This window comes from Orcinus orca, chromosome 8 (genome assembly GCF_937001465.1).
Source record: "Orcinus orca chromosome 8, mOrcOrc1.1, whole genome shotgun sequence".
NCBI lineage: Eukaryota > Metazoa > Chordata > Mammalia > Artiodactyla > Delphinidae > Orcinus > Orcinus orca.
Window position 1 is genome coordinate 22149717 of NC_064566.1, and position 126526 is coordinate 22276242.

Sequence of the window (126526 nt, forward strand, 5' to 3'; positions counted from 1 at the left end):
TGGAGCCATCAGAGTAATAGCACATGATAGGTTTTGTATTGGCAAATTAAAAGGTTACTTGCCCTCAAAACCCCAGGGCTTCCACACACCTCCCCAAGAACAGCATCAGGAGGTGGATTTTCACCAAATCCTTACTGAAATAAGAAAAGAAAAAAAAACGGCGTTTTGTGAACTTAAATTTGTTCAATTTAAATTTCTTTTGGGGATCTGTTTTGATTAGCTACTGTCACAAATATCTTGGTGGTTTATTGCAATAAAAGTATACTTCTTACTGGGCTGGTAATTAAGCTATTGTATCTCTTCTCAAAACCCACCTTTCATACTCAGCTTTACGACGCTGGAGCTGGAATTCAGCAAACCACACTATGCTTTAATGGCTATTTCCTGAAGGTTCTAACAGTACGAAGTCCCACAAGGGGCCTGCAAGGCTGGAGGAGGAATAAGGGATGTGCTCCTTCATGGGCTTGTCTGGGGGTTTTGCTTGTTTTTTCATGTTTTTGTGGGTTGCTTTGTTTTGCTACACCCATCAATGTCACCTGAGCACCACTTCTTACCTGGCGGCAGCTGCTAGTTCTAGAAGCAGTTGGTTCCGGCTTCCAGTTTACTTCCTCTTTCCCAGAAGGAGCCTCACCAAGCTCCCAGAGATATCAGTAGCACACTGCAGGCCACCGTCCCCTCCTCAGAAGTCAGTTACGGCTCCACACTCGCCCACTCAGAATCCAGTGAAAGTATTCCGGGTTGACAGTGGCCTTCCACATGGCCTTGTGGGCACTCCGGCTCCTGCTACCCTGTGACTCAGCCACTACCCGGGAACCCGGTCCTTCGCGGGAAGCTTAGCACCTGCCTCCACACGTGGAGGATGAGAGTGAGGAGGATTGTGGGGGATGAAAGTGAGGAGGATTGTGGGGGTTTTTACCGGCCAGGGCCACGAGCAGTGAGCCTCACTTCTGCCCTATCCCCAGGGCCCGTGTAACTGCAAGGTACGCTGGGAACTGTAGTCCGTCTGTGGCTTGTGCTGAATGCAGGGCAGTCACTGCCCCAGTGTCCTTCCAACACTTGGATGTTAAAAACGTCCTTTCTTTTTTATTGGGAGGAGTTATTCGCGCGCTCCCGGGACAGCAGGGCAGGTCCTGGCACTCACTGGTAAAGAAAGAACAAAATAATGACATTTGCAGCAATATGGATGGACCTAGAGATTGTCATACTGAGTGAAGTAAGTCAGACACAGGAAGACAAATATCGTATGATATCACTTATATGTGGAATCTAAAAAAAGGGTACAAATGAACTTATTTGCAAAACACAAGTAGAGTCAGGGATGTAGAAAACAAACTTATGGTTACCAGGGGATGGGGGTGGGAGATAAATTGGGAGATAGAGATTGATATATACACAGTACTATATATGAAATAGATAACTAATAAGAACCTGCTGTATAGCACAGGGAACTCTACTCAATACTCTGTAATGGCCTATATGGGAAAAGAATCTAAAAAAAAAAAAACAAAGAGTGAATATATGTATAACTGATTCACTTTGCTGTACGCCTGAAACTAACACAACACTGTAAATCAACTATAGGCCAATAAAATTGTTTTAATGTACTTTCATAACTTAGAGTAATAGTAGATAACAGGCTTTGTATTGGCAAAATAAAAGGTTACTTGCCCCCAAAACCCCAGCGCTCAGTATGTCAGTGAAATTCAAAAGACTGAGAACCACTGTTCCTTGCTAACACAGGTGGCCTCAGGTGCCCTTTTCATGCTCACATCAAGTGATGTCCTGGTTCTGTTTATGCTCATTTCCAAGTTACACTCTTTCCTCCTGAACACAGTGATGCCTAAAACATCTCTCCCACTATTGCACAGAAGACCTACATAAGTCATCCTTGATTCCTAACATCATGTTATGATTGCTCTCTGGTGAACTAGCATATTACAGGCTCCAGATGAGTGTTAAAACTGGAACAGCATTGGCCAAATTCTTTGAGCTCCCTGGAAGAGTTTTTCTATCCAAAAAAAAGAAAGAAAGAAGAATTACATAGTTTAGAATAGTCTTTAAGTTAGTTTTGGTATTATCCTCTTTTCTACCTTTTGTTAAACTTAGTTTCCAGATAGTTGGTTAAGTTAATGTAATTACACTTGGCTGTTTCATGAATCTTTGCAAACTATGAAATATTTTGCATGAATCCCTACCTACCCACAAATTACTGTTGAACCCATATCAGGTATAGGTCACTGTAAAAGTATAGGTCATCTGACCTTTAGAAGGCAACTCTGATTATGAGGCCCTCTTAGGATATCATCCTCTTGCCTACAAAATAAAAATGAGTTTAGCCTTTGGTGCTATTTCTATTTTAAAAAATAACAATGAACTAAGTTTTCAGGGTGAATAGACAGAGCCCTTGTAATTAGTGTAGGAAGAATTTTTTAAACCTAAGTCAGGACTGTGGGAAGTAAAGAGGCAATTAATAGTCTCTTTCTTTATATTCATAACAAAAACATTTAAAAGGAGAAACATCATGCCAGCAGTGTTTTTTATAGACAGCTACTATTTTTTTCTTTTTCTGTAACTCTTGCAAATCCAAGGTGAGCTAGACTGTGCCTGACAATTGCTAGACTATCTTAAGTTCCAATTGCCTCGTGAACATCAAAACCAATGCATTGAAGACCTCTAGAAACCTATACCTCTTCCATTTTTCCTCTCCTATTCAAAGACACATCAACATCCACCAAGTCACCAGAGCTAGAAAACTTAGAATCATTCTTGGCAGCCTCCCATGTACTATTTCTATACACATGTCTATCATTACATGCATGACATTGCATTGTATGTATTCATTATCATACTTGCCTCTCCTTCCAGCTACTGAAACATGGGAACCATTCCTTATTTTTTTTTTTTAATCTCTCATGCTTAGTACAGTGCTGGCACAGAGTAACCACCAAGTAAGTGAACTTGAAATCGTCTACTTTCTGAGCTCTTTTTTTAAAAATAAATTTATTTATTTATGGCTGCGTTGAGTCTTCGTTGCTGCGTGTCGGCTTTCTCTAGTTTTGGTGAGCAGGAGCTACTCTTCATTGCGGTGCACCAGCTTCCCATTGCGGTGGCCTCTCTTGTTGCGGAGCACAGGCTCTAGGTGCGCGGGCTTCGGTAGTTGTGGCTCGCGGGCTCTAGAGTGCAGGCTCAGTAGTTGTGGCACATGGGCTTAGTTGCTCCGCGGCATGTGGGATCTTCCCGGACCAGGGCTCTTTATTTTTGGTCACTAAGTCCTGCCCATTGTTTCCCTGAAATATCTCTTGAATCCATCCTCTCCCTCCACATTCAGACCCTTGTCACACTCTCACTTGAACTATCCAGAATCTTCTATCAACTGTTCCCTCTGAGTCCAGACTCACCCCACCTCTATCTGCCCTCCAGACAGTTTCCACTTTATCTTTCCAAAATACAAGTCTAATCAAGCTACCCCTTTGCCTAACACTTTCAGTCATTCCCTAGCATCTAAAATCGGGTCCAAATTTCTTAGCATCATTCTCAACACAGCCTACCCCACCAAGTTCGTCTCCAGAAACTTGCCCCTGTGTGTCCTAAGCTCTACTCATTCCAAACAACCGATCATTTAATCAACAAATACTCCTTTGGGCCTCTGTGGTTTCTTCTTTCTCCTTCTTCCATTCAAAATTCCTTTCTGAGAAAACATTTTTTTGCCTCAGAAAACTCCTAATCATCCGTCAACACCTAGATTAAGTGTCACTTCTCTGAAGTCTAATTCTCCAAAATTCTCTAGTCCTCTTCCACTAAATTTTATGCCACTTAGGAATAGGAACCATGTCTAAATTATTATTGTATGCCTCGTGTCCAATTCAGTTTCTGACACCATCAGCATCAACAAATCTTTATTAAGAATAATTGCCAGCCAGGACCTAGGCTTCTTTGGTGTCTGAAATCCTAGTTGGTATCTTCACTTCTACAAAGGCTGGATTCCTGCTCTTCAGGATGACTCCCCCAAGTGTGTTATTATAGTACAAATTGGAAACCCTCCAGTACCTCTGCTCAAAGCCACAGACATAGTAACATCCCTTTTTAAGTAGCTAAGGTAAGTAAATTTACTTCTCTGCAAAAAATAAATAAATAAATAAAATAAAAACCTGCTGGTTGTATAAATCAGAGATGAAGTTAACACATAGTCCTTTTTGGGCTGATCTGCTTTCCTATGAAGATGGATTTGCTAAGAGAAAGGAAGGTGACAAGCTACGTGGGGCATGTAAGAAGCAAAAGCCAAGACGTTGTGAGGATGTGTGTGTGTGCAAAGAAGTGGGTCTTACGTCTTGAGAACAGTAGGAAGCCTCTGGACTATGTGACGCAGGGAGGGGACATGATCAATTTGGGGTTTTATAAGGGTGACCATGGTTGCCGTGAAAAAAAGTTTGAAGTGGTGTGAGAGGGGTGTGAGAGACCAGTGAGGCCTTTGCCATTGTTTTTTGCAAAAAGTGATGGAAGTGAGGACTCTGAGAGCAGTAGGGCCAAAGAGAAGGGGGCAGAGTCAACAGATATTCAGGGGCAGAATTACCAGGGCTTTATAATGTTTGGGCCAGGCTGGGAAGGAAGCAGGTAGTGAGCAAGAGGTCCCTGTTTTTCAAAACTGAATGGAGGGAAGTGCTATTCCCTGAGATAGACGGGAAGGAGCAGATTTGGGGAGCAAATAAGTTTCATTTTGGACACGTATATTTGAAGTATTTTTGACACTGTGAGGATGGTATGTAGACAGTTGAACATGCAGCTCTGGAGTTCAGAGGAGTGGTTTAGTCTGTACTGTTGATTCCATTAAAAAATTGTTAAATAAAATAGTTTGATGAAATATCTCACTTTTCAACCCATAAAAGGTGATGTCCAGAGTAGCATAAGTAGAGCAAGAAAGATTTCTCCAGAATTCAGTTTTTACCAGTCACAGCTCCATCCTTGTAGAACTTCAGGCTGCCAACCCCTCCAGAAAAGACTGCATTCCCCAGTTATTTTATTTTTTTTATTGGAGAAATATATGCATTAGAAAAGTTCCCTATCATTTTATTCTCCAGAAATAACCACTGCTAAGTTTTCCTTTTTTTTTTTTTTTTTTTTTTTTTGTGGTTCGCGGGCCTCTCACTGACGTGGCCTCTCCCGCTGCGGAGCACAGGCTCCGGTCGCGCAGGCTCAGCGGCCATGGCTCACGGGCCCAGCCACTCTGCGGCATGTGGGATCTTCCCGGACCGGGGCACGAACCCGCATCCCCTGAATCGGCAGGCGGACTCTCAACCACTGCGCCACCAGGGAAGCCCTCCCAACTTATTTTAGAAATGCTGTGGGACGTGGTATTGTTTTTACAAACCCTGCTAAATGACCGTCTGCCTTTGCCACACTTGCCTGCCCGTTTCTCTGCCCCTTTGGCGGGGATGGTCTTAAAATTTCAATCCTTTCTGATTTATATCGCCATCTACTGGCCACTTCCTTGATCTGCAGCCACATGATCTTGAGCCCAGAGCAGACCTAATTAACCTGTAGTCACACACCCCAGTGTCTGTAGGGGCCATGTTTAAACTGAGTCACTGCCCAGCTCCATCCTACTGTCATGTGGAAATAACCAATATTGCTGGAGTTAACAATTTTTAAGAGAAACTGAAACTGTAAGGGTTTTTTTTTCCTAATGAAATCTCTGTACTTCTAAATGTCTAGCTCAGATTTGTTTTTCAGAAGACCACCTGGGCCAAGAAAAACCTCTTACAGTCCCCATTTGTTCCATGGACCATCAATTTGTGACTTTTGGTCTCATGGGTGGCACATGGACAGCATTCATGTATTCATTCATGACTCACCCCTAATTGATACCCTTTCCTACTGAATCTGAATGTATCCTCAGAATCTATCTCAACACAATCCTCCAGGGAGATAATGTTCCAAATATTCAGATCTGCATATGAGTTTAAACTTACTTGCCACGTCTATTCTAGTGGTAACCACAGAATAGATGCTATTCCTCAGAAACATGAGAACATCACAAAATGCCCCAAAGTCCCTCCCTTTGCCTCCTTTCAAGAAAAACTGCCCTGGGCTTCCCTGGTGGTACAGTGGTTGAGAGTCCACCTGCTGATGCAGGAGACACGGGTTCGTGCCCCGGTCCGGGAAGATCCCACATGCCGCGGAGCGGCTTGGCCCGTGAGCCATGGCTGCTGAGCCTGCGCGTCCAGAGAGGCCACAACAGTGAGAGGCCCGTGTACCCCCCCCCCCCAAAAAAGAGAAACTACCCTGAAGCACACACACAAATGCCAGGATTCTTTCGGTGCCTATTTCTATTAGCAGGTATTGTGTTAGCTGAGTCTACAAACTATTCCCATTTCCTTTGCACCTTGCCTCTGCTTGGTGACCTTTTAAACAGCACTGAAGTTCAGTTGAATCAACATCTTTTTCTTTTTCTATTCACTCTTGGCCTTCACCTCTCCTCTCAGGTTTTTTTTTTTTTTTTTTTTTTTTGGAAATCTCAAAAGAATTTCCCTAAACACCTTGTTCCTGATTAAAAGCTGGACCTGGACACTTTTCTCTACATAATTCTCTAATGCAATGATAATTGATGGAAAAGCCTTTTCATACCCTGACCTCAGAACTCAAGGGCACTGGGAGAATCTACAAGCCCTTGTACTTTCTGCAAATTGACTCACGTTGTTTTCACCTGAGTATAAATGAATTGAAGAAAGAGTTCCCATTTATTCCAATTAGTAAAAAACAATCATTTTCCCATGTAAAATTAAAGCTTAGCAGACACCTTCCCTTGGGAAGACATGAAGCCGAACACTTTTCATTTAAGACAAACAAGAGCATTAAGAAGATATATTCCTTCAGAGCTGTACTCCTTCAGGGTCCTTCAATGCCAGTTGTTGGCTTACTTTTTAGCCAAAGTAAAAGATCTTTTTGCTGCTTTCTTGAAGGGTCACCATTAAGAAAAGAACCAGCATTGGGCTTCCCTGGTGGCGCAGTGGTTGAGAGTCTGCCTGGGGATGCGGGTTCGTGCCCCGGTCCGGGAGGATCCCACATGCCGCGGAGCGGCTGGGCCCGTGAGCCATGGCCGCTGAGCCTGCGCGTCCGGAGCCTGTGCTCTGCAACGGGAGAGACCACAGCAGTGAGAGGCCCGCGTACCACAAAAAAAAAAAAAGAAAAGAAAAAAAGAACCAGCAGTTTCTCCATTATTGAGTTTCCTTTGTCAGGGGCAAAGGGAGGAGGAATTAGAGTCTCATATCTTGGAGAGTGGTTGTATTAGTTTGCTACAGCTGCCATGACAAACCGCCACAGACTGGGTGGCATAAACAACAGAAGTTTATTTTCTCACAATTCTGGCGGCTAGAAGTTCAAGATCAAAGTGTCAGAAGGCTTGGTCCCTCCTGAGGGCCTCTGTCTTTGGCTTGTAGATGGCCACCCTCTCTCTGTGTCTCCACATGAACTTCCCTCAGTGTCTGTCTGTGCCCTAATCTCCTCTCATAAGGATGCCAGTCATATTGGATTAAGGGCCACCCAAATGATCTCATATTAACCTAATTACCTCTTTAAACGCCCGAACTCCAAATACTATCACATTCTGAGGTCCTGAGTGTTAGGACTTCAACATATAAGTTTGAGGGGAGGGGACACAGTTCATCCCATAAGGGTGGTCTTGAGGATAGTCTATATTAGAGCAGAGTTTAAGTGTTTAGTGACAAGTAATAGAAACTAATTCATGCCAGTGTGAGCAAATCAGCATCATAATCATCAAAAGAAAAAAACGGGGGCTTCCCTGGTGGCGCAGTGGTTGAGAGTCCGCCTGCCGATGCAGGGGACACGGGTTCGTGCCCCGGTCCGGGAAGATCCCACATGCCGCGGAGCGGCTGGGCCCGTGAGCCATGGCCGCTCAGCCTGCGTGTGCAGAGCCTGTGCTCCGCAACGGGAGAGGCCACAACAGTGAGAGGCCTGTATACCGCAAAAAAAAACAAAAACAAAAAACCAAAATAACAAAAAAAGTAAGAAAAAACTCTGAGGCAGAAAAACAATCACGCCTCAAGAAGGAAGGAACCAGAAACTGAAAAACTCTCAGGACACTCTCCTTCTCCTCCCTGCTCTCTCTGCAAACAGGCATATTCTCTCTCCACACACCTCCTTTCTCTTCTCCTCATTCCACAGGATAGAAAATGGTCCCTAGACTGCCAAGCTTCCCTAGGAAGGTCCTGCTGTTTATCCAGACTGGCTAGAAAAACTTCAGGACCTATTTCCAGGGTGAGAATCTGATGGTCCCAGCTGAGGTCAGGTGTTCACCATGGTCCAATTAGTTATAACCATGGCGATGTGGTCACCTATTTCACACCTGACTCTTCTGGGCTCACCGCTGTGAACTGGGGTGGTTCCCATGGGAAAGGGGGGTGGAGATACATGATCACTGGCCTCTGAACAGGGTAGATGTTCTAAAACTTGCCACTGGGTGGATAAAGATATTTTTTCTGTGTGTCCCACTCTTTTTGTCAGACGGTAGTACCTGTTTCTCTCCTGCTAGCTAGCCTAGCTAGATATTTCTCCTCTTGACGCATAGACAATAGGTAACTATAGCAACTGGTGGTACAGGTAATTGCGATAAAACATTGCCCGGGGTTAGAAAGCCATGGAGACAGTGATCCCTACATTCAACTGGGACATTAGTTCACAGCTAAGGTGAGTTTCCTGTCTCCAGAACAATCAGTGTTTTACCTTTTAAAATAAAGAAAAGTGTGTGTGCCACAATTCTGTCTGAAAGCTCAGGCACTGAAGTGGGCCCAGGAGATGCAATTTCAAACAAGGCTCACCTTTTCATCTTCCAGATCCATGGCTTGGTTAGGTCTCCGGTACCTCTAATCTTCTCCTTTGTCATCTTGGCTTCAGCTGCCCACCACTTCCAGGAGCAGGCTGATGAGGAAAGACACAGGTTCAATAACACCACCTTTAGACCGGATAAGACAGCATTCCCTTGGGACTTCCCTGGCGGTCCAGTGGTTAAGACTCCATGCTGCCACTGCAGGGGGCACAGGTTCGATTCCTAGTCGGGGAATTAAGATCCCACATGCCATATAGCACAGCCAAAAAAAAATTTTTTTAGTAAATTTAAAAAAGACAGAATTCCCTCAATGTGGTCAATTCATCCTCCGAAGTTCCAGCCAGTAGGGTAGGCATCCCAGAACCTTTTGACTCAAAGTGATCTCCCTCCTCACTCACTCTCCCCTGAATTCAAGGACACAAGGACAGTATCCTTCCCTCTATTTTAAAGTACACATCATATTGGAGTGACTCACTTTGGAATCGCTGGGATAAAGAAACAGACATAATCCAGGGTTTTACGGACTCGTGTCCTCTCTTGCCAGTCATTTGGGAGACAGCTGAGGGATAAACACATGGATCCTGGAGCCAGGCTGCCTAGATTCAAAGCTCTACTACTTACTAGCTCTACCTCAGACAAGTTATCAACCTCTCTGCGCTCAGGTTCCTGATCATTAATGAACCAATATACATAAAGTGCTTAGAGCTATGTACTTTATTGCTATTATTATTACTACTGTTAAAGATCTGTCCTGAAGAGCCACCTCAGGTTGGTCTGTGACAAATGTAAGGGGCACTCTTCTCCATTCTTCAGTCGAGGCTCCCAGCTCTCCTGCCTGTTTTTATTGTCTCCTCCCCAGCACACAAGCATCTGGGGGCCTCATGCAGACTCCCCCATCAGGCCCCACCCAGAACTCCCTCCCATGGCAGCCATACTCTCCGAAAGTGCTGACTCTCTGAGAGAGAGGTAGTTCCCCCATCTTTGGAAAGAATATCCTCAAGGTCTTCTGTCTCCTTTTGTAAGAGCTTTTTCTACTCTTTCTCCAATAACACCCATGCATCTATAGTTAATCAGGTTATACCAATTTACTAATTATCTTCTAAAGCTGTCCCCTGCCCTCCATACTCACTGCAACTGTCTGAGTTTGGACCCTCACCTGCACCTGTCATCTCTCACCTGCCATGACATCAGCTTTCCTACTGGGTCATGCTACCAATTTTGTCTCCAATCTGCTGTCTGTAGTGCTAGCATAGGGCTTGTTCTAAAATTTTGATTTGACCACAGATTAAATATTTTTCCAGATTAGATTTTAAGGCTCCCTACTGCCAGAGAGGTATATTTCAAAGTTCTTTGTATGGCCCAGAAACCCCCTCCTGACCCCTACCCACTTTTTCAGTCTAATCTCCTATCACTGCACTAACCCATCACCTACACTTTAGCCACAGAAAGCCGCACGCTATTGCCATTTTGCTCTAAGTATTCCTATGTGTGGTGTTGTTACTTCCAGCTGGAGTATCCCAGATTTCCACCAATCCACCTGGCTAACTCTTATCCATTTTTCATGATTCAACTCAGCAGATATCTCCTCTAAAAGCCTTCTATGGTTCCCCCCAGAAATAATCAATTACACTCTCCTTAATACAACATACATGAAAAAGCACTGTAAATATTAGTTTTCTAGACTCCCCCCACTCTTTAAATCACTTTATTGAGGTATAGTTAACATGTAAAAGTATAAGAAAATCCTACAACTCCACAGCCAAATTTAAAACTGGGCAAAGGACCTGAACAGGCATTTCTCCAATGATGACATAAACTTGGCCAAAGGAATATGAAAAGGTGCTCAACATCATTAATCATCAGGGAAATGCAAACCAAAACCCCAATGCAATATAACCTCAGACCTGTTAGGATAGATATTATTTAAAAAAAAAAAAAAAAAGAGGTAACAAGTGTTGGCATGGATGTGGGGAAAAGGGGACCTTGGTACCCTACTGGTGGAAACGTAAAATGTTACCGCCATTATGGAAAACAGTATGGAGGCTTCTACCCCACTTTACTGTAAACTCTTTGAGGTCAGGAATTACCTTGTATTGGTCTTAGTATTTCCCTCAGCACCAACCCCAGAAAAGAGTATAAGCTATAATAAACATTGGACAAGTGAAGGAATGAGGGAGGAAGGAGGGAGGCGTTATCCTTTACATACAGCAATAATAGTACTACAACGCTATCGACAGACTTTATCTTTTGGATACGTTTCCAAACACTGGGATGTGTCATATAGATATATCCATATATTCTCATCCTTGTTACCCTGGAACTAATGATTACAGTATGGCTGAGAGAGAGGTTAGAGCAGTCTCTGACTAGGGACAAAGCCAACCGGCTCCACCCTTAAGGAAATTCTGATCTTGGCCTCCTTATTAGCATTGCTCACTCACTCCCCAGCTGAGCCCAGAGCCTTGAATGAGGTCAGCTGGCAGCACAGCCCAGCGCTGGGATTGAGAAATGTAGCGCAAATCTGCTCCAACCTGCAATGAAACCAGAAAAGCACATGTGCTACCTGTCAGTGGATGGAAATCTTTTCCTCCCTTCCTGCCTTCTTTCCTTCCCTCCTTCCCTTCCTTCCTTTCTTTGATACACATTCGCAAATGTGGTGCTAGCGTAAACTTGAACCTAACAACTTTGGTGGTTGATTAAACTCTTCAGTTTCACTCCCCTGCTAATCAACTACAAAAGCCTTCGACATGCGCACCACCTCAGAGAGGGTTTATCACTTAATTACTATAAAACGACCCCACAGGTTAATGCATGCTTGATCTCGAAGGAGTGGCAGTGACCATTGTGTTTTTATATCAATTGCACAGTAAGAAACAAGGATAGAGAATTCAGGCCTAGAAATATGACACAAGGTCTGATTTAAGGGGATGTGCTTTCTTGGGACTCAAGAAACGCATCCTTGGCTCCCACTACCACACCCCGACACTTGACCTACCATTTTGCTATAATCTGAAATTTTAGGACCAGAAATGTATTCCTTTGGGTTTTTCCTATTAAAAGGCAAATATCATGTAGGATGGATCACATATCAAACTATGGTCCATCATTTATGTCTCAGATAAGTCTAGATAAATTGAGCCATTTTTCTAGGGCACTGGAGTTTATAGAGAATTGAAAGAAAGTAGCTGGATGCAATGACCTGAGTAGCTGGGGCAGGACCACCACCAAGGGTGGAAAACAAGGCAAAAGAGGAAGGAGGGTCGGAGAAAGCAAGTTTCATATCTGTACCTCCTGCTTGGCATTGATAAAATTGTGGACAATTGTGTGGAAATAAGAGGTTGAGGAGTCTGACTGTAGCTGGCGTCCTATTCTGCAGGATTGAGTTACTGAAATTTTCTGCCACTGATTTTACATCGCTAGCATCCCAAGAATGAGGCAGCATGAATTCCAACTCAGTGTTTCCCTGTATACAGTGTATATGCTTCTGACAAGCTCTGGGTAAATAATTTTTCATAAGTCAAATCGTAATGTCGGTATTCCAGGGGAGAATTAGTGAGGAGATCAACTGGAACAGTGAAAATGTCTTGACTATTTTGTAGAAACGCTTGCTTTCCTACATCAGCCTTGCTTGCGAAGAAGTACACTTACAGTGTGTTTGCCTCTCTCTCTGAAAGGCAGAATGTTTAGAACTCTGTGACAACTACTGATTTAATTTACAAAATGCCTGTTCAGGTGGGCAAGGATCTGCAGGAGCGCCCTGATGATCTCATTATGCCTGTGTGGGGTGCATGAAGTGAATACGATCATCCCCAAACTGCTAAAAGGTTGTTCTTCTGACAAGTTGGTAAAGGAATGAGCAGTCAGTCTCCTCTCTTGGTAAACAGAGAAGATGCCAAGAACCACATAAGAGGCTTCTTTCAGCTACAGGCTCTTATAGTGAGAACTGACAAAAAGTGTATTTGAACAAAAGCCTCGGTTGCATTGAAATAGTTACTAGAAACTCAAGAAGAATGATGTGTATCATTGTGGTAAATGAAGTTAGACACTCAACTTGCTTGCAACGTGGGTCAACAACCTAAAGGATGTTGTGAATAGAAAAGCATGCTCTGTATCTCATCAACTTAACTGGGTTTGCACAAGATGATCCTTTCATTCAATAAGGAAAATAACTGGCTTTTTAGGCAGTACCTTGGGGACAAAGTGAAGTATGCCCCCAAAGAACAAGGGTGCCCACTGAAAAGTAAACCAAATAAATCAACACGGAACAGGAGAAAGCAAAAAGTCTACCGAGTGCTTTCTGATGCATAATCAATGAAATTGGCACAATGGAACCTTACCTTGACCCAAAAGAAATATTCTTCAAAGCTATCTGCATCCTTTTGCTTTGAATCCTTATTCAACAATCTGCTGATTGATAACTCAGCTCAATGCCTGGTAAAGGGGCCATCCAGGCACAGGCAGGAGTTCTCTCTTGTTGTAAATAATCACATTGGCATTCTAGTTTATCCATCAATCTCAGGTGAATTGACTTAGTGAGTAGCCATCACTTGAAATCTGGTCAATTCTAAGTATACTGATAAGCCCAGTTTCTGTAGCCCCTTACACAGCAGTACATTTACACAGCTGCTGCTACAAAGCACCAAGAAGCCTTTCTATGGCTTTATCCTTTCCTTTACCATTGATCTTTTTCCATTCTTTCACCATTGCTTAAAAGGTTAATTTCCCCTAATGGTTTGACCCATAGGCAGTATCTCTACAATACCAAAAGAGCTAGTTGACCTCTTTGACTTGTTCAATGAAAAACCCAGCCATAATGGTTATTTGGCAGCACAGGCAGAGTTGCAAGGCTAGACTTGAGGTTAACAATAAAACCTGAGGTTAAAATTTTTAGTGCGATAGACCCCTTTAGGAATCTGATAAAAGCTTTGGAGTTTGGGGTGGTCCATGCATCCCATCTACAGAGTGCTATTTAAGAAACCTGATCTCATGCAAACCCGTCATTTTGTCCATGGGCAAACTGAGGCTTTGTGAAGGGAAATGACTAACCCAAGGTTACACAACTAGTTACAGGCAGAAACAGAATTAGGTCTTTAACATCTTCAACCAACGTTCAACTGACCAATTTTTTTTTTTTCACTGCCTAACAAGTCATATTGACCTCAATTAGACACAGCAATAATGTGGAAATTCTGCTTGGGCACCCACCTCTCCTGAGACAGGAAAACAGCTCCAACAAGATCTCTTCCCCCAGCTGACCCCCATTCTCTCAGCCAAGCTGCACTGAGTCATCCTGCTCTTCAGTCTTTATTCCTATCTTTTAAAATGGGAGCTGAAAGAGGGAAACGGCTGACCAACCCAATCTGGAGAAGATTCCAGAAGTTATTAGTGCTCCCTCCTGCAACCTGAACTACATATGCAAACTTTAGGTTTGTCCAGTGATTTCAGTCGAATAAATGTGAGACCATGAAACGAGAATAGCCACTCTATCTGAATTCACTAGGCTGGTCAACGAAAACAGATCATCTTAGGGACCCAGGAAGGTTTCTCCTAAAGCAATTTCTCTGTAAAATATTAACTAACATTTCTATGATGTCTTATATTTCATAAAGTGCTTTCAGGTACCTAAATCAACTAAGGAAGGAAAAATAAAAAGGAGCGAGGGATTAGCAAATCTTTAACAATAAATGATTTATTCCCGCAACAGCTCTGAAATAAAGATCTCTCTTTTTAACTCGTAAGGAATCAGACTCAGAATGGCTAAGTATTTTGCATGAAGTCACATAGTAACTAGCGGAGCCAGGACTCAAATCCTGACATCTGAGTACAGTCTTATTTGCTAGATGACAAATTGAGGTTCTAAGAGGTTATGTCACTCCTTCTATTCATCCACTGCCTAAGTTATGGTGTTTGTATTTGAACTCGCATCTTTGGATCATAAAGCAAGCCTTTCATTCTGTTGAGTTAATGTTTCTCAACATTCTCTGCAAAGCACCTAAATAAGAATCACCAGCTGCCTGTTCTTTAGGAAAAATAGGTCTTGAGTACGGATTCTCAAAATGTGGCACTTGGACAGACAGCTGAGAGTACTTGTTAGAAATACAAGTTCTCAGGTGCCACCCAGGACCTACTGCATCAGACAGTCTGGGGGTGGGGGCCGGGAATCTGTGTTATAAGTGCTCCAGGTGATTCTGATACCTGCTAAAATCAGAGAACCACTCACTGATCTAGTGGCATTCTTTCCCTTAACCCCCCCCCCAAGACAACTCATTTTTACCTGGACCTTTTCTAGATCAAACAATTCTAACACGTGTACCCTGACTTAAAAAGCACTGAAACGTATTCAGTACTTGATCTAAGTCCATCATACTTCACAAGACTCCAAACCCTGTGGCATCTGATTCTACCACATAATTTCACTTTAATCTTTTTTCCTCAAACACTCTCAGAAATCTGAGGACTCAAGAATCTGCTGAAAATCATGGACATAGAGAACAGACTGGTGGTTGTCTCAGGGGAGGGGTTGCAGGAGGGATAGAATGGGAGGTTAGGGTTAGCAGATGTAAGCTTTTATATATAGAATGTATAAACAACAAGGTCCTACTGTATAGCATGGGGAACTATAATCAATATCCTATGATAAACCATAATGGAAAAGGATATTTAAAAAAAGAATGTATATATATGTATAACTGAACCACTCTGCTGTACAGCAGAAATTAATACAACATTGTAAATCAACTAACTTCGATTAAAAAAAAAAAAAGAATCTGCTGAAAGAACTCAACTCTGAACGTGTCCTCAGAGACTGTTCCTAATGCAGAGGAAAAAGATGCCCAACAATATCATTTGCTTAGGAACATTTCACAACTCTGAACATAATTTTTAATGGAGATGCTTAGATTAGAAAATAGAGTTTCCTCCAAGAGAACCCACCAGGGTAGGTTGTAAGGCTTTGTTTCAAAGCTGAGCTTGGCGACATGACATTGATGTGTGGGCCTTTCACAGTTTACTTACGTTTTGGTGGGTGGTTTGTTTTATGACATTAAATGTTCTTCTCAAGCAGGTGTTGGCTGGATAGAATAAAACTAATTAGTTTGATCTTGGGGACAACTGAGCCTATGTGACTGGATTTCAGACGGTGTCCACGTTTGTTACTTGCTTGAATTACGCAAGCAGTCTAACAAGGGGTGAAAATGTATTACTTTTCCCAGAGTGTGCTATATTTTATCACGGAAAACACAATCAGTGGTACCAAATGCAAGTATAATGTTCGCTGGTTAAACCAACACCATCCTGCATCTCCCAATTTTATTGCTTAGCAATTGAATTTACCCGAGATGGGGCTGTGGGTTAAGCTTTCACAAGGAATGATGCAACACTACCACCATGTGGTTCCCAGATGCAAATGGCTGGGACAGAAGTAATATTCATCCTCATTGAAATAGATGCACTGCTTCCTGGGCCTCCCAACAAGCTTAACTTTTGCATTTTCAGCTTAGAATTCAGCTAGAAGAGGAGAGATAAGGCCTTCTTCCAGATGGACACAAAGTATTAATCAGAAAGTGCAGTAGTAAAAAAAGAAAAAAAAAGTGCAGTAGTGCCTGGGTAATCAGGTAACCCTAGGAACCCCCGTATTCACCTCTCCTTCAATTCATTCTGTTCTCTCCCCACTGTGTTCCTTTCTTGTTAGCAGCTATTGTTTGACTGCAGCTTAATCAATTTCCACACCATTCCTGAATCTCAGCTGCTGGCCATTCAATGGTGCCCCCCTGAACTCAAAGTATAGGTCCCATTCCCGTTATGTGTCTCTAGGTTTCACAAAGCCCATGTCCAACCATTAGGAACCAACTCTTATCCTGGTCTGTAAGAGGGAAAAAAAGAAAGAGAAGGAAAAAGATGGGAGATTCAGAAAACTAACAATGATCACTTCAGCAGTTGACTTGCCTGTTCTTGGACATTTCTTATCTCTCTATTAATCATGTAGGAGTTTTTAGTTAGTATGAACATCAAAGACTCTCACAAACCATCTGTAACTTTAGGGAAAAAAAGAATTATTTTTCTAAATAAGTTAACGATATATCTCAGGAAGCTTATTTGCAAAGAACAATCCCTAAAACTTGCATTAGTGTACCTTTAGGGTTCCAATATCATATGGTTACTTACAATCAACTAACGAAAACTGAGCATGTACTATGTGCCAGGCATATGTCATGTGTTACTGATAATACACAGAACAGACATGGCCCCAGCTCTCATGTTGCTCACCATCCAGGAAGGAAAACACTTAATTTGAAAAATTACAGGGGCTTCCCTGGTGGCGCAGTGGTTGAGGGTCCGCCTGCCGATGCAGGGGACACGGGTTCGTGCCCCGGTCCGGGAAGATCCCACATGCCGTGGAGCGGCTGGGCCCGTGAGCCGTGGCCGCTGAGCCTGCGCGTCCGGAGCCTGTGCTCCGCAACGGGAGAGGCCACAACAGTGAGAGGCCCCAGTGCCTCAAAAAAAAAAAAAAAAAATTACAGATGAGATCTGTTCTATAAAGAAGTACAAAGTGTAACTGTTGGCTCCCCCCGAGAGATTTTCTCACCTCTCCCAAAAGGAGGCAGTAAGGGGTAGCAGAAGGAGCATAAGTCTTAAATCAGATCTAGGTTCAAATTCAAACCTTCTCACCTACCAGCTGGGGACCTGGGTAGGACTCTTGAAGCTTAAGTTCTCTTTTCAATAGAATCAATACATAAATCTCTAGTTCACGGGGCTAGTAAAAGGACTAAATGAGATATTGCACGAAAAGATGTGCAAGCTCTTGGCACAGGGTGGTAGCCCTCTACCCCTTTCAACCAGCATACTTCTGATGAAGAAAAATCTGGTTGCCCTGATTTTTACAGTTTCCCCCTATTATTGATGGCCCTACCGCATACCAAGCCCTGGCTAGGTCCTCCATGTCCGTGCTACTGCTAATTCCCAGGTTAGAAGTAGAACTTTGCTCTTTTAAAATGCTGCCTTCAAAACTAAATACACACACACAAACACACACACTCACACACACAGTTCTTGTCTGGAAACCTCATTATTTGCAGCGGTGATGAAGAATCTGTTTTGCTCCCATAGTATGGCTGACTGATTTGGTGTTTTCTCGTTTAAATAGGTAAATTCAAAGTGGCTTTTATCTTTGTCCCTGGAGATGAGTTGACATTTAATGCAAAATGAGGCATTTGGGCTGACCATGTGAAGGCAGAGTAGGGGTATTTTCTAAGAGAATAAGCACATTTGTCTGCTCAGATCTGCTGGCCAGCAGCTTTGGTCAAACCATCGCACTAGTTCTCGCAGCTCACTCTCACCTCACCTGAAGGAACCGGGAAGCTTTCCTCCCCCCTTCCCTCCACCTGGGGAGGCACTGCTTCCTGCTGACACCTATATCAACAGAGGTCTAACCTTGGAGGTTACAGAGAAAGCTAGGACATGTTCATTCCCAGAGCATTTAAAGAAACATAAAACACACCCACACTGTGTAGCAAGATCAATATTCACTTACACTATACTGAGATGTACAGAAACAAAGAGCCTTTTATTCCTCTGTAATTGATCTGCTTCCCTTGAAGACCTTCACCAGGCTGATGGCAGGAGAAGAAAATGAAAGGTTTGTCCAGCGTAGTAATTTAGTCTTGTTTGGTATCCCATCTCGGCTGGGATGGCTTGGATACATGCTGTTTCAGAGTCTGCACCTCCCTTTCCTCTGCTCCTCCTAAGGTGGCACCTTAGAGCCGGAAAGGAAGGGTGTGGCTTTGTGACCTCATGGGGGCAGAGGGGAGATGGCCGGGGTCCTTGAGATGTCAGCCAGCACCTGCTGTGGAGGGCCCAGGCTGGGTTGACCCCTGGACTGGAGACCACTGAGTCATGAACCTATGCTCTGGACATTCTGCTGGTGCCTCTGAGTCTGTTGCTGGCATCACTCAGGGTCTGTTGGACTCGCCTGACCTCAGTTCCTGGTGGCACAGTGGACACACCCCTGAGACTTGGCCAGGAAGCACTGCCCTGCTGTCCTCAGCAACACTGGCTCCTCTGCCCACCAAAGCGGCCCAGGCTCCCCAGGCAGGCTCTGCAAAATTCAGTGGCCAGCCCTGCGGACGTGAGGAAATCCTAGGTCCCTTTCAGTCACTTGAGAATTAAGCCTGGTTCAGAAGAAGCAGGCCCTCCTAGGCCTAACCTGGCTGTGCTGACCAGTGTCTTCTGATGAAGCTTTCCACAGGTTCCTGCAAAGGCAGCCTGAGAAACAAATCTACACCCAGAATCCCAACTTACTGCTGGTTACACACACACACACACACACACACACACACACACACACACACACACACTCTCTCTTCCCATCCCCAGGGCTCAGGCCCAGAAGAAAGGAGATCTCACCCCTTCTTCACTTCCTGTCTCCCCTCCTCTTCTCCCCATCCCCCATGCCAGAGGAGCAGACCACGGATTGTCCATTACCTCTATAAATTATCCTCCTTCTGGACATCAAGTCTTGTGCCCTACCTGTCCTAGGCAGAAGGAGGTGCCTCTACACTTGGAAAATCTTTATGCTTTGATCCATTGAGGCCTCCTCTCAGTAAGCTGGGAGTGAGAGGAACTCCTATGAAAGGAGGCCTAGACTTCTTTTCCCCTCTGGAAAAATGTCTTATCTTACTGCAGAATCAAACATACTACTTTAAATACCAAACCTGGAATATTAACTCCTTCTTTCCCTTTGCACCCCTGTTGTAACCTTTCTAAGAGGTAGGAAGATGCCTCAAGTAAACTAGGGAGATGATTACATGGAGGGAAGTGTAAAATAAAAAACCATTTCAATATCCCCTTGTTGTACTACCCCAGCTCTTCAGCTAAATCCTCCAGATCCTTACTGAATACCTGCTACATTCTCAGCATTTGAGAAAGGATACAGAAAGTACAGAAGAGACATAAGACATGGCCGCCACCTCAGGGAACTTTCAGTCTAATGGTAAGAGAGACTTGCGAATAATCAAAGGAAAGACCTGACTTGCACAAATGGGTGGTGAGGGCTATAAAGTGCTCCAGCTGCCAGTTCAGAAGCCACTCTCGGGACTTCTCTGGTGGTCCAGTGGTAAAAAATCCACCTTCCAATACAGGGGACGTGGGTTCGATCCCTGGCTGGGGAACTAAGATCCCATCCCACATGCTGCGGGGCAACTAAGCCCGTGCGCCTCAACTAGAGAGAGAAACCCCGCACACCACAACTAGAGAGAAGCCTGCACGCTGCAACAAAAGATCCCGCATGCCTCAACTAAGACCCGACACAGCCAAAGATAAAATAAAATAAATATTTTTTTTAAAAAAAAAGAAGGTACCCTCCTGACCCCTGATTTCCTTCTTCCTCTGGTATTGTGAGTTTCTTCTTCTTCTTTTTTTTTTTTTTTTAATCTATCTGCTGTTTGAAAGAAAAGCACTGAAGCAGAGAGAAAGCAAGCAACCACTGCATGCTAGTGTCTGCAGACAACCCTATTGTCAGGAACCATCAGTTCCCCAGGGGAACAGGGGAGTAGATGAGGACATCTACTGGGTCTCAATTTTGCATATGCAATTTGTGCCCATAATTATGTTGGTTACTGCATGGGTCACATAAACCTTGACCAAGCAAACAGCCACTAATTAAATGCTATGCAAAATGTCTCATTCCTGTGCAGGCTTCTATATGTGAAATATAGTCTACTGAAAAAGAAATCTCACATCAAGTGATTTTCACTTGTCTGCTCCACCTGACCTCTCTCTTAAGAGGTCAGTAAGACCTCTTAAGAGAATGGTACACATAGATTTTTTTAAGTCAACTTTCACAGAGAGAAGACTTAAAAGGACAGAACTAAATATTGCCAGTAATTACTCTGGATCACGTGTGTGTGTGTGTGTGTGTGTGTGTGTGTGTGTGTGTGTGTGTGTTTATGCTTTTAAGATTAACATCAACATTTAATAAGCCAAACAGAGCATGAAAAAGAGTAACATTTAGAAATCAAAATCTTAGGCGATGCTGATACTGGTGTTGTAAAGGTGAATACAAATTAGAAATAAGAAAAAAAAGCAATTCACCCTGAGGCAAAGAAAATGGAAAGACACCTTCCTCCAACTCCCTTTTTTTTTGAGCATTTACCTTAAAACTCATCACTGTAAGCTCTTCTCTGCCTCCTCGAAATGTATGTAAATTTTTTAGAAGCTAAATAAGCCTCTTGCCAATTTTACAATCCAGGGATGTTTCCTCGAGGATCAGGGAGCCATCTCTTTAAAAAGTAATTATCAAGAAAGATAGAGCTGTGATTTATGTCATAGAGTCTTCTGCCTATGTTTTCCTCTAAGACTTTTATAGTGTCTGGCTTTACATTTAGGTCTTTAATCCTTTTTAAGTTTATTTTTGTGTATGGTGTTAGGGAGTGTTCTAATTTCATTCTTTTACAGGTAGCTGTCCAGTTTTCCCAGCACCACTTACTGAAGAGGCTGTCTTTTCTCCATTGTATATTCTTGCCTCCTTTATTAAAAAAAAGGTGACCATATGTGCGTGGGTTTATCTCTGGGCTTTCTATCCTGTTCCATTGATCTATATATCTGTTTTTGTGCCAGTACCATACTGCCTTTATTACTGTAGCTTTGTAGTATAGTCTGAAGTCTGGAACCTGATTCCTCCAGCTCCGTTTTTCTTTCTCAAGATTGCTTTGGCTATTCGGGGTCTTTTGTGTTTCCATACCAATAGTGAAATTTTTTGCTCTAGTTCTGTGAAAAATGCCATTGGTAGTTTGATAGCGATTGCATTGAATCTGTAGATTGCTTTGGGTAGTAGAGTCATTTTCACAATGTTGATTCTTCCAATCCAAGAACATGGTATATCTCTCCATCTGTTTGTATCATCTTTAATTTCTTTCTTCAGTGTCTTATAGTTTTCTGCATACAGGTCTTTTGTCTCCTTAGGTAGGTTTATTCCTAGGTATTTTATTCTTTTTGTTGCAATGGTAAATGAAAGTGTTTCCTTAATTTTTCTTTCAGATTTTTTCACCATTAGTGTATAGGAATGCAAGATATACCCTGAGAAAACCATAATTCAAAGAGTCATGTACCACAATGTTCATTGTAGCTCTATTTACAATAGCCAGGAAGGACATGGAAGCAACCTAAGTGTCCATCAACAGATGAATGGATAAAGAAGATGTGGCACATATACATAATGGACGATTACTCAGCCATAAAAAGAAACGAAATTGAGTTATTTGTAATGAGGTGGATGGACCTAGAGTCTGTCACACAGAGTGAAGTAAGTCAGAAAGAGAAAAACAAATACCATATGCTAACACATATATATGTATGGAATCTAAAAAAAAAAAAAAGTTCTGAAGAACCTAGGGGCAGGACAGGAATAAAGATGCAGACGTAGAGAATGGACTTGAGGACATGGGGATGGGGAAGGGTAAGCTGGGACGAAGTGAGAGAGTGGCATGGACATATACACACTACCAAATATAAAATAGATAGCTGGTGGGAAGCAGCCACCTAGCACAGGGAGATCAGCTCGGTGCTTTGTGACCACCTGGAGGGGTGGGATAGGGAGGGTGGGAGGGAGGGAGACGCAAGAGGGAAGAGGTATGGGGATATATGTATATGTATTGCTGATTCACTTTGTTATAAAGCAGAAACTAACACAACACTGTAAAGCAGTTATACTCCAATAAAGACGTTAAAAAAGAAAGAAAGAAAGAAAGATAGGGCCCCTAACTCTCAGTTTCCTGGGAGGACAGGAGCCTACCTTCCGGGATTCATGTTGCAAACTTACCTCCTGTCATGAAGATATGAGAAATTTACTTTTCCTTTGGGTAAAGGCAACTAGCAGACACAGATGGTTATCCCAACTATAAGGCGAACTATGTGTGGCAAATAGTGCTATCAAGTCCTCTTATTTGAGTACTAGTTATCGTTTATCTTGAGAACGTGTATGGAACAGGTTGTATCCGCTTGGCTATACAAAATGGTGAGATTTCTTTCTGTTTCTGTAATCTCTTAATGGATTGCCTGCATTAATGGCTGTGCATCACGTTCTTGTTTAATGCTCATTCAGTTAATAAAACTGTTTTTTTCTCTTCTATCTTTGTGGAGAGGTTTTCTGGGTTGGCAGGAAGTTTTGTATTTCCTATGTGTTATTTTTCTTACACTCCAAACTTTCTGTATTGAATAATTAGTACATTTGTGATTTTTAAAATATCTTAATGTTGCACCATGGAATTAATATAAGAATTAAACCCATCTGAATGCTATTTAATTGTCTTGAATTGAAGAAAAACCAAATAGCAATTAACATCAGGAAGGAGGGATAATTCTGGAATATTCTGGATAATCTTTAACATGATTGATTAACTATTATAGACTTTGGTTTCTCCATCTAAAAAATGAGGATTATGTAACTCATGTATTAATCAATTACAGGTTTTGGAAGATGTTTAAACATCTTTTCAATATGTCCCAAAGTATAGTAAACCTCTGTAACATACCTATACCTCCAGGCCCTCCTGTCATCTGTAAAAGTTTTCTTGGATGGAGTAAGTCTTCTTTTAAAACTATGGCTTCTGTTAAGAAAAAAACAAAAATGGTTCAGGATTTTTCCAGTGATTTCCAAAGTAAGGATACAAAATGTTTTTTAAAACAATGGGTGTCTTTGACATTGGTGTAAATTCATCCCTGTACATTATCTATTCTACTTCTATCAGCAAAATATTCAGAGATTTGGTCACTGGGTATATTCAGTTTCTTTTTTTTTAACACATGTATTTTAAATCCTAGATATAAATACTTCGTATACTTTTACTTAAATTTATAGAATGCCACAGCAATGAATAATGGCCTCATAATAAAGATCGATAATACTTTCTATTGCATTAAATCTTTTATCAACCCTAAATTTGAATACCATCGTACTAAGATAATTATGAGCAAACAAACAAAAGGCTATCTGGTATCTAAGTCCCTACATTAAAACTCACAGGTTAAAAAAAAAAAAAAAACCTCACAGGTAGACTTATAGACTAACCATCATATATATCTTACAAGGTATATTTTGTTATTTACACCACTTAAGATTAATGTTAGCAATTTAGCATTGACCACTAATCATACAAGAAGCCCCCAGATTCCTAAGATCCCAAGACCTGAACAATTAAGAGCATAGATTTGAAATCAAACAGATCTGGCTGAACTGTGAACTAACAGAGTGACCTTGGTTAAGTTATTTAACCTCTCTGAGAAGTTTCCGCAGCTTAAAGTGAGTTACAATTAAATGAGATAATACCCTTAATAAAGTTTAGCCATAAGAGATTGTTACATAATTGCTCTGTCCAGCTCCGTCATTCAAAGTTCTTCTTTGTAGTTGCCAGTGTCTCGGCTTATGACCTTGGTAATTTCTTGTTATCATTTTTAAAAAACAGAAAGAAAACAGGAGAAGTTTGTAAAATGCTCTCACAAATTCTCAGGCAACCAAAAGCCAATAAAACTCAGCCTGACTTCCAAATAAAGGACAGATTTTTCAGTCTGTCCCTTTAAGAAAGCAGAGCTCCGAGTCCACCACTCAGCCAAAAATAAAATAAAAATACAACTGCAGCTCACTCCTATCAGAACGACTTATAGCTCTCAACTCAGTTTCTCATTCTATGGTACAAATCAGCAACATGACAGCATGTTTCAAATTAATTAAAAGACATTCCTTTCCATCCAATTTATAATCAAGGCAATTTATTTCCAAACATAATCAAGAAACTATGTAAAGGAAGATAAAACATATGAAGAATTTCTTCATATGTGAAGTTAATTGATTTTCATATCTTTTTTAGTGTTTCAGATAAGGATTCTAAGAGACTGGGTTTTCCGAAATAACTCAGCAGAGTTTTGAAAAAAATTCTTCAAAGGAGATTACACTTTCCACCAAAAAGAGCGCCCAGGCTACAGGGGACAATGGGGCACTTAGTGAATTTGTTATGGACCTGCAGCAGCTACATTCAGAGTTCCTGGAACTCTTGGCCAGAATTCCTTTGAAGAGTCAGAAGAGGGCAAAAAAAATGATGAAAACATGTTCTTTCAGTAAAGCTTGGAGCTGTGTATTTTAACAGGCCAGGTAGGGTTATGGAGAGAAAACTGCTGGCCATGTTTGCTCGTCTTGGATTCACTGGGAAAACAAAACAAAACTGTTCACCTGCAATATTCACTTCCATAAAGAGGATTGGTCCCCTCTATTGAAAGTCAAGTAAGAGCCTTATTGAGACAGCAGACACAGATGCCTCCATTGCAAATGGGGATTGTAAAAACTCTCCCAGTCCCAGATCTCTATGTTCGCATTTCCATGGCCCCTTAAATTTACTCCTGAGTCCCTCCAGTGAACCCCCCTCCGACATAGAAATATTGCAGAGGGCAACATTATGGTCCCATGAGCAGTCATCACCCACGTTTGCCCAATATCTTCACAATTAAGGATCCTTTTTATTGTACCCTTCCCTGAACCTCCATGGAGTCGATGTATTGAAACATCATGCTAATTAATAATAAGCTCATAGCGCTTATTAACAATCCTTTGTTCCGCATTTTTTTTAATTAATGAAGGACACAGAAAATGACAATTTAAATTCTGGTCAGCACCGGATTACCGACATTACCACAGTGAGTTGATATAATCCCAGCCAAAATCCAGTAAGGGGGGTTCAGAGCCCAGACTCTGGAGCCAGGACACCTGGGTTAGAATCCCAGCTCTGCCACTTGTCAGCTGTGCAACTTTGGGCAAGTTATGCAACCTCTCTGTGCCTCAATGGTCTCATCTGTAAACTTCTAGTAATAATAGTACCTATCCATAGGGTTGTTGGAGAGACTAAATGAGCTCAAATATTTAAAGAACTTATAACGGTGCCCGAAAAATAGTAAATGCTAATTTATGCTAGCTCTAATTTTTTAAACAGCTTTATTTCTAGAAATGACTCCAGGAAATACTTCTAGAAACTTGTGTCCCTGGATGTCTGGATCTAAGTGAAGGACTTTACATTAAGGCCTTTTAAAATTTCATCTTGTTTTCAGGTGGCCCACAATTCAGCCATCACCATAGAATTAATCATAGCTTTAATACCATCATTCTTCTTCAGTTGAGGTGAAAATAAATAAAATTATCTGTAATATACTGTGTTAGTTACACTAATGTTAATCATTTAAACTCTAGATCTTTAAAAATCACTATTTCTTCATTCATAAAGTGTCACTAGGACATACATATTATTTCCATTTCCTTCACTTTATTTGGAGACTCAAGATAGAAGCATTTGTCTGATAAAGACAAGCACTTCACAGGGGGCAGAGGAGAGCTAATAGGAAATAGAAGGGCAAGAAGAGTCTACTGGGGGAAATAAGTCAAAATGCCCTAAATGGACAACTATATTACTATGCCCAGAAAAAATGAAGAATGCAATCATCTTAGCATAAGGAAATAACTCTGAAAATGTCAGTGGCCCAATCTTTCCAAGTGAAATGGATAACCACCCAGAGGGTGAGAGAGTTGGGCTATACAATCTCCATACCTGCCATCCCCAAGGCCACCAGCACCTGCAACACTTTTCCCAAGTGCTACCCTCTAGACAGACACCACCCTCACACCCCAATCAGTTTCTAATACTGGCTCTGTGACCTTAAGAAGTTACTCCGTGGCTTGATTTCCTCATTTGTAAAATAGAGATAATATCTGTATCCACCTTATAGGGTTTTATAAGGATTAAATGAGTTAATGTGGGGAAAGCTCCTAGAACAGTGTCTGGCACAAATTGTTACCTAAGTCTAAAATATTATCTTTATTTTTTTAAAAATACAGGTTCCTAAACTTCTCCCCAGTCCTAATGAGTCAGAATCTGCAAATCTTCCCTCAGGCGATTCTGATGTGGATCAGCTTCGAGAACTATGGATGGGCAACTTTATTATTTTAAGTGAGATTATCACTTAGTTATCTCATTTAAAATATCTCCAAATGGGGCTTCCCTGGTGGCGCAGTGGTTGAGAGTCCGCCTGCCGATGCAAGGGACACGGGTTCGTGCCCTGGTTCGGGAAGATCCCACATGCCGCGGAGCGGCTGGGCCCGTGAGCCATGGCTGCTGAGCCTGTGCGTCCGGAGCCTCTGCTCCGCAACGGGAGACGCCACAACAGTGAGAGGCCCGCGTACCGCAAGAAAAACAAAACAAAACAAAACTGTTTGGGTGTGAAAACCCAGTTTCGTCTTTTTGTCTGATAATTTCCAGTACATCTTAGATGGCTATTTTATAAAACAGAATAAAAGTAAATTACTGGAAAAATGAAATGCGGCTTGGATGTCACAGCAATTTCAATTTGCTATAAAAGCTTCTAAATGTTTGCTCTTATTTCCAGACTTTTCTTGCCATGGACTTGTAACAAACAGTTCACAGAACCACGTGGGACTACAGACCACACAGAGAGGCATTGCCCTAAATCCCTTTCCAATTCAATTCCAGACATTTATTAGGCAATTTCTAGGTCTATGCTAGGTGCTGTGGCCACCGCTGATATTTAGATGACTGGCTTAAAACCTCTTTCAGATGCTGAGATGAATGAGAATGAGGCTGGGCTATTGCAAAGTGAGAGTGTAATTAAATAATCCACAGGTTTCAACTGGAAAAGAGGGAAAATAGCACTTGGCTTGAGAAGTATCACAAGTCAGAAAGATGATGTTTCATAAAGAATGAAACCTCCTACTATATCATAGTGTTATGTTTGGAAGTTCCAGACACATCTCAAGCCCCCATCAACATGTTTTTCTTTACCCTAGCTTTAACCCTCAGAGGTTGGAAGAGAAAACTGTGAAGCATAAACTTGGTATTCAGCCTCAAGTCTTCTCATCCACTCAGCCTCCCCGTATGTAAGCCCTCACTGAGTCCCATCAACCCCATCTCCACTATAGGTCCTGAATCCATCCATTCTCTCCACCTTTGCTATTAACACCCAAGCCACCATCACCCCCCACTTGAATGACTGCAAAACCAGCCACAGAGCGGGTCATCTTGCTTCTTCTCCTGACCCCATCTCAACACCAGCAAGCAGAGTTGATCTCTTAAAATATAAAGCACATCAAAGACTTCAAATAAAACCTCCATGGCTTCCTGCAGCACAGAGATTAAAATCCAACTCCCTACCGTAACCTCCAGTATCATACAATCTCAGGACCACCCTACCTGCCTCAGTCATCTCCACCAACCTTTGCTTTCTCTCATTACACTCCAGCCACACAGGCTTTCCTTATGTTTCTCTGGTCATCAAGCTTTTCCCACTTTAGGGTTTTGTCCTAGCTATTGGCTCAAAAAGGAACACACTTTGTCCTGGTCATTGCAAGCCTGGCCCCATCTTGCCACTATGGTCTCAGCTTACCTGTAACCTCCTTAACGAGGTTTTCCCTTTTCACCCAAATGCTCTCTTTCACTTCATCCAGGTTGGCATTCATCACAGCAGTTATCAGCAATACGCATTCTGTCTTTGCTGCTGCAACTCCAGAGAGCCAGTGCCCTTGCTTATCAGAAGCACTCAATAAATATTTATTGTCTGTAGGAAAACTTTCAGAGCCATCCAGGAGCTTGTGCTTAGTTGCTCCCTAGTATGAAAAATCACAAATTCACGCCAAAAAACAAAAGTGCAATAAAAGAAGCTGAGGGATTTGTTCGCTGACTTACTTGGGATTTAATTACATGGAGGATTTTGAGGAAAAGAAGGAAAAATATTGTAGTACATTATGGTGCTAATGTGTGGGAGTTTTCATTGTTTACTCCTGTCTCCTTCCTGGGGTATTATTAATGAGCCAACTATCTTGTATGTGATAATGTATTACGATGAGTTGTGCTGGGTTGTGGGTCAAGATAAAATAGCAGAGTCCAATTTAAGCCAAATGACATTTGCTTGGTGAATGGCAGACTCATTTCACGCTTGCTCCTCTTCTTCTGCACTGTAGCTGTGCTCACCCTGAGCTGAACAGAGCCAGCCTCCCTCCCGTCTAGCTGATGGGAGGAGGTAGATGAGCCAGCTGCTCAGCAATCGAATTGGACTTCTGAAAAAACAAGAATCAAGGTGGCCCCTGCAACGGCCACTCATCGCAAAGGCTCACCGCCTTGCATTCGAACGATAGAGGGATTCTTGACAGCCACCTCTGGTCTTCTGAAAATACGGGCAGGTATTCACCACCTGGCTACTCTCAGAGCAGCTCCTAGGCCAAAGCAGGGCACTGACCCCAGGGAGGTGGCCTTCTAGTTCAACAGACGACCTTCAAAAGACAGGCAGCCCCTTACGCCCACCTGCGTTAACCGTCAGCGGCCCGCGAGAGCACAGTGGTGGGAATGCCCCTCTTATCTCCGGCTTTCATCGCTGTGGTGGGGGGAAGCTGCTCTTGGGGGCCCAGAGGGATGGGTTTCAAGGGTTTCTTTGCTTTTGATGTCAACCCTTCACCACTGCACGATGAACACATGCCATCTGTGGTGTAGTGTCTGACGGGGGAGGGGGATGGGCAGGGAAATACATGCAGATACTGGTATGTGCCACTGATGCCACATCATCCGGATGAGCCATCTCTCCCCAAAAGAACACGGGGCTCAACTTCTAGAAAGTAAGGTCTATTTACTTCTCCCCTTAGCTATGGAATGTCAATAACTTATTTGAAGCAATGAGTCTAGCTAGGGTAGTACTAGTTCACCACTGGGCTCCCCAGGATACTGCACTGACTTCTTTCCTGTGTCAAAACTGGCCTCTCTGTGATGTTACTAAGTATTTAGCCATTCATTCTTCTTCTCCCACATCTCATCTAATGTGATGGTGAACATGCGGTAAACACTCAGTTGACGCTTAGTGTTTTCTTAATACTTTCTATTTTGATTAATTATTACTTAAAATGTAATGACTGTCAAATTTGGGGAAAATGAACATGGGAGCACACTTTTAGCAAAATGTAATTCATTTCTCATTCTAAACTATGGTGATGGCATTGGACAGGTTATTTATTTGATATATAGCATATTAGAGCTTAATTTCACCATAGTGAGAAGTGATCACTTTGGGTACCATCTGTATGAAACCCTTTGTGATCCTTGAAAATTGAGTACCATAACTAAACAGGATATAGTAGACTCATTTAGGCCAACAAATACAGAAGCCATTATGTAAGTGAAGAAATTTTCCAGAAATACTCTGACCAGCACTTTACTCAGTCCCTGACTTGTAAGGGACTCACATTTCCTTATTGTTTTGAACACAGAAACATCTCAAGTCCAATACCCAAGCCCTCATCTGCAACTTGCACATATTCTTCTTGTTTGTCTTAACTGAAAGCCCCTCCTCCAGAGTTCTGGGCACCTGCATACCAGTAGCCAGGTGTTCAGCTGTTCAAACACGAAACATCCACCAACATGTACCTCTCTCTGTTACACTTATGCTCGGTGGGATCGGGGGAAGCAGAAACCGATGCTATAAGCAAAGCTCACAGGGCAGAACAATAACAGGAATAGAGCTGAAGAAACAAATGCTGCAGGTTTTTTCCCCAGAGAAAAGTTAGCAAACTCAATTTTAGCAAAACAAAAAGGTAACACAGACTAACCAAACTGTGGATTTCATTCACATTTGAAAATAAGTTGGATTCACTGCAAAATAATATAAATATATATACACATGAAATATATATCATATATATATAGATAGATATGAAAACATCAAGTCATCAGAAGTCATTAGAGTCAATACATCAATAACAGGATAACACTATAACCAAAGCATTTAAAGAAAAGCATAAACTGCTCTCTGGAAACTAAAGTCTCCTCAGGAATCAGTTGACCTTTATTTTTCAAGCTAAGTCCTCTATAAGTTCAAGACAATGACCTTCTTAAACCCAAAGGACTTAGGAAATCATTTTTGCAAAGATATCTGATATCATGGTTTTTTTCCCCCAAAAATGCCCCAATATGTCTGTGATTCAGATACTTTCCAGGTTTTCCCATCTTTGTGGGTAAAAATAAAAAGAATTAGCAGTTTTTTCTGCATGGTTGTTAAACACCCTAATTACTTCATGCACCATTACCACCACTTGCACATAAGCCATCCCTTGAAAATACTTTTTAACCTAAACTAAAATTCATGCTAATTTCTTCTGAGAATATAGCCAATATTAACACAATTTGGAGAGTTATTGGATTTACTTTTTTAATCTTAACAGGGATGTCAATATTCTAAATGCACACAATGGAGATAATCTACTACCATCTGAAGTGGAACCAACAACAAAAATCTCTTTAGAAAGACTGCACATTTTTATAGTGATGCAAAGTATTATAATTATTTATCATGTACCATAACCTTTATTACTGACTTGCCATTATTTTGATACTAAAATGTCTTCATACATTCCCTCATGCAAAATTCACTTACATTAGAATCATATTGTTGGGTCTTTTTTTCCCTCTCATTTTTGTACTGGATGGAATTACTTTTTCTGATTGTTCTCTCAATAAATCAACATTCTGGTGCAGCTTGTGCAGACATTTTGCATTTCTTTTCTTTATCATAAATTCAATGGATTAACAAATCATGACATTAACTATTTGTTTCTAAAAACAAAACGTAACAAAAGAACCAGACAGTAGATAAACATTAGTTGAATGAATAAATCTTAATGGGATCCATTTTTGTGGCACTCTTCCTGGATTTTGTAAGTAAATGAAGCCAGATAAGAACCATAATACGTAAGAGACAGTGCTTCCTAAAGATGCAAGAATGAATGAGATTTGGTGTTTGTCTTTGGAGTCGGTGAGGGGGGTGGGTTCCAGTGAGGGGGGAACATGTACACAAGGCAGAATGTGACAAGTAGCAACAGTGTTACAAAGTGATATCCAGGTTCTGGGGAAGATGAAATTATACCTGGTGCATCTTAAAGGATGAGGAGAAATTCACTGGGCAGAAATGAAGGGTGACCATCCAGAAAGAAAGAACAGTAAGAAGAAAAGCGTGAAGGTGGGAGGCAAATTTGGGAACCACGTGTAGTCAGTTTTGTCTGTATCGTGGAGGTACAAGGGAATAGAGCCTTGGATGCTAAATTGAGTTTTTAATAATCAGTAGGCAATGAGCAGCTAGTAGTAGTTTTGAAACAAGATAGTAACATTAAGATGAATATGAAAACAATGCGTAAAACAAGCCAGGATGGAAAGAATAGAGGCATTTAGAGACTAATTGGGAAGTAGGAAGGCTTCCTGGAGGAGATAAGCAAAAATGAAGTCTTGAATAATGGCCAGGGGGGTACAGAGGAGAGATTGGAACGAAAAGGTAGCGCAGAGGCCAAAATAATAGCCTCTGGCAACCAATGTGGTTCCAAAAACAGGAACATCAGGAAGAGAAAAAGGAGCTGCTTTAGAGGATGGAGTGCCTAACACATGAATGCCTCGTACATTCCAAAGGCAACGCAGCCAAAGACCCAGCACCTAATGCATCACTTCCCTCTCTCAGTGTTAGGGATCCCAGAGCTTACCTAGCCTCCACTTGTTCACACCCGACGCTTTCTACAACACGCTGGGAATACCCAAGTCCCTCTTGGAATCTCCGTCTCTTACGGCTCATTCATTCAGCATCATGAACACAAGTGCTTCCCATCAAGGGGCGCCATGCTCATCCTTATCAAGGATGAGATGCTACCTTCACTCTCTCAGTTCTAATCGTCTAGCCCTGATGCAGCTCTGGCATGCTGTCCTGATCACTCTGGATGTGGTTTCTTGGTGTGTGTTTGCTTTTCATGGAACTGGCTTTACTATTTAGCAGATTTAAAAATAATACAAAATTCAAAAAAGAAAATAATACACACCTTGCAATAAAAACGTGGAAGATAAAGTTGAGGAAAATCTCAGAAAACAGAGCAAAAGGAAAGAAAACAGAAGAGAGTACGAAAACATTGTAGTAGCATCTAAGAAGTTCAATATCCAAAAAGCGAACATTCTAGAAAGAAAGAAAAGAGGAAATGGAAGGAAGCAAGTCATCAAAAAATAATTCAAGACAATTTCCCAGAACTAAGGATGTAGCTTTCCCAATTAAAAGGCTACTGAGTGCCCAGGACAAAAAATTAAAATAGACATGTGTCAACACAGATCATTGTAAATTTTCAGAATACTGGGGATAACCAAATCATAGAAACTTCCAGAGAGAGAACAATATAACCTGGCACACACGTCCCTCCAGTGGAGTCTTCCCCCAATACAATACAGCCCTACCCCCTTTCCACCATCTCCCCCCGAATGTAAGTCAGATTATGTCTCTCCTCTGTTTAAAAGCCTCTTGTGGCTTACATGACACTCAAAATAAATAAAAGTGTAATGAAAATGAGGGAATTAGGCTTTAAGACCACCTCTAAAATGTGATGACTCTTATGAACATTAACATTTTTGAATGAATGGTAAAGGCTTCTGCTTTACAGGCAGCTACCAAAATGGAATTTTTCTCCTTCCTACCTCACTCTTGAAGTTCGGTTTTCTTTTTCCCTTTCCAGTTTTCCTTTAGTCATCAGTCCACACTTTTTAATGTAGAATGTTGGCAATATCAGTATTGTATCACAGGAATGGCTCCTCAGTAGGGTTTTTAATGCTAAGAAGTCATAACAAGGTTTCAAAAGAACAATTGAGAAGTGGGTCAAGTTTCCATGTGAACCAAGAGTCTCACAATTTTCCATGGAGTTACGGCAAGGAAAAGAAGGAACAGATTGGATGGAACCGTTCAAGCCAATCAGGTGAGGCTTCCCAAATTTGCATGGGCCACCGGACTGTCATGAGTCTAAGAAGTAAGAATATATACCAAAAGTGCTCAGTACATGTCTAACTAAACTGAATCAATGAAATGGACCTCTGGGTTCTTCAAACTAATAAGCTCATACTTGAGGTGTGATTCATTCGGTAAATATTTATTGAACACCTACTTTATTGCAGGTCCTTTTCAGGTGTTGGGGACAAAGCAATAAAAAGACAGAGGAGGTCCATGCCCTCTTGCAGTTTATGATCTAATGGGAGAGTCAGATAAGACACAGACAAGGTAAGATAATGGGATAAACCGGGAAGGAGTGAAGGTTGTAAGAACGGGATTAGATAGGGTGATCAAGAGAGAGACTGGGGAGACACATTTCACCTGAGACCTGAATAATGAGAAGGACCAGCTACACCAAGACTTGGGAAGGCCAATCAGAAAGAAGAGTGCGAGCAAAGGTCCTAAGGTGGAAACAAGGTGGAGTGCTTGAAAAACAAAAAAGAATACGAACTGGTTAGAACATAATAAAAAATGAGGAAGAAGGTACAAGATGAGATTGGAGAGGTAAGTAGGGGCCATAGGGTGTAAGGGCTGGGTAGGCCAGGGTGAAAAGTATCGATTTCTCTTCCACATATGGAGAAATATTTTTCTAGGAAATTCTAAGATTGTCTGTTTCATGTCATTTCCCATGCTATTGTACTCAGGTACCTTCAACCTCCAAGAAACAAGCCAATGAAATGAAAATTTTTTGTGTCTTTTTCATATTTTAATTCATCCACACAATTACCTAGCACATAAGGAAAATTTATTCTTTTAAATGAGGATACAGCTCTATCTCATTCAAGGGAAAAGAAATTTCTTGATGAAGGAATCAAGGAAGTTCAATATCAGGTCTAAGTATTTCTTCTTCTTGTGCAAAACTCCCCATAAGATGGATGCTGAAGGAATAAGATTGCTTGGTGTGCCACCACACTGAACAAGCTAGGGCTGGTACTGCAGGCTTGGAGTGAAATTTTCTCCATTCAAGTTTATTCATGTTGTAACTGCTACCTTATTTCAAGATACTCTTTTTTTCTTCCCTCCCATTTTGGTGTATACATGCAGGAGCTTCTCCTTATCTTCTACTCTTTCTTATACTCAATGCCACTACCTAATCCGGGTAAGCATTATCTATGAATACAAGCTCAGGCTTCTTCTAAAGGTACTTGGTTAGCGTTTGCCAGCCAACGTAAAATAAACCATTCACATCGATTCAAGGGACCCATAAAGCTGAAAGTCATAGAGGAGTATTTGCTAGTTAGGGGAAGAGTAATGGTACGGTTGAGACAAAACTATTTCATTCAAAGGCCTTAAGGGACCCATTTTCCAGTGTCACTTTTGCTGTAATGCACAATTGCCCCAAATAATGTAGGAATCAAAAATTTCCAAAGCGGGGGACTTCCCTGGTGGCGCAGTGGTGAAGAATCTGCCTGCCAATGCAGGGGACACGGGTTCCAGCCCTGGTCCAGGAACATCCCACATGCCACGGAGCAACTAAGCCTGTGCACAACTACAGAGCCTACGCTCTAGAGCCCACGAGCCACAGCTACTGAGCACACATGCCACAACTACTGAAGCCCGCGCACCTAAAGCCTGTGCTCCACAAGAGAAGCCACCGCAATGAGAAGCCTGCACACCGCAACGAAGACCCAATGCACCCAAAAATAAATAAATAAAATTTATTTTTAAAAATTTCCAAAAGGAATGAAGCCAATAATACACCAACTCTACAGATAGAATGCTCTCCAGTAACATTCACCTGCCATCTACCCTGCCTAGTTAATGGAATACTCCACCAAAGTGTAATTCTTTTTGAATACTTAGTTTTGTTTCTTCTATTATAAAACTATTTAAGTACATAGAATTGGGATGCCTTAAAAATGGTGAAGTCTTTCTTCATCTAAAATACCAAAGTGCTATGTGTATATATATTGAGTCAAAAGAGATCCTCTGGTCTTATGAACAATTATGTCACAATGCAGTTGTCTCCTCAAGTCAGCATGTGTGTATAGATTGCATGCTAAAATCTTGTTTTAACCTCACAGTTGCTCCCTTGTCCCCTCATTGCATCAATCAAAAATCCTTGCTAGTTCTACATCCAAATCTCTAATCAAATCCATACCTTCCACATCCACTTACACTGCCTTAATTCTGGCTCTTATCTCCCACACAAACTATTCTAATAGCCTCCAATCAGAAAGTCCTACTGATTCTTCCTGGCCAGCCTCAAATGTCACCTCCTCTTTGAAGATTCTCCAGCTCTCCAAGGCATAATTTAATAACTCCAACTTGCTTTGCGCGTACCTCTTAGTACACATTATGCTTACAAAACTCATTACACTCTACAGCAGTGCTGTCAAATAAAAATACACAAGCCACACGTGTAATTTTAAATGTTCTAGTAGCCTCATTAAAAAGGTAAAAAGAAATTGGTAATTTTTAATAATATATTTTATTTAACCAGATAGACCCAAAATATTATCATTTCAACATGTAATCAATACAAAAACAAGAGTCTATAATTTTTCATATTAATTCTTTGAAATCCAATGTGCATTTTACATTTATAGCATATTTTAGACACTAAGTTGTCATCAAAAGTAAATGATCTGTATTTAGATGTCATAAAATTTACAACTGAAAAAGCAGATTCACATACCCAAGTTGTTCCAAATGGACTTGAGAGTTTTATAATAAGTGCATCAAATATCAACTTTATATTTTAAATGAAAATAAAATTAACATTTAAAAATCAGTTCCTCAGTCACACTAGTGGCTAGTGGCTATGATGTTGGACAGTGCAACTCTACCATAATTATTTGTTTATACATTTGTCTTCCCCACTATGTCAGACCACGTCTAATTTACTTGTATCCTCCCCATTGCCTAGCATAGGCAGCTCTACCATAATTATTTGTTTATACATTTGTCTTCCCCACTATGTCAGACCATGTCTAATTTACTTGTATCCTCCCCATTGCCTAGCATAGGCTTGGCACATAAATGGTGTTTTGTGAAAGTCTTTTGACTAGACAAAGAAAAATAGATGTGGAAACCACCTGACTACAGCAATATTAAATCAAGAGCGTTTTTTGTAAGGAATATAAATGGCACTTTTTATGAATATATACACACACACAAGCACAGGCCTGTATGAAAACTAATTAAGACTAAGTACATTTGAAATTGGTGCAGCTGGTATGGAAAACAGTATGGTGGTTCCTCAAAAAACAAAAAATAGAGTTGCCACATGATCCTGAAATCCCACTCCTGGGCATATATCTAGACAAAATTATAATTCAAAAGGATACACGCATCGCAACGTTCACAGCAGTACCATTGACAATAGCCAAGATATGGAAACAGCCTAAATGTCTATCAACAGATGAATAGATAAAGAAGATATGGTATATATATATATATATATATATATATATATATATATATAATGGAATACTACTCAGCCATAAAAAAGAATGAAGTAATGTCATCTGCAGCAACAATGGATGGACCTAGAGATTATCATACTAAGTGAACCAAGTCAGAAAGAGAAAGACAAATAACCATATGATATCACTTATATGTGGAATCTAATATATGACACAAATGAACTTATCTAGGAAACAGAAACAGACTCACAGACATAGACAACAGACTTGTGGTTGCCAGGGTGTTGGGGGGGGCAGGGGAGGAATGGATGGGGAGTTTGGGATTAGCAGATGCAAACTATTATATACAGCAGCAGTCCCCAACATTTTTGGCACCAGGGACCAGTTTCGTGGAAGACAATTTTTCCACAGACTAGGATGGGAGGGGATGGTTTTGGGATGATTCAAGCACATTACATTTATTGTGCACTTTATTTCTGCTATTATTACATTGTAATATATAATGAAATAATTATACAACTCACCATAATGCAGAACCAGTGGGAGCCCTGAGCTTGTTTTCACTTGCCACTCACTGATAGGGTTTTGATATGAGTCTGCAAGCAATTGATTTATTATGGTCTCTGTGCAGTCAAACCTCTCCGCTAATGATAATCTGTATTTGCAGCCGCTCCCCAGTGCTGGCATCACCGCCTCAGCTCCATCAGGCATTAGATTCTCATAAGGAGCTCACAACCTAGACCCCTCGTGTGTGCAGTTCACAGTAGGGTTTGCGCTCCTATGAGAATCTAATGCCGCCGCTGATCTGACAGGAGGCAGAGCTCAGGCGATAATGCGAGCGATGGGGAGCGGCTGTAAATACAGATGAAGCTTTGTTTGCTCACCTGCCCACTGTTCACTTCCTGCTGTGCGGCCCGGATCCTAACAGGCCACAGATGGATACTGGTCCATGGCCCGGGGGTTGGGGACCCCTGATATACAGAATGGATAAGCAAGGTCCTACTATATAGCACAGGGAACGATATTCAGTATCCTATAATAAACCATAATGGAAAAGAAAAAATAGAAATAAAATATATACAGTCAAAGAAAAAAAAGACTAAGTACATTTGATGTTACTGATTCCTTCAATGATAAAAGTTACTTCGTACACACTATTCCCCCTTCGTCTGTGCCTTCACCACTTTTTCTCCTCCCTTTAAAGCACTCGTGGGTATTTTACACAATTAGCACTTCCTAATAGTTTCTACATTCTCTAGTTGTCTTCTCTATCCGTGCCTTGCCTTCTCAAATGATACTGTAAACTTCTGGAAATAGAGCTCATTCCTTGTACTTTGTAACTTTCCTCACACATGGCTGAACAGCAATAACAAAGTGCAAGAATTTAATATATGACATATAATCAATTCTCAGACGCCTTCTTTTTCAGTAAAGTCTTTTCCCGATCGATCCTAGACGCCCAACCTCTCAGCACTCACATTCATACCACTATCTCTGGACACCTGAGACCATGACCTATCACATAGTCAGTTCTTTGTGTTTTGCATGTTCAATTGCCCTTCCTCCCCAAGGAGGCGGGATGAAATTTCCAGTCTTTGTTACAATACCCCACATTACCTAGTTTCCGCACTCTCATCAGATGGACCCTTCTGTAGGCACTGCTTCCTGTCCCCATTTGCCACCTCCATCTCCCCCGACCAGCCATGGATGCAGCCATGTGACAGAAGAGAACTCTGTAAGGGTAGAGTCTCATAAAACCCTGTAAAGTTTCATCTCCCTACTGACAAATAACTCTGATAAATCAACGCACACACAAATTTCCACAAAAGGGATTATAGTAGGTATATATTTTATTCTAATGTCGCTCGAATAAGAACAAAATAAAAATAAACACGAAGATGTCTTGGTGGATCAGTCCCGGGGTTTCTCTAAGTCTGTGCTCTTTCTCTTTTGCTTGCATAGCTCTTTGATGGTATCTACCTCTGCAGGAGTGAACTTGGGGGTTAGCATCACAGCGTCATAATCAAATTCTTCATCAAGTGAGAAGGGCCGAACTTCACCTCCGACTATCTATAAAAGGTAACAAAGGAGGAAAATAACATATAATCATTGTAAATGAAGATAAAGTTGAAAACATAAACTCTCTATTAATATTTAATTAAACTTTTTTTAGAGTTCAGCACTCTGAGCTGATTAAGCTGTTTTTAAGTAAAGGAATAAATTCAATTATTCAATTTGACCTAATTTAAGCCTCTTAATATGCCCCATTTGTACCATCCTGCATCTGAATGAATATCATTAACTAATTCTGCCCACGGCAAGAAGAATCAGAAAGTCTCTCTTGCACACATTCATTACATTTTTACCATTTGTAGTGTTAGGGCTACAGGCATATGGAAAAACTAAGAGTTATATTCAAATGTGAGAAAATATACCTTAAGATTTTGGTCAACCTTAAGGACACTTTTACCATTTACTAAAAAAGACCTGTAGCAATAAAACATCATTTTCAAAGATAAAAATACTCTCTGCTTAATATACTTACTTCTTCAGATAATACTTGGGCCAATAGCAGCAGGAATTAAAACACATAGTAGCACCCTAAATTAAAAAGTCCAGGATCCTTTCTTCCCACCAAGAATTTTTTAAATATTACAGAATTTATCTGCAACTCAGAGTAGCTGCAAAGAGATGTAATAATTTTGTATCTACTTATTCATAATCTGTCAATTTTAAAGACTTCCTAAAGGAAGGTAGATTAAAAAAAGCATATTTTCCAATAAACAAAAGAGATTTAATGCCTTAAATCTCACTTTATCACCCCTTAAAAGGCCTCTCCAAAAGCAAATGGTGTGTGATACAGTGAAATCACCCAGCACCTCTGTGTCGCTCTCTATTATGTATGGTGATGCTGAAATAATTGAAAAGGATGGCTTATGCAAGAATGAAAAAAATGCCCTGAAGCTATAATCAGCTTTCAATAGTCTTGCATGGAAAATGATCTCATTTAGTGGCTTTTGCAATGTTCTTGAAAATGGAGCATCTAGCTCAGCAACTGTGTACTGTTACCAAAGGTGCAAAAAAACAAAACAAAACACCCCAAAACATGAAAAGTAGATATCTCCTATCTGTTTAGCAAGCTGCATCTTGTAGTTGGGTGTGCAGTGCTAATAGCAAACACCCAGCCATCTATCATCCTTTCTCGGTAAAACCAGCACAAGAACAAATTTCAGAGACTTGCTCACTTCCTCTTTGTTAGAAAGTGTCTGTGTGCTTTCCTGACAAAGGTAATGATGGGAGCTGCCACTGAGTGAGTCCCCACCACGCGCCAGCCCCAGTACTAGGAACCGTGCAGGCATTAGCAGTAATCTTCAAACAACCCATCTTACAAAGCTCTGAAAGGTTAAGTAACTTGCCAAGGCTACACAGTTAGTAAGGAAGAGAAGCAAGATTTGAATCCCGGGCGACCTGTAGATAAAGCTTCACCTTCGCAACAAAAAACACCAGTAAAGATCGACCTTGAAGTTTTCACTAAGCCGAGTCATAGCTCTTTGGGAGAAAAGATATTTTCTAAATAAGCTAAAAAATTCTCACAGCCTATCATAAAAAAATGCACTCAAAAAAAAAAAAGAGAAAAAAAAATGCACTCGAGGATCCACATAATACCATGACTATCTTTAAAAGAGCAGCTGTACCCTGGAAGCGACTCAGTCTGCCGAGTGGCTAATCTGTCCATTTAGGTCACTTTCTGAAGATTAAATTTATTGTCACCACAAAGTGACAGTGGGGGTAATATGGCTAAGACCAGCTCAAATGAAGAAACACAGACACAAGGACACAGTATGCTCATTTCCTGAACAGAAGCATCCTCGCCGTCTCTAACTCTATCCAGCAGTAAGCGCTGAGGTTTGCAGGCCTGGTCCTGGCAGAAGACGAGAAAGAGCCCCCTCTCTGCCAGTGCTTCGGTCTGAAGGGATTCTTACTGCCCTTGGACACCTGGTTGAAGACCTGCCATCCACATGTCCACCAAGTTTCAGGCTGCCCATTGCACTAGGACTTTGAACCCTATCCTGAGGTCTCTAAAACCTGCCTAGACCTTACTAGCCACTCTCACTAGATGCGGTCACTTTGCCTTCACCCAGCTCCCTCTGAGGCTGGAAAGCAGGTTCAAATTAGACAAATCCCTTTGTTGAGCTAAAATCCCAGCGAGACCATCATACCATCCTCCCCGCTCCCTCACCCAGCCCGAGCAACCCTCACACGCCCACCTCCCTGCCCTCTACGTGTTCACTCCGTAAACACTCACTGAGTGCTTAATGTGAATTAGATACCGGGAACACAAGGATGAAAAGAAGCAAAATCTGTGCCCACGAGGTTTCATAACTTCAGGGAGAAGACGGAAGTAAATGAGTGATTTCATTATCATGCTCCATGCTCCCCAACAGAGGGATGCAAAAAGGGCTAAAGGAGCACAGAGGGTAAAGTGCTGAAGCTTAACTTAGCCTCAGCTGAGTGTGGCCACTCTCCAGAAAATCCTACTCACCTCCCCACTCATCACCCCACTCAGGACCCACCTTTTATCAGCAACGCAGACAGACTAAGGCTTGTATGTTGAACTTCCAGACTCTCTGACGAGGGCTGACTCCTGTGACCAAGTTAGTCCTTTCTCCCAGATAGGGTCCAACCCACCACCTTCTTACTCCTCTCCCTTCCCCACGGTCCCCATACACCTTTCGGCCGTAATATCCAACAGTATGGAACTAGAGATATAGAAATTTATCCTTAAGTGAAAAGTTTTTTATTTTCCTTTAAGTTCTTTTTCATACACTGAAATTTTTCTCTATTGTGGAGCATGATTTCCTTCATCAGTCATTTGTTATTAACCGAAACAGCAACGAGAAATAAGTTTCTAGCTAGCCAATAAACATATGAGGCCAACACAATAATTATTCATTTACAATACACTTAAAAATATAAAAATATACTTATAAATGTCTTCACTTAGAAACTGAGTTATTAACAGCAGCTATCATTGTTAGATTAATTCCTTAGGCAATCAGTTAAATGCTGAAATATAAAAGCAAGAAACGAAGAATAATAATAATTTCATATCTGCAATGCCAAAATATGATACTCAAGACCTTTTAAAACATTTTGGGGGTATCACTGTCTCTCTATACTGCAAGGTGGCCAGTACATCTCTGGATCAAAATGTCAGAGGAATAGTCTCCTGCAATCATTCAGATATATTCCATTCTTTCCACAAAAGTTTATTAAAATCTAGGCACTGTGTAGGTGCTGAGGATACAAAGATGCAGACTTGTATGAAATCACAGAGAAATGAGATAGACACATCAACAGATCATTGTAGTAAAATGTAGTAAGTACACATGGTATAGTTAGAAGGTGACAGGAACAGAGAAGGAACACCTAACCCAGCCCAGGTTGGAAGGCACTGGGAAGGATTCAGAGGAGGCTTTCTGGAAGAGGTGCTGTCTAAGCAGAATCTTCAAGGGTAATATTATTTAACAAGGTTGAGGGAAGACGAGCTTTGCAGACAAAAGCAGGTCTCATGAACAGGCCAAGTCAGAAACACACAAATTTCACATATGTGTATCTGCGAGTAGTTCAGTGTTGTCAGAGCAGAAAATGTCAGGTAGAGAGTGGCAAGAGACGAAGATGGTGCCAGATCATGGCAGGTCTTATATGCTACTTTTCCCAGAGATGAAGAAAAGTTGCTGAAGGATTTTTTGAAAGCAGGTAGATACTTGGTATCTGTGCATTTCGAATAAATTCCTTCCTTCATTCAAATGTTAACTGAGCACCTACAATGAGACACAGGCGTGCAGAGAACAGGAGGAGACCCTGAGCTCTTGGAGGGTACATCAAGAAAGATCACTCTGAAGACGGAACAGAGGGTAGATTGGGAGTCAGGAGACTAGCCAGGAGCCTGCTGAAGCAGTCCAGACAAGATAATGAGAACAGGGCATTGAGAGCAGATATTTTAAAATATTAGAAAGTGAAATTAACAGCACTTGATGACTGATTTGGATATGGAAGGGAAGCTCAGTTTTTAACATGTTGATTTGAATGTACCTCAAGGAATCCAGATAGAATTGTCAACAGGCAATTGAACCCACAAACCTGAAGCTCGGCAAAAGGTCTGAAGCTGGAGATACAGATTTGGAGACATAAGCACAAAAGGTAGTAACCTATAGATGAAAACAGATCCAAGTATGCAAGTGGGAAGAGCTGTAGGTTTAGCATGGAACCCTGAGGAATACCAACTCCTAAGGGAAGCATGGAGGGAAAACCCCCAAAGGAGGCAGGGAAAGAACACTCAGAGAAATACACAAAGAATCTGAGAAGAGCTGGGAAGAGAGAACCAGTGGACCATGAGTGTCAGGGAAAATCAATGGTAAAAACCACAGTAGACAGTCCCATTAAAATAAAGGCTGAAAATTGTCCATTGGGATGATTGGCAATGATAAAGTATCTTTATTCTGAATATGTCCAGGCAGGTGATTAGACCAAGGGCATTTTGCAATGAACTGAATGAGGAGTGAGGGGAAAGGAAGCAGAGTCAACTAGAGTAGTCGAGTCTGTTGGTTTCTGAAGTTTGATGAAAAGGGAGAAAAAAGACTAGACAATAGCCAAGGGGGGTCCGAGGTAAAGGGAAGGTTGTTTTTTCTTTAGTTTTCTTTCATTTCGTTAAGGATGGGAGAGACTTAAACATGTTTACACGTTGAGGGCAATGAACCAATAGAGAAGGAAAGAGACAAGGACTCTAACCATCTTATTATACCAGAAAATCACTCCCTGTAGCGAGGAAAGTTTCCTGATTATTTGTTCATTCAATACTTATTGCATGTCTCCTATCCGCAAAGCACTGAATTCGGCACTAGTTCCGACTTTTTTGCATTTTAATTAAATAACCTTATAGAGACACACACGAGTGAACGTAGGGTCTTCTAAGACAAGGGGCATATATGTAATTCAAAGTGAACCCTGATGTACACTGCAGTTCAGAACACATCACTGTGATCTTCAAAATGACAGCTTTTCAAATACTGTAAAGCTGCAGTTCTATTTATGCATTTCAGCTGTTGGCTACTGTGGCGTACTTTGGGAATTCTCTTCTTACAAGTTAGGTTCATTTTGAGGTTCTAAGATATAAGGCTCCAAGTTTTTTAGATTGCAAACTGAACTTCTGACTTATTTCAAAGAGCAGAATTCGTGCAATGGAACACCAAATCCCCTGCGACGAAACAGAAAACAACTGTGAATTAAGTTATTAACTTGTTATTTTTGCCTAAGGAGCTGAGAGAAACACGTGGATTTCAGGCGTCTAATTTCAAATCTAATTGAAATCTTTTTGTAGCCTCTGAGGGAACAGAATTTGTACACTATTAGAAAATTGCTAGTTTTCTTAAAATTGCTCACGTGATTTATTCTAAGAGGGACACTATTACAGAAGGAATCATTTTCATTCATAGTACCATGTAGGCAAATTAAAGGAAATAGAACTAATGCTCAAATCAATAATAGCAGCATTTAGCTGTAGGTTATCTTACATAGTAATATGATAAATAAACTGTCTATACAGGTGAAAAATTTCAGAGTCCCATTTTTTTTTTTTTTTTGGCAGTATGCGGGCCTCTCACTGCTGTGGCCTCTCCCGTTGCGGAGCACAGGCTCTGGACGCGCAGGCTCAGCGGCCATGGCTCACGGGCCCAGCCGCTCCGCGGCATGTGGGATCTTCCCGGACCGGGGCACGAACCCGTGTCCCCTGCATCGGCAGGCGGACTCTCAACCACTGTGCCACCAGGGAAGCCCTAGAGTCCCATTTTGAATTGGAAAAACAGGCAATCTCCCATTAAAATACTACAAAAGTTTCTTCAATGACCTCTTCTATATTTTGGGAAGTAGGACAAGAACTCACAATTTTTCATCTTCTTAATGTGAATTCTTTTTGTTCAGTAAAGTTGTTCAAAACTTCCAAAATTCATCAAAATAGAGTAACTACGGCAAGAAGTTATTCACAAAGGGAAAGTGGAAGGCTCTTGAAAAACGTTTGACTGTAAGGAGGAAATGCACATGTATAAAAGCGCGATAAAATTAGGAAAAAAATGGGTCCAGTCCATATCAGGAAGTTACGGATTCTCATTAGGCAATTAAGAGGAAGTCAGGACATCCAGGATAAGTTTCATCTTTTGAGATTGACATCACAGAAAGCAACTACCATCTCTCACCCAAAACAGCCCATTGCATGTGCTGGAAATTGGTGATTATGTTCTTTTACCTACATTGGGTATTTTAAAATAAGATTAATACTATTAAACCAAGGCAGAGTTGGTGTGATATTGTGACTCTAGACATTCTGAAACATTTCTCTAACAAATAGTGGTTAGAAGTTAAAATCCCACCCAAAATATTACTCTGGATCTTTAAAGAGCAGCAAATTATTCATCTATGTCTCATTTTTGCCAACACAAAAATTGTTCATATCATTTTGATTCAAACATTGAAAACTGTTCACATTCTCTGGGAAGAAATTTATACTCCTTTTAAAGATACAACCATACACAGGGTTTTAACTGGCATTTTACTGGCTATATGATTGATTCCAGAAATCATTCTTTTTTTTTTTAACCCATCAACTAAAACCATTTTGTAACAATTTCTATAAGGTGCCACTGACCACTGACTGGTCCAATAATTTGTATGGTCACAACTGAAGTCAAGAACATGAACAAGTCTTTAAAAGAAACTGATTCCTGCTAGAAATCACCTTGTAATTATAGTTTCTTAATATTCAGGGAAAGCAATCTATAATTCAAAAAGCACGTTGAAAAGTGGCTATCTCCGCAAGTTTATCTGGTAAACAATTTGGGGTTTAATATAAGTCTGCAAGCATCCTAAATAGACTTCTGTGATGTCAGTGAACAAAAGTTCTATGAGAAAAGGGCAATTTAAAATTGAAATGTGTGGATTACTTCTGATTGAATGACTGCTTCCATAACATCAAGTGACAAGACTAGTACCCAAACAACTAAATAATCACGAAACACCCTAGTGTTTTTATTAGGAAGCAATAATAAAGAGCCCTTAACAACTTCCTGTGCCCGATCCCCTTTCATGCTAGAGTAATAAAGGTGATAAAGGTCACTACCCAGCACCATCAGCAGCCTTGGTTGGCACATGCTTGTTAAGTATATGTAGATGAGTTGCAAATGATGGTGAAAGATGGCTTTCAAGTTGTGCATTCGGGGGCGTTAACATGTGGCAGATTCCATTCTCCTGTGCTGGTGAAGCGCACGTCTAGATGACATTTCCCAGCCTCCCCAGTGACCGGATAGGAACATGTGACTAAGTGGTTGCCAATGGAATGTGAGCAGAGATGAAGAGCCCTGAGTCCTAAGCCTTGGGGGAACTTGCTGCCCCCACATTCTCATCCCTTGCCCCTGCAGGTAGGACAGTGACCTGACTTGGAATATGCACATGAGGACAATGTCCTGAGGTTCAGTGGAGATCCAGAGAGAAGGAACCTGGGCCCTGGTAACCCCAGGGCACAAAAGCACCTGCTCATTTTAAAGGCTCTCTACAGACTGCTACATGAGAGAAATAAACTTCTGTCTCCTTTCAGCCACTGATTTATTGTTGGGATTGCCTACTATAGCAGCCTGGCCTTACCTTAACTAATGCAAAATGTTTTTAGGACCTTGGAAACAATAATAAAAAGAAAAGTGGCCAGTGCAGACTAAAAGAGATAAGAAAACTTTCCATCCTTTCTCTTGCGGAGTCCCCAAGTAGCACTGTCCCTGTAGCATGGCGAACATCATGACACAAACATAGTTTCCACGTAAAAACATAATTGCTCTCTCTGTGTGTTTAAAAGGGATTATACACATTAGAGAGAGATGGCAGTGAGAGGGACCCAATTAAGCAACCTGAACTGTAAATCTTCCCAAATCTCAGAAAAATACAGAAGCACAAGGGTGTAGTGGCATTACTCTGAAAGGACTAGTTACAAAATCAAGGCAATTTCAAGAGGATTGAATTCCCTGTGGAGTACCTCTTCCCTTTGTTCCCCTGCTCCTTTTCCAGTGGGCCTTGGCTTCACTCCAGAGGTAAGAGGCTGGGCCACGGAAGGAATGTAAGAAGGAACACTCATGCTCCTGTCCTGCTCCACCTCTCCTGGAAGCAGCAGCAAATCTGTCGAATACAAAATATTTCACTTGATCCCTTCACCAAGTCCACAATTGACCTAAGTCATCTAAAAGTCTATGATAGTCAAAAAAATGAGCAAATATGCTCAAGTGAAGCAGGTCCATTTCACAATGCCTGTCCTCACTTGGGAACTTGACTCAAGGGATTCTCCTTTCTATAAAATAGAAGTCGTCAGTGCATTGGTTTTTATTTTATAGTTGCAATGTTACAATCCATCCAAAAGGTCTGGGAGAAATGTTGTTTTCGGAATAACTTGATCACGCCTCTCACCCTCAACCCAATTCTACTTCTACAGGAAAATAAGTCAAGAAGATGCTACTTTTGCCTCATTTTGCCATATTTTCCTGAGGGGGTGAAGAGAAAGAAAATGGAGTGCTGATTTCATCCTGTAACAATATGGCAATATTTCAAAAAAACATATTAAAAAACAATGATGCCAGAAGGAAGGAACTTTAACTTCCAGCAGAAAAATGAAATACTCTGTCATACTCAGAACGCATGGCCTACTTCTCAACGCATGCAAACAACAACAATGTGTTTCCGGCTTGTTTAGCACAATCACAAGAATTCAAAAGCCAATCTTGGTTTTCTGATCGATCCATTAGAAGTGGATGTGTTTCCTTATTTTTGCACGTGTGACAGAACATCGATGCATCACAAACAACTGATGACCTTCCGCAGCTTTCTCTGAAGACAAAAACAAACAGAAGCACAACAGGATCCCTCCTCCGTCTAAGTTTTCGCAGGACCAGAAGGGCTGCAACCAATAACTTGCAGCTGGCGCAAGATGCTGCTGCCTGCTATTCAATGATGATCCTAATTAAGACACTAATTAAGTTCTCAGTGGAAGTGATTAATTAACAACAGGCATGCCTTGGTTGTTGCCAAGGGCAGCATGTATGGGGAGATAACTGAGCAGGTATTGATATTCAAAAACTGAAACTTATTTGAAATACGTCTCTCACCACTACAGCTATCACCTCCACAAAAGACATGATTACAAAATTCTTAAGACTTCAGCAACAGGGAACATGGCAAACAGCCTAGAAACTGAGCACGTGGGCAGGGGGATGGTGAAGAAGGAAGTTCTACTATGATTAATTATTGAAATCATAGAATATGACCTGATTAATTAGGAGAAATAAAAACAATAATAATAGCCGGCATTTTACATGCATTAACTCTGCCAATCCTCTCAACAACTCTGTTATTTCCTCTTTTAGAGGCAATGAGCTCTAACACTGAGAGTCACCCCAGCCACCTCACTCACGGCGCCACAGCTGCAGTCTGTCTGCGGAGCCCGTGCTCCTAGTTCATGATGCCACATCATGAACTTACTTTTAAGTAAGCACTTTCACCACATATATTATTTAAAATCTATCAGATTGTACCTCCAAACTCAGGGCCAAGAAATGTCACTACGATAGCACATTAGCGTGATTAGTAAGTGTTCAGGGCATTTTACAATTTTATAACCAGAAGTAATATTTTTTAATATATATTTCTTTTTTAAATTTTCTAAAATTAACTAATTTATTTATTTTGGCTGCGTTGGGTCTTTGCTGCCGCGTGCGGGCTTTCTCTAATTGCGGGGAGTGGGGGCTACTCTTCATTGAGAGCCCGGGCTTCTCATTGTGGTGGCTTCTGTTGCGGAGCACGGGCTCTAGGCGCGTGGGCTTCAGTAACTGCAGCACATGGGCTCAGTAGTTGTGGCGCACGGGCTTAGTTGCCCCACGGCATGTGAGATCTTCCCGGACCAGGGATCGAACCTGTGTCCCCTGAACTGGCAGGCAGATTCTTTTTTTTTTTTTTTTAATATTTTGGGCTGGATAATTCTTTTTTTTTTTTTAATTTATTTATTTATTTTTGGCTGTGTTGGGTCTTCGTTTCTGTGCGAGGGCTTTCTCTAGTTGCAGCGAGCAGGGGCCACTCTTCATCGCGGTACGCGGGCCTCTCACTATCACGGGGCAGGCAGATTCTTAACCACTGCGCCACCAGGGAAGTCCCAGAGAAGTAATATTTTTAAATTCAATAAGGTTGGTGGAAAAACTGGCTTTCTAAAGTATTCCTTTATGAGTCCAAAGCTAACCTCCCTCACTGGTTAGGGGCCTGCCAACAAGACAGGCAAGAAGAGAAAGGTTCAAGCCTCTTAATGTGAAAACCAGTATCTACCATCCCCATTGGCTGCCAGTGCAGACATCCCTTTGAGTGTGAAATCAAAATCAATTCTGCTTTCAGAGCTATTTAAAATCTGATGGACAGTACTGTGCACCAAGAGGGACAACTCTGCAATTCCTTTGCTGAAACTCTTCACATCCTTCATATGTTTGCGAAGAAGGTAGGGTTTTCAACAAAAATGGTTTATTTCATAAGAATTCCACTGCCATGGGTACAATTCTTTCAAAACAATATGACTCAGTATCCACTGCATTTCCCATTCCTGTCATTTGTTTCTCCAGTGTAAAGGTAAAATGCACAAACGCATAGCTGTTGGAGCCTAACATGACACCTTATATGTAGTCAATTCTCAGCACATACTTGCAGAAAGGAAATTAATTTCCTGCATCTCAACTTTTAAACTGAACGGCAAGTATGAAGAGTCTACCTATCCACAGGACATTGTGAATGATGCAAAATATGTATAGTCCTTTCCCTCAAAAACTAAATTTTTTTTTACAGGAGTAGGATTTTTATACATAAAATCAGACAATAGTCAACACAAAAATTGAACTGCTTTAACTCTAAATAGGACAGATTTATAAAAGAGTGAAACCAATATGCACACGAATAGTCTGATAAGACACAAGTTATAAAGAAGACACAAGTTATCTTTTAGCCATTTTATAATCACTGATGGGTTATTTAAATATTCATTCTCTCAGGGGGAAAATGATTGTATTCATTGATGATGGGGAATGGAATTTCTGAAGTTCTCTGCAAAGCTTTCCCAACTGAAATCTTATCTTTAAGACACTTCATCTGACCTTATTGTTTCTAAAACAATTAGTTTCCTTCTTAGCTAAATACCACCATCTTGACTGATGTGCTTTGTAGAGTTAAGGCACCTCTCGAATAACGAATCTTGATGTTGGATGGCAAGCCTGGTTGAAAGCATTTCAACCTCTTTCTCAACTACCTGACAAGAACGTCCAACGTTTATAAACTATGTGTTTGTGCCATTTGTCTTTCTGCATTTAGCCAATGACCAGCAAGTCAAAGGCTATAATCATGTAATTTAATACAACATTAAAAAGTAAGCCATCTACCTGACATCTGATAATCTAGACAATAATATTTAGTCTGCCTGTCATATTTATAAAAATTAACCAATCCATTCCTTTGTTGCCATGTAGAAATGGCCAAAATTTCCTGAAATTTCGGGTGTTCCTCAAGACCAAAAAGGATACAGATAAGAAATGCCCTCAGGCCTCCTCTGCACATAGCTTCCAGCTGTGATAGTTTATATCAGGTGGTTCTTGGTCTTAAAATTTTTTGAAGACCCCAAAGAGCTTTTGTTTATGGGAGTGATATCTATCAATATTTACCATATTAGAAATTAAAATTTCAAATATTTGCTTATTGAATCATTAAAATAATACTATCATATATTAAAATAAATATTTTTGTTTAAAAAACCTCTTTTCCAAAAACAAAGAAAATAGAAGAGAAGCATTGTTTTACATTGTCTGAATCTTTTAAATGTCTGTCTTAAATAGAAGAACGCTGGATTCTATATTTGCTTCTGCATTGAATTTTTGGAATATGCTGTTTCAGTTGATGAAAATGAAGAAACTCTAGTCTCACACAGATATGTAGCTGGAAAGGGGAGGACTATTTTAATACTCTTTTTATATAACTGGGGATATTATTCTTTGATACACACTAGATATTGACAAATGATAAAGTTTTTAAAAATAATTTCAATGTGCAATATGAAACCCTTTCAGTAAATTTTTCATACTCTTATGTTAAAATCCATTGGTCTATCTTACATGTTGAATGGATTGCGCTCCTGTGCATGATTTTGTAACATCATATATTGGTTATTTGGAAAATGGTGGTTCACTGTGTTATGCAGACCTTTCAAATGTTGACATATTTCATTATGCAATATAAAAATCACATTAGTTAACATTACCAATTTTATCAGAAAAGGCTTTAAATATTGGGAAGCTCTCAAGCTCACAGCACTGGATGTAAGTTTTCCAAAAATCCAATTTTCACTTGACCCATTGCCAATTTTATCATTGGCAATGAATACTGTCAGCTGTTGTCTTGTAGAGACGGGCTCACTTCGTTCCTTTTTGAGAACTATACTTTGTCAGTCATTCTTTCAAGTAAAAACGTTGATCCATGAAAGAAAAAACAAAACAAAACAAGTTCAGCACACCCCTCAATTGCACAAGTGTTTTTTCATGAAAAAGTGTTTTTCATTTTTTCCATGAAAAAATTTTCATGTATTTCATGTATATGTGAAATACAACTGTTGTATTTCAGTATGCAGCAGACGAGGTGTACTCAAGCCTCAAGGTTTAATAAAATTAATAATTTTTACCACTTCATCAAGGACATTTGCAATGGAAACTGGCATTTGCTTTAATTACAAATTCAGGACAGTGAAGATTACAGTGACTACTAGTATAGTTTGGTGCTTCTACCTTGATTCACACTAAGTTACTAGCATCTTTACCCATCATTGCTTTTGCAACATCAGTGCAAACGTCAACTTATTTGACCTTCAGACCTTGGGGTTTTCCAAGGAGCTCCCAGACCACATTTAATATGAGTCTGACCCTCCCACCAAGAACATTAGAAAAGCTGAATAAATGATAAAAAATCAACTACTTAAAGGCATTAGAGAGCTACCAGGGAAGTCCAGAACTTGAGGGGCCAAGATCCTGGAGAGAAGGAAAGTAGTGAAAGTGAATCTAAGAGTCTAAGCTGTTTTCCAACTTATGTCATTTACTGATTTGTAAGCAGAGGCTGAAAAACCAAGAAGTGAAGAAGAAATAGATTAAGAGGCTGAGAAGCTTAGCAGAACTACCAGCAGGTTCACAGTGCTGTGAAGATAAAAAATAGAGTTTGGGATCTCCAAGAAGGAGAGGCTGTGATTTACCTTGAAGGGCTACACCCTAGCAGTAAGCAAGAACTAGAAGTAGAGCAGCCCTCATAAAGCCTGAAACCCAGTTACCAAATCAGCTCAATCCCATATTGGATTAAGATAACCTATGACTACTCTAACGTCTAACAAAATGTCGAAGAGAAGCTTTTCTAAAACAAGATTAAGATAATCATCCAGAGCCTATGTAATATTTTATATACAATGTTCAGCATTCAAACAAAAATTACCAGGTATACAAAGACACCAGATCAAAAGGGAAAATTAATAATATAAATGGACTCACAGGACACCTCAGTTATTGGAATTATGAGACAGGAACTTTAAAATAATTGATTAATATATTCCAATAAATATATTACAAAAATGGAAAATTTTGGCAGGGAACTAAAATCTAGAAAATAGATATTCCAGACCTCTTGAAAACTATAATAACTGAAATATTGATGGCTTTAACATCATATTTGATACAATTCAAGAAAGTATTACTGAACTAGAACATAGATAGTAGAACATATTTGGACTGAAGAAAGAAAGGAAATAAAAAAGGATGGAAAATGCAGGAAAGAGCGTAAGTGACATGTGGGACATGGTGAAAAGTCTGGTACAGGTAATATTTGAAGACATAAGAACTGAGAATTTCCTAACATTTACAAGAATCTACAAACCCCAAACAGAACAAATACAAAGTTAACAATGCCAGGGCATAGTGAAATTACTGACAAACAAAAACAAAGAGAAAATCATAAAAGTAGTCACATGAGGTAAAAAACATATTACCTTCCAATGTACAACCATCAGATTGACACTTGGTTTTTCGACAGTTTTCAACAGAGGAAAAATTAACACCATAACAGAAAAGAATAACGTCTTAAAAATTCTGAAAAAAAAAAAATTACAAACCTAGAATTCTCTACCCAGCAAAAATAAGGGCAATGAAACAATAATATGATAATACTCAATTACTCCAAAATAGGCAAAAAATGAGTGAAGCACATATAACTGGCAGGACAAATAGAGAACAAAATAGTAAGATAAGAGATTTAAAGCCAAATATATCAGCAGCTACATTAAATGTAAATGGATTAAACTCACCAATTAAAAGATGAAGTTTTATTTGTGTGTATGTGTCTGTGTGTACATGCATATGAATAAACCATATGCCACTTTCAAGAGACACATTAATGAAAACTTACTTTGAGAAAAAAAAAACTGCAAAATAAATAAAAGTGGAAATGTAAACAGAGGAAGATTACTGCCCATCCAAGGGGAAGGTCAGGAAGGTCAGGGAAGAGTTACTTCATGGGCGGAGTTGGCATTTGACGGTGATAATAAATCATATCCCTCTACTTTAAATACAGAAATAAAAGAAAAATCCATACAGGAGTCAAAAAGATGGGGATCAAAATATGAGCTTTATAACTAATAGAGCTGACTTTGAAAATAGAGCTTGTCCTGCAGTCACAATTTGCCCTCTTACTTATCAAACTTTCCTTCCAAGTCTAGACCTTGGACTATCCCACCTGACAGGGAGTCTGCACAGATGACATGAATCCAGCCAGGTATAAGGAGATCCTCTTCATATCCCTAGAGCCCTTAGAGTAGGGGCTCAGAGTGATACCTCCAGACATCTGTCTAGAGATGGTTCTCAGCTTCAAATGCATGTTCGAGTCACCTGGGAAGCTTTAAATACTGCCAATGCCCACGACAAACACCAGACTACTGGGAAAGGATCTCCAAAGGCAGGATCCAGGTATTGTCGTTTTTCCTTAAGCTCCTCAAGTGATTCCAATGTAACTCTCAGGTTGAAAACCACCATGTAAGGCAGACCTGGGCCCCTTTTAAAGTGTGTCTACTATAAGAAAGGTGACACAGGCACAGAAGAGAGGACATACACCTTCCAAACAGCATGAACCCAAAAGAAGAAACAAAATGCCTCATCCATACACATCAGTTTTTTTCCCTAATCTCTCCAATTAGATAATGCCTTCCTTTACCCTTGGGGAGAAATAAATAGAGGAATTATTGAAAGGGTGGAATTATCATCCCAATTCTGTTTCCTTCTCAGGAATGGAGTGGAAGCATTTGCCTTTGTGGTTGATATGGCTTTCAAGTTTGAATTTAATAGATGGATAAGTTTGCACGTTAAAAAAAAAAATTGGAGGAACAGTGATAGAGGAATATTTTGAAGCAAGGATTTTTCCCTCTCAATGATCTTTTAGTGATCTTCGAAGCAATGAAAGAATGATTTTTAACAGTCCCAAGTGGAAAGTAAATGAAATGCCTAAACTCTATGTTGGCTGAAATATGCCATCTTCTCCTAGCTCAGGACCTTTACACACACTGTTCTTATGCTGTTCCTATACTCTCTTACCCACCCCTCACCCAGTTAATAATTACTCATCCTTTAGATCCCAGGCTCTCAGCACTTTCTCTGATCCACGGACAAATTAAATTCCCCTGCCATATGCTCTCATGAGATCTAGAGCATATGTAATTATATATTTGTGATATGTCTGATTCTTCCAATAAACTATGAATTTCCAAGGACAGGAACCAGATCTGTTTTATTCTTTATTTTATTCCAGGATCCAGTCACAGTTGTTAAATATCTTTGAATAAGAGTCCAGGTCATTCATAGTCTACATAAAGCCTTAAAGTTGCAGATAAGGAAAGAATTTTTTTAAAAAAGAGGGAGAGACAGAGAAAATGATGCCTTCATTAGAACTGGGAGTACTGGAGAGATTGAAAATGAAAATCAAATAAGGTTGCCAATCTTTGAGCAGGAATCAGTTGCCCATTTTCATCCAACACAATCAACCATAGCATAAGTATACCCACTGGTCAAGAAACTTGTATAAGACAGTATAATTCTGAAAACTAGGCCTCAAAAAAGTCTCTTTGACCTTCTGCACTCATCCAGAGAACATGCTGGGCCAACTGAGGGGGTAAAAAATAAAGACGACCAGAAGATTCTTCCTACTCCAATGGCCAAAGCATAATAACTAATACCTATTCCAAACAATAATCTTTCCAGGTAACAGTCTGGAGCATGACAGTAACTAACCATCAGGTTAACTATCTTATCTCAAAGGAGGAAAAAATCGTTAGTGTGACATCAAATAAACACAGGGCACCAAACTCTGTGGCCAAGGTTCCCTCCAACAACTGGTCAATAGCACGGCACTGAGTTGTCTGCTTGGAAAAACTGTCTCCACCTGGGCTGCCAAAACAATAAGCCAAATACCAGGACAGAAACAAGCGCCTGAATCTTGGAAAATATTTATGAAAATGAAAAAGGTGAACAAATAAAGTCAGTGGTAGAAAAACAATACGCAACTCACTTCCTTGTTGCCCCAAGCAAATCTGTTGCTTAAACAATAACAACAGAATCTAATCAGTAAACCCCTCAGCTGCCAAAATTATACAAGCAACTTGCCTGTTTAAAATGTCACGTTTCCCATCTGATATAAATATTCGCCTTCTGCTCCCATTCCTTAAGTGTCATACAAATCAGACACAATCTAAAATTCACCCTGGCACAACTATTTCTTTTTTCTTTCCTTTCAAATGACCCAGATTGTGCATTATGAAAATTGTGAAGCTTGGTGGTCTTTTTGGTAATTGGAATAGATCACTGAAGCCTAGGTTGCTTTTTAGCCTTGGCTTTTCACATTATTTTACACCTGGGAAGGTCCTGACTAGCTCATCCAAGTCCACTGAGACTTGGTTCAGCCTCAGTAAGCTTTTATACACACAAATGCAAAACTACCTGTTATCTCATTTCCAGAAAAATCATACTAGTGAGACATTTCTTTGCAATTTTTTAAACAACAGAAACAGATCTGGTTAAAAAAAAAAAAAAACAACTTAAAAGATGGTTAAAGAGGGACTTCCCTGGTGGTACAGTGGTTGAGAATTCATCTGCCAACGCAGAGGACACAGGTTTGATCCCTGGTCAGGGAAGATCGCACATGCTGCAGAACAACTAAGCCTGTGTGCCACAACTACTGACCCTGCGCTCTAGAGCCCATGAGCCGCAACTACTGAGCCTGTACTCTAGAGCCCATGAGCTACAACTACTGAGCCTGCCCGCTGCAACTACTGAAGCCTGTGTGCTCTCGGGCCTGGGTGCCACAACTACTGAGCCTGCGTGCTGCAACTACTGGAGCCTGCACACCTAGAGCCCGTGCTGCATAACAAGGGAAGCCACCGCAATGAGAAGCACGTGCACCACAGCGAAGAGTAGCCCCCCGCGCACCTCAACTAGAGAAAGACCCAACGCAGCCAAAAAAAAAAAAAAAAGTTTAAAGAAAACAATGTGAAAATAATGGAAAAGGTAAGAAGACTAATTTAAAATATTGATACAACCAAAATCAAATTTGCTGGCTATGCAGGATTATGTCAGTTTACAGACCTTCTCATTACCGGCAGAAAGCAAGAAGTTTAAACCATCACAAAAATGTTCAACCTGTGCACTTTTGTGCCCTCCTATGAAATTAATTTTATGTTGCAAAGGTATACGTGCAGACTCCAAGTATCATCCACAGATGAACCATATCAGAATCCCCTGGGGTAGTGGTTAAAGATGCAGATCACTAGATGCCGCAAAAGACCTTCTGAATTAGACTCTTTCTTAGGAACAGGACCCAGGAATCTGTTCCCTTTCCCCCAATCACCCAAAACCCAGAAACAGTGGGCTTGCTCCACAAATTTGGCTTCCTCATAAATCCTCAGCAATCCCTTCTAATCCAATCAGAGCCTCTAAACTGCTCTAATAAAGAAATTCAGAGCTGCCTAAGGCATTAAAGTTAAGAGAACCTCTGTGATTCTGTTAGATCTCTGATCTCCCTTGAACCAAGCAAGTACGGAAAAAAATCTGCGAAGTCTACTGGTTAATAGAGTGCTTGAGTAACAGTGCCTTCAATAGAGTAGTGTGATGTTTGGAAGCAGTATAAAAATGTTAATTGCTTCCAATTACCAAAGCCTCTCAAATTCAGGCAGAGAAGCCAAAGCAGAGGCTTATACAGTCAGTTCACAGACAGTGGCCATCCCCCAAGCAACTACACCCTGCACTTTAACTCCTGTGTGATTATAAAGAAGCCCCCTTCCCCAACAATAATGACCATAGTCGCTGTTTATGACCACCTAAGGACTGTAGACACAATCAAACACCAACAACCAAAACCCCATGGAAACTGCCCCTTCCCTAACATTCAACTAATTTTGAGATATTCTTACATATTAAATTAGGAATGAGAGTTTTCAAAACAAGTAACTCAAATTTTGAACATATTTCAAAGCCCCTTTGAGCAACAAAGGATACCTAGTCTTACACAGAAACCTTAACCAAGAAAGGAAAAGGCCTCATCTACGTAAACCTCAGAGAAAGCCCCAGAAAAAACATTCACACTATATCTTTAGTTTTAATTGTTTGGTTTACATATTAATAAATATTTATAAAAGCAAAGATTTTGATTTTATTTTTTTGTTTATTTTATGATCAATTCTCATAATTTTTATGATCAACTGATATTTTAAGTAGCACTCAAAAATAATCTCAATTTACAACATGGTGCTTCTAAGAAATAAGGGTTTGACTTAAATGACTCTGAGACAATTATCCAAAAATCAATCACATGGTAAATGGGGGTGGGGGGTGGGAGGAAGAACACCTTTCCTTCATTTAAGACCAAAGACATTACAACCTTCAACAAGTTTTGTATGACCTTTCAGCTGAAATCTTTATTATCAAAATAGAGACTGCAGGACTCCAGTTTTTCCTATCTCAGGGAAAGCAGAGGTAAGGATTGCCCCCCAAAAAAAAGAAAGAAAGAAAAGAAAAGCTGTCTAAAGTCTTATTTGTAGAGAAAAAGGTCAAGCAGTGGTACAAAGGAAACAGAAAGCATACTCTTACTCATTTGGGGCTTAATCTCTTCATCCAAGTCCAAATCTTCTAAATCAAGGAAGTTGTCTACCTAGAAAAGGATTAACATCATCTTTATGCAAATTAGACCTAGAGAAAAATATGCAATTAAGAATCAGTGAATCCACTTCCACAACACTCAAGTGAGCAAATGAATCTCCTTTTCTCATTAACTTTTGAGTCCCAGATAGAGATCTTTGTGTTCACTGTGCTTTCCCAGAGACATCTGAAAGAAGCACTAAATCTGGAAGTTGGCCGGGATTTCACAGGCACCACAGTAAGATCTCTATACTGAAAGGAAAAAACAGTCTGGGAAGTTTTTGAAAAGTTTTTGTTCCTGATTCTACCCCAGAATATATACCACCATCAAGACAGTCTGAAACAATGTTTCTATTTTTTGGTTTTGTTTTATTGCTTTTGCTCCTCAAGCAAATGATGGTGGTGGGTCTGGCTATTCTCACAACAGTGTGCTTTAAACTCCAAAGAGAGAGTAGAAACTAAAGAAAGCAGGGGAGAAGGTTCATTCAAGACAAAATCATCCTGCCCCAGGTAATCACAAGAGAGGTGAACAGAGCAAAAAATCAAGTGTTCTCTCTTTTGAGCAAATAAAACTGAAAATTACTTCAAAGGTAAAAAGCAGAGCAAATGACCTTTACAGACAGTAGCAGCATTTCAATGTTGCTTTCCACTGCAAGCTGACAATGAGACATTTTAGATTAACAAAATGGTAGCACTTCAGACATGAACCAATTCATCTCAGGTGAATATCAAAGAGTGTGAATAAACAAATGATTTCACCACTGGCACCCGAAGGCAGATCTAGTAAAGGCATGATGTCAAAATGCCTTTTATGCTTATGACCTAAAACATGTACATAACAAAATACCATAAAATTATAAATTTAGATCTCATCATTGGAATTCAAAACACAGCCTGGGTCTTTCTTCCCCACTCTCTACCTGCCAGACCATGGCTTGTAGCTTCCATACTTGGAAGTACATAACTACAGTTATTTTTTGACTTCCAAGGGACAGCAAAAATTTATCTTCCATATGATGGTTTCAGTACTAAAACTTGAGAATCTGTTATACTGTCAGGACGAGCGTCACGTTTCTCTATTGAAGCACCCCTTCCATTTGTAAAGCTTTGAGGAAAAAAGATCCAGAACCCAGGCCACCAAGGACAGTTTAAGATAATCAAACACCACTTTTTTTTTTAAAGCATATAGACAAAATCTGCTGAATTCTCCAAATTTGTATGACAGACAGCAAATGAGTCCTGTGAGGTTTTTATGCTCTTTCTGGGTTTTGGCCATGGAATAAAATCGAATCATGCCTTACCTTCACCTTTCCTGCCCGATTCAGATCACCCTGAAAGGAACTGCCAACTTTTTGGCCTTCATCCATCACTATCTGGAAAAACAAACAAACAAACAAATAACATTGAGGACATATTGATGGGAAGATGAAACAAGTGAAAATAAAGGAGCTGATGTTGTAGCCCTTCAGGCACTAAAATTCCCTTTCCGCTTTCTGTTAATTAGCTATGCGTGACAAACCATGACACCTTAGTGACAGCAGATTCACTAAGTCATAGCAGCCATCAGAGAATAGGTTCCAGGAGGTCTGACTTCTACTTCTGTCTTCTAGACTCATCTACAGTGTAACCTAGGGTAAATTATTTAACCCCAATTTTTTCATATGTAAAATATGAACACTCCGCACCTCATTACCCCAGCCCCTGTCCCATCCCACCCCAATGAGCCTCTGAAGGACAAATCAGAGAATGCTAATACAACATTTTCAAGTTACTAGGAAAACACCGTGGAACAATTCTTTGCCTCTCACACACTAGTTAAAGACTCAATCGAAAATGTAATTCCAATTGCCAATGATGGCCAGTAGACAGTGAATCCTCTAGAAAGAAAAGTTCTTGTCCCATAATCACCTCACTGGAAATAAGTTATAGAATTAAAGAATTATAGTCCTTCGCTGTATATAAACACACTTCTAACATGGAGATTTTTCTCCCTTGCATAAAACCATAATCTCATATACAATTCTGTCCACAATATCACAGGGAATACACGATGAGATAGAAAGTAGAAACTCAAATGGCTTAAAAAATAGAACAGCTTCCACTAGGATTCCTCGATAGTTAAAAACCATAGCTAAAGAGAATGTGAATATAGTCTATGAAGTCTTGAAGATTAGGAAGAGAGCATCTAAGATTTATTTATTGACCAAATCTCGGAAGAACCAAGATAACATATTCTACTTTAAGTCTGAAGGACATGAATCCAGGACAGGTAAAAGAAACTCTCATTTACACAGAGAATTACAAAAAGGAACTCTTGTCCCAGAGGACAAGCTAAAATATAGAAATAATTTCAAGAAAAATCTGTAGATGGCAGATCCTTAAGAGGTTTTTAACAAAAATTGGGGATAATTAAGTTACTATCATAAAAGTTGGCTGTTGAAATCATGAAATGTAATGATGATTTTCAGTAAAGTATCCCAAAGGCACTCCTTCTAAAATTAGGAGTCTGAGTTACTGATCCAATAGTTGTCCGATGTTTCTTATTATGGTCTCTTTCTTTTTTTTTAATTCATGAAAAAAATTTTTTTCTCTGTTTCTGTAAATGTGCTATGGTATTACCTGTTCCTCTTCTGAACACTGTGACGAAGTACAAAGAAAGATGGCTTTATTGCTAAGATGGTGATCATCTGGTTCATTTCTCTGAGTAAATTTTACTGAAGGAAAATTGTTTTCTGAAGAATTGGTTCCAAAGGCTCCTCTTTTGGTCACATTATCTGAAATGATAAATTACATAATATTAGAAAACACCCACCACATCCAGTCTAGTTTATTTTGTGTTTATTGAGAATCTTTCTTCCAAACAAACAAAAAAAATACTTTTCAAAAAAATCTACAAACTGAATGCTTGAAGCATTAAACACTCTTAACCTATAAAGTTATTTCTAAAAATGCATAGAAAGATAACACTATTTCATTCACTATTCAACAAACATTTATAAGTTTGTATCCAGCACTGTTCTCAGCCATTGTTAAGAGGTCAATAAAGTATTTGCAAGACTCTTGGACATTACCGATCTCATTTTTTTCTAAATTTGAGAGTTTTTAAAAAAAATATGGAGGCAATGTATGGATGATTTTAGAAAATTTGTAAAAGAAAAAGATTAAAATTAGAATATCACTCATAATCCTACAAGACAGAAAAGCTGCAACAAAATTTTTTCAGTGGCTATTTTTCTCATCTTTTATCTATTCACCCATAAACTTCTAAAAGTCAAATGGAATTGTACTGTACACACCATATTATAAGTCAACTTGAGAGCAATATTTTTTCATACTATTGCATATTCTGCATAATTTTATTGATTATAGAGAATTCCACCGTATATATTTAACATAGTTTATTTAACCAATTCCTATTCTCAACTATTTAAAACTATAAACAATGAATACGTTTGTGTTAAATCTTTGCATATTCATGATTATGTCCTTAGGATAAGGAAAGAGTCTAAGATTCATCCTAAATTAAGAGAAAATTATAACATGATGCCATTAACAGAAATGTGGGGGACAAATTCAGATGAGAGAGAATGAATTAACTTTTGTCCATGCTGCATTTGAGGTGCCAGTGGAAACTGTGAGGGAAATGTCCCAGAGGCAGCTGCAAATGTAGGCTAAAATGTGGGAGAGAGATCACAGCGATAGGTAAAGAGCTGGTAGTCGATTACACTGGGGCAGTGGTTTAAGCCATAAAATTATTTTTAATATTAGCAGCAATATTAAAATAAATAAGAGTTAACATTTACTTGAGGGTCAGACTGTCTTTTATTATGCATCTCATAAATCTCATTTAAGCCTCACAACAAGCCTAGAGGTAGGTACTGTTAGTATCCCCATTTTACAGGTGAAGAAACCAAGGCCTACAGAGAGATTAAATAATTTGTTCAAAGTTACACAGCTGGTAAGTAGCAGAGTGGGGATGTGAACCCAGGCCTTCCTAATCCAGCACTCACTGCTGTGCAACTTAGAATAGTACAGTAAATGAAGGGAAAGGGTTCTTAGAGAACAGAAGAATAAAGCAGAAAAAAAAAAAGAAATTTTAAAAGCCCAGAAAGGAGACAAAGAAGAAAAGTTTACAACAATACAAGAACCCAGGGAGCATGGCACACACTAAAACTAGAACTCCCTTGCTTCAAATGACAATAGCAAAACACAGGAATCTACTTCAAGGATCACTAGAAGAGTGAATAAGGGATTCAAAAGAGGCCAAGTGGCAGAAATCAAGCTACTGTCAGATTAGGGCACCCTGTTCCATCCCCTTACAATACTCCACCATGGAAGGATTCTGGAGACATGGGTTTATTTGTGAACAACCTGGTCAGGTATCTAACTGAAGGGGTTACAAAACAGCCTAACCCACCAAAGTGGCATGTTTCTCTTGAGCCACTGGTTGCATGGCTTCAAAATCAGTAAAGATTCTTGTTGTTCTAATGATCTCGGCCTGGTGCAAGGCCGCCAGAATCCTGTGTTTGCTTTTGAATACCTCATCATTGGTAGAATTGAGACTTGTAGGGGGACTTCCCTGGTGGCACAGTGGCTAAGAATCCGCCTGCCAAAGCAGGAGGCACGGGTTCAGGCCCTGGTCCACGAAGATCCCACACGCTGCACAGCAACTAAGCCCGTGCGCCACATCTACTGAGCCTGCGCCCTAGAGCCTGCGAGCCACAACTACTGAAGCTCACGCGCCTAGAGCCTGTGCCCCGCGACAAGAGAAGCCACTGCAGTGAGAAGCCTGCGCGTCGCAACTAGAGAAAGCCCGCGCGCAGCAACGAAGACCCAACACAGACAAATAAACAAATAAATTTATTTAAAAAAAAAAAAGACTTGTAGGGATATCTATAGGACATTAACACAGAAATACTGTTGGGGAGAAGAGATAAGGTAGCCTAGCCTATAATACAGCATTAGCTCAGTAAGCCAGAGAGGGAAAACACAAATATTTAAATGCACCGCTTTTTCTTTCAAAGGGATTTATTAGCAAACACCACCAGCTCAGGCCAGCTCTCTCTACTGCCTCCTGCACCAGCACCCACGACTCCTAATTAGCTACTACTGGGACGGGTGACCCCTTCCTTGTGCCCCAACAAATCCCTGCAAACTCTGATATGAAGCACTCACCTTGGCTGCTGGGGGTGGAGGGGCTGAGGGGCTGATTAAGGAAGGTGATGGGAGGGTTACAGGAACACTGCTGGAGTAACCAGCACGATGCCAGGCCACAGAAGTTAGGACAAAATGGTCTTAGGTTTACCCTCCCTGACTTCTTCCTCTTTTACAGCCACAATTATGGCTGTAAAATCATCAGTCCTAGGGCAGAGACAAGCAGTGGCAGCAGCGTGGAGCAAGACAGGCATGGAGATGCTTGGAAACAGGAGTGAGGAGGAATGAAAGGGTCCTTCAAACTTCATCAAAGTTAGAGGCAACCAGTGGCTCCCTGCCATTCCTCAGTGTCCTGTTCTAATAAGACGCGGAATAGTTTCAGTTCTCCTTGCTTATCCTTTAAGTTTAGCACAACCTAAACCTAGTATTTCCTGAGAAAATGCCGTGTACTCAGCACAACACTACTGTAATAATCTATTGCTTTACATACTTGAAAACCACAGTGATGTCTGGGAAGAACAGATGTTCCGTAAGGACAAGTTCTGTTTGTTCTTATCATCACTCAGTGTGCTCCTCTGCCATTTCCAATAAAACACCAGGTTATTTGACAAATAACCAGATGAAACTCCTTCAAAATAAAGAGCAAAATGTAATGAAGTCCCAGCTTCTGATGCTGATGTGGAGCGATGGTTGAGGTCTCAGATCTAACACAACTTCTTGTTTACTCTTTCAAAACTTCGTCCTTTCATAAACATAAAGCTTTCATTTTTAAAATATGGAAAGATTCAGAAAAGAACTTGTTCCCTCTCTGACTGAACCTACAGTTTAAGACTCCTTTCTAAACCTTGAAAGCAGTTTCACAAGAGAAAGTACTATTTCACTCCAAAGGCCCCGAAGTGCTTCTTACAAATGCTTTTATCATTTTTTAAAAAAACAGCAAAAAAAAAAAAAAAATCTCTTGGCAGCAGAAGATAGGAAAGAAGTTCTTTCTCAATATGATAATGACAAAATGGCAGATGTTGGCACAGCCCAGAATCCGAAGTGGCCTAAAGCCTGATTAGAGTGCCAGATGCTGCTTCCCAGAGTTATCCTGGTGGCCATCCAAACATGCCACCCAAGCGTGCGTTTCATCTTCTTCTGTTTCTGCTTCTCATCAGAGTCCTTTTCTACCTTTTCATCTTATCCCTAATGTTCCTTGCTTTGAAATAAGTGCCAGACATAACACACTTTGGAAATCTAACAGCAATATTTCAGAGAACAAGTCGGTTACTGAGACCTGAAAGAGTGTTTCTTTGGGCATTTCTGAGTCAAAACTTCAATACACATGAAACAAAGGTTTTTTGCTAAAGGTTTCGTTATTCTGAAGCAATGGAATTTCAATTTTCTTTTGATACCAAACAGACAAGCTTCCAACAGATCTCCCTTACAAGGTCACCAACTACACCTACAATGTCTAATTTCAGGCCAAAGAAAAAGGTTACACTCCTGCAAAAGGTTGAAACTATGGACGCCTCGATAAATTAAACACCAATCGTAAATTGATTGTACATCTTCCAGATGAAAGCGGTCAGTTTCAGAGAACTCGGTTTTGAAAGAAACTTTTTAAAAATTCAAATTCATCCATTCAAAGGCCAGACTAGTGTCCATGAGCTTAGAAGAAAGTTTACACTTTACAGGAAAGTTCTTACAGATCAACACAACCAACATCAGAATTCATGACCTAATTCTCCCAGCAACACCTGAGTGTCCGTTCTTCTGCACCATGGTCAACAGAAATACAAATCAAGAGTATGTTCTCAGTTGTGAAGAGATACTGAATATGTTGTTAAGTAGGAAAGAAACATTAATGGGGGGGAAATTCTGTGCAACACTGGGTAGTTGCCAAAAACCTCCTGCCCAGAGCATAGGGGATAAACAATCATGCTTATAACAAGACTGGGTCCTTTGAAAGTCAGGGGGGTGATTTTCATATCATACTCCTAGCCTAAAGCAATGTTGCTCTGGACAAAACTTGCTCTTCATTTGCCCAGCCAAACTACTTCACTCCACTGCTTCTTGATCACATACTCCTTGGTATATGGCCTCCCCTGGAGCGACAGTCCTTAGGATTAAATAAGCAATTTAAAAACCAATCAATCATAAATCAGAATAAGTCCAAAGAAGCTAAATTCAGCAGACAAATGTTTTGTCTAAATTCCCTTTGCAGTGGTCTGAATTCCAACTGTTTCATGTTCTCCACTGGAAAGGGCACAGGGAGGAGAGGAATACCTTAGCCTGGCCAGTCAGGAATAATTGTACTTTCCCCGAGGCTGGATGATAATTGACTCATTATTCATAGACATAGCTCTCCAGCTGCCAAGACACAAATGCACAACCCTAGCTCAGAAAAAAAAAAAAGTGTGTCAAAAGTCTAAGATGAGGCACACAATAGCAGTAAGTTGACATTTTGAAATGTCCAGCGTTAGGCATGTAACAGAGAGAAAAAAAGAAGTGAGGATAGTGTAAAGTTGCTGTAAGTTTATTTTCAGGGAGAAAAGCTGAGTGGTAGTTGAGTTATGCAACTTATTCAACCCACAGGTTGTATCATGGGCATCAACTATGTGCAAAGTGACCCAAGATGAGTAAGACCCAGTCCCTGCCCTTATGGAGTCTACAAACTAAGAAGTTTAGCCAGGTATGCAAACCACCCAAATAGAACACAACTAACGCAGAGGATATAAGGGAACACAGAGTTAGAGAAGGGTGAAATCGCAATTGGTTTGGGAGAATCACAGAAGGCTTCATATAGGAATGGGGAGTCTGAGCCGGGCTTTGAAAGACGGCTACAATTTCAGCAGGTGAGCCCTGTGAGGAGGTATCCCACAAAGGGAAAACTGCACAAACAAAGCTCCCCAGGTGGGAACACATGGGGCCTGAGGAAGAACCACCATGTATTCCAGGAAGGCAGGAGCACATATTCTGCGATGCATGGGAGGGCCGTTATTTGCAGGGCTTGACAAAAACTCTGTACTATACCAAGGCCCTTGGGAGTCATAACTAGAGCTGTGCTCTAAGATGAAATGGATGGAAGGCGGCAGAGTGGTTCAGATACTTTCATACTAGAAAGTATGGCGCTACTGTGGCAATCCAGGTGAGAAGTAAAGGGAGCCTCAGCGATGGATTTAAGAAATGAGAAAACAGCTCACAATGTGGGTTCTTTTTGTGTTTCTAGAACAGAAATGAAGACACTACCTCCAAGCGGTTATGTTTCCTCCCTCTAGATATCTCAGAATGTACACCTTATCTTCCCATGGCAATCTGTATTATTATTTTAGTTTAATTTGGCATGCCCCAGATAACTTAAAAACAACAACAACAACTAAACAATCTCTGTGATGGTGGCAGTAGACATTACAGCATGCTTGCAACCTGTCAAATGGATTACACGTTGGTGCAAAGAGGCCACACATATCATCCCATAATATAAACTCACCTTCCCAACTGCTTTAGTCAAGGCCACAGAAGGGAGCTGGTCCAGCGTGGGAGCAGATGCAGCGTATTTGAGCACAGCTTCCCTGAGCTCCCAGAAAGCCTAACAGGGTGACACTGTCTACACAAAGTAGGATCTTGTTTCTTTTTGTATCACTGTCCTTATCTACTTAAAAATTTCAAGGCTATGCACAAATGGTTTATTTTCTGAATAGGAAATATTTATGACAAGCAGCATCCTCCTAGTTCTTCAGCCAAACCCAGAGTCACGAGGCCATATGCTCACCCAGTGAAGCACTCAGGTAAGGATCTAGGTATCCGTGAATAGTAGCTCCACCTCTCCATAGCTTTAGTGAGGTGTATTTATAGAATTCACTTAAGTGTACAATTCAATAATTTTTAATAAATATATAGAGTTGTCCAACCATCACCACAATTACATTTTTAGATCATTTCCATCACCCCAAAAAGTCCCAGGTACTCATCTGTAGCCACTCCCCATTCCTACTGCCAAACACAGGCAGCCACTAATCTACTTTTTATAGCTAAAGATATGCCTTTCCTAGACATTCCATATAAATACAATCATATGATACATGGTCTTTTTACCTGACTTCTCTACTTAGAATGACATCTTTGAGGGTCATCCATGTTGTAGTATGTGTCAGTATTTCACTCCTTTTTATCATCAAAAACTATTCCATTATCTGGATAGACCACATTTTGTTTTTCCATTCACCAGTTAATGGACATTTGGATTGTTTCCACATTTGGTACCCCCTTGATTCTAATACTGAGTTGGATCCAAAGACCACCATCACTAATCCAATTCCACGCGGTGCCACGACATGCTGAAATCAACACAAAGGCCAACCACAGAGTTCCAGCTTCCCTTCACACCCCAGCAAGGGGAAAAATGCATATAGTAATTGAAGCTACAACTCTGATCATCTTATTGTCTCATATGGTCACAGCCTTAGAAACATGATCCTGTCTTCTTCTCCAAATGTATCTGAAATCATCTGCAATTACATTTCTTAATTGTCCGTGCTCTGTCTCTTCCCACTAAAATGTAAGCCTAAGGAGAATAGGGACCTCTCCATCAGAAACTTACTCACAATTCCTGAAAGGGAAAATGTTGTTTCCCCATTCCCAAGGACATGTAATGATTAAGACTGAAAGGTAGACTGACACACTACACTCCACCCAGTGAGCTCACTGTGTGCTTAGCACCACGCTAGGCTGGAAGACTAGGAATTGGGAAGGTTAAAGGACATGACTTCTGCCTATGAGAAACAGAATCTATCCCCTTAAAACTGTAACTCACTCAAAGGCATAACATTCTGCTTATCTTTCAGCCAGCATTTCCATGTCTAAGAATATCCAAAAAAATAATTAAATATGTGGGCAAAGATTTCACTACAAAGCCAAAAATGTCTGATCTATTCCCCTGAAAATTTTTACTTAATCAAGGCCTTACATTTTTTCATATCTTTGAACGAGCATTTCCATGTGTAAAAATTTATCCAAAGGCCACAAATAAGAAGGGTGCAAAAATGTAGCTACCAAAAATTAATACTACTACTAATACAGCCAAAGTCATTACAAGGACCTACGAGGCTATCCATACCTCATCCCCCACCCCCACCTCCACACCCCCCGACCTCAGCTTCTCCTCCTCTCACCCCTGCTCAGGCCACTCTGGTCACTCTGGCCTCCTCGTTATTCCCCAACCAGGCCGGGCACTGCTGTCACTAGGCCTCTGCACTAGTTGTTCCCTTGGCCTCAAATGCTTTTCCCTCAAGTCTCTGCAGGCTTAACTCCCTCTCTTCCTTCCAGTCCTCACTCAGAGTTTACCTTCCCACGGAGGCCTAACCAAATCACCCTACATAAAATTGCAACCTTACACCCCTGCTACCAGCACTCATGATCCTCCATACGCTGCTCTGTATTATTTTTCTTTCCCAGAGAAATTACTATTTTCTAACACAGATATTTTTCTTATTTGTTGTGTTTATTGTTTGTTGTCTATCTCCCCCTTACAGGATGCAAATTCCCTGAAGATAATGATCTTTGTCTGTTTTGTTCACTTATGTGAACAGCACTTCGCACATACTAGGTGTTCAACGAGCATTAACTGTATGAATGAGGATGTGCAATATAACATCATTTATAGAAGCAAAAAATTTGAAATAACTTGTGTTCAACAAAAAGGATGGCTAAATAAATAATGGCCTATCCATACGATTACATACAATGCAGTCATGAAAAATACTGTTAAATAACCAAATTTATTGACATGGAAAGATGTTTATAACATAATGTTATATGAAAAAGCAAGTTACAAAAAGAGTATATAGTATGATCACACTGTTACAAAATAATTATAATAAATTTGCTGAATATATAAATGAAAGAAACTATTAGGTTGAGCCCTTACTATAATTCAGGTACTATTAATATAAACAAACATCTATGTGTATGTGTGTTTTATAGATAATTATTTAATTCTAAGAATCAGCCTATGAGGTAGAGCCTATTACATCATTTTATAGATAATAAAACTGAAGCTCAGAGATATTAAATAACTTTCCTAAGACCACCTAATTTGGAAATAGCAGAGCTTAGGTTCAAATCCTGGTTGTCAACAAGTCTATATTCTTAACTAATAATTGTATACATATATACAAATTAATCAACAGAAAAATTCAGGAAGGATATATAATACACTCATGGTTTATCTCTAAGACACGGGATTATGGCTTTATTAATTAGATATAGGTTTGCCTACATGAAACAGATACCCAAAGTAACAATCAGTTAAACAAGATGGAAGTCTATTTCTCACTCATGCAATAGTACAGGTGTAGATAATTCAGGGCTAACATGGTTGCTCTGCTCCACAAAGTCATCCTAGAACCCAGGCTCCTCCTATCTTTCTGCTCTGCCGTTCCTAAGACACGACCCTTCTCCACATAATCCAGCATGAAGCACCACCACACCCTTGCTCTAAGCAAGAGTATGAAGAAAGAGAAAGAAGCCTGGACGTCTATTTCCCTCTGTTACTAGTGAAGGCGTGGTTTAAGCTACTATATCAAGGAGGTATCAAAATAGAGCAGCTGAAATAAGTATTTTATTTCTCATGTAACAGTTTAGGGCAGGTAGACAGGCTCTGTTCCATGAGATGACCCAGGAATCCAGGCTGGTGGGGTGCTCTGCCATCCTCAGCACATGGCTTCTACCTTTGGGTCTAAAGAGTTGCTCTAATGACTGCCTAGTTCCTGCCAGGGGAAATGGAATTAAAAGAGTCCAGGGCACATTTCTCAAGGATTTGACCCAGAAGTTACACATATCAGTTCCCCTCACTTCTTACTGGCACATACTTAGTCAAATGACTATACCCAACTGCAAGGGAGAATGAGAAATGTAATCTTCATTCTGAATGACCACAGAGTAGTTAAAAATTTTACTGCTGCAGAAAGAGTATGTTTTTTGTTTTGCTGTATATCTGTATACGCATGTGTTTTGGTGCCTCTCTGTATTTTCTAATTTTCCTACCATGAACAAAAAAATAAACATTCATTTGTAGAGGTGAAAAGCATTTTCTTCAAACCCTCAATCCAGGGAGAACACATACATGCATCTCCTTCCTCCTTAAGAAGTCTTTCCTAGAAATACCAAAGAAAAATATACATATACATATATGATATTTTACACTTACATTTTTTAATATTTTGGATTCATGTTTCCTTTAATATTTAACTTTGAGGTCCCTCTTTTAAATCATAGTTACCCCAATCATAAAATTTTACACTTGAGTACATTTTTTAAAATTACAAAGTACCCTCATGTATGAAATACAGAGCAGAAAAGTTACCAAAAGCACAAAATTATCGGAGGGGCATCTCCTAGAAGTACGTGCAACAAGATGCCTTCATAGCCCAGGTGGTCTCCCAAGTCTCTTGCCTGTGTACTCGCTAATGGCAAAATACTCAGATACTCTTCTGGCAACAGTAGAAGTAGACAGATTTCCCTGTGATTGGGTAACTTTGGCCTGCAGACACATGCACTATAATCCTTCAGACTTGGTACAGAATATATGCTGAACCAAAGCCCACCCTAAAATTCTGTAAGCTATTATATCCTAGCCTCTGTATCAGAGATTAGAAAGATCAAAGTAAAACCATTCCTGCAGTGCTTTGCTTTGGTAACACAGATACTAAAATTGGAACAATACAGAGAAGTTTAGCATGGCCCCTGCACAAACATGTCACACAAATGGGTGAAACGTTCCATATTTTTTGAAACTAGAGATTATCATACTAAGCGAAGTAAGTCAGAAAGAAAAAGACAAATACCATATGATACCACTTACACGTGCAATCTAAAATATGGCACAAATGAACCTATCTACGAAACAGAAACAGACTCACAGACATAGAGAACAGACTTGTGGTTGCCAAGGGGGAGTGGGGTGGGAGAGGGATGGACTGGGAGTTTGGAGTTAGTAGATGCAAACTACTATATATAGAATGGATAAACAACAAGGTCCTACTGTATAGCACAGGGAACTATACTCAGTATCCTGGGATAAACCATAATGGAAAAGAATATAAAAAGAACGTATATATGTGTATAACTGAGTCACTCTGCTGTATACCAGAAATTAACACAACATTGTAAATCAACTATATTTCAATTAAAAAATCATTCCTGTAACATGTCATGCTTTTTCACTGTCAAAGTATCTTTTTTAAATAATATAAAAAGATGACATTAAACTAAAGTTATATTTAAAGTAAAATAATTGTTCTTACACTTTGGGTGAACAGTGTGGACAATTTCATGAAAGCTATGGAACTTATTCCTAGAGAAATACTATATATACAAAAGCACAGAATTTTTTTTTTTTTTTTTTTTTTTGCCGTAAGCGGGCCTCTCACTGTTGTGGCCTCTCCTGTTGCGGAGCACAGGCTCCGGACGCGCAGGCTCAGCGGCCATGGCTCACGGGCCCAGCCGCTCCGCGGCATGTGGGATCTTCCCGGACCGGGGCACGAACCCGTGTCCCCTGCATTGGCAGGCGGACTCTCAACCACTGCGCCACCAGGGAAGCCCAAAAGCACAGAATTTTGATGAATTCATCCATCTTCCCTCGCCCCTCCTTAATCTCATTTAGGGTGTTTCTCAAAGCTGGTCTGAAAGTCAAACTTCCTGAGCTGCACACTAGAATTAGTAATTCAGAATTGGGGGATTGATCCCCAGGAAGCTGCATTTTAATAAGCATCTCCCAGGTGATCTTTACATACACTTAAGGTAAGAGTCCCAAGTAAAGATTCTGTGGAGCAGAATCTAAAAATTTAGAATTAAAAAGAAGTTCTGATACCTCATCTTTGTCAAAGCACATAAATACCTTTGCCTGAAGGTTATGTGTAGACATATTATTTAGTCCATCCACCAGAGGCCAGTGTAGGATTATTCCCTGCATTGTATAGTGTTACACTATACAATACACACTATACATAGATACTACACAATACATACTACACATAATTGGTTTTAACTACTTCAATGAAGAGGTGTGGAAAACTATACTGAAATATATAAAATTTTATTAAAATATAAAATACTGTAGACAGTATTTTACATTTTTTATATTGTATAACCAAGATTTCTTTAATATTTAACCTTGATGTTCCTCTTTTAAATAATAATTAGTCCCCATTGTCATAACACTTGAGTAAATCTTTAAAACTTATCAAGTATCTTCATGTATATTTCATCTGATTCTCTCCATAACCATGAGACACCAAGCAGACAGAATTATCCCTGATTTATAGATTCAGAGAGAGTAAGTGGCAGGACAGCAGTCTCAAAGAGTTAATAAATGCCTGGACCAGGTCTTCTGAATCCTACATTAGAAAAGCATCCTTTCCATTACACTGGTCCTGCCCACAACAAAATAAGAAATATAAGGGCAATATACTCAATTCTTCATAAAACTAAATTCCTCCAACCTAAGAAATTTCCCTTCACCTTGAGATCATGCCCTTCTGCCTGCCTACACAAAGATGCATCTACTCAAGACAACCTCTTTTATTCATATAGGTTGGAGAAAGCTGGAGTAATTTTCTTCTGTCTCCTTTATAAATAAATGCTTCCTAGAAGTTTTCAAACTTTATGAGGTAGAATAACCTCTTCTATATAAATCTGTAATAATATAGGACTCGTACATTGGCATATGAGAGCAATGCAAGAACAGACTTAAATTATACATGTCTTTCACACTCCCTCGTTTTTTTCAGAGTGCTCCAAGACATCCCTTGAATATAAAAAAACCCTGAAGTAAAAAAAAAAGAAAAAGTCTTTAAATCCGCTGTTCTAAGTATTCTTATTGCTCTTTTCTCAACTCGTATTAAGTGTTTATTCAATCTAAAATTGAGACTCGAAAACCAAAGGCAATATTCTAGATACTGTTTTATGCATTGCCTGAGCAGTCAACCTGTAACTGTACGTAGTCTACAGACATATAGATTGCTATTGTGCCTTCACACATCTAGAGCATTTGGAACACCCAGCACACAGAAATAAATAAGAACAACATATTTCTGTCTCATTCATCTTGTATTCCCAGATTCTAGCTCAATGCCTGAATTATAGCAGGAATACAGTCAATACAGAAATGACCTCAACATTAGCAAGAACTGGATTGACACTACAATTAGGGACTAAGCCCAATACGCCGAAATTAGATGACTGGCTATAAGTCACACAAAGCCTAATTTGGAGAAGGTGGAAAAAAAAGAGAAAATGGTACTTGATTCACAATCCCTTTTTTCTAATCAGGGATTCACACGCTACAAAAACTAATACAAAGGCAGGCTAAGTCCGGAAAGAACATGAAAATGGTACAATCGTTCCTCACTGTGCTAAGGGAGCAATGGGCTGCAAAAAGAGTAAGCTAACTAGTGTTCACTTCAATCTATCCCACCTGGAATGAATCCAAATAGGAAGGAAAAAAAGACACAAAAAAATCTCATACTAGACTGATTGTGGTTGGATTTTCATATAAGGAAGACATGAGTTCGGTTAAAATAAAGTTTCCTGTTTGTATCCCTTTGTGTTTAGCTGACCGTTTCAAAGAAAATATTATTGTTCTATGGCTGAAAGAACATTTTGCTAAAACCATCCAGATGTGACTATGTACCCATTCACTGAATCAAAGGACACAATCTTATGACCACCTCAGTTTCAAGTCCAGTAATTTACTCTTTTCCATCAAGTATAACAACATATTGACAACAATAAGTAAAAATTAAAGAAAAATGCATATGAAACAAATGTGCATGCACTTAATATTGTTTAAATTGGCTACTTAAAGGTTGATAGTAACCATCTTAAAAGTTCTTTGGCTACCAGTAATTCTTTGCTTGTGTTTTGGAAAAGTTCAAAATTCCATTTGCCTAAGAAAGTTCACCTAATTTATATGTACATATAAAATATACTATATATGTATATGTGTGTGTATTGAAAAGTTATAAAGAGAGAAATAAAATGATTCATTTATTTGGATATAAGTCAAATGTAAAACTTCACATAATATCTTATGTGTGTTTTACTGAGAAAACACACTAGAAAAGATATTTATTGCAAGAAAATATGTGTTAAAAACACTGCCGAAAATAAATGTAATGATTGTAATTCAAAATGTTGTAAATACTTAAATACATTTTCTTTCCTTATCCAATTACACCTAAACTACAGCAGAGAAGACAAATGACTATCTATGGACCAAATATTCATGTGTAAAATTAATATGAATTGTAACAACTGCGGCTGAAGATTTATGGTAATATCTCTAAAACAAAATGGCTTGATCAGCTCAAAATCCATCATAATTTGAGAGGGGGAAATTTCCTTCTGCAACTGAGCCAGCAGTTTTCTGTGTTTCATAATTTGTCAATTTGTTCCCGAAGAGAAGTAATTCAGTGATGACAAAAGAAATAGAGAAACAAATGAAAATTGCTTAATGACAGTCTGGGGGACAGTTTGGTCCCCCAAAGAGAAAGAAAAGGTTAAACAGCTGATAATGCTTCTTCCAAAGGACTCTGCTATAAAGTAGTTCACTTCATCCAATACTTTTTTCTCCTTCAGTGTTCTATGTGATATTTGATGTTATTCTGTGATAAATAAGTAACATACAGATAGCTACTAAATGTATGATCAATATAAAACCATGAGCTTTTTTTCTTCTCCTTTTAGTCTTTTCAACAATACCCCCCCCCAAAAAATCAATCAATCAATCAACTGCTTCCTTATTCTCTCCCCTGGGATACCAGGTTAATTAGGTGGGTTTTTTTTTTAATTGCCTAGTTGCTTTTATTACCAAGTCCTCATATGATGCCTTCTACAAATTTCTCTTGAATTTAACATCCCAGTGGTCTATATCTTAAGTTAAAGCAAGTTTACTGCTACTTGCTGTACTTGCTATTTTCAATAATGCACTTTACTGTTAAACTCATATTTGCAAAAGTGCTTCCCAAGTTGCCTTTTTTTCTTAATGTGGCTAACGTAAAAAAGGAAACAGAAAGACACTGCAAATGGCCAGTGAACTAAAAACACCGCTCAATATTCAGTAGGGAATTAAATGACTGATAACAACAGCACAGAAAATGTGGCTTAAGTGCCACCTGGAAGCATAAAGCTGGTCAGTTCATTTCCAACTTCCGCTGGCAGGCAATCTGCCAGTCGCAAGGGTGTCAAAACAATGCTAAGCCCGCTGGTCTCTATCTAATACTAGACAGAAAACAACTGCAAAAGGCTGCACAGCGAGGATTATTTTTTGTTGTTGTGTTTTCTTTACGAGAGAAAGCTGTTTTTATGCTCTACTGAAATTCCTTTTCTGCTCTGAAATTGGTAAGAGGGCCAGCTGCTTTCTCTATTTTTCTCTGCGGTATTTTTCTACAGCAGATTTTAAATTCATTCTTCAGATGGGGAAAAGACTCTTTGTCCCTCTTTGGAAGTTTAAAGATGCATTTCTAATGTTCAAATTCAAAATAGCTTTGGGGACCAAAATGATATGTCAACTTCGGAAACATGCTGTTTTATGTGCTGTCACCAGTTTCATTTTTAATTACATTTTTCAGAAGTTGTCAAGTGTGAGTGGTGATATTCCTTTGGCTGAACTGACAACTCAAAATGTATCAGTCCAGAAGTATAAACCAAGTCCCAGCCCAAGATCCTGAGCTCTTGACAGAACATACACTCAGTAAGGGAAAAAATAAAAGGCTCCTGAAATGAGAACTTTGAACAAGTCACTTGGCCTCAGTGGGCCTCAGGATCTCCAGGTAAAACACTTGTGACTCATCTTGGTTTCTTTTCCCTAATCCTCTGTCAGTCACCTGTTACCAAGTACTGTCACTCTCACTTGCATCGGCCCTATCTCCTTTCCATTTCCTCCTCCATGGCCCTAGTGGAGTCTGTTGCAACCATATATGCATTTCTGCTCAGCCTCCTAGCTAAGCTAGTCTCCCTGACTCTAGTTGCTTCTCTCCTTTTTTGCCTCTATTTTTCAAAATCACTTGCAGTGTGCGTGTGTGTGTGTGTGTGTGTTGAAATTCTACTATGGTTCGCAGTTAGCTAGCATATCAAATCCAAACTCGGGGCATCATGACATCGGGGCATTCTTTGGTGGGCTCTTCTTACTGTGCCTAGCCATTAAATGTGTATGTTCTTTAGGGTTTGGTCTGAGGCCCTCCTATCTGTGTTTCTGACATCCTTCATTCTCTTATTTTCTTTTTGTTTCATTTATTCAACAAATATTTATTAAGCATTGATTTATTCTACATTACCAAACACTGCTTTAGACACTAGAATAATAATGGTGAACAAAACCCCCAAGCAATCAGCCATCATGGAGCTTACACTCTGGAGAAGTACAGAGTGTAAGTGTTTTGGGGTAGCACATCCATTCCTATGGCTCACATTATCCACGTGCCAGTGAATCCCAGACCTTGAGAACTGCCCGATGCTGTATGGAAGGCAGAAAAGCAAAGTGGTTCCGGGTACGGGCTCTGGAGCCACGATGATTAGGCCCATAATCCAATGTCATCACTAACTAGTTACATGACCTTAGGCAATTCTGTTAGGGCTGCCATAACAAAATAACACAGACTAGGTGGCTGAAACAACACAAATGTATTTTCCCACACTTCTGGAGGCTAGAAGTCTGAGATCAAGGTGTAGGCAGGTCTGGTTTCTCCTGAGGCCCCTCACCTTAGCTTGCAAATGGCTGCCTTCTCACTGTGTCCTCCTGTGGTGGTTTCTCTGTGGACAGGCATCCCTGGTGTTTCTTCTTATGAGGACACCAGTCATACTGAATTAGGACCCCACCTTTATGACCTCATTTAATCTTAATTACCTCTTAAAAGGCTCTGTCTCCAAATACAGTTGCCTTACTGGTTAGGGCTGCAACAGATAAATTTTGAAGGGACACAACTTAGTCCATAACAGCAATTTACTTAACCTTAAGCCTTGGTTTCCTCATCTGTAAGTTAAGAATAATAAAAATAAAAATGTAAAAAAGAAATTCACTAGGTAATTACAAAGATTGAGATGACCCAGGTAAAGTGCTAAGCATAATACCTAGTACCTAACAAATGTCAGCTGCTTATCAATAAGAGAAGGTCAAACTCTCTCATGAGTATTAAGATTATTAAAACCTAAGAAAAACTGAAACCTATTCAGAGGTTTTGAAACTAAGAGTTTGGGACAATCAAAGACTAGACCACCACCAGATTATAAAGCCACAGGCATAGCCATTTGTCCAGAACATTCAGACACACAATGTTCTACCTAAGGGGGAATTTAATTCAAATATTAACAAGTGTGAAGGGAGAAAGGGAGATTGAGATGACAGGATATTTTCTTTTCAAATATATGTTGAAAGAACAATAAAATGCTAAAAGCACGAAGTATTGAAAGTGAAATGAGAACAGCGTAAAGAAAAAAAGAAACAAAATTACACATCAAAATCAGAAACAAGATCTTTGATCTCGACATAAGAAAATAGGTTAAAGTAGATAAATATGGCAGTTGAGTAAAAAGCTATTATTATGGGGTAATATAGAAACAGGTAAATCTGGATTCTAGGGAATCTGGATCCTAGGTATTTTAAGAATGAAATACGAAGTCCTATTTAAGAGTTAATCATAAAATCACAGTAGATTCATTTCAATTTCCAAAGCATTTTAAGCTGAAGTTGGTAAAACTGGCAACCTTAATGGAAATTAATCATTTCACCTGAAGCACAAAATCATAACAATAATGGTGTGTGTGTATGTGTACGTGTGTGTATGTGTGTGTGTGAGACTATGAGTGCTTGAGAACACAAACTATATCTTAATTGTTTTTGAATCCTTAGCATCTAAAACAAGAAACTCAGATCATAACAAGACACAGAGGATTACTGAATGAATAAATGAATGAATGCATTAACAGAAAATCAAGTATAATTATTTATATCTGTGTTTTTGTAACCTAAAAAAAGATGGAAACATAACAGATAAGGAGGAAGAAGCATTTTTTCCTTTAGACAAATAGTCCAGTATAAATTAATTATATTCACAAAGAAACTGAAATACCAAAGATTGAAAGTCAGCCTCTTATCATTATCCACAATAATGTCAAAAATATAATGTCTTCACTGATAATGAACAAAACCAAAATCTGCATGCTGATTTTCTAATACAAATCTTAAACTCGGTCTTACTTTCTTGAACTGATGACACTAATTGAGAATTCAATTATAAATGTCTGCTTAAAACTAATAAGTAATATGTCTCTTTAAACATTTTGACCAAACACTGGAGTCATCATCAACTATGCACTGTGATTATTAAAACCAGAGCTGCTTTTTAAAAAAACTGCAAGGGCTTCCCTGGTGGCGCACGCAGTGGTTGAGAGTCCACCTGCCGATGCAGGGGACACGGGTTCGTGCCCCGGTCAGGGAAGATCCCATATGCCGCGGAGCGGCTGGGCCCGTGAGCCATGGCCGCTGAGCCTGTGCGTCCGGAGCCTGTGCTCCGCAATGGGAGAGGCCACAACAGTGAAAGGCCTGCGTACTGGAAAAAAGAAAAAAAGAAACAAAAAACTGCAAAACATGGTCAACATAAATGTACTACAGTTACAGTTATGGTACAATATTAACAGTTTCCAACTGTTTTCCAAGCATCTGAAGCAGTAAAGTGAATTTCTTCAATAAGGCTATAGTTTTTTTCCAGGGAAATATTTTTAATAGGATTACTGACCCCTTTAACACTCTTGGAAAGAAAACGAATCCCATAAACATTCTGGCATATAACTATTATAAAAATAAATAGAACAATCAGTGGAAATGGTAATGTACTTGAGATACTAAACTTACTAAAGAAATGTACATAAGTATATGTGGTGATAGCCAGTTTAACACAGAAAAGATTCCACTTCATATCAGCAAAACAACCAAATACACTAAGACAAATGAAGGGCTGGAAAGAAGGAGAAAACTTTGAAGAAGCAGCTTTCATGTCTTCCGTCAAACAGAACTAACAGACAGAACACACTGACTGATCAATTCTGCTGGCTATCATTCAACTCTTAGGCTTGACCCTAAGTACTATTTGGCTTTTCAGAAGGTATTTAAATGTTTCTGGGGGAAAAAAGGACACTTACTGATTTAAGACATATTTTTCCACTCACAAATCTTTGTTGTAGGAGGAATCTTTTCAGGTCATTAGTTTATAATGTGGACTGGCGCCTAGGGACATTTTGAAAGGGAAAAAACTAGTGTGCTTGGAGATGCAGTTTATATGACTTGTGTCATCATTTATTTCAGCTCAGTTTGGGGCCTAAAACTGAACTCAAAATGACGTCACCACATCTGCAACAGTTTTTCTCGGCATGGAATGAGCATACAGAAAATTGAAAAAAGAATTAGACCCCTTATCCCAAAAACAAAAACAGCATAACCTCCTTAGAATATCCAAGTCCTTGCAAGGAGTTCTTAGTCTTTCAGAGTACAAAAATAAAGTCCGCCTTACAAATAAATTTCCGAAATAATCTGGATTATCAAAATGCCACTGGCACACCGAAATGCATTAGTTCTGCCAGTTTTACCCTTGCTTCCACACCCTACCCCAGCCATTCATACTGCCATGTTTGGCTCTGGAAAACATGGAACTAAATCATTAGGCTCAGAGAAAGCAAGCATCTTCCTAAATCCATGTGCATAGACCAAAAGATGATTTGGCCATTATCAAGATTAATTTGATCCACATATCATGTCAAAATAGATCATTCACAGCCCAAGTTAACAAGAACTTCCTAAATTTTCTGTTTCCCTTAAGTGTAAACAAAATAGATAATGATATTCCCACTACCTGGCACAATAAAAGAATCAGGTTGGAATCACTTTTCCTTTTCTTCATTATAACTACCCTTCTTTTACATTTCTTAAGAACACATGAACTATAACTTCAAATCATGAAGTCAGGTATCCTGAGACTGTCATGACCAGATGCACACTGGACTCCGCTTAAGAGCTGAGTCAACAGTCTCCCGAATGTGGATCCCACGATCCCACGATCCCACGATCCCAAGGTTGAGAGCAAGAACTCAATGCCTACAGGAGCCACTTAAGTGAGGGAAGCAGGCAGGGTATACACAGGTTTTTCGAGTGTGTGAGAGCCAGAGAGTGTGTCAAACGAGGGAGGTCACATGGCAAGGGCTCCTGAACTCCAGCTGATATTGCCATCAGGGAAATAAGAGGTAACCGACCTTCTCACTTAATCAGAAAAAAAAAAGCAAATCAAGATCTTTATGTAAAATTTCCAACTTATAACTGTTGGCTCAATAAAACAACAATACTGCATGAGGCAACCAAACACATCACAAGAAACACACAGCACGGGTTTGGCCTTTAGGGTTTTAGTTATCACTCCGGTCTAAAAGGTTGTTTCCATTCTACAGAAAACATAGCATCATCATCATCACAACAACAACAACAACAACAATAATACTAATACCTAGCCTTCATTAAGCATGTATGTGCTAGCCATTATGCTAACAGTTTTACATGGATTATCTCAAATAACCTTCATCAACCTTTAAGGTACTATTATTATCCCCTCTTTACTCAGTGACCTCCCCCCAAGGCAGAAAGTGGCTATGGCAGAATCCAAAAGTATGTAGTGTAACTCCACACCCTACACTATGCTAGATTTCTTCAATGTTTTCAATATGCTTTTAAAAACCTCCACTTTTTTGCACTTGTGTTTCTTCAAAAATAAAACGAAGGGATTACTACTAAATGATTTCTCAAGTCCTCTTTAGTTCTCAAATTCAATGGCTCTGACTCCATAATACAACTCTTGATTGGATAAAAATGTTATTTACATGCATCAGTTGCAAACGCCCTGATGAGAATCACCTGATCAAAGAGATAGAATGAATGAATGCTCATTCAATAGTCTTTCTGAAAAAGACAGCAAAGACATAAAACTATAATAAAATTCATTGTCTCAACTGCTATAGAAAGTTTACTTCTCCATTTTACCTTTTGAAAGATGAGTGAAAGTGCTCAGAAATTCTTCATATGTTTGCTCGTGACAATTCACAAACTTGTCCAAGACTTCTTCAATGTGCCGATCTTCATCCATCACCTCCAGTTCTGGTACCTGGCAGGCATTCCTATTCATGAAGCCACTTTCTCTGTAAGACAAAGAAAAACATGAGCTACAGAGAGTTGTGCGGTACCAGCCTCTCCTAAAAATACTCCAGATGTGTAGGTAGAAGAATTCCAAGGCCCTAAAAGGACAAGTCAAGACAGTTAGTAGAGCAATAAACCCTAGTTCAAGAGACCAGAGTTTTATTCCTATCTCAACTGCTAAACTGTTAACTATCACAATTTTATTTTTGCTTCAGTTCCTCATTTCCATCTTCTTAATTCACAGGAATATCACCACAGTTACACAATCAGAAACCCAAAATCTTTCAAGGTAAGGTGAACTTCAAAGAATATGTCAAACAACCACCCTTCCAATGACAACAATAGTGGCTAACATTTATTAGTTCCTTTTGAGCACGTATTAGGTAACAGGTGCTGTTCCGAGCACTTCATAACAATTCTAGCTCAGATCACAGAGCCAGTAGGCAGAAGTGTCAGTTCTAGAAGTGTGATCCTAGAACCCATGCCCTTAAGTACTTCACTATGTTTCTCTAACCATTGCATGACACACACATACCCCTCCATACTATTGTACTATTGCTGCCGAACAGCTGACTTGTCTGTGCTCTAACACATCCAGACACTGGGAACTCTGAATGTTCCAAAGAAGCCTTTGGACAGCTCTATTAAAGCCTCCTTCTAAGACTGAGCCTAAATCTGTCTCCCTGTACCCTACCCCAACTGGTCCTGAGTCCCTGGATGGGACTGAATAATTTCAATCCTTTTTATCTGTGATATCCTTTCAAATATTTGAACAAGCCTATACTGTCCTTTCTCAATCTTCTCATTTCATTCATTTCTTTTTCAAAACCCAGTTCAGAATTCAGTTTCTCTTTGAAAGCTTCAGCTTCCCATCTCCCATCATCACAGGAAGAGCAAATCATAATTTCTGTGCTGCCTCTTTATAAGCGGTGTCTACTGTTCCACTTATCACATTGTATTGTAAATAGTTGTATACATTTCTGTGTCCTCTGTTAGACTTAAAGCCCGTGAAAGGCAGGGTCCATGTCTTTTCATAGCTCAGGAGGTGGCATAGAGCTGGCAGTCCATCAGTCTTAAGCTAAACTTATGCATTTGAGCAGGTACTATAGTCAGATATTGCTAGAAGCTGGCAAAAGACTCAACTAAACCTGCCCAATCACTATATCTGTACCTTGTATGACATGGCTTTGGGTCCTTTCACCCTTTTGATCAATCTACCTGGAAAAGATTTCACAGTACCTGCATCCCTTTAAAATATGCCATCCAGAAATGAAGACAAGACTCCAGGTATGGTCTGGAGACACTGAGATTTGACTAACTCTCACGTTCCAAATGTTACACTCCTGCTTTATACCTGAAGATCACGTTCACATGCTAGTGCCGCTTCACATGGTCAGCTCATTCATTGACTGCTTCGCTAACTAAATGCTTGTCAGCTAAGACACAACGCCTCAATCCCTGCGGAGTTTGAACTTTGTTTTTGGTTGTGATATTTCATCTTGTTAAATTCCATTCATTCTGTGTGAAATATGATTCTTACACAGCTTTGAGAAAAAATGACTATCTACACAAAGCAGAAGAATAATGACAGCCTAAGCACCCAGTGTAATTCATGGGGGATAATAAAAAGGAGGGGTTCTCTGATACTGTATAGACACCATGTTCTTCTATTTTTCCAAAACAAGGGTGAAAATCTGGTGTCTGTTATTAACTTTATTTGGTATTTACCAAAAAGCTCAGAAAAAAAATAATAAAACAAAAATGTATTCATAAGATGATACCCAAAGTCACCTAGTGGCAAGACCTGACCTGAATTAATATGAAAGTGTTTATGACTTTTATTTATTCTGTTTAAATAGTATAACTATTCATATGCTTCCCTGAAAAAATACTAATGGGCTTGCTTTTGAGGTGCTTTCCTGATCTCACTGGAGATTTTCTGTAATACGTGGCATTTGCCCTGATTACCTTTCTAAACTCCAAAAACTTCTGAATTCTGAAAGACATCTGACCCCAAGGGTTTTAAACTGGAATTGCGAAGCTACAAGAACCTCCCAAGATTACTATGAGGATTAGATGAATATACATGGGGCCTCAAGAAATGTTAGCTGTGATGACGATGATGATGATGATGATGATAATGGATCACTCTTAGTACTCTGTCCTTTGTCTACATGAAGACGTGTTTTGACTGTGACCCCTTTGACTTTGAAGGTACTAATATTACCCAAAGATCAATCAGGAGAATTCGTGATGCATTACAACCCTAGATAAAACATGGTATTGTAGAAGTCCAAGTGAAAATAAAAAGTGTAGCTATGTGCCAACCCAAAGTGAAAGAAACTGTTTCAAGATATTTGTACCTGAAAATTAGATATAGGAAAAAGCACCAGTTACAGTGTATGCAAATTTACCTATAATACTGCCAGGCTTCAGCAACCCATAGTTTAATATATTATGCTTTCAGTTGCTAAATAATAAATAATGATAAATTCAAAGGTGGCTATTATTTTACTATCAGTAGGACGTGTACTTAATTACAAACACTTTTGCTCTTCCAGAAGTGCATCCCAGCAAGATTCCAACACTATACTATATCAATCTCTTTCTCAAGCCTTCTCAGGTAATCTACTTCTACAGGCAAAATATCAAACAGAAGCAGCCAGGTTGTGTTTTATATTGCTGTAAATGCCTTCTCGTGGATGCTTTAAGGGTGATAATAGAAATTCCTTTAAACTTCCTTTGCAATTCTCAAATTGGTGTATTTTGAGTATTTAGCCTTAACACATCTCAGCTTTACTAAAAGGCAAACAATCAACAGGCTGTACACAGCACAAATTCAGAATCTTTCAATGCCTTTAATTTTATTCTTGTGGTTACCAGAATACAGGAGAGGTTATGTTTTTACTGACTTTTTAAAGACTTTTGGAAAATCCAGTTTTACAAGCTGTCATTGTTTAGAGAGTTTAAAAGATACCCACCTTCAAATTTAGAACTTTCCTTATCTATAAAAATATAAATAACCTCATGTTAAAAGTCCCCAGAGACTGACAGAGCAGATAATCATTTACCAGACAGTCAAGTGGTTTATGCAAATCCTAGTGGTTTTCTAGAAGGAAGCAATGCTTTTTCAGTTACCGTTCACATTAGTTTGTGTTTTTACCATAAAGTACTTTTCTAAAACAGAAAAAGGAAGAGAGAGACACACATGCTTGGACAACAGGATTCTTTGTTTTGGTTTGGTGTTTTGTTTTAAGGCTTAAAGCTCCACATAAAAGACCCAGAGCATATTGTGATGATAACTAAAACTAAATGTATAACAACGCCCACTGGTAAATCAGAAGTAACACTTTCACAGTCACAGCACCCAGAAGAACCACTGGGAGGATGTATTGCTCTGCTTTGACTACTGAATTTCACAGGGAGACCACAAGCTTCCTTAGGAACATGGCTCTCTTCTTACTGAGTCACTGGGAGCTAGCAAGAAAGTCACATAACCTTCCTGGAGTCCCCTTTCTTACTAACAAATAACGAAACTAACGACCACTCAAGCCGGTTAGTGTCACCTGCTCTCTGAAAGGACATGTAACTAGATGAGGCTGGTACTGAACCCAAGTTTGACTGCTCACTGCTGGAAAGACCAATACTTGAGAGACAAGTGTTGGTGAAAACGGAACAGTTGCTTTATTCAGGAGCTGATGCCATGGCTATAATTCCCCACTGTCAACCCTTCATTCCACTGCTAGGGAATAGCAGGGACGTCTGCTTTGTAACTTTTTCTAGGAGAGAGCAAAAGCAATGGTTGCAACATTGTATTATGTACTCAGAGCCTCCTGATGGTTTAGGAGTTTCAGTTTTTAATTGATCCTGGCGTGTCATCAAGTTCAGGTCCACTTGGGGCCAGCTGGTTGAACCCACAGGACATTATCTCCGACAGTCTGGGGTCATAAATCAAGGCACTGGTTTAAGATAACAATCATGAAAACAATTAAGTTGGGCTTGTACTTCCTTTGTTTGTAAACTCCCTCACTTCCCTAGTTAGTAGCTGTTTGAATCTGCTCTTTGGAACTCAGGGAAGATCTAGGAGACTAGAGCCTTTTTACAAACAAGAGGCAGGCAGAGGACATGGGGTGGGGAGGGGGGTGTCTGTCCCAGGAAGGTCCCTGTAAAGGGTACCTGCTCCTTTACAGACATTATTATAAAATTCGGTATGTGGAATTATCACCATCGCTGTAGCATATCTTTGATGCTTATCTTCACATCCCTGCTTCATGAGACTTAGCTAAACAAAACACAACTGTCAGAGACGAGCGTGATAAGCCTTAAGAAACAAGTCACCCTGAGCTAGTGTCCCCTCTCAAAGTACATAACCTGCTTTCTAACAGCACAGAAAGGTGTAAGTCTGCAAAAAGGTTTGTTTGTGTTTTTTTAAATTGTGAGGTTTACCACTGATGCTTGAAAGTAATAAATAATAACACATTTTTAAAGAGTTGTGCAGGGGCTATCAAAGCCCACATTCTCAAATTCTCATAGTTCTTCTTCATAAGAAGCTCCTGCTGTGTGAAATGTAAAATGGGATATTTTAAAAAGAATTCATCTAACCTGAGGAATGAAACCATCAACCTTGAGACTTCAAAGGCTAGGTCTCCTTTTATACTTTGGAAAATGGACAAATCTCAAAAGACCAAATTATACTGTACGGGTATAGATTTATTGACATGATAGAAGAGACTCGGTGTGAACTGATGGCTTCTGCCTTGACTGAACAACAACTATTTTGCATCCTATAATACTTTTTATGTCGTTTACATCATATTAAGGGGTACGAAATCCAAGGACAGAAATTGCCAAAGATTCTCAGAGTTGAGAGAAATCTAAAGGTCATCTAGTCCAATCACAGAGAACAAATAAAGGAATCTGGTAAAGAAACTGTAAGTGAGGTTTTTGTCAACTAATGACTCTACTGATGAGCAGTATTATGTGGTTCTCGCATCATAAACAGTAATGAGATGTTCTTGATTATGACTTTTAAGGCATACATGAAGTCATCAGGAACTTAAACAAAAAGCGGCAATCTCACCCTGGTTGGATGTATCCATGCGTCTGACTACAAGCACATTCTGTACTCCAATAACATACAAAACATCTTGAGACAAAGCACACACACACACAGACACATATGCATATATACCATTGTTTTAGACATCTACCAGTAGGAACAAGAAAACAAAGGAAAAGAGGAAGGCATAAATACAAAACACCTTACAAAACAGAAAAGGATCTAAACTCCTTTACAGTTTATCAGGATGAGATAAAGACATACATTCTAGCATCTAAGAATACACAGCATTCCAATTTATAAGCTTCTCCCAACAAGCCTTTTTTAATACGTTAAAAAGCATGGAATTCTCCATTATCACCGAAAAAGTTGACAGTATAAGCCTCTGGACTTCCATATAAACTCCCCTAGGTACAAGCCTCTGCAGTGAATATTATGGAAAGCATTTGTGGGAGGCAGGAGAGGCTTAGGGCTGAACGTTGATTACAAAGCTTTAGAAGACAGAAGTTGTGTACTGTCATCTGTGCAGAGGTCTCAGAAGTATGCATGTCTTTGTTTTACTCTTTCCTTGACAAAAGATCTCACCTTAAGGAAAAGAGAAAGAGAAGACACCCAGTAAAAGTTTACCAAGAAATGTTGGAACTCAGGCGTGTTGATTGTTTTCCTCTTGCAGAAAGCTCTGGAGGATGGGAATAATACTGATCTATAAAATTACATGTTTAAAGAGAAACTTTCCTCTTGAAAAATTTGCTTCCCCCCTTTCCTGATCATCCATCCAAGTTACTGCAATGGGGTTTCTTGAGGCTATCATTCATTAAGCCCTGTTGTTCATCAGCAGACTGTATAAAATCAATTTTATTTCCCCAAAATATACTCTTCCTCCAAGCTGTTTAAGTCAACCCAGAAACGTCTGCATTGACTCACTGAGGCAGGTCAACTATTAGACTGTTTTCAACTACACAGTTATTAATTCCATTAAACAAAAATGCAAACAGTTAAGCATTCAGAACTTCTCTCCCTGCTCACTCCCTATTGTTTTTTTAAAAAGCAAATTACCTGTGGACATGGAAGCTGAAGGATATACCCATAAGACAAATTTCAGAAAATCCATTGTTTTTGAAAGCAGAAAGATACCTTTTCACTAACATTTTTTGTTTCTTAATTTGCTTTTCTGAAAAATTTAAGAGTCGTGTAATCACAAGTCAATACACTACCTTCACCCCCTAACAAAACTCCTACAAGCATATTAACTGACCTCTGGACTAATACATTTTATCAAGAAAAATGTACAATACACATATTTCAGTCTTATTCAAAACTGATCTCCTAGCCTCAGAAATGTGATCAACTACCTCAGTGAGTTACAGACAGTAACAGTGAGTTTTTCGGTGCATTTTCAAGGCCCCTGATAAAGCTGTGAATCCATAAGGCAGTAGAGTTTCTAAGTTAACTTTAGAGCTCCATAATCACGCAATAAGATTTCAATCATAAAAGATTTATTAGCTCAATTGTAATCCCACCTTCCCGTGGGACGCAATGTCCCATTATTGCTTATCTTATCTGTACTGCATAACTACTGTGGTACAAAGGCATCTACTCTCAATTAAAATCATCCCTTTTTCTCCAGCTCCGGAGCCTGTCGGCCACATGCACCAGTGCACAGCACTTTCACAAAACCAGAAAGCCTGCTTTAAAGCAACACCTGCACAGTTAGTTAGGAGCAGGTGTAGACCAACCAAACTAAATCAACTCTGCTTTTAGGAATTCATTTCCAAGTGTTTTGAAATGCCAGATCTTGCAAATAAAGCTGACCTTTTCATCTGACGTTATCTTAAAAGAAATAAGATTTTAAAATATATTTCTCAGCTATTTTTGATTCTAAATTCCTATGACCATGCAATAATAAATCGGCCTTAAGAAGTAATACAGTGCTTCCCTAGCTTCCAATTTCTCTCAGCATTTTATTTGCAATTTTGCCTTGATGTACACCACATAACATACACACACACCAACATAAAAACAATTTCTTTTTGCCATCATGGTTTCTATACTCAAACGTAGAAATTAACATACACAAATTCCCTCCTTCTCTAAGAATAAAAATTTTAAGTGCATTTTCTTTCTAGTACAACATTGTAAAACACCTCTGAAATTTTGCTCCATTTTATTTTACAACTAAGTGTCCACCTTACATCACGGAACATTCTGGTCAGATGGCTGTATTTAATTCATTACTTTAAATAAAAAATGACAAGTCACTTGTCACATTCTTCTCTTGACAACCCATCATACTAACTGTAGATTGCTTCCTTCTATACATTTCCTTTTCCTTCCTCTTTTCTCCTCTTGGCTAGTTTCAGTTGTGGCTTCTATCATGGGATTCATTCAACAAGCCAAACATCTCCCTTTCCCACACTATTTACATTATTTCCTGAAAAATCAGCCACTTATTAAAGAAGTAAAAATTGTCTATGCCTTTTTTTTTTTTTTTTTTTTTTTTTTTTTTTTGGTACGCAGGCCTCTCCCGTTGCGGAGTACAGGCTCTGGACGCGCAGGCTCAGCGGCCATGACTCACCGGCCCCACCGCTCCGCGGCATATGGGATCTTCCTGGACTGGGGCACGAACCCGTGTCCCCTGCATTGGCAGGCGGACTCTCAACCACTGTGCCACCAGGGAAGCCCTGTCTATGCCTATTTGAATGCTATGAAAAGCTGCCACTGACCTCATTTCAAACACTTGCTAACCCATTGAGCAACAATGTCATTTAAGTTTTTTCTCCATTTATACGATGGGGATGGAAATGCTTGAGAGGTCACTGCACTTCTTAAGAAACACTGTCATGAGTTCACAAAACTGTGCTCCTCCCCTGCCCTCCTCCACCCACCATGTACACACACCCCTGCAGCTATGTTACCCTTTCAAGTTATTTAACTTTTCTAGCCTTAAGCAGTTTGAATGTAGGTATAAGGGGATTGGACTTGAAGCTGTCTTCCATCTCTGACGTTCTATTTTTCTCCAATTATGCTTCCTTTTCATTCAATTACTATGTCAGTATAACCCATTACTAAGTTTTTTATCTCCTCTGTGGAATAACACTTATTCTACTCTGTAATGACACTGACTTGTATTCTTTAATTGTCCATAGTCTTTGGATTTAAGGCACGAGAAATCCATATATTTCGGTAGGAATTTGGCTCTGCCCCTATAACTGTGATTTCTTGGTGAACTTTTAAGAAAGGGTGAGCATAGGAAGAATGTAAAACATGTTTATCCTCAATCAAAAAGTTGCTTCATCCTGCTATCATGCATGTTCCTTAAGGGCAAGAGCTGAGTCTGTGATTTTTTTCCCCTAATTCTCCGCATGACTCTATACATAGTGGATACTCAATAAATATTGTTCATGACTTCACATTTAGTTTCTATGCTGAGGACTCTGGTAGACGGGGGGGGGCTCTGAAGGAGCTCACTGCGAGTCTAATGCTTTCTTAATGTGTGGCAAGGGCTCAGGGTTTAAAAATCCATTTCCAAATATGTTGCTAATTTCCAGTCTCTTTAGGAGACAACTAACCCATTTAGCAAAAAACTGCCTGTTTTCTGGTGTTAGTAGAATGCAAAGGCTAAAACACTTACCTAAACCTACCCCTGGTTTCTAGGTTGCATTTCTTACTTTATATTTACTGTGGAGCTGTCACTGATGCTGGAATTTCAAGCGCCATGATCATTATACACCATAAACAGGTTAGAGAAATAACCCAGTACTCGTTTGCAGACAAAGAAAAAAAAGTCATCACGGAAGTAACAGTAGAGATGATGACACTTTTTTAAGGCATGGACCAACATTCCAAATGCCAAGAATCAGCCAAACAACTGAGCTACTTGTCAGTTTTTTAAAAGTCAACCCTGAAAATATATCCTAAAATTTGGCAAAAAATGAAAACCTTCACTTACACAAATATATTTATGGCACCATTATCATTACACAAGATTTACTGAGTACACTCTTTATAACAGACAGTTTATATCCATTAATCCTCCCAGTAAGGCAGGTATCGTCCCTGTTTTAGAGATAAGGAAATTGAAGGTCAAAAAGGCCATTCAGCTAGTAAGTGGCAGAACTAAGACCCAACTCCAAATCTGTCTACCTCTGATCCCTGCATTCTATCATCTAAGCCACATAGAACCTGATTAAATGACCAACAATACTGAATGGTCAGATATATTTACTTAATGGAATTTTAGGCAACTATTAAAAATTTTGGAAATAAAATATACATTTCATAGTATATATGAAATAATGTTACATTAAAAAGATAAAACAAAATTTAAATACATTCTTATCATAACTAAGTAAAAATATGTATACATTTGGATAAAAATTAGAATAGAGCACAAAGAAATGAAAAGTTTTATGGTCGGGAAGTGGGCTTAATAAATGGTATATATTTTTCTTGATGTAACTGTTTTTAATGAATTGTTTAAAATTAGGTCAGCTACAGTAATCAAGACAGTGTGGTATCGGTGAAAGAATATACAAATACATCAATGGAACAGAATAGAGAACCCAGAAATAGACCAACATAAGTATAGCTAACTGATCTTTGACCAAGGAGCAAAGGCAATACAATGGAGCAAAGACAGTCTTTTCAACAAAGGGCTCTGGAACAACTAGACATCCACATGCAAAAACAGGAATCTAGACACAGACTTTATACCCTTCACAAGAATTAACTCAGAGTGGATCACAGACCTAAGTGTTAACAACAAAAATTATAAAACTCCTAGAAGATAACATAGAAGAAAACCTAGATGACCTTGGGTATGGCAATGACGTTTTAGATGTAACAGTAAAGGCACGACCCATGAAGGAAATAATTGATAAGCTGAACTTCATAAAAATTAAAAACTTATACTCTCCAAAAGACACTAACAGGACTTCCCTGGTGGCACAGTGGTTAAGAATCCACCTGCCAATTCGGGGGACACGGGTTCGATCCCTGGTCCGGGAAGATCCCACATGCCACAGAGCAACTAAGCCCGTGCACCACAACTCCTGAGCCTGTGCTCTAGAGCCCGTGAGCCACAACTACTGAAGCCCACGTGCGACAACTACTGAAGCCCGTGAGCTCTAGGGCCCGCGTGCTGCAACTACTGAGGCTGTGTGCTGCAACTACTGAAGCCTGCGCACCTAGAGCCCGTGCTCCACAACAAGAGAAACCACCACAAAAAGAAGCCCGCTACAACAGAGTAGCCCCCGCTCACCGCAACTAGAGAAAGCCCGTGCACAGCAATGAAGACCCAACGCAGCCGAATAAATAAATAAATAAAACTATAAAAAAATAAAATAACAAAAGACACTGACAAGAGAATGAAAAGAAAAGCCACATGATAGCAGAGAATACTTGCAAAAGACACATCTGGTAAAGAATCGTTATCCAAAATATACATAGAACTCTTAAAATACAATAATAAGAAGACAAACAACTTGATTAAAAAATGGACCAAACGCCTTACTAGACACCTCACTAAAGAAGACATAGAGATGACAAATAAGCAAATGAAAAGATGCTCCGCATCATATGTCATTAGGAAAATGAAAATTAAAACAAGATAACTACTACACACCTATTAGAATGGCCAAAATCCAGAACACTGACAACACCAACTGCTGGCTAGGATGTACGGCAACATGAACTCTCATTCTTCAGTGGTGGTTATGCAAAATCATACAGCTACTTTGGAAGACAGTTTGGAGGTTTCTAACACAACTAAACATACTCTTACCATATGAATTGTCAGTAGTGCTCCTTGGTATTTACCCAAAGGAGCTGAAAACTTATGTCCACACAAAAACCTGCACATGGATGTTTACAGCAGCTTTATGCATAATTGCCAAAACCTGAAAGCAACCAAGATGTCCTTCAGTAGGAAAATACAATAGATAAACTGTGGAATATCCAATGGAATATTATTCAGAGCTAAAAAGAAATGAGCTATCGAGTCATAAAAAGACTAGGAGGAAACTTAAATGTATATTACTAAGTGAAAGAAGCCAATCTGAAAACTATATGACGTTCTGGAGTATGCAAAACTATGGAAACAGTAAAAAGATCAGTGGTTACCATGGACTGAGGGGAGGGAGCAACAAAGAGGTGGTGCACAGAAAATTTTTAGGGCAGTGAAATTATTCTGCATGATACTATAATAGTAGATACATGCCATTATACATTTGTCCAAAGCCATCGAATGTACAACACCAAGAGTGAATGTTAATGTAACTTTGGGTGATAATAGTGTGTCAATGTAGGTTCATCGATTGTAACAAATGTACCTCTGGTGGGAGATGTTGGTAATGAGGGAGGCTATGAGTGAGTGGGGGGCACGAGGTATATGGGAACCCTCTGTACCTTCCACACAATTTTACTGCGAACCTAAAACTGCTCTAAAAACTTAGGTCCATTAAAAAAAATTAAGTCAGCTTTTTCATCTGTTCTCAACCTTTTGGTTTATTCTTCCTTTGATTATGAAACTTTGGAGTGGGAATGGGGAGGCTACTATCATAGTTTTTAAGACCACTGTGGAATATTTCCCTTGGCTGAGCACTTCAAAGACCTTATCTCATCTAGTCTCTTTGCAACAATCTTTTGACGTAAATATTTCTATCCCCATTTCAGAGGTGGGGGAAAAGAGGCTTAAGGATTAAGATGACTCCACCTGGAAAATGGCAAAGCTGGCAGAGAAAACCAGGTCAGCTTGACTCTAAAGCCCATTTTCTTAATCATTCCACTATACAATGTTACACAGCAGTTCCCTGACACAAAGTTGGTGGTAGGCCTCCCATAATCAGAACTCCTTCTGAGCCTTGCATTAAAGAAAATGAGACCACTGAGGAGCAAGTCACGGTCAAAATAACTGACATTCGTATTAGTAGTCTCTGCTTTAGTAAAAATAATTTCCCATTCGAATCATACAGTATTTTTAAAATAATGTTAATTATTTAAACATTAAATATTAGTGTTTAAATAATAAACATTATTATTAATGTTTATTAATTATATAAACATTATTATATTATTAATGTTTATTAAGTGTTTAAATAATAAACACTTAATAAACATATTAAACATTCTAAAATGTTTTTAATATATCAGTATTTTACCAGTTTTTTGTGGTTTTTTTGGTCTTTACAGATAATAGATTATGTTTCCATTGTTCACCAGTAAGGAAACAGTTAAATCTTGAGGGTACACCCCGGCTGGATATCTCCCTTAACCATCTAAAGAAAAAAAAAGGTCACAGTCAGTTACTCCCGTTAGATCAGTGTTCACTGGAACATCTGTAGGCACACATACATACTCTCTTTACTGTCATCCTTCTGCAGGCCACGGTCAGAGTGAGCAGTCAGTGAATCTTCCCCAAGCGCGGACATTTAATACCTGGTTTAGCGGCAAAGATTCAGAGAGGGGTGAGCTGCGCCCCTGGCCTTCAGGTAGGTCCAATAACTTCATTTCTACCAGAGCTAAAATATGGGAGCCTACGTTTGTCAACTTTAAGGGAAAGATGCCCCCCTTCAGCAGTATGTTAGTTCCAGGTGGACTGGGTGTCCAGATGGGGAAGGGATGATGTAGAATTTGGAAAGAGGGGCTTTCTGGTCTCAGGCTGCTGCAAGGATTTTATTCCCGTGGCATCAGTGTTGAAATTTTAATCTTAGTGCATAAATGCTTCTCTGGCATAAGTGTCAGAAGGAAGACCTAATCCTGGTTTTACTGCCAGCAAAAAAGTCGAACACTGTATACCTCAAACCTGATTAACCGTGCAAGAGAGTGTTAATTCGTACACGAAAAGACTGCAGTTACACGAGGTTACCTGCTCTTTTGGAGCAATCAGGAAAACGGGCAACACTGATCAGCAAGATTTAATGCTTCCGAGTACAGTAGCTTCCTTTGGAAGGAAAAGAGTGTCAGTTCAGACACAGGAAACTACAAACCCAGACCTTACATCATTAGCCCTTTTTTGATTCTCAACTATGCCCTAGCTTCACAGTGAATAAATGAAAATCTTCCTGCTGAGGAATGTTAGCATGGGGTTGGGAGACTTGTATAAATTTATTGGTCCTATATTTCTGACCTTTAAAAAGAATCTTTAATGTGTTGACTTTGAAACTTCTTTCGGTCACAGAACAGTGTCTTTTTTTTCCAAATCTGCCTGTGTTTATCTGGCCTATTTAAAGAAAACCACTTCAGTAGATTTAGTTCTAGTGTCACCTTTTAAAAACCAAGATGTGATGAATAGAGTCATAGTAAAACCGTGGAAAATATACTATAGTCTATTCCTGTAAAGACATACTTAAGTTAGTAAAGCAAAATTGCAAAATAAACAAGTATGGCAAAATAATGTGAAAACACTTTCAATGTTCTTGTTCATTCTTTAAATACATAAGTCATCTGCCCATAGTTTAAAATGAATAATCTAAAAATTAAATACACAGATTCTTGAACTGCGTTACAAGAAGAGGTAATTCATCTTAACAGTAATCAACTTTACCACTATTTTTAGGGCCCTGAAATTATGAGGTGAGCCAAATAGCAGGGCACCAAAGGGAGAACAGGTCAGAAATCTTTGGGGACCCAAAATAAGCTACAAAAAGGGGTAGTATTCCTTATGTCTTGCCCAAGAAAATATTTCTGTTTAATCTACAATAACAGTGTTTTCACTTATGAGAAGCCAAAATCCCTATGAACTTTAAAATGAAGCCAATGGGCTACAATGAAAACATTTTATTTTTAATTTTCCATTTAAAAGCAAGAGTTCTTATTGTATGGTCACCCCTTGGGATCTGGGACCCATTACCTCTGTAGAGCTTGCTTTCTATCCCAATAACAGTCTTCACAGGTGTTTACAACAAGCAGGCTTTGGTGCTCCCTCAGCCCAAACGTGAGCAACTCTCTAAAAATCATCACACATCATGCTGAGTGTAATCGCGTATGGTTTTCCTTTACCAAACTGAGCGCCAAGAATACTTCCTTTCAGTTCCCATGGAGAGCATTTTCTTAGTTGCACAGATGCCTTCTCTCATGTATACCTGGATAGGCCACGAGTAAATAAAACACTTGCCCAGGTTATTTCATAAGCAAGGCAAGTTGCTGAACCTACAAACCACCATGGTCTGAGGAAGAAAAAGGCTTGCTTTCATAACCTTAGTAATAATCCTTCTCATTCACCAGTTCCTCACTTGGTTTAATAACCCACAGATGATTATTAAAATATCACACCTTGAGGAGTCTCCCAAGTAAGCTAAACATAAGTAGAAGAGAATAATTAGCAATTAATTACACCTGATCTTCAAGGCAAACAGCCCCGCCCAAGATCTCATTAGACTGACCATAAACTCCAAACGGTCCAAAGAACCTTTGCAAGGGGAATAAAAATAAATTACAGCATCAATTAACATTTCTTCAATACTTATTATGTGCCAGCATATATGATCACATATGTGCTATGTGATTTACATGTGTCACCCCATTTATTCTCAAAAATAACTCAATGAATAGGTACTAATATTATCCCCATTTTGCAGATAAAAAGAGACAAAAAACTTGCCCAAAATAGTTACACAGCAAATAACTTTTAGAGCCCAAATTTGGACTCAGACATTCCAACTTCAGAGTCTGCATATTTAATGAGGGGTTAGAGAAAGGGTAACGAGAAGAATGAAATATTTCCTGTTATTTAAACTGAACCTACCACCAACTCCTCTGTTGTATATGTTTATCTAATTCTCACTAGTCTAAAAAATTATCAGTCTACACCCACTAACCAGATTCCCAGATCCTAAAGCCCTTCTAATCATCTCCAACATTATAAACATCATCTGCCATGACTGGCAGGTAACTGTGCATTAACAACCTTACTTTTTGTAAGTTCAAGCATAATCGTCACAGCTATGACCTACAGTGTATAAAGCCCTGTCCTAAGTGCTTTGCATGTATTAACTTACTAATCACAACTTACATCAACCTGTAAGGTAGGTAAAATTATTATTTCATTTTACAGATGAGGAAACTGAGACACAAAGAGGTTAAATTACTTGCCCAAGGTCACACAGTAAGTGACAGAGCCAGGATTTGAATCCAGCCAGTCAGCCTTCAGAGCCCATAATCTTAGACACTGTTTTATACTGTTTTTGAAGCATATTAACAACTTACTCTTAAAAGTCAAGGAATCTGTGCTATTTTGTTTCCTTTAATCTTTAGTGCCTAGGACCTCACTCTGCAAACAGGGCGTGCATTTCCCATTAAGGCTCCTGACATCTCTCCAAGGTAAGTAATAATTTTTCTAAAAATTAAAATTTATCGGGCTTCCCTGGTGTCGCAGTGGTTGAGAGTCCGCCTGCCGATGCAGGGGACACGGGTTCGTGCGCCGGTCAGGGAAGATCCCACATGCCGCGGAGCGGCTGGGCCCGTGAGCCATGGCCGCTGAGCCTGCGCGTCCGGAGCCAGTGTTCCGCAGCGGGAGAGGCCACAACAGTGAGAGGCCCGCGTACCGCAAAAAAAAAAAAAAAAAAAATTAAAATTTATCAAGCTTACTCCATCTAGTAAATACCTGTTTTAAAAAATCATACAAATATTACATTCTGAATAATTCTGGCACCTCTTTGCTTAATGCCTGCTTACAACAGAATTACTAATTACTTCCAAGGTTCTGGGGCTGGAAAGAGAGATCTGAAATAACAGCCACTAACTCTATTATCTTACCCAAAAAGAGGGAGGAGTGGGGGCTAGGGGAGGAAGGGAGAAGGAGAGGTGTTTAGGAAACTTCTCTGCATCCCTAAAAGAACTCTAAAAACCGGAGGAAGAGCAGCTGAGAAAACAAATGGCCTTTGGCGTGGTACCCGCTAAAGTCTCATTACTGTGTTTCCATGACTCAATACAGGAGTGGTAAAAAACCATTATCAGGTAAGTTCTCCACTGCACCCCAGGTATTCAGAGACTAATCTTTCGGTTCCACAAAATAGTCATAGCTTTTTATTCTCTGTGCCCCCGTCACACCCCCACCCCATTAAGCTCAGGAGGCCCGGGGGTGCAATTTTTTTTTTTTTTTTTTTTGCGGTACGCGGGCCTCTCACTGTTGCGGCCTCTCCCGCGGAGCACAGGCTCCGGACGCGCTAGCTCAGCGGCCGTGGCTCACGGGCCCAGCCGCTCCGCGGCATGTGGGATCCTCCCGGACCGGGGCACGAACCCGTGTTCCCTGAATCGGCAGGCGGACTCTCAACCACTGCGCCACCAGGGAAGCCCAGGGGTGCAATTTTGACTCGAGCTCCAAAGAAGTCCGTGAGGACACCTGGGCCGGGAGTCTCTTCGGGCTGCGGTTTCCAGGCAACCCCGCTCTAGCCACAAGCAGCCCTGCTTCCTACTGGGTCACCTGTTAATAAGAGTCCCCAGGAGACGCTCCAACAACACCCGGGCGGGGGTAGCCTGATGCCGCTCCCGGTGCCGCAGCTTTCCCGTAACCTAGATGTTGGGTCTGCGTCAGCCATTCTCACCTCTTCTTCCCTAGTTTTACGTCTTGGCTCCCATCTAGTCACTTCGCATTTTTGGCGTCTTTATTCAGACAGACTCCTCTCGCGGAGCCACAGAGACAAACTATCGTAGCCACGCATCCCATAGAGAACGGATTTCTGGGAAATGTAGTTCTTTCTGCTGGCAAGCGGCGAATCTTTAAGGGAAAAGGACTACAATTCCCAGAAGTCTAAGGGACGCTAGTCCATGTCTAAAACGGGTCCCAGCTTCTTGAATGGTATTAAGCTGGAAGGTTCTGTTTCTCTTTGCTTACCTAGCTGCCTGAATTTTTGCTGTTCTGCGAATTCAGGCCACTACGAGCTTGTGGGACAGCTCTTTTCTTAAAATGCTTCTTACGTGTGAGGGGATCTAAACACAGTGATTTTATATGAAGGGATGTAGTAAGGCAAAAAAATTTTTTGTAATTCTTTCAGGTAAAAGATCTATCCACGATCAGAAAATATGTCACTACAAATGGTAACAGTCGGTAATAACATAGCCTTAATTCAACCAGGCTTCTCATTAATGAATTTTGATGGGCAAGTTTTCTTCTTTGGCCAAAAAGGCTGGCCCAAAAGGTCCTGCCCCACTGGAGTTTTCCATTTTGATATAAAGCATAACCATCTCAAACTGAAGCCTGCAGTCTTCTCTAAGGACTCCTGTTACCTTCCTCCTCTTCGTTACCCAGCCACTTGCACATTCAAAGGCAACTTAGAGTCTGAAAAGTATCAGTACATCATCCATGGAGGGAAAACACCAAACAATGAGCTTTCAGATAAGATCTATATCATGTCTGTTGTTTGCAAGAACAACAAAAAAGTTACTCTTCGCTGCACAGAGAAAGACTTGGTAGGAGATGTTCCTGAAGGCAGGTATGGTCATTCCATTGATGTGGTGTATAGTCGCGGAAAAAGTGTGGGTGTTCTCTTTGGAGGACGGTCATACATACCTTCTGCCCAAAGAACCACAGAGAAATGGAACAGTGTAGCTGACTGCCTGCCCCATGTTTTCTTGGTGGATTTTGAATTTGGGTGCTCTACATCATACATTCTTCCAGAACTTCAGGATGGGCTATCTTTTCACGTCTCCATTGCCAGAAATGATACCATTTATATTTTAGGAGGCCATTCACTTGCCAATAACATCCGCCCTGCCAACCTATACAGAATAAGGGTTGATCTCCCTCTGGGTAGCCCAGCTGTGAATTGCACAGTCATGCCAGGAGGAATCTCTGTCTCCAGTGCAATCCTGACTCAAATAAGCAATGATGAATTTGTTATTGTTGGTGGCTATTTGCTTGAAAATCAAAAAAGAATGGTCTGCAACATCATCTCTTTTGAGGACAACAAGATGGAAATTCGTGAGATGGAAACCCCAGATTGGACCCCAGATATTAAGCACAGTAAGATATGGTTTGGAAGCAACATGGGAAATGGAACTATTTTCCTCGGCATACCAGGAGACAATAAACAGGTTGTTTCAGAAGCATTCTATTTCTATACATTGAAATGTGCTGAAGACGATGTGAATGAAGATCAGAAAACATTCACAAATAGTCAGACATCAACAGAAGACCCAGGGGACTCCACTCCCTTTGAAGACTCAGAAGAATTTTGTTTCAGTGCAGAAGCAAATAGTTTTGATGGTGATGATGAATTTGACACCTATAATGAAGATGATGAGGAAGATGAGTCTGAAACGGGCTATTGGATTACATGCTGCCCTACTTGTGATGTGGATATCAACACTTGGGTACCATTTTATTCAACTGAGCTCAACAAACCTGCCATGATTTACTGCTCTCATGGAGATGGGCATTGGGTCCATGCCCAGTGTATGGATCTGGCAGAAAGCACACTCATCCATCTGTCAGAAGGAAGCAACAAATATTATTGCAACGAGCATGTGGAGATAGCAAGAGCACTGCAAACCCCCAAAAGAGTTCTACCCTTAAAAAAGCCTCCACTGAAATCCCTCCACAAAAAGGGTTCTGGGAAAATTATTACTCCTGCCAAGAAATCCTTTCTTAGAAGGTTGTTTGATTAGTTCAACAAGAGCCTTTCAGATTCAAGTGCATCAAATTTTTAAACCTATTTTAAAGAATCATAACAATGATAAAATTTATATTCCTATTTTTGTTTATTGAAAATGTCTAATGTTTTCTTTTAGTTATATGAATGAAGTGCCAGGGAAAAGTGCTTATAATACAATTCTAACTACAGTCATTGTATTTAGACCTATACAGGACCTATAACCTATATTTTGAAAATATTTCACTCAGTTATCTTAATGAGAATTTATGATCTGAATTTTTTATTCAAGGGATCTTAAACACAGAAGCAGTAATAATAATCAAGCTATGCTTATATCCCTTATAGGACTTTTGATAACAAATAATCCATAGAGCAGTTAAAACAAATTTAACTAGTAAAGAAACTAACACTCAAAGAAATTAAATGAATTATTTTGTGAACTATAGCAATTTGGTAGTTGACCAAAAATTAAGACTGAATCACCTGTATCCCACACAAATGTTCTTTGTACACCTCTACGATGGCCACTTGACTATGCCCATGTACAGAAAACGCTATGAGGAGCTAGGTAGGTAGGTAGGTAGATAGATAGATAGATAGGAAGAAATAAATAATCTCCATTGACATGAAGGAAGAGAAAAAGAATCTACATCGTTTGTTACATTTTATCCAACTATCCACATGCACTTTCTTCAAAGGACCTCCCCCCCCATCATATGGTCCACAGATGATGAACCAGAGCTAGGCACTTGAACCAATTCTTTGAGAGATTTAATGAAAACTGCAGTCCACTGCTTCTTAGCTCTCCGAAACAGGGCACTAAGAAAGAACCACCAAATAAATCTCATGGAGAGGTTATTTCCCCAAGTAATATTGATTACTCACCCAAATAATAAAAGTTTAGAGAATTTGATAAAGTTAATAGGTAGATGATTTTTAAAGAGAAAAAAGAAATGTGTGTGTGTTTATGAGTCTAGTTAATATGTGGAGTTCGCTGCCAATGAAAGTTATAAAATCAGTGAGCTTGCTAAGATTCAATTAGATACTTGCTAGAATTGAAATTAAAAGGACTGTTAATTTTGAGGCTTCACATTATCAATTGATAATTAGATGACCTTAGATACAAATGTCTTCCCTCCTGGAATATTTTTCTGGAAAAGTATTTCACTTTAGCCTAAGAGCTTAAACTATAACCTCTTATTCATCAGTTTTCACTAAGAGTCCACAGTGTATAAGTTCTTATTGCCAAATTTAGGGGAAATATGAACCATACAGGAGATGAAATCCTGGAACAAAAGTTCTTCTGCTAATAGTTCCATGTTTCAGATACTGAAATTAATTTGAAAAAATTAAATCATGTTCACTTTGTTTCAGTAATGTTGCTTGATGAATATAGCTTTTGAATAATTGCTTGATGAATATACCTTTTGAATAATTTGCTGTACCACTGTTTTGATTTTTGTTGTTTCCATCACCTATATAAAACTAATAAAATATGAAAATGTCTTCTGTTTATATTGATTTATTTCAATTATTAACATTTGTAGTTACCCAGTTGCAGGCAAAATGATACTGTTTAATTTTCTCAGGAGTTCTCTGTTTTATTTTTTATCTATTAGTAGGAAGTAGCACAAGTTGGAACTGAGACACCCTCCACAGGGTTCAAAAGGGTTATTCCCTCAAGTACTATATACGTTCTCTTATCTTGACTTGTCTTCAGTGACCAAGTGGCTAAAAAATAATTACCCATATTTTTTTTGTAATCAGTGAGATCAACATATGGTAATCTGAGTGATTCAATTATAAACTCACTGGGTTCTACAGTCAAGCTCAGATCTCATTAGCATAGCTGTTTTTTTTTGGGGGGTGGGTGTCAAGAGCAAGTACTTTGGTTTTACTTACCATAAATTTTTGTAAAAATAGGTCTTTTAAGTCATCTCACCAATGAGTCCACCAGATGTGATTTTATGATAATAAGGTTTCTTTTCTACTAAGCACATGCAAACTTTCAAATGAACCACATTAGAAGAGTATTCACTTATCCCAGTGGTATAATGCTTTTGCCAAAAACATTTCTAGGACTCACTTTTCAATCACCGTCAGAGCCTATGTTTCATTCCTTTGAAGATACTCAATAGTTAGAGATGGATTTGGTTTCTGGAAACAGACAAATGTCCAAAGGCTAGTAGGGCATAACTCTCAGTATTATTGGCACTTTAGGCCCAAAAATGAAGTCTGAGATAACAAAATGGGTTTTCTGATATGCCTCACAAATGAGTGCTAAAGGTAAGTCCCAAAACGCTTTACACAAGAATAATATCAATAAATAAGTATATGGCTTTCCAGCGTGACTATTTTAAGGGACTCTACTCATCTACAAGTACAAATGAGTTCAATGTGTTAGGAGGAGGGAAAGCATAGTGGAAAAGGAGTAGTTTGTCTAAAGGGTGAGCTGAAGCTTGTCACGTTTGAGGAACTGAAAGAACATCAGTCTGGGGAGCACATAGTAAACAAGGGGAGCAAGGAGTGGCATACGCATGGAGAGGTGAGCAGGGCAGGGGCCCCCAGTTTTTCATCAGTACAATAAAATCACATACAATTTCATTCCTATCATGTTGACCTGTCCCCTACTGCTTACCTCTCTGTTTTACTACTCTCCTCACACTTTGTGCTCAGTCTCCAAAAATGCTGAACTGATAACATTTCTGGTGAGCAGCCCTAGTTGTTTCACGTGTACTCAGGGCCTTGGGGCAGCCCATTCCTTCTGCAGGGCACACTTTCCCTCCTGTACTTTATAACACCTGCCAATACCCTAGTCCATCTGGTCCATTCCTATCCACTCTTTACATCCCAGTTCAGACACCTGCTTCTCCTCCAGGAAGCCTCCTCCGAGCCCCATCGCCTCCTTAATAGCTGTAATGCTTGCACATCTCTGCTTATAGACTCAGAGTTACAAGAAATAAAACTGTTTTTCTATAAATCAACTCACATTACATTATGCATCCCTTTTACTGTGCATTGGAAATTTAGCTTTAATAAATTTAGAGCTCTCTGTGTTCACCCAACTTTTTCTCCAAGTTCCAGAAGAAATATAATGCTGAGGTGTCAAGAGTAGGAACGAGTGAGGGTGAAGTATCTGGTACTTAGGGTCACTGTCCCGCCTCACTAGCTGCTTCTCAACATCCACACTCCCACCTGGCCTGAGGTTAGCTTGGAAGATGACTCCTGGGTTGCACCTCAGCCTTAACCACAAGGTATTATAAGGTCTAGAATGCTCTCACTCTCTCTCTCTCTCTCTCTCCCTCCCTCTCTCCTTCTCTCCCTTTCTCTCTCTCTCTCTCTCTCTCTCTCTGCCGCTTTCAGGTCCCCTCTGGGCTCACATGATGAGGAGATCTTTCTGCCCCTTCCTTTCCCAGCGTGGCCACAGTTCTCTCTGTGAGACCATCTAGGACTTGTCTGTTTTCTGTACCACCCCTGGGCACATCTTCCTGCTCTTGCACCTTTACTGGGTCAGAGAACCTCTTCCCAAGTTCCTCTGGCTAAACCACTTCATCACCATTTCACCTCTGAAAGTCACTTGCTTCTTCCACTCTGTCAGGAAAGTGAGGTGCACCTTCTCTCTGCTCCTGACTTCCCCAAGCTTATCTGGGGTTTCTACTGTTCTCCCAACTCCACAGTTCAACCCAAGGTATAGGATACTTTGTAATTTCTATATACCTAGTACTTAGCATAATGCCTGGCATATTATAGGCACTTAAATTGTCATTGAAATGAACTGAATTAAATTCTTCAGTGAGTTGCATCTGTATTCCAGTCAAAGTGACCTATTCATTGCCTAGCTTAACACTGATACAGATATTTAGAGTAAAATAGAGTGAATAAATTATACTAACTGAATAAGCAAGAGATGTAAGAATAAATGGAACCAACAAACCTCTGAATGACCCCATAGATGAGAATAAGAAAATAAGTATGTCAGGATAATTGACACTGGCTGTGCTAGCAAAAAAAATCCCAAACACCAGTAAATCGTCACAAAGTTTATTTCTCACTCAAGAAGGTTGCAATGCAGGTTTCCCTTATTAAGCTATCCATCTGAGTGGCATTCCTCCAAGATGTGTCCCAGGGAATCAGGCTTTTTCTGTTTGGCAACTTTGCCATCTTCATCTTTATCTTGGATCCTGAAGACTTCAGATACAAGGAAAAGAAAGAACACAGACAAGGCACACCCTCGTGCAAATGTTTCAGCCTGCAAGTGGTAGATTATTTCCTCTGACATTCCACTGATTAAAAAAAAAAAAAACAAAAACTAGTTGTATGTCCCCACCTAGATGCAAAGGGGCTGGGAAATGGGAAACATAGTTTAACTGTGTGCCCAGAAAAGGGAAATGGATGTGGTAAGCACGAAGCCAATACCTGCTATAGCATATATTTAAACAACCAGATGAAATAGTCACAAGTACCTGGAAGTTATAATGAAGGGTACTAACAGAGTCCTGTTAAAGTAGAAACAAAGCCCCATGCTCTGCAGACTCATTGCCCCAGTCTGTATTATCTTGTGCTTAGACTGTTTAAACAACCTCCTGACTTGGTCTCCCTGCCTCCACCATGGCCCCTCCAATCATCTGACTGTTCTGAGACCACAGAAATCATCCCAAAATGACATTACATAGGTGAAAACTTTCCTGTGATTCCCCATCTCCCATGAGGAAAAAAGATCCAAATGCCTCAGTATTAAATGGGATGATTCTCTAGGCTCATCCCTCCTCTCCCCTTACCCATTTTGTACATGATTCCTCATCAAAGCTGAACTTCTTCCGTCTGGAAAACCCTTTCCCCTGGTGAATGATTACCATCCTTCAAGATTTGATTCAATCTGGAGGTTCTCAGTGAAGACTTCAGCCCAAGCAGAGCAAAGCACTCACGTTTGTGGCCAAGCCATCCCGCTTTCCCCACTGCTTGCCCTCATAGCATTTATCCACTTACATGACATTTATATGCCTGCCTTCTCTATTTGGCAGTGGGCTCCTAGAAAGCAACTTTGTATCCTTGGTACCAAGCATGGTTTCTGTTACATTATAGTTGCTCTGAAAATGTTTCTTGAATTAAGCTCACTGTATATGAACTGAAATGTACTCACTTCTGCAGTTGTCCTTCTATCTTTCCAGTCTTTAATAAATGAAGGATGAGATATGGAAATAAATCTGTGTTCTAAATATCTTGATCAATCAAACTATCACATCTCATAGAACTTGGGAACAAAAAGTATGGTGAAATTCACAGAAAGAGACGAGGTGAGGTCTTGGGTTAAAATTATTCTCTTTTCTAGTGAAAAGAGTTCACACAAGATTAGAATGGATATCATGGTATATTTAGATAGAACAGGCGGTCATTCTAATCCACAGTGCCAAGAATTCCAAATTATTTATATGCCACCAAATTCCATTCCAGCATAGAATATTGCTTTTTGTCTTGGAATTTACCATTTCCCAAAACTAATTCTGTCAGGAAACATCTAATATAGCCCACTTATTCCTAAGAGAACTAATACCTCATTCTGAAAGCCAGGAAGGAAAAGAAATTTCCGTGAAAAAGAAGGGAAGATGTCAGGGGAAGAAATGCTAACTTTATGAACAGGTGAGGCTGTCAAGTTGAGGATACTGCAGAATCTCCCTGCATCTTCTCCAGCCTAGAGTTGGACACAGTCACCTAACTAAGGGAGTGAGACATATGAATTAGCAGGCAGTGTGTGACTGATGTCAAAAATGTTTGAAATAGCTACCCCATCATTTAAATTTATATGCATAACCTTCTCAATCTTGGAAATCCTTTCACATTTAATACCTTCCAAAAGCATTTCACTGGTGTCCCTCTCCTGGCGTGACATGGATTGCAACAGTTACCTGCCTCAAACTCCGCAATGGTTTCCATTTGCACTTGGGGTAGGATCCAAAGTCTTTACCAAACCACAGAGTCCTACATTTTGAGGCATCTGCCTGATTCTCTAGACTCATGCAGCACCCTCTTCCTCTCTGTCTGCTTCTGCCACACAGACCTTCCTTCAGTTCCTAAACACCTCCAATCACTCTCCCACGTCAGTCTTCCCATAGGCTAATTTGACCCAGGTCTATCACCTCTCACCTGCCCTCACCCCACTCATCCTACCAGTCTCCATTAAAGGTTCCTTCTTCCGAGACACTTCTCTGATTCCCCAGTTTAAATTCCATTGTCTTACTGTACTTTGATTGTACCTAGTACTTTTCCTTCATAACACATACTAGACTGTGGAGTCATGCATTTGTTAGGCTTATAGTTGATTCAATGTCTACCTCCACACAGTTCTTTGTGAGCGGAAACCATCTGTGTTCACCGCTATATCTCTGGTGTGTGCCAAACACACGTTGCCTGCTCATAGAAGACATCCTATAAATATTTGTTTTAAAAATAGGCTGAAGTAGTTACAAAGGGTATTGGGAATGATATAGAAATTAGCTGGACCTTAAAGTGTGAGAAGATGCTTCATTCTCAAATGCAGGGGGTAATGTTCAAATACTTGGTCAAAGGGTACAAACTTTCAGTTATGAGTAAGTTCTGAGGATCTAATGTGCAGCTTGGTGACTATATTAATGACACTGTACTGCCTTGTACACTTAACATTTGTTAAAAGCGTAGATCTTAAGTGTTCTCACCGCACGCACAAGAGGTAACTGTGTGAGGCACTGGATGAGCTAATTAACTTGATTGCGAAAATTATTTTACAATGTATATTTATATCAAATCATCACTTTAAATAAATACAATTTTATTTGTCAATAATACCTCAATAAAGCTGGGAAAAAATAGTACAAGGCAAGGATAATAGGAGTTTTTAAAAAAAATGAGTGAAAAAAGAGGGTGCAGGAGCAGGTCCTTAAGGCTCCCTGCTGTACCAAAAGTTAACTTGTTAGATGCTGGATCTGAGATCCTGGGGGACGGGGAGGGGCTGCAGGAACAGGGCCTTTGGGGAACAGGCTACCTACCTACAAGTACAAACATATTTCGATATTAAAAAAACTGGTATGGTTGCATGGAAGCAGCCAGGCTAAATCTGTGTTCTGAGTAGGAGGGAGCTTGGAAGTCTCCAGAAAGTGGCACTAAGTTACTTGAAATTTCACGGATGATGTGGAGATGACAGACTAGTATGAAGGTAAGATGGACAGAACTAGGGGGAAGATTGCCAAGACGTGGTTCTGCCATTTTCTGGCTGAGATAAGCTTCAGGTACCATGTGTATAACATGAAGAAAATAGTGGTACTGACTCCAAAAGGATCCAATGAGAAAACCATATGCAAAGTGTCCACCACACTGTTTGGTCAGTGGTAGCTATCATTACTGTTGTTGTTACTGCTGCTTTTGTTGTTATCACTAGGAAAAGAACTGGTCAAAAGAACCTGGGCTCTAGCTCACTTCTACCATTATCTGTGTGGCCCTGGACAAGGCAACTACTCTGACCAAAATGTTGGTATATGAATGTGTGAATTTTCTGGGGAACAGGGTCATATTTTTATCAGACTCTCAAAGGAGTTTAAATACAACTCATTTTCACATCCTACATTTACCTTAAGTATCTGGAACCAAATCGTCTCTCCTATAGTAGTATAAATTATACTCATTGTCACCATTCTGTTGCTTTTTATTATAAGATCATCAAATTTATTTTGTATTTCCCTCAAAAAAAAGTTATTTCATTTTTTTAAATGTTGCACTCAATATTATTATTTGAATACAAATCACAATACTCACTATTTTCAAATTTTAAACTTTTATTTCAAATACTTAAACATAAAGTTGTTAACAATAACCATAACATTAATAAGGAATGAAAATATTAAAATATAAAAATAAGTATTGAAACACATATTTTAATTGAAATCATTTGACATGAAAATACAGGTCCTTTGCATCAAATCACCAAATAAAACAATTGCATCTTGGTACCTGAATTTTTCCTAAAGCAAACACAAAAAAAAGAAGAAGAAGAGTCTTAGAAGCCAGTAAACAAACTTTACAATTATTTGTATGAAAATAAAGTGAAGTGCAATTCCACAAAAAGAAAAATCTCACCAAAAACGAATGAGGTATATATTTATGTAGATTACTATGGTTAAATGAAAAAAATAAAATAGGGACAAAATAACTACTTTTATTAAAAAACCTCTTAACATTGAAAGAATAGTACCGCCTCCCATACAATAACTGAAGACACATACATATCTGCAAGCAAAAATCACTTGCAGGGCTTCCCTGGTAGCGCAGTGGTTGAGAGTCCGCCTGCCGATGCAGGGGACGCGGGTTCGTGCCCCGGTCCGGGAAGATCCCACATGCCGCGGAGCGGTTGGGCCCGTGAGCCATGGCCGCTGGGCCTGCGCGTCCGGAGCCTGTGCTCCGCAATGGGAGAGGCCACAACAGTGAGAGGCCCGCGTACCGCAAAAAAAAAAAAAAAAATCACTTGCATCTAAATGATGATTCATTCTCCCGACCACCACTGGTGCTTACAAACTCTACCTCCTAGCTGTGTGTAATCTGAATTCTGTTTGATCTAATGCGAGACCCACAAGCTCAACCAAAAAAATCTTTATCTTCATCTATATTTTGTGAAAACAAATGGAAGCAAAACTAAATTTCAGTTCACCTGGAAGGAAAAGACATCTTTTCCTCCTGCTCTTGCTTCTTGGTACGTATTTATTAATCCCAAAGCACTTTTTGGCCTCATACTGACCATTCATCAATTTTCATCAGCCATTATCACTGGTCCGTGCAGTGCACCTCAGTGGGTTGGCAGGAGAACTTGTAGAATCAGGTTTCATGGGAGAAAAATGCATTGCACTTCTCAAGTCTCAGTCTATACTTAAGAACAAAACAAACAAGCAAAAAAAACTCCACTCATTGTGGTGAATTTCCCTAGAGTGTGTGGCTGCATTTACAGTGGGCATTGTCAAAAATAAACCTTGAATATAAAACCAGGGTCTAGTATATTACAATCTCAACAGTGAGGGCAAAAACAACCATAGGCAGCATTTCTACATATTGAAATTCCTGCAGCCAGATGTTCCTGGGGTTTGTCAAAATGTGATCTGATTAAGGGATTATTGGGAGGGTTGTGCTATAAATCATGCTGTTACTCACATGCATTCAGAATAGTTCCTAAATGCTAGAAAAGTTGAATTTAATATTGGAAAGTATTTACATTGCCACCAATCGAGTAACAGAGTAGCAGCGGGAAAAAAATCTACAAACCAGCGCCAGCATGCTTCAGGGAATAAGATGATTACATGAATTTATCTGTTTATTCGTGCAGAGACATGCTGTAAGGATTAAATGGGATGAAGGAAAGTCATGGCTTCAAAGCCCATTTGTTTACAAAATGCAAAACTTAAACATTTTCAAGAAAAAATAAAATTAAAATATGTATATCTTTTTGAAAACTAAATTACAAATGTCTTTGTAATTTATGTATTCTATATATATAAAGCAAGAAAAAACGCTGTATTTTTTAAATGGAAAAATACCAGGTTCAATCCCTGTAAAAGGACCAAATGCATACCATTTAGGATAATATCACTGATGCACGTTTGACAACCAAATTACAAAGCTCTTTGATATACTCTGTATGAAGAGTGGCAATTAAGACCAATAAAATCAAAGGAAGAAAAAAACTAATTAACACTAACATATCATTATGACTCACTAGCATATAAAATCCCATGCCTGCTCTAAACTGCCAACAATTGGCAATTCCCAAATTTCTAAGGATACAGACAATAGTTTCCCAAAACTCGAGCCACCAGAGGTTTGGGAGACTCTTGGGAATTTTGGCAATTCTTTCTTCCAGCAAAAGGCCCAAAGCACACCAAGGACTTAAAACCCACCCATCCCTGCCCCCAAGAAATGTAATCCCAAGATTACAAACTATAGTGATTAGTTGTAGATTCTAAATAAATTATATTACTTCCTTATTAAAAAAAAGAAAAAAATCAAAAAAAAGTGGTTAATTTTCGTGGTAGAAACAACGTGGAATTTGGAGACAAAAGGACTGTGTTCAAATTCCAGATCAGGTATGTACTATCCCTGTAACTTTGGGCAAATCATTTAACTCTCCACCAAATGAAAATCATAAGCATGCCTACCCCACAGAGTTGTAGTGAGGAAAAATGAGGCAAAATGAATGTGGAAATATTCTAAAAGTGGCAAAAAAAAAAAAACCCTCTACAAATATGAACTCTTCCACTGTACCACGAGCAGGCTCCATGTAAACTTAGCAGGTGAGAAAAGTACAAAGATATCCTGCTGCAAAAATCTTAATACACTGAAAGTAAGCTGATCATGATAGAAAAAAATAACACATTGCAAAGGGAAAAACTCCATGAAAAGTGGATTTAGTAAAATTGACCCAGGTTTCAAATGAAGAAAACCTGGCAGAAATTTTCAGCAAGACTGTTTTCATACAGTAAACAAAACCAGATTTTAATAGCCTCTGTGGCTTTGAGATTGTATGGAAAAGCATTTGGAGGATCTAAATTAATTAAAAGTAAAAAATAAAAATCATACCTGGCTACTGATAGCTAAGTAAACATGTATTATCACAAGATTTAGTAACCAACTGCAGCTAACAGTTTTATTCTCCCTTTATAATTGAAAAATCCACGGTACCAGATGATCTCCTAAACTCCAAGAGTTACAACAGAGACATCATTTAAATCCAGAAAAGGACTGATTTTCCAAAAATCTTCTGGATGTAGGGTATTTCTGCATAAGTGTACCAAATGACAAAATGCACCAGGAGCATTGTCAAGGTCATTGTGCCATACAAATGTAAGATATGATTATTAGAGAGATCTGAAAAGCTTTCCTGAATCTTGTAGAATAAGCCAAAATATGTGAAATTTATAAAATAAATAATTCTGCAAAAATGATATAGAAAACACACATCTCAATATAGAAAACACATCTCAATATAAACTAGAATAACTGGGGAGGTGGTGGTAGATGGAAACCACAAGTCAAATTCCTTTCCTGCCTTCACTGGCTGTCCTTTGACAACCTTGACTTTGATTTTCACGTCACACGGTCACACATACACATATCTTTGTTCATCTCTGGTCCCCCGCAGTGACTCCTGTTCTCAGCTATTGAGCTTTCAAATAACTGATTCCTCCTGTTGCTTTTCTGAACTCCCTAAATGGCTCAAGCAATCAGCTCACTAGTTATCCATTCCTGACATGGGTTCAGCACCTGTGGCCTCTCCAACCTACCACCGCTTGGGTGGTGAAGCCCCATACACAGGAGTGAAGGGTACCAGGAGAAGGTCACAACGCCACCCAGAGGAAAATTTATTTGCAAAACCAACGCATAAGGGGCTGCCCTGCTTAAAATTCCATTGAATTTTGAGATTCCGGAGAGTCCTCTAGGTCTAGTGAGTCCCCTAAGCTTCCCTGGGAGTTTATGGTAAACCCTGAAGTTTTCAATGCATTATGAGCATTCATAAACTTCTGCAGGTATTTGGAGGTATACAACCAGTGATGTTTCAAGACATCTTCCATTTCGTAGTACTTGGACTGCCTGGCATTCATTTTCCGGAAGCGCCTAAACAGTTTGTTGCCAGACTCATTTCCCTCACTTGCCCAGGCCCCAATGGAGCCATCCCTCTCAATAATTTCAGGGACGTGAGCCAGGGTTTTGTGAAAATAATTGGTGATTTTGCCCTCGTATCTATACTTGAACTTGGTGGAGAGGAGCTCAGCAAAACGCTGTGAATTGAAGCTATACTGGCAGAGGGATTCTGGGCACTCCTTAGCAGGGCATGATGATCGCCAGACGGGTTTCATCTTCAAATAAAGGTCCATTAGTTCCCTCAGAGCTTCGTGCCTCTCCTCGGAGGGAATTAATTCACAAACTGCTTCAACCGTCTCTTTGGTCATGAGCTTCCTGGCAAAGTTGCCATTCATCCTCATGATTGGTTTCAGATTCATCTTCTTCCGGAGGTGCTTGTCCAAGGCAGCCTGCCATCTTTTCCTCTCCTCTTTGGAGGCACTGGGGTTCTTATACACCTCCCCTATCTCCAGCTGGAAAATCTTGTAGAACTCAGCTGCGTTGCCGATGTCGCAGTGGAGTGCATCTATGGAAGGGACCGTCTCAATGAACGGTTTGGCCGAGACCCCCTTCACCCGGTCCCGCAGTTCCTCCACCGTCTCATGGTATGGGTTGGAACGCCAGACCTCATAGCGTTCCAGATTATCAACGTGGCTTCTGGTGATGGAGTGGAAGACAAGATTTTGAGAGGCTTCCAGGCGGGTGGCATCACAAAGGGTACAAATGTAGACTGAGCCGGAAGCCTCGAGTCCTTCCACTTCCCGGACAAGTTTCTCATCATACCCGGTGCCCCTAAAGATGAACTTGAAAGTCCGGAGGATGCCTCCCATCTCAAGCATTAATTTGCTGCTCTTCATGGCCTCCCTCTCGGCAATGAGAGGGCTCAGGATGGCCGTCAGGGTCTCGTGGTCAGACTCATCTGCCAGCATGAGGCACAAGGGCTTGCAACACAGTTCAGAGTTAGGCTTGACTTCCTCAAACACCTTCACATTCTGTGACCCGTGAGCGATGGTGATTTTCATGATCGTGAAGGAAAACCGAACTGCCTTTTCCGGAACTGCTGGCCCACTGCCGTGCTTCTCACCCACGTCTCCCATCCCATCACAAGACTCCTTCACCACTACGGTGAAGGGGCCATTCAGGTAGTCCTCAAGGTCTTGGTCTCTCATGCCCGCCAGGATGTCTTCTTCCATGTCCATCAGAGCAGACACCAAAGCTGAATCATAGCGGAAGCGCTTGGCGATGGTGTCCACCGGGTAGTCATCCACAGAGGGGGACAGTCCAGACAGTCCATCAATAATGCCCACGTCAGTGCTGGAAGACACGTTCTTCAGAGGTGGCTGCCACTCGAAGGGGTGGTGGCCTGGCAGAAGGACCTTCTCAGCACTCCGAAGGGCGTGCAAAGGCTGGAAGATCTGCCTGCCTGTGATGGCCTTCACAGTCCTGTACATCTTGTGGTACTGGCTGCAGCTGAGGAAGGTGTTGACACGGATGGCCAAGCAAACAGCCGGCTGCAGGCCGGAGCCCCGTCCCTGCATGATGGCCTCCAGCTCGTCAGCTTGTCTGTGCTCATTCCTTGCCCTCAGAGCCAGCAGGAACAAGGTCAGGCACACCGCCTTCACATCTCCACCTTCTTCTTTGTCAGCGAAAGCCTTGACTTGCAGCTTGAGCTCCCTCAGACGGTGCTTCTGAGCCCTCCGGGTCAGGGACAGGAGATGCTGGCGGGGCCGGCCCCCTTTATTAATATGCACGAAAGTCTCTTTCGATTCCTTGTGGCTTGAGACATGGTGATTATATTTTTCCAAGCTGACATCCTCATTACACTCTTTGGCTGGACATTTCACCATCAGGGAATTCAAGATGCTCAGAAAAGACTTCACTGGACTCTCCAGGTCAGTAGGGAAGCAGGGGTACCGGCAAGAAGGACAATAATTTCCCATGACTTTGAAGCATCTGAGAATGCAGATCCTGCAAAATACATGCTTACAGCTGGTCTCTACAGGGTCCGCCAGAATGTGTTCACAAAGCTGGCAGGAGACAGATTTCACAAAGTGCGCCGGGAAGTCCAGTGCCAGGAGCTGGGTACTGAGATGTATCTTACTGCAGTTGGCGATTTTCTTCTTCAGTTCCTTGCTGCTGATCCCGGCCTGGGCTCTCCTCTTGCGCCGACGGACTTCTCGAGCTCGGTCAATCACAGTTCTGAGTTTTTTGCTGAGCTGCACGCTTGGCTGATGACCCTTCCTCTTGAGTCCCTGACGGGCAATGTGGCAGATGTCACAGGGTGTTGTGTGGGAGGACCACTCCATGGTTGCATTCCTTGGGGAGTAAGCCTCACACGGGGCACTGCTAAACCTCCTGTACATGAAGCTCCAGCAGTTATGGCAGAACTCAGTGGGATGAATCGAGTCCACATCGGCCTTCACATCGATCCGGAAAACCTTGGCAATGAGGTCTGGCCAGGACGTGGCCCTCTTTTCCTTCTTTCGTAAAAGGACTTGGGTTTTACCATCCACAGGCCCATGGACTGGGTATCTCCTATGGTGCCCATCGGCTTTGAAAGGATTCCCGCAGATGCGGCAAAGATGTCGCAGGTTGGCTTGGTGCATGGCTTTGTCTCTTGCTTTCCTGTCATCATGGGATTTCTTCAGAAACTTTGGGTGGGGCTTCAATGCCAGTTGAGTCAGAGCTGGTTTCTGACCACCAGGCGTGTCCAGGACTGCTGGAGATCGCTCTAGAGAGGGTTTCCCTTCGGAGGAATCTTGCTTTTCCGCTTGAGCATTTTCAGGTGCCTTTTCAAAGGATCTCACCCTGAATAGCTTAAATTTCCATTCTGAAAATTTAATCTGTGGGTGCTGGATTTCGTCTGGGGCGGAACTGAGTCCCAGGGTGGGTGGCAAAGAGACAGCCATGCTGGCTGAGGTACCTGGAAACAATAAAAACAAGTCAGATTAGGAAAAAATTTCAATATCCCACTGATGTACCTTGGAAGGAATACAAATGAGTACATTCAATTATTCACTTATTAAATCATCCAAAAAGATAATTATTAAACCTCCTATTTTAATATACTATGTTATGTGCTGATCATATAGCGGAGAGAGAGTCATTTCCTGTTCTGACAGTGCTGATGGTCATTTATACCATGTACCTAATTACACGCAACACCATGGTTTATTTCACATATATATGTACAAACTTATTTTTTTACTTATTATTTTTATTGAGGTATAGTTGATGTACACTGTTATATATGTACAATATTATTTCCCTTCCAGTGAAATCTTAAGGTCTTTGAGGACAGAATCCTTGAGTGATTTATCTCTGTCTCCCCAAGTTTCCTAGCACACATTATGTGCTCAATAGTTATTTGCTGAATAAATGCAAGGAAAAGCTGTCTACTAAACCAAAGAAAAGTCATATTTTCTGCATTGTATCAGTCTCATTGCATTAGCTGGACAATATATTTCCAGCTTTTTAAAGCTGTCTCCTGGGAGGTTGGTTGTTGATTTCTTCCAAATGGAACATAAAGGGATGATAAAGCTACAAATCCAAAGAAACTAATTACTCAGGACGTGAAAGGATGAAGTGAATTTTGAGCTTTATGAATGCACGCTAATAATAAGTATCATGGATAGTAATTATGCTTACAATTTTAATTAGCGAACGCTGCTGTAAATTATAAGCTTGTTTCTCCATCAGGAATAAAACCCACAGAACTCTCTAAACCTGCAACAAACCACAGTGTGCATGTACAAAGATTCTGAAGAATTTTAAGATGAAAATTTCAAGTATTTTCAGATAAAATTACACAGGCCATCCTGAAAGTCATGACGGGGCACTGGTCATTAGCTCTATAGTTTGTAATAAGAAGAGGTGGGAGTAATATTTTTCTTCTTTGAAAAACATTAGCAATTATACATTCCAGGAAACCCTAGCAATCTGGCTTGTGGTGTAGACATCATGGAGCAGCAGAAAAAAGTCTCAAAATGCCATTTGAGTGTCTCTAGACCCAATTAGCCCAATATTCTCAAAATTCTTCAGTACACATAACTGAGAAAACAGCAACTGTATTTTCAGACTATCATCTATATTTCTCATATTTGCCTGGGTTAATGCTCTTGACCTGCCAATTTTATCAAACAAGGTTTCCCCCTCAATTAACTAACTAACCAAACTGATGATAATTTTTCTAGTCATGTGATCATGGAGACTAATCCTCAGATGAACACACTTTGCCCAGAGGTGGGATTTGGGGGTAGGGGTGGGAGAGGAAGCCACAAGGGTTGTCCTGACAGCTGCTAACAAAGCTTCCTATCAGATCGCCCCTTTAAACCACTGAATTTTGTTGCATGTTGCATGCGTTATGCTTCAGAGGTTTATGTTTTTCATAAAAACTAAAAGCCAACTTCCAGTCTTTGTTGAAAAGGAAATCCTGTTACCTTGTTCTATATGCAGAACTGTGTGAGAACCAAACAGTTCCAAACCATTTCAAAGGTCTCATTAACATCAGAAGTATTCAATATTTCATCTGCAGCCCAACCAACACCTCAGAGCTGTTTACACTTCTATTATGTTCCTAAATTCTGTCCTGGGTCAGGGCCGAGGACTTTCCGTGTCCCCTGCCCTCTGCCCCATTGCTTTGAACTCATTCCCAAGTGTCTTTTTTATTTCTTTAGGCTTTCCCTTCCCTGTCTTTTTCTGCACTAGTTCTCTGGAATTCCAAGATAATATTTTGAGTTCTTCTTAAAAAAAAAAATGCATGCATGACCCGCTTTAGAGCTACTCAAGTTAAATACTGAACTTTCACAATGAGTAAGTCAACCACAAGGCATGTTGGAAGGCTCCCTAGAACTCTCTCCCCTCCCTACCCACCCTCTCCTGACTGGCATTGACCTGAAATGTTGGGTCAAAATCTGCCAAAATACATTTGTGTAACTACTCCCATGGAAAGAGTACCATCACCAAGCAGTTATTAGCCATTGACATCCAAATCAAATTTATTTATTAGATTGTTTTTCTACTTAATTGCTAAAAGTTTATCCAAACTAGAAGTAAGAGGGAGTGGGAGAAATGTGTTATTCTTCTTATTTTTAGGGGAACATACACCAAGATGCTAATAGTGGTGATCTGTGAAAGCTATAGATGTTTTATATTTTTTATCTTTATCTATGATTTTTACTTCCTCTGAAATAAACTTATATTACTTTTAGAAGATAGAACTTTTAATAACTAGTTCTAATAAGGTATCGTTTGTCTATCTGATTAGCAAAAATTAAAAATATTGATATTAATCAACATTAATATAGGCATGGGGATTGCAGATATCTTCATACAGTCTTGGGAGAAGTGTAAATTGGTATAATATTTCTAGTGGAAATGTGGCAATGTCTTTAAATTTTTTTAATATATATTATCTTTTGTGCAATAAATTTGCTTTTAGAAATTATCCTATAGAAACATTCCCACAGGTTATTCCCACAGTGATATTTATATGGAGAGAGACAGAGAGAGAGAGAAAGAAAAAAATTAAAAATCTGTTTAAAAGATGTTTGTTACTTTGAAAAATAGAAAACAGCATAAATGATCACCAATAGGGCATTATTAAATAAACTCTGGTCCAGATATACAATGGAAAACAACACAGAAATTTTAAATTTCTATATGCATTGATACATATGTGCAATTTCTATATACATCAAGATACAAAGAGATGCCCACATGACAAAGCAGAGAGCAGAAGAACAATAGCAAGTATAGTAAGACTTCATTTATGCATGTTTGTATATATCTGAAAATACAGAAAATCTGGAAGTATATGCACTAAAACCTTAAAAATGTTAACTCTCTAGAAAATAGAATTGGCACTGGTAAGGAGATCTCTAATTTTCTATTTAATTCATTTTTATATCATTAGAATGTTTCACAACAAATACAGATTATTTTTTTAATTTTTGTGATATATTCACTTTAGGGAAAAAATGTTGTAAAGGCTAGATTTCTATGTACCCATAGTCCCTTTTCCATATTTCTTCCTAAATTTCCCCCCAGAAACGTTTAAGATTTGGCTAAGACTCAAATCTGCCCACCATTCTTAGCTTATCTTTCTTTTCTGGTAAACATGTTGAAAGGGGACTGAAATATGGACCTGCAGACAGCATGAAGTTAGGACTATGAAAGAGTTATCTTGTCGGTCATGGATTTTTTTTGTTTTTGACACTCAGGAATCTTGCAGATGCTTGATCTCCCCTCTTCTAACAAAAGGTCTCAGCAGCGGACCAGCCTCAGGCTCTACAAGGCGGGGTGGTTGTTGCTGGCTCAGCCCTGTTCCCATGGGCTCTGCCCTCTCAGCACTGCCATCACCTGCTATCACAGCTACAGGGCTCCTTTTCCCCACAGGGCGTGGATTCATTTTGACAAGTCGGTCTGGGGTGGCTTGGCTGGGGCAGAAGTGTCATTTTTATGAGTGCATCCTTAGTTATTTCCGGAGATAGAACCACAGCAGCACCACCCGTGACTCCCAACCCAGCCCTACACACACACACCTTACACACACACACCCTACACACACACCCTACACACACACACCCTACACACACACCCTACACACACACCCTACACACTCACCCTACACACACACACCCTACACACACACCCTACACACACACACCCTACACACACACCCTACACACACACACCCTACACACTCAGACCCTACACACACACACCCTACACACACACACCCTACACACTCAGACCCTACACACACACACCCTACACACACACACCCTACACACACAGACTGTACACACTCAGACCCTACACACACACACCCTACACACACACACCCTACACACTCAGACCCTACACACACACACCCTACACACTCAGACCCTACACACACACAGACCCTACACACACACACCCTACACACACACACCCTACACACACACACCCTACACACTCAGACCCTACACACACACACCCTACACACACACACCCTACACACTCAGCCCCTACACACACACACCCTACACACACACCCTACACACTCAGACCCTACACACACACACCCTACACACACACACCCTACACACTCAGACCCTACACACACACACCCTACACACACACACCCTACACACACAGACTGTACACACTCAGACCCTACACACACACACACTACACACACAGACCCTACACACACACACCCTACACACACACACCCTACACACACAGACCGTACACACTCAGACCCTACACACACACACCCTACACACTCAGACCCTACACACACACACCCTACACACACACACCCTACACACACACACCCTACACACTCAGACCCTACACACACACACCCTACACACACACACCCTACACACTCAGACCCTACACACACACACCCTACACACACACAGACCCTACACACTCAGACCCTACACGCACAGACCATACACACTCAGACCCTACACACACATACCCTACACACACACACCCTACACACACACACCCTACACACACAAACGTACTGGTACTTGGTCCATAATCTCTCCTCTTAACATCTTCAACTTGGTCCGTATACAATGTTCAAGTGACTACTGTGTGGCCCAGAGTTACCCCTTATTGTCACTGTCCCACTCATTTATTCGTTCATTCACTCCACAAATACTATGGTCTACTATTTGCCAAACACCAGCATCAAAAAGCTGAAAGCATCAAAAGACTTTTTATGTCTCAGGCATCCACAAAATGACCTGAAGATTCTGGTTCTTCCTCCAGGCAACATCTTGCTTGAACCACTTCAGAAAGAGAAGTGCACTGTCACAGCCCATGTTCAGGAATCCCATTCAAGAACGTAACCTCTGTGTAGGGTCTCTACAGTGGCAATTCTCAAAATTGCCATGTATCAGAATCACTAGGGAGCTTGTGTTTAAAAAACATATCATCAGGTCCCAGCAAGTCTGATTCTCCGTCTGGGATGGAGTCCAGAAATCATATTTTTTAACAAGTATTCCAGTGATCCTGCTACTAGGGGCCCGCAGGTCATGCTTGGAGAAATACTGGTCTTCTGCTTAGTCCGATCTAGTTCAGGAAATTCCTGGCAGTACTTGGCAAATACCTGAGCAAGTATACATTTCCTCCAACCCCAGAATTTGTTTGCTCCTGATTATTTTTCTTGCCTGGACCAGCACGGTACTTTTTTCCAAGTACCTCACACCTTTCCTTCTGCTGATTCATTTTACAAATCCATCCAAGAAGCACTCCTCAGGGAATTCCCTGGCAGTCCACTAGTTAGTACTCTGAGCTTCCGTGCCGGGGGCCCACATTCGATCCCTGGTCGGGGAACTAATATCCCCGGGTGTGGTGTGGACAAAGAAAAAAGGCACTCCTTAAACACTTCCTTTGCCTGCAGCACTCATTTACAGTACTTCAGATATTTTGCACCTTCTCTATGAACCTACAGTGTCTTCCTCAACTTGGTTTTTTGTTCCTTTCCTATTTTCGTAGATTAGAGAGAAAAACCAAATGTACGTCAGCTTCCCTTGCTCCCTCCTCTCATTCCCTGCAAGGGAAAAAGCCCAAGTACTTCTAAGTAGAAACATAAAAATGTAATCAATATTGTGACTCAAGGCGTGAAAAATATGAGTGTTACCTTGCTCAGCAGGCTGCCTGGACAAAGTGTTGGGATGTCTGCAATTTGGTTGATATTACTTGATATCAAAGAGAAGGCAGAGAGTGTCCTCCTGTCTTTCAGAGCAGACTGCTGCAATATTTATCAGCCTCCACTGTCCTTCCCAGCCTCCCCCACCACACAGGGCTAACCACAAATGATGGCAGCCAATCACAGGCCAGGAGCCCCCAGCTCCAGCTGGCACCTGGCTCCTCAGGAAGCTTAGCTGGGGGGCCTGAGTGTAGAACCACACATGGGCGTGTGCTGGAACACTGCCAAAGCTGCCAGTTCACTCCCCAGGACTGTTTGGTTGGAAATGATCTTGTCAACATAATTTGGGGCTTCTGCCAGTGTTCTATAGCTCTGCGCCTCAGTTTCCTCATCCGTAAGATGGAAATACGAACTGTATATACCTCAAAGAGTCAATGAGGTTATACAGTGAGAGTTATTATAAGAAAATACTTGGAACAGTGTCTGCCTTTAGTAGGTACTCATCAAATGCTAACCATATGATCATTTTTATCATAATTTTGAAATGACCTACCTGGTCAGTTCTCAGTCAGGGAAGTTTGTGCTCCTTGTAACAACATTACGTTTACATTACTAGAGTTTTGAAGTCACAGACCAGGATTTAAATCTTGCCTCAGGTCTTGGATTTATTACTTAAACTTTATGAGGTTCCATCTCCTCATCTACAACCCAGGATTGGCAATATTAGCCCCTAGTTATCCAGAGCAATAGGCCAAGCTTCCATGTGCTTTACATATCACTTATTTTTCACAACAATTCTACGCATTTGATATTATTTTCTCCAAAGAAAAGCAACAGAAGTTTAGAGAAATGGAGAAACTTACCCACAGATACACTTCACTAAATAATGAAGTGGGTTTCAAAGTGCATGTCCTTAACCACTTCACTATTCTGTAAAAGGAGAATACGGAAAGCCATTGGTACCAATAGTGTGAGGATGACTCAAAAATGAGTTATCAGTCTACCTAGGACAGTCTCTGTTTCAAATCCCCTTTATAATTCTTAGACCAGCTTTATCCCCCAAGTGAGGGTGGCCTTGCTCTCATTTCATCTTCAGCAAAACTGTCAAAGAAGCAGGTGCAAGGATTTCTCCGTGCTGTGCCACCCTCTTTAGATACTTCTTGTATATCCCCACTATTTTTTACCCAGGCCTGTCCAATCACACAACAGTCCTGGGGGACACAGCTTTCTGCTCACTAAGATAAAGAGTGAGCAGAAGCCATTGCAATAATATGTGAGAGATGGCCTGTGGCTTTCAGGAGCTTCTGTTTGTTTATACCCAAGGTTCATATGACATCATGAGGCTGGGCAGGTGGGAGCTGAGAAGTTCCTGAAGATGGAGTCCATGTTCAAATCAGCAGGAAGTAGGGTCTCTGGGATGTGGCTTTATGGGTCTTCATGTCCTCTTTGTACAAGGGGTCAAGTGGAGAGGAGTCACAGCATGGCTGACGTGGAAGAAGATTCCCTTCCCATCCATCCTCCCACACTGCAAAACCCTGCATCTCCACCGGACTCCCAGAAAGAAGAAGGGCCAGAGGTTCTTGCTTCACCTTGAAGGAAACAGGAAAACAGTAACAGCTCACAGAATTGGAACAAAGCATCAAGTCCCAGCTTCAGAGGATCAGGCTCCAGATCCATAGACCCACTTAGAAGTTAAGTGACACTAGAGTGACCAACTGTCCCACTTCGTTTGGAACTTTCCTGGGTTCAGCCCTGAAAGTCCAAGGCAAACAGGGTCAGGGGGTCATTTCAACCCCAAGCCAGAGTTGGAACATTTCTCCATCTCAAACATTCATAAATGGAGTCCTTTTCAATTTTTCTTAGGAAAGTTGGATGTTTAAAGAGACTCATTGAAGAATACACACCAGGCCATAGGGGTCAGGGGCATAAGTGTCAGACCAGATTAAACAAGAACTTTATCTTTTTTGTATCATATTTACCAAAAATTTCTGTACTGTTTAATTTTTTATCAGTCATATGTCCCTTTTAAAATAGAAAAAAAAAGATACACAATAAATTATTAATAATTAATTTTAAATGAAGCAAAATAAAATATTGGGTGCATATGAAGAAACTCTTCTATTTTTTTATATTTGAAAATCTGGATTTTTATACACCAGATTCTTCAGGAGCAGGATTTCCCATGCTTTCTTGTCCTTCCCCGTTACACCTGGGGACCTCTTTCTCCCATCCATGTTGAAATCATGTCGCTGTCCCCTGTGCCCTGCTGAGAGATGACACCTCCATTGGATTACCAGGAAAACATGCCGAGCCCCTTTTCCTGGTCACTAAAATTCCACCCACTATTCTCGTTTCAAATCTTTTCCATGTGACAGACCCCACCTAGAGCAAACCCTGACTTCCATCATGAAACAGCAAAGTCAAAGCTGCCAGGATTTCCACGTTGTTCCAAGCAAATTAAAAATAAAATATGGCCGACAGATCTTGGCTAAATTTAGCAGTAGGAAAAGGGCAAACTAGAGTTTGGATGATTTGATGCCGGGTCCCAGTGTTGAGTAGAGCCCTCCCGGCTGAGTGACTAGCTGTGGTTAATCCTAGAAGTGCAGACAATGTCTGCACTGGCCCTGCTCCCTCTGGGCACATGCACTCTGCTGTCCCTCCCTTAACCTGTCTCTCCACCCAAGCCCCAAACCTGTAGGCAGGTTGCCTACACTTATTCCCCTGGGCTCCCTGCAGGCCCTTTTAAAAGAGCTTTTCAAATTCAATTTCCTCCGAGACAGCCTGGAACTCCAGTTGCTGATATCAATCAAAATCTACTCCTGCAGCTGTGGTCTGAGAGTGTGAACACTGCATTTTGTGCTCTTATCATAATCCAGCAGATGCTGTTTACTGACACTGTGATTACATATATAAGCATGTATCTACATATTTCCAGCTCACAAAACTCTTGTCTTCTAACATCACCAAATCGAATGCAAGAGCTAGAAGGGAATTTAGAGATTATCTGACCCAATGGATGTATCTTAGAGGTGAGAAACAGTACCTGAAGGGCAAAGTGTCCTGTTCAATGTCACAGGAGGGAATTAGTAGCAAAAATAGCATCACAAGCTGGTCTCTGGAGTCCCAAGACAATATTCTTCCCAGTGAAAAGGGAGCATCCCTCCCCCGCCCACCCCGATGCCTTCTTGCTTCTCTTAGCCTGGAAAGGAACTCGACTTGGCACCAAAGCAGAACCGTAACAGGTCATTGCTAGATTAGAGCCTTCAGTGATAATGCAAACTTGCCACAGCGCTGGTGGTAGAAAGCGAGCATCCCCACATGCTCGTTTCTCCCCCACTTCTCCAGTCTTAAAATTACTTTCTAATTAACTCAATGTGGATTATCCCTGTTAGTAAATTTTCTAATGTGTTATTAATTGCTGTCAACGTCAGCTGCAGCTCTTTCGCCACAAATTCAGGAGTGCCTTGGCGGGCTTTCTGCCGTTAGCTAAGCTGTTTTCTAAACAACTAGTGCCATCATGTGGGCAAAAAAAGGCTATATCATTGAGTTATCAGGAAAAGTCTCAAGTCCATGAACTAGTTCAGTAGTCAATAAGTTTGGTTCTCTTCTCTCCTCCATTTATCCCAACCTCTATCTTCCCTACCCATCCCCTCCACCATCACCTGCCTCTGTAGGAATCTCCCATAATTCCTATTGACTATGAAACAACATCAAAAGCTGAGACGGTCAAAGTAACTTGCTCAGGACCCCAGACCTAGTTAACTCTAGTCTTCCACTAAAATCAAGGGTCTAACATGGAACTCACTATTTTGCTACTGCTAACTGGTCCCAGAAAATATGTAATAAATACCTTCTCTCCATTCCTCAAACAAGTGAAGATGTAAGGAACATGTCTTCATGAGGGAGTCTGAGGAATGAGAAGTGATGTCCAGTGTTTCGGACTCTACTAGACATCCTTTCTAAACTGGAGACATCTGTTCCATTTTCAGACCCCAAATATAGAAAGCCATTTCTTTCCTCCTCATCTCATTCAGCTGTATAAGGTCTAAGAATGAGTTCAAACATCAATGTAGAATGAATTTGATCTAAATGTCTCAGGGTTAGAGTTCAAGTTTGAGAAATGGGCTTTCTCAAGTCTAGAGTAAACATAATGGCCTGAAACGACTAATTTCAGGACAGCAACAGATATCTTTACAAAAAGCCAAACTGGGCAACTATCCCAAGCTGTACAGTTTGGGGGCTCCAAAAATTTCATAATTGTTTTTGGAGAGTGAGAAAGGAATACTTTTAAACAAAGGGGATTTAACTATAATTTAATTTGACTTGTGTTTCTATCTATAGTTACTATGTGGCTTAATTTTCTATCTAATGAGAACAATTGCTAAGTTTTTAATAAATTTTAATTAAAAACTATATTCCTTTTCAACTTATGAATAGTGGTTCTGGAAAGGCATAGGTAGAATCAGCTTCTAATTATATTTGTTCAAAAACCTGCCATTGAATTGTCGATAACATGTTTATAAAAAAAACTTTAAAAATTACTATGTGATTTAAATGTATATCTTGTTATAAGTTTTTCCTGGGACATTCCTCCCTCCCAAAAAGAGTACAATTTTCAAATGTGGATAAAAGCGCCCTTTACCACTATCATTACAGAAAGAAGTCTGTATTTTATTTCCACATCTGAAGATAGTATTACTAATAGTAATACTTTATTTATTTCATTATATAAGTTTCTATAAAAAAAAGTCTGGATTCTACTCTTTCTTGTCTCCATGTCAGTTCTAAAAAGTAGCTTTGGGGAATTCCCTGACGGTCCAGTGTGTAGGGCGCTGCACTTCCACTGCCTTGGGCCTGGATTCGATCCCTCGTCAGGGAACTAAGATCCCACAAGCTGCACAGTGCAGCCCAAGAAAATAAAAAATTAAAATTAAAAAAATAATAAAATTTTCAAATAATAAAGATAAAAAGTAACTTTGCTTTGTGACAAATAAGGGGAGACCAGTGAATTCAGCTTTAACTGAGATTGGTTGTTCTTTGTACTTCTTTCAAAGAAGAATTTACCTTCATTCTCCTCAAGCCCCCCTCAACGTTTCCAGGATCTCCAATGCCCCCTTCAATCCCCCCAAATCACCAGCCATAACAAAAATCCATGATTATCTCTAATATGTACATATTACATATGTTATACTAGAAAAAAAAAAGGTTCTTAGTAACATGATATCAGAATAGTCCTCAGACCTCCTCAGGGCCTTTGTGGCTTCTCTGTTCCTCATGGACCACAGACCATTACGTAGAGACTTGCATGAAATTCCAGGAATCAACTCCAGGTTCCGGGGCCTTTTGGTCACCTGGATACATAGCTCCCTTTCTCCAACAAAGCTATTTCTCCTGGTAGTAATCAATAATAACATAGTGTAATGTTGAAGTAACTTGTGGTTTATGCCTATTGATCTAAAGGTAGGCTGAATTATGTTCTCCTCAATTCATATGCTGAAATCCTAACCCCCAGTACCTCAAAATGTGACTATATTTCAAGATAGAGCCTTGAAAGGAGTGATTAAGTTAAAATAAGGTCATTAGAGTGATCCCTAGTCCAATCTGACTGATGTCCTTACAAGAAGAAATTGGGACACACTGAGGCATGTGCAAGCACAGAGGAAAGACCACGTGAGGGCACAGTGAGAAGGTGGCTGTCTACAAGCCAAGGAGAGAGGCCTCGGGAGAAACCGACCTGAAGACCCCTTGATATCTGACTTCTAGCCTCCAGACCTGTGAGAAAATAAATTTCTATTGTTTAAGCCACCCAGTCTGTGGTATTTTGTTTCGGCAGCCGGA

At 40.1% G+C, this 126526-nt stretch overlaps 3 protein-coding genes and 1 non-coding gene across 9 annotated transcripts; 2 read left to right on the forward strand and 2 right to left on the reverse strand.

The window, feature by feature from the left end:
* Nucleotides 1-23414: 23414 nt before the first annotated feature.
* IFTAP (intraflagellar transport associated protein) lies at nt 23415-98483 on the reverse strand. 6 transcript variants are annotated; one of them, XM_049713049.1, is made up of 8 exons: nt 98353-98460; nt 94677-94751; nt 81601-81755; nt 61008-61162; nt 59690-59761; nt 58341-58401; nt 47150-47289; nt 38907-39144 (listed from the first exon to the last, which is right to left on the reverse strand). In XM_049713049.1, exons 3-8 carry the CDS (start codon nt 81740-81742, stop codon nt 38986-38988), a joined length of 729 nt encoding a protein of 242 aa, XP_049569006.1. In that variant the 5' UTR covers nt 81743-81755; nt 94677-94751; nt 98353-98460; the 3' UTR covers nt 38907-38985. The 6 variants fall into 6 exon arrangements, with proteins under 6 accessions (XP_049569009.1, XP_049569006.1, XP_049569007.1 ...); XM_049713050.1 differs by having other exon boundaries at nt 98232-98360; XM_049713051.1 differs by lacking the exon at nt 98353-98460 and adding an exon at nt 95661-95913.
* LOC117199029 (U6 spliceosomal RNA) lies at nt 71205-71312 on the forward strand. The gene has a single exon (XR_004480216.1). It is a non-coding gene; the product is annotated as a U6 spliceosomal RNA (small nuclear RNA).
* RAG2 (recombination activating 2) lies at nt 93969-101054 on the forward strand. Its single transcript, XM_004264018.3, has 2 exons — nt 93969-94299; nt 98803-101054. Exon 2 carries the CDS (start codon nt 98831-98833, stop codon nt 100412-100414), a length of 1584 nt encoding a protein of 527 aa, XP_004264066.1. The 5' UTR covers nt 93969-94299; nt 98803-98830; the 3' UTR covers nt 100415-101054.
* Nucleotides 101055-110379: 9325 nt separating this feature from the next.
* On the reverse strand, nt 110380-114938 carry RAG1 (recombination activating 1). Its single transcript, XM_004264017.3, has one exon. It carries the CDS (start codon nt 114936-114938, stop codon nt 111807-111809), a length of 3132 nt encoding a protein of 1043 aa, XP_004264065.1. The 3' UTR covers nt 110380-111806.
* Between the last annotated feature and the right edge of the window lie 11588 nt (nt 114939-126526).

Coding starts and splice junctions, on each gene's coding strand:
- IFTAP (XM_049713047.1), bottom strand. CDS start 81,742: ATGAATAGGAATGCCTGCCAGGTACCAGAACTGGAGGTGATGGATGAA. Junction 61,163..81,600: donor TTTCACTCATCTTTCAAAAG/GTAAAATGGAGA, acceptor TTATCATTTCAG/ATAATGTGACCAAAAGAGGA. Junction 47,290..58,340: donor AGAGATTAAGCCCCAAATGA/GTAAGAGTATGC, acceptor TGTATTCGACAG/ATTTGCTGCTGCTTCCAGGA.
- RAG2 (XM_004264018.3), top strand. CDS start 98,831: ATGTCACTACAAATGGTAACAGTCGGTAATAACATAGCCTTAATTCAA.
- RAG1 (XM_004264017.3), bottom strand. CDS start 114,938: ATGGCTGTCTCTTTGCCACCCACCCTGGGACTCAGTTCCGCCCCAGAC.